This window comes from Protomyctophum parallelum (assembly GCF_964188405.1).
Source record: "Protomyctophum parallelum genome assembly, chromosome: 22".
Lineage (NCBI taxonomy): Eukaryota > Metazoa > Chordata > Actinopteri > Myctophiformes > Myctophidae > Protomyctophum > Protomyctophum parallelum.
The window spans coordinates 36101484-36226607 of record NC_139714.1 but is presented as its reverse complement, the minus strand read 5'-3'; the positions used below and the strand labels follow the sequence as shown (position 1 = coordinate 36226607).

The following is a 125124-nucleotide window of genomic DNA, read 5'->3' as shown; positions in this document are numbered from 1 at the left end:
AGCAGTCTGCCGTCACCCAGGCGGATTCTTGCACGCTTCTCGCCCTCAGGGCATCTTACTAGATGTTATCATATTGTATATGATGTAAACAGTAAACTGTGGTACAATGGGTTCCTCTGCTTTGGTGCATTGTAAATGCTTTGGCCCTCTGTGAAAGGGGCTGGGCTGTCTTCTGCTCCAATAGGCTCAGATCTTTGGCCCTCTGTGCAATGGGCAGTTGGGCAGTGGGGCACTATAGTCTTCTGCTCCAATAGGATCAGATCTTTGGCCCTCTGTGCAATGGGCAGTTGGGCAGTGGGGCACTATAGTCTTCTGCTCCAATAGGATCAGATCTTTGGCCCTCTGTGCAATGGGCAGTTGGGCAGTGGGGCACTATAGTCTTCTGCTCCAATAGGATCAGATCTTTGGCCCTCTGTGAAAGGGGCTGGGCTGTCTTCTGCTCCAATAGGCTCAGATCTTTGGCCCTCTGTGCAATGGGCAGTTGGGCAGTGGGGCACTATAGTCTTCTGCTCCAATAGGATCAGATCTTTGGCCCTCTGTACAAGGGGCACTAGTCTTCTGCTCCAATAGGATCAGATCTTTGGCCCTCTGTGCAATGGGCACTATAGTCTTCTGCTCCAATAGGATCAGATCTTTGGCCCTCTGTTTAATGGGCACTAGTCTTCTGCTCCAATAGGATCAGATCTTTGGCCCTCTGTTCAAGGGGCCCTAGTCTTCTGCTCGAATAGGCTCAGACTTTGGAACTGCATCCAAGTGTATCGGAGGGCAGTTAAATCACTTGATGCTTATGGTCTATTTTTTTGTGTGCCTTCAACAAAGAATAGTTTGTGTCACCAAATTCTGTTAGTGTTTTCTCTTTGACACTTATCTTATTGGATTACTGAATTGCATTTATTTTCTTCACTGATTGTATTTTCATTATTTTTGCAATGCAGGCACTTTTATCCCATTCTGAACGGGCACCCATTTTGGTGTCGGCATCATGTTATGCTTTAGCTATTGAAAAATAGCAGATCTACAAGCTCATATCGCGCCACCGAGTGGCGCGATACGAGCTTGTAGGTCTGCTATTTTTGAAAAAAATCGAAGAACGACTGACATTTTTAGAATCTGATCTCAGGTCAGAATGGGTTCATCAGACCAGTGTGTGTCCGGCGGAAACCTCGTATGAATCTGATCTCAGGTCAGAATGGGTTATGTGAAGCACATTTTACAGTCTGTGGATCAATTGCCTTCCAACTGGCTGTGCAATGTTCCGAATGTGACTCGGGTTGATACAATATAGGCTCGGATGGTTATCGATCACTGGAACGTCCCTGCATGGGATTGACAAAGAGTATTCCAAGCGTAAAATCAACAAGGCGTGACAGCATTTTACTAATAAAGCTGCGGGTCACTGTGACTTGACATATAGAAGCTTAACGGTATGTTTAAGACACAACAAAACGCTATGGATTCATTGTATCCCTCCTCGCTAGAGAGAGACTTAGATCCATATATGTGACAGATTAGTGTGTCCACAGCCCACAGGGAATATGGCCGCCTACATTAACACATTCTGCTGTGGAAATAGCAGGCCTCGCGCCCCTATGATCAGCTCAAGGCTCACTGAAGAAGAGCCACTTGCCCTTCAATAGGATATGAGATGCCGGTGGTAATGCCCACTTACTTACGGATCCCAGAACATCAAAGACTTATCAGAGGCCTTAAGTCATGCGTGTGGTGTTCCAGGCCCATAAGAAATCAATTCACCGCTGGGTCAGAGAGCAGCGCGGTGTGAGGTTACTAAGCTCGGGTCTGACACTCGCTGATATCTGAACTTTGAAGGAAGCCGCCATGGGGGGGGGGGGGGGGGGGGTCCGAGGGGAAGCTAACAGTAAGGAATTCGAGCCATCTACTACGTACGTGTGCGATCTACTACAGACGTATACAATCGTCTGTCAACAGAACTTAATCACAGGCGAACTCCTGGCACCTGTACTGTAACTAACTGGCCTCAAGATTGCTGATGGTGTAGATTGCCATCCATCCTTCCATCTATACATCCAGCCAACCAATCAGTCAGCAGGCCATCAAAAGGCCAATCAAGGTGTTATTTGTCGGTCTAAAATAGTCAACAAGATGCATGCTGTCTAAAATATATTGTTTCACCTCTGTGAGTTGTGCATTAATGTGCACAGGGGTGAAACAATATCGGTAACAAATTAACAATGCAGTAATGATTTGGGGGACACCAAACAAGCTGGAATGAGTACAGCCAATTCTCATGGCTTTTCTCATCTTATGTGGCCAGTTTCACAAGTCAAGTAAAAAAGAAACGGTTGGATAGGAAACCCACATGCCAAGAGGGAGCTTAACTGAATTGGCCAACATGCTGCTTTGCCTCAGGATATTTACAGTACTTTTTACAGATTATCTGGGTAGCACGCCACAACCCAGAGGCCCTTTAACAGAAGAACCTCTCGACACTGTGACGGTTCCCTATATTGTGTGTTATATGTATATTACTCTTAGGTTGTCTGGTTTAGGTATGTTGTGTTTACTGTTTGCCCTATAGTAACCTCTGTTCTTTGTATCCAATAGGATTGGGGAGCAGAGCTAGTCATGATCAGAGTGGCTCGCACCTGGGCCCGGGTAAAACCTATTACTTCCAGATCCTCATGAAGCGCAAACGAAACAGGAAGTAGTCTATTTAAGGAAGGTCGGCATGACATTTGTCGTGCCAGAGAATAATCTCTCTCCATGTCAGGCTTCACAGCATTCATATAGTGACAGTCAGAGGGGACAAGTGCAGGCCCCTTCCACTGCTAGCTGGCAGCGGGCACCCTTCTGGCATGCAGATGTGTCAAAAAGTGATGCCGTCATCTGCATTTCTACCCTGGCCCGAGTTTAATAGAGTTAGTTCAATTTGGAAGGGAGATATCCCTCTATAGCTGGAGAGACACGTGTGCATTTGACATTAGGCTGGCGGTTTATCTCCGTGGCAGCAGTTGGCAGCGAAACCGTATTCTCCACAGCTTCCACTTTTAGCTGCAGGAAAAGGGGGTGACAAGTTCAACGGTCGGTTGTACAGCATGAAAGGGTCGAGGCCGACGACAGAAGGCAACAGTTAAACAGCTCATTTAACCACATGAACCCCAGCATCGCTATTCTATGAACTCCACTGGACGGAGTATAATAGGGTTTAAGTGGAGTGGAGAAAAGATACTGCAAGTTTCGGTCTATAAGCTGCTTTTTTAGAGAAATCACACGAGGCACTGTTCATTTGAAATGGAATGTATATTTTCAGAGGTATGAAAACAGAGCTCACACATTCAGACAATCAGCTGGACAGAGTGGCTGTATAAAGGGCACAGCGTAGAACTGGGTATGAGGGATGATGATGGCAGCGTTGAGGCATGTGTTCTGTTCGGGGAAGCATTGCTCCACAGTTAGTATTCAATAAAGGGCACCGCTATCACTCTGCTTGTGCGACGGCGGTGGCGACGACATGGAGACACGTGACAGGGTGGTGATGCACTGGCCGAGTTTTAGGGGCCCCGCAGATGGGTGGCACACCCCCAGCCACAGGAAAACAACACGTGCCAGAGCATCAGACACTTTTCTAACATGACGTGGCTTGCATATACCTCTGTGTCCAGAGGAAACCTCATAACTACATTTTTAAGGAAATGAAAAATATACATTTTTAAAGGAAATTAATAAAACCTTGTATTTTTTTTTTTAAACAATGCAATACTGCCTCAACAAAGTTGGTGTTGTGACATTAGATATTGTCAATGACTTGCATGAGAAGGAGAGAGGTGGTGGAGTTGGCTGTTTTAGCAGACAGTTTGAGGGTCCAATGGAGCATTTTTTTTATTACTTTCCTTTTTTTTTAAAGGGTGTAAAGGGTGTTCAATAAAACTGATTTATGGATAAAACATCAAAAACCTCAAAAATGGAGTTATGAGGTTTCCTCCTGACAGCAACGATATGCAAATAATACTGAATGCTCATCAGCACATTTAGGGGAATCCTCTCACACATTGTCTGCAGTGTATCTGTATCCATTATTACTCTCATTTAGGGGAATCCTCTCACACATTGTCTGCAGTGTATCTGTATCCATTATTACTCTCATTTAGGGGAATCCTCTCACACATTGTCTGCAGTGTATCTGTATCCATTATTACTCTCATTTAGGGGAATCATCTCACACATTGTCTGCAGTGTATCTGTATCCATTATTACTCTCATTTAGGGGAATCATCTCACACATTGTCTGCAGTGTATCTGTATCCATTATTACTCTCAAAGCTGACTCGGTTTCTTTCAGCTCAGCCTCAGAGGAGCTGGAGAAAGAATCAATAAATAAGCTCCATATGGAACTTTCGCAGATTTAAGACTCAATACAAAAGCAAAGGAATTAAATAGTCTACGATACATATAACCAACCCTGGTTGCTGGTATACAATTGAGATGATATACTGCAATTATAAATCAAACAAGCAATCAAATAATACATAGGGCTATAGCTCAATTGGGTATCCCATCGTATCTGCACAACAGAGGAAAATGCATGAGTCTTTGGTTCAATTGAAGAATGATAACAATGTTGTGTTACTTTTAACCCATTTAGGCCTGATGTAAAAAATAAAATAAAAAAGTCTTCTTCTGAAAGAATATATATTCAAAGATTTGTGCCGCATTTTCACGATTTTTCAAAAATAGCAGACCTACAAGATCTGCTATTTTTCAATAGCTAAAGTATAACATAACGCTTAGTTGAAACACCAAAAGGGGTTCCCACCCAGAATGGACACATTTCTCTCAAAAGAAAATGATATCAGAAGGTTATGTGGACAGCTGAAATAACTACATTAAATCCAACTAAACAGTCACTAGGCTTATTTCCAATGGAATTTGTTTTATAACACAGGATATGAACCTCTAAGCATATACTTCCAACTAACAACCATACTGTACATTCATCATCAATGACATAATTAACACCTGGATAAAAAATATATACACATCTAATAAATACTGTAAGAGATATACCATTGCACGTGGAAATACAAGGGTTTTCTCATGCTTTGTACATCAGTCTGTTAGTGTTTTTGTGTGGGTTTTTTTTTTGTTGTAAGAAGTCTATATTGGAAAGAAAATGGAATCGAGGAGAAGGATGTTGATCATCTCGGGGAAAATCACTAAATGGAAGAGGACGGTGGTTCCTGGCAGATGGTTCTGGTTCCTGGCAGATGGTTCTGGTTCCTGGTTCAGATGGTTCTCGTCTCCATTGTGAAGCGACGTACAGCCAGGTTCTGTCGTGGACCCTCCTGTTGAAATGTCCAATTAGCCTGTGGATGTAGTAGTGCAATTAATTAACACTGACCGACGGACTGAAGGACATGAGCAAACAACAAGAACACCAGGTCTCACATTGAAATCTCCTCCAATAAATAAATACATTGATTGCATTACATAGAAGCCATGGGAGGACATGACCACTAACGTTACGTTAGCAATGTTTGTTACCTCATCACAACATCACAGGCTTGCTATTATTATGTGTTATGTCACGTAGGCCAGTGGTTCCCAAAGTGGGGGCCCGGGGACACCCAGGGGTCCTTGAGGGAGTTCCAGGGGGTCCCCATGCTAAATGATAGTTTGGAACATAGTGGATCCTTATGGGTCTGTAACTTCTACACTCTCAGAGTTTAATTAACATTGATTTTACAATATAATTTGGGGTCTCAGAGATAGAAATGCCATTAAATGGGATGCATGTCAAACTGGAGGGTCTTTGAAATGAAAATAGTTGAAAATCACTGCTAGAGCTGTAAAGATCTTCTCTTATGGGGGTCCCTGGCATATATTTTCTAATGGGGAGGGGGGGGGGTCCGCGGGCTAATGAGTGTCATTTTGGGGGTCCTTGACATGATAAACTTTGGGAACCACTGATGTAGGCTACTTCAGCTAGTGAGAGAATAGGGGACATTACAACATCTGGAGAGCAGCAAAGTGTGTGTGTGTGTGTGTGTGTGTGTGTGTGTGTGTGTGTGTGGGGGGGGGGGGGTCGACAGACTGACTGACAGCGTTTGAAGTGTGCATGGAATAATAACTCTGTGCGCCTTGATGCGTAATTTGGAATCTCATCATTCACACATTTGATCAATTTAAACATGTACTTATGCATTAGTCTTTCGTCGCAGATTAAACTAGCCTATGAATGCATAAAACAAGCATTATAAATAACTTAAATAAGAATGACATCTTGGCTGCCTTTCTAAAAAGCTGTCCCCGGTGCGTAAAGCCGTGTTCTCGGTAACCAGAGAACCCTGAGGCTCGTCAAAGATCAAACGGTCGGTGCCATGAAAGCAATGTATATCCAAGCGATTTGGCCGTGGGGGGGGGATTTCCACCCCCTGTGAGGGTAAATAAAGCGGGCCCTGCAAGCAAGGAAGCCGCGCCGAGAGGGGAGATCCATATTTCGGGATGGATGGATGGATTGTCTTACCGCAAATGGCGAATATCCAAAGCAGCGGTCGGCCGGCGGGGGTCACGCAACGTTCGGCGAGCTGCGAGCCATCTTCTGCCCCGGCGGGATCTGCACCACGAGCAGGTGCTGCTTCTGCCGGGTCGACTTCACCGCCAGGATGGCCTGCCTGTTCTTGTACTGGACCATCTGCAAAGTTATCTCCGCGTTCCAGCCCTCGTCCTGCGGGCACCTGAAATCTATCTCCCGGCCCTCCGCCATGACCACCGTGAAGTAGACGTATTTCCCTTTCCTCTCGACGCAGTCCACCGTCTTCATGTTGGCGAAGTGCAGCTCCTTGATCTTGCCCGTGTCGCCCCCTCCTCCCCCTCCCCCGTGGTGGTGGTGGTGGTGGTGCTGCGGGTGGTGGTCGTGCTGCTTCGGCGGCAGCAGCAGCACGCCGTCCTCCGTCAGGACGCAGTGCTTCTTCTTCCACAGCTGCAGCAGCCCGTCGCTCCGCTTCTCCAGCAGACCCTCTTTGAAGATCTTGCCCGCTCCGTTCTCCAGCATCCTGGCGAAGTTTAAAACGCCACACGGCGGTCTCCTCCTCCTCCTCCTCCTCCGGGTCTTATTATTCTGGATGCTTATCCTCCCCCTCGCCCAGGTGAAGGCATCGGACGCTGCTGTGGGGATCACTGCGGTGCCGGTGGGTGGGTGGGTGGGAGAGGAGAGCGGTGGTCCGCGTGTGTGTGTGTGTGCAGTGAACAAGCCGAGGCGTGTGAAGTGTTTCCCCTGCAGAGCGTCGGGAGGTCGTCCGCTTGGCAGGCGGCACTATAGAGTGGCTGCTCCGCACGTTGTGATTGGGGTTTTGTCAGCGTGGAGCGGCGGACGGACCGCCCCCTGTGTGACATCCACTGGGCTCCTGTGTCCGCGTGGAGCGGCGGACGGACCGCCCCCTGTGTGACATCCACTGGTTTTTCAACGTCACAGCGGGGGCTCCAGTCCTGGCCCGAGTTTTAATAGGTAGTCGCAACGGATAGGGAGTAATATAATAATGAATTAAATGAAACACGGTTTAATGGATTGTAAAATCGATACATTTGATTTATTCGTATTGGTAATCAAAGCGTTGCACACTTCAGACTAGTTCTCACTCCTGTCGCCTTATAGCAGTGGCAGTGGTCCCTAAAGTGGGGTCCGGGGACTCCCAGGGGTCCTTGACCCTTATGGGTCTCGAACGCTGAGTGTACAAATGGAATCAAATGGACCCGCTAAATTAACATCGATTTTACAATATAAAATTGGGGGTCCCAGAGATAGAAATGCCATTAAAAGGGGGTCCATAATGCATGTCAAACTGGGGGTCCTTGAAATTAAACAGGTTGAGAATCACTGCTAGAGCCGTAAAAGTCTTCTCTTATGGGGGGTCCCTGGCATATCTCTTCAAATGGGGGTTCACAATGTCAATTTCATGTCAATTTGGGGGTCGTTGACATGAAAAAGTGTAGACATGCAATAGACTATAATGCATACTATTTTAAATATTACAGTAAAGTACACAATACGTGTCTTGTGCATGCATTTATAAGGATGCTTAATACAAATGATCGGCTATAGAGCAGTGGTTCCGAAACGTTTTTATTTCAAGGACCCCCGGACCCACCATGACTCCGACAGTACAGTACAGTACAAATGGGTCCATTTTGGTCCACTTGTGTTATACACGCGTGTCAGAGTTACAGACCTGTATAAGGGTCCATTTGGAACAGCGTTGAGGAACACTAAAGTGTTAAAGCGCAAATAACATGCATTTTAAAACTGCTTTTAATATTTAATAATCATATGGTCTATGTCCCTCAAAGTTATTTCTAATGGTTTGAGCCTCAATCACCACTCTGATATAACCAGGCCTTGTCATTTCTTCCTGGACTTTGAAAGCAGTTTTAGCTGCAGTACCACAATGTCCTGAGGTGGAGAGGGTGCTGATATGCAGATTATTTAATATTTGAGTCATTATAATACTGATGCTAGATAAAACCAGGCTTGTTTCCATGCCATGCCAGCTTGGAAAATCAACAATGGTGGACATTGTAAACAAAGTGGAAATGCAAATTTGGAACTGAAGACTGAAGAGGAGGAGGAATTATACAAAGTAGGGTGACATTGATGACATCACGATGAGGCCAAAATCAGTCGAGCTGTTCCTGAGCAATTTCCATTAAAACACCCACATGACATGAAGGCCTGATTGTTCAAAATTGGTTATTTGTGGGGATAGAAAACACACATGGGAGCCCCAAAAACACAAAAGAAATGGAAAAAGTTGAATTTTATGTTATAGGTCCTTTAAAGTGTGCGATTGCAGTGGATGTTGTTGCAGTGAAGTGCCCTTTGTTTTGGACTGAGTCAAGTGATGCCTGACGGATGCTTAATTTACACCCATTTAGAACTTTCTAAATCCTAACAGTTTTCTGAAAAACCCTTATGTTTCCATGTTAGTCGTTCTCAAACTATTTCATGTCAAGGACCCCCAGTATTATGCAATTGGCCGCCGACCCCCCCCCACCCCATCTGAAAATATGTTGTTCCAGGGACATCCCAGAGCAATGGTTTGAGTTACAAGCGTTTGCTCCGAAAGATTATATTCAAAGATTTGCGCCTGATTTAAAAAAAAATAGCAAATCTACAAGCTCATAGCGCAGCACTCGGTGCCACGCCATGAGCTTGTAGATCTAAGCTAAAGTGTAACAGAATGCTTTAAACACCAAAAGGGGTTCCGCAATCCTGAAAATCTATAGTCTGTTAGCAGAGCTTCTTTGGCCACTAGAATCCCGAGGCAGCTTGGATCACAAATAAACTTTCAGCTTGGATGAGCTGTAGGTTGAGACATGGTATTAATTAAACCGTTTCAGTTGGCAGGATTAACCCATCTTAATTGTACCACTCTTGAACGATTCAATAAAGATCCATAACTTGATTGAAAGCGATTAGCAAATATAAAAAGTTCTAAAAGCACACTTCCATCTACATAAACTATTCCTAAAATTTGATCAGATACAAGATAATCATATTCATCTGAGGTATAGGCCATTTATAACTTCTCATTAAATACATTTAACCACAAACGCAATCATTAAAAACAAATTAACCACAACAGAAACCACGTTGAACCAATTTATTCATACACGAACAGTTATTGAGTACATTAGTATTTTTAGCATAGCATTTTGCTTTGACAACAGCTGCTAAAAAGAAAAATGAAAAAAAGGAGCCAAACAGAATCCTGTTGCACCCTTTCCAAAATAAACAGATTTGAGGTCTCCCGTCTCCCAGCAAAATGTGTAAAGTACCCTGGCTCTCCACTTGGGTGTGACAGCGAGAGGCTGACACTGGACACTATGCCAACCGACATGAACTGAACATAAGTTATTACAACTAAAAAGGCATAATAAGGATGCAGTGGGTATATGGGTTCTTTCGCTACTCTTACTTCACAAAGCAACCCCCCTCCCCGACTCTTCACAATGCAACCCTCCTCCCTGACTCTTCACAATGTCCCTGACTCCTTAAGTATTGCTCTGACATGCTTCAGTGTGGCCTGCTGGGTAGAAGAGTGGGCTACGCACAATAAGGGAGGGGGTCGGGGGGGGGGGGGGGTTTGACCACAGAGACTGCATTTAGACTGTATACGTTCCTTCACAGTGATAGAAGTGAAACACGCCCTCGGCTGTTCAGGCCGATGGGCAGTGCCATGATGTGCCACCCAGTCTTACTTCAGTCAGTCTCACAGGTAAAAAATAAAGAGTTTTGTGTTGGTAAAAAATAAAAAGGCATGTCTATTCTACACCAGATGCTTCAATTTGGACCCTTCCCTTCCATAACGAGAGCTTTCACAGTTTTACACTTAAAAGGCTCGATATACTTGGTTGCATGCGGTTTCGCGCACCAAAAAAGAAATAGCGGATCCAAGTCAAAACACCCCCACCGGGACAGGGAGGGTGGTGGTGGTGGAGGGGGGTGTTGGACTGGTGGTTCCTCTGCCCAAAGGTGTGACACGTTGGATTTACTGCCGTCCAAAACAAAAGTGCTGCTCTTGGTGAGATTTGCACACACGGAATGACTGGGGAACAGCTAACCCGTTGGGTGACAGAGACGGAAGAAGACACCACTGGTACACAGAGCGACCACACGGTAGTACAAAGTGCTATTATAGAAAAGACAACAGTCAAAACACAACCGCAGGTCCTACAGTTTAGTGTGTTTGAGGAGAGAAGCCTCAGAAACAAACATGGTGGGCCTGGGGGGCCCCCTACTGGCCAGCCCTCAAAACTGTCAAGTCACCGCTCATCAAAAAAAAAAAGAATTCTCTGGAATGTTAAAGAGAGAGTCCTGACTGGGCCACAAACAAGCCATGGGGTCTGGTGGGGGGGTCTGCAGAGGTGGTGGTGGTCATGGGGGGGGGGGGTGGGGGGGGGGGGGATGAACGAAGTCAAGACAACATTAGGCAAGGGCGGAATACGGAGTGGCAGACTTCATCCTTTGCTCAGTTTATTTTTTAGCAGCGCCAACACATGGTTCAGTTTCGTTTAGACTAGAGTGGGGGTCCCGTTGAGCCGCATAGGTGGAACGGACCCCTTCAAAGAGGAATCATTTTACTTCCCATGCCTGCCAGTCTGCTTACTGGAATGTATCAAAGAGTGGAAAGTAGGTTAAATGTGATGGCAAAGAGGTGGTCCAAAGAGAAAACTAAAAGCGCTCCAAAATGTCATACACGGCCAGATTAGATTAGCCCCGAACCGTTCCTTCACACATCTGGGTCTCTCCTTCCCTCGATAAGAACCCCATACACCTCATTTGCTGTGACTAAGTGCTAAGGACCCACCCTGCTAACGACGAAAAGTACTCACGTTCAAACCTCTTTTCTACTAAACCTGGAACTTGTAGCAGGAGGGGGTGGGGTGGGGGTGGGGGTCATGTATTGGACTTATTTCAAGTTGCCGCGTAACGTTGCCGTCTAATTCACAGCTGTTGTCTAAGAGCAAATACAACAAAAGACTCCACGAGAACCCAAACTAGTTTAGCAGTGAGGGAAAAAAAACAGTCATGCTTTTTTTTTCTTCTTCTTCTTCTTTTGAAGGGAGAGGGGTTCTGCAGTCTAACTATACTGTACAGAGTAGGTGGAGAAAAACATATAATAGGTCTAGTAAAATACTATGCATGTCGAGCCACAGCTCCCCAGTATATTACCATGAGTTTTCGTAACAAAAATCTTCAAACTTTTTTTTTTTTTTCTCTTTTTTCAAATTATTTCTTCTACCAAGAAAAATACAAAACATTATTATAAGGCGTAAGTAACTATGTTGTTTTTTTCTCTCTCTCCTTTTGGTTTCTTCTGTTTATTATTTTTTCAGATTTGTTGTTTTTTGAGAAGCTGTTACTGTGCAGTTGATCCTCAAAGGCCGTCGGAGGGGGTATGTGGAGTGGTGGTGTGGGTGGTGGTGGCGTTGGTGGTGTTGGGTGGGCAGGTTTCACTGCTGCTTGCACTCAGCCGGTGGGTTTGCGTCTTTCTGCAAGAGACCACAGAAATGTGGAAGAGAGTGTTGGTCAAGGAACAGCAATCTACATCTTTACACACACTCGCGTGCACACACACACACACTCACACACACCTGTCAAACAGAAAACAGAGCCCGACGGATACGCGATCCATCAGTCTGTCCCGATAATATTAGTGCAATATGCAGCACATGGTTTCTTTTCAACCACTTTCGGCTTGGTATATCCCAAAATTTGGGCATGTCCAGCTGGAGGACACCGAAAGGAGATTCTGAAGAAGATTTTAAGTTATGGAATAGTCAAAGTAGCATTTCTACAAGCTCACAGTGCTTTGTGATGCATTCCCGAGCTTGTAGATCTGTCATTTTTCTAAAGATGTGTTAAATAAGTTTTCCCATCTATCAAAAAGTTTAGTTTTTCATTCATGATGTTGCTTACAAGTTAAATGTTAAATAAAAAATAATCTTGGTCAAAACATGGGTCTAAGTCTAAGACTCCAAAATAGAGATCGGAACCCCAAAAATCTGGCATCAGTCGGGCTCTACTGGGAACAATCAAAAGCCAAGCCACTGTGCAACACATTTAAAGTGACCAAACCATGGCCCTCGGCCGTGTGTGCATACTGTATGTGAACGTGTACAGCACATTGGTAAACAGCGTTTTAAATGTGCTCCATAAGATGGATTGGATGTGAACAGGCGTTCTCGCATCAACAGCGCTTTCAGTGCGCCAGTGGTGGGACTTCCTTTAGATCTTGGTTGCAGAGTAAAGGTTTAACCCATTCTGACCGGGCACCCATTTTGGTGTTCGCATCATGTTATGCTTTATCTATTGAAAAATAGCAGATCTACAAGCTCATATCGCGCCACCGAGTGGCGCGATACGAGCTTGTAGATCTGCTATTTTTGAAAAATCGAAGAGCAACTGACATTTCTAGAATCTGATCTCAGGTCAGAATGGGTTCATCAGACCAGTGTGTGTCCAGTGGAAACCTCGTATGAATCTGATCTCAGGTCAGAAGGGGTTAACTTCTTGTTATAAGACTGGAAAACAAGGTTGTGGAATCTTAAGAGCCATGGTTGGGAAACTTTGACAGGAAGAACAGGAGTCTCAAATATGACGGGAGCACGTACAGTAAACACAACATAGCCCCAGCCGGGGAGCCACAGGCCCAAAAGCTCAACGGTTAAGGATTACCCTGTGATGTCATGACATACTTTTTCTATTCGCTTGGTCATTAAAGGCCCACAGAATGAGATGTCTGCTCTGCCGGAAACATCGCGAAAAAAAAAAAGTTTTGTATAACCCACCATAGACAACCAATATAAGGCAAAATGTCATCATACTTTAAGTAGGGCTAGACTGACCACAGGGCGTTTTCCCGGTGGGCCGCGACCGTAGGGGGCCACCATGATAAGACAGGCAGGCAGGCCAACAGGCTGCAGGCCAACAGGAAAGGTCCGGGCGTGCTGCCATTCTGCCAGTGCCATCATGATAATGTCACTGTACCCGTTATCAGTGAGTGAGAAATAAACCCTCTACAAAAGGGTTGTGTAGTCGTCTGTTGGTTTGTATCATTTAGGCCTATATGTTGTTCTGTAAAAGTGGTGGTATTAGGGCTTTAGTGATATTTCCGGCAGAGCAGACCTCTCATTCTGTGGACCTTAATGACACAAATACAAAGTATGTCATGACCCATCGGGTCCTTTTGGTGCTGACTCCGCGGCTCTGACACATTCAGGTCCATTAATACGACGTTACCTTCACGGCTGCTTCTTTAGAGTCAAGGAAAACCCATTTATTTTATGACACAACATGGCCGTCATTTATTTTCATAGTATTTGCTAGAGTTGCTCCGAACGATCCGGGCCGATTTTTTTACTCCAAATGACTCGACCGGTGATCGGTAATTTAACCCGATCTGGAGAAACTGATCTTTATACCAGTGATTCTCAACCTTTTTATAAGTAGTACCACCTCAGAAAATATCTGGCTCACCAAGTACCACCATAATAAGCCTTATGTTAAAATACAGGAGCGTAGACCTGCCCCATCCTATTCAGCTATGCAACAGTTAACACAGGAGGGAAATCTAATTTATTATTTGTGTTCCATTCCTAAGCCAATAATGCTGCTGCTCTGACGAAACCGTCTAATCAACCAAACTGATGATATTTCTAACGTGATTAGTCCATCCTTAAATCTTCCATTAACGACTAGGTGTGCTGTGATGCTCATTTCAGCATGGCTGGGGAGCCCATTTCAACCAATTGCTTTGGTCAGAAGAACTACCTCTAGTAATATTTCATTCCACGTGTCTTTTTCTATATACAGCAAGTAATACCATTTACATACCAGCATTTACAGATATTAGTTCAGTTGGGACAATCCACCCAGAGGTAGACTTATAATTGCACAAGGAAGATAAAATAAAAATCATAATAAAAATAATGATAAGAGATGAACAATGACATTCACATGGATCGGAATACACGACAAAAAAAAACTAATATACATCCAAAATAAACAAACTAAAGCAGAGTTAAATGACTTGACAAATGATTTTCCTTTTGAAAAAAAAGGAAAATCTAACTCTTAGCCCAGGTTTGAGATTCAACATACAGAACAGAGCAGTGTTGTTTTCGTCGACTTCTACATGGAAACGAAATGAAAACTAAGCTATGATGACTAAAACTAAGACTAAATATATCGACAATTTCGTCATATACAAACTAGACTAAAATGTTAAGAAGGGACCGTTAAGAAAGTCATTTAACACTTGGTTGCGTGCTGAAAATAGCAGATAGATCTGCTATTTTCAGCAAGTGTAAAATCAGTCATTATGACGGCATCAAGGCCTGAGAAAATACATTTTAGTCGACTAAATCAACTGTAGATTTAGTAGACTAAAATCTTATGATATTTAGTGGAAAAGCTATTCAAGAGACTAATGACTAAAACTAAAATCAAAAAGTGACGCCAAAAACAACACTGGAACAGATACAGGCACCAGAACGCAAAGCTCAACCAAAAAATAAATAAAAAAAGGTTAAAGGGGAAATCCAAAAGTAAAACCAGCAACGCTCTAGGTTAGTCAGGGAGGGGGGGGGGGGCAGGGGGTTAGGTCAGAGGCGAAAGGTGCAGGGATGGAGATGGCGGAGAGAGGGAGGGGGGGGGGGGGGGAGAAAAACCAAAAATGAGCGAGGGGGGAAAGGTGATTGCACTAGGGCTGGGCAATATCTCACAATGTATGAATATCGTGATGTGAGACTAGATATATTATATCGTCTAGGAATTTGGATATTGTGATATGAAAATGTCCTGGTTGCAATCATGCAAGCCCCATTCATATCCGTATGAATATTATCCTAATAATCCTACTGAATATTTGGTAGCACTTTACAATAATGACCCGTTATAAAGCATTTATAAACGTTTATAAGCAGTTTGTAGACTATTAACAAATCATTAACAACCCGTTTGTTGACATTCGTAAATGATTACTAAAACCGTTATAACTATGGTTACAAATCATTTATAAGGTATTAGTAAGTAGTAAACTATTCATTAATAAGCCATTTATATACATCTGTAAAGGATTATTAAATAATTTGTAATGACCCCATTATAAACCATTTATAAACGTTTATAAGCTGTTTGTAGACTATTAACAAATCATTAACAACCTGTTTGTTTACATTTGTAAATGATTACTAAAACCTTTATAACAAATTTACAAATCATTTATAAGGTATTAGTAAGTAGTAAAACTATTCATGAATAAGCCATGTATAATACATCTGTAAATTATTATTAAATCATTTGTAACTGATGTTATATAATATACAAATAGCTTGTATATATTATATAACATCAGTTACAAATGATTTAATAATCATTTACACGATATTTGATTTGGTCCACGATATGGCCCAGCCCTGTTGTGCAGTAAGCAGACAGTTCACAGGCTGTACCTACCAGCACACGGTTATTTCTACAGACACCATTTAAACCTAGTGAGGAAAGATTTAAAGAGCAGCTCAAAGTGATTGGGAGATGAAGAAACAGTCATGAACTTGGGGAAACTAAGCAAGAATACAGAATGTCAATATACTGTACAGCACTGGTTTACAACCTGGAAGTGGGCCCCCCAAATTATAGGCAAAGCAATAAGAGTTGAATGATAATATAATGTTAATATAACAAAATGTTTTTTTTTGATATATTTTTAAAAACAAGTTCTGATTTCACTGCGATATAGATAAATACAAACTTAATGTTGGTTCCATTGATTCAAGCCGCCACACAAATAGACATGGCCTGAAAATGCACTCTCTGATTCGGGACCCACTTGAAAAGCTCAAAAGGTTGAGAACCACTGCTGTGTACAGCATAACAAAAGCGCTCATGCTCATTTTACTCTCAGGCATTCCTTACAAGAGAAACATTATGTGGGAAAGACTTATTTTCATGGGGCTGGTGGTTAATTAATCTTAAAAGCAGCTTTAACGTGGAAAAAGCAGTATCGTCCAGATTAATCCGTTAAAAATCAATCAATTTATACAGTCTATGGCCATTACAACTTTTCTTACAAAGTATATTCCAATTGTCTATTGCGGAAGTTTTGAGTCAAGACATCTTAGCAGGCGTTACAGCATGCAACAGTGTCACAACAGTCAAATACAATGGTGGAACCAAGACAGACTGACTGAAATAACAGGATTATAATTGATTTTTGGGTTAATTCCGTAGTCTGGCCAGCCATAAATCAAGATTGTCACAAAAAGGAAAGAAAAGCTGGTGCAAATTAAAACCCTGGTGCAAAACGAGAACAGTTTGTATTCTGTATGTTGAAATTTGACGAGTCATTGTTTAGAAGAGTTTTTTTTGTTGTTGACGTGGCATATGGCCATCGATGAGTGGATCTGGTGGCGTCTTACCTTGGGGTCGTAGTCGGGATCGTTTTCCTCGTCCGCTTCTTCCTCTCCCTCCTGAACGACAGAGAAATTAAACAATTTAGACCTGATGCTGATTCTAAAAAGAAAATGGCTTCTAAATCAGTTTTCTGAAAAAACGATTTTTTTTTTTTTTTTTAATGGAAAAATAGCAGATATACAAGCTCATAGCTCAGCACCGAGTGCCGTACTAAGAGCTTGTAGATCTCCTATTTGTCCACTAGCTAAAGTATAACAATGCTTAAAACACCAAAAGGGTTTCCCGTCCAGAATGGGTTAAACAGTCGGACGGACCACTGAACTGAAAACCGCCACAAACACTGGATGCGGTTTCTCTTCATTACACTAAATAGATAACCTGGTTATTAACAGTCTACATACTAGAAGATACATTAAAAGAAATAAAAAAAGGATAGGAGAAAAAAAGAGAACTAAAACCCTTATAACAAATGTTCTGAGCAAGCAGTGTCTCATCAAATACTAATGAGACAATGCTTCATTAGATATTGGATGGAGCCCGCACACCATAGGACGGTGCATAATGCCTCATTACAAGTTTCCCACATGATAAAGCTTGAAAAAAAGGAACCCCTTTTGGTGTTTTAAAGCATGATGTTATACTTTAACTATTGAGAAATAACAGATATACAAGCTCATAGCGCAGCACAGAGTGCCGCGCTATTAACTTGTAGGTCTGGGCCCAGGCCGTAGCGTAACGGTCTGGGCACCGGACTGGTGATCCAGTCGCGGTGTGCCGCGGGTTCGACTCCCGGACCCGACACGGCCTTTACCGCATGTCATCCCCCCATCTCTCTCCCGTTTCCTGTCAGCCTACTTTCTGTCCCTTAAAAAATCAATAAAAGGCGTAAACCGCAAAAAAATATCTTAAAAAAAAAAAAAAAAAAAAAAACTTGTAGGTCTGCTATTTTTGAAAAATCGTGAAAATGTGCCTCAAATCTTTGAATATATATTATTATAGAGTGAACATTTGAACTCAAATCTTTGCTTCTGGGGGGGGTCCCTGGAACAACATATTTTCAGATGGGGGGGGCGGAGGCATATTACATATAATTTTTGGGGTCCTTGACATGAAATATTGAGCACCACTGATACAGAAACAAGGTTTTTCAGAAAACTGAAGACATTTTAAATTTCGACGTCAGGCCTAAATGGGTTAAGATTACACACCCTCACCAACCACCTCATCCAGTGCCAACCCCTTTGAGTTCCTTTACAGCCAGGAAATTACATTCACCAATTTACTAAACTGGAGGCGGTTTCAATTAGACGATTTTTAACTGCATCTGCAACAATCGATCATCATGAATCTTACCTCATCGTCGGCCTCCTCTCCTTCCTCATCGTACTACAAACAAAACAAATGTAGGGTTAGTAAGAGACGCATCTTACAAATGAACAACTCTGGTCTAAGTCACATTTTTATGTACACGTCGCACACGCCAAAGAGAATTGCCGAATTGTTGCTAGATAGACACTCACATCGTCGTCGTCGTCCTCGATGGCCTCTCCGGTGAAGTAGAGCACCGCTCTGGGAACGATGCGCTCTCTGATGAAGTGACCGATCTCAAAGTCTGCAGCCAGGATGGCCTCCGAGTCCTCATCCTGAAGGAAGCCACAATACAGCCAGGTCTCTAGATCAGCACCATTCCAAACTCATACCCTTATACAGAGGCTCTTCTGCCACTACAGTCTTCAGATCAGCACCATTCCAAACTCATACCCTGATATAGAGGCTCTTCTGCCACTACAGTCTTCGTGGAGCGCAGCAACATGTGTTTGACAACACCATAACTTAAAGGACAACTTTAGTTTTTTTCAACCAAGGTTCATGTTTTAGGTTATTAGAGAAACTAAAAGATGAGCGTCATTTGCTGCTTTTTCGTTTTAGTGATGTTAGCTGTTTTTGACAGGGTGGCATTCGAGCATGGGGCTAATTTTTTTTTTTTTTTACAACATTTTATAGCGATTTATTTTTTTAAATATTTACTATAGTCCTACTTGACCCCAAGAAATTACCTCTGGCCACAAAAGATCACAGGATGTACTGAATGTGAAGGTAGGCCTACTGGGGGGAAGCCACACTGTGTCATAGGCTCAATATGTCTGTTTGACACATTCAGTAGATCCCATGATCGTTTGTGGCCAGATGTAATTTCTTGGGGTCCATTAGGACTATAGTAAATAATAAATAAATAAAATCGCTATAAAATGTTGTAAAAAAATACATATTCATGCTCGAATGCCCCCGCCCCACTGTCAAAAACAGCTAAAATCCCTAAAACGAAAGAAATCAGCAAATGAAAAAAAAAAGAAAACTCATCTTTTACTTTCTCTAATAACAACCTAAAACATGAACCTTGGTTGAAAAAAAAACTAAAGTTGTCCTTTAAGCATTAGTCACTAAAACAAATAATGTCTGGGAATTACACTATTATTCTTGAGTTGAAAATTTACTTACCAATTCTCCACTTTCAGGGACTGCAAAATGACAAAGAAATGAGGTAAATATGTTAACCACACGCAAATGCAACTCAAAACCCCACCACTAACAGTCAATTCCTCAAGCTGAAGAAAACCCCACCACTAACAGTCAATTCCCCAAGCTGAAGAAAACCCCACCACTAACAGTCGATTCCCCAAGCTGAAGAAACCCCACCACTAACAGTCAATTCCCCAAGCTGAAGAAACCCCACCACTAACAGTCAATTCCCCAAGCTGAAGAAAACCCCACGACTAACAGTCAATTCCCCAAGCTGAAGAAAACCCCACCACTAACAGTCAATTCCCCAAGCTGAAGAAAACCCCACCACTAACAGTCAATTCCCCAAGCTGAAGAAAACCCCACCACTAACAGTCAATTCCCCAAGCTGAAGAAAACCCCACCACTAACAGTCAATTCCCCAAGCTGAAGAAAACCCCACCACTAACAGTAAATTCCCCAAGCTGAAGCTCAACATAGCCATGAATACCTGTAATCGTAGCAAAAACTAAATCATAGAGTTTAGTCCCAGAGCAAAAAAATGGCGACTTCAGCAGCTTGACATAGTGTGTGTGGTTACATAAACTCAGAGCAACGACATAAGCTTTTCCTCCCAACTATTCTTTCCAAGCTCTTGAAAAGTGCCCGGACTATATTTGCACTTTTGCAGCCACCACTACGGACAACCGTAAAGACGACTTCAATAACGAAATAGTTCAACGTTGATGTTGTGAAAATAAGTCACAACAAAATAGCCAGTCAAAGACAAAACTTCAAAAACACATCAATATATCACAATATCAATAATTCCAGATGACATCTAGGGCTGTATTCTGCGTGTCTTAAGTACCTGGTCTTATTACTTAACTTAAGACCTGGAGGCGTGGTCAATGCCATTTGGCTATTCTGAGTGTCCAAAGAGCATTGACCACGCCTCCAGGTCTTAAGTTAAGCAATAAGACCTGGTACTTTAGACACGCAAAATACAGCCCCTAGTCTCATAATATGTATTCAGCCCAGCCCTAGAATCAACTGCATTCTGCATTAATGACCAGATGACAGACAGGCCGTTCCTTACCCTCTGGCGGGGTGAAGAAGTTGAAGAAGGAGTCGTTGGGGACGGTTTTGGTTACCGTCCTGACGGTGCCGCGGCCCTTGTGCTTCTGCTTCTTCTTGATTGTTTTCAACGTGACGTTTTTGCCCTTCGTCCAGTCGATCGTGCACCTGGGAAAGGACAGAAAACCACTTCAGAATGATCCAGGATCAGAGCAGGGGTGGGCAACTTTGACCACGGAGAGGGCGGCTATATTTCCACTCTCACTCCAGAGGGGCCACGTTGCACATTTCTGTCGTAGCAAAAATTGCCGATTTACAAGGTCAAAACGCGCCGCGAACTTGTAGATCAGCTATTTTGCTATATTCAAATTCAAATCCTGAATTATGTTTTGACATTTTTGAAATGGAATCCTGAAAAATAATTTTTATTTAATTTCAAATGCTTTTAGTTATAGTTATGTTAATTTTGTATGAACTAAATAAACGAATACATAAAAAAAGACAACATTTTAATACTCCATTAAAGCCACCAATATAGAATGAAGTAAGTAACGTGGATCATGTTTGGAATTGTAAAAAGCAGAAAACGGATTGTGAACTGACTGAAAGTGTAAATGCTTTATGGTGTCGTCCACTCCGTTAACAGTTTTTTGTATCGAGTTGTGCTTGAAATGTACAGTAATTCTGCAAACCGTTAATAAATACTACAATCAAAAAAGTTAACTGGTGGTCCTTGCTCTAGTCTCAAGCACTGATTGTAAACCTTTTTAATTGCATTCAGATAATGCCCTCACTGAAATGTGTAATTACATTCCAATTGATATGGAGCTGGTCATGTTTAACGACCGTCTGTGTTTTCCTCACCCTGTGATCCGTGTGTCTGCGTGCATATTTCCCTCACCCTGTGCAGCCCATGATCTGTGTGTCTGCGTGCATGTTCTCCTCACCCTGTGCAGCCCATGATCTGTGTGTCTGCGTGCATATTCTCCTCACCCTGTGCAGCCCATGATCTGTGTGTCTGCGTGCATGTTCTCCTCACCCTGTGCAGCCCATGATCTGTGTGTCTGCGTGCATGTTCTCCTCACCCTGTGCAGCCCATGATCTGTGTGTCTGCGTGCATATTTCCCTCACCCTGTGCAGCCCATGATCTGTGTGTCTGCGTGCATATTCTCCTCACCCTGTGCAGCCCATGATCTGTGTGTCTGCGTGCATGTTTTTTCCTCACCCTGTGCAGCCCATGATCTGTGTGTCTGCGTGCATGTTCTCCTCACCCTGTGCAGCCCATGATCTGTGTGTCTGCGTGCATGTTCTCCTCACCCTGTGCAGCCCATGATCTGTGTGTCTGCGTGTCTGTGTGTCTGCGTGCATGTTCTCCTCACCCTGTGCAGCCCATGATCTGTGTGTCTGCGTGTCTGTGTGTCTGCGTGCATGTTCTCCTCACCCTGTGCAGCCCATGATCTGTGTGTCTGCGTGCATGTTTCCCTCACCCTGTGCAGCCCATGATCTGTGTGTCTGCGTGCATGTTCTCCTCACCCTGTGCAGCCCATGATCTGTGTGTCTGCGTGCATGTTTCCCTCACCCTGTGCAGCCCATGATCTGTGTGTCTGCGTGCATGTTCTCCTCACCCTGTGCAGCCCATGATCTGTGTGTCTGCGTGCATGTTGTCCTCACCCTGTGCAGCCCATGATCTGTGTGTCTGCGTGCATGTTTTCCTCACCCTGTGCAGCCCATGATCTGTGTGTCTGCGTGCATGTTTCCCTCACCCTGTGCAGCCCATGATCTGTGTGTCTGCGTGCATGTTCTCCTCACCCTGTGCAGCCCATGATCTGTGTGTCTGCGTGCATGTTTCTCTCACCCTGTGCAGCCCATGATCTGTGTGTCTGCGTGCATGTTCTCCTCACCCTGTGCAGCCCATGATCTGTGTGTCTGCGTGCATGTTCTCCTCACCCTGTGCAGCCCATGATCTGTGTGTCTGCGTGCATGTTCTCCTCACCCTGTGCAGCCCATGATCTGTGTGTCTGCGTGTCTGTGTGTCTGCGTGCACGTTCTCCTCACCCTGTGCAGCCCATGATCTCCGGCCCGTCGAAGGAGAAAGGGTCGTTTTCGTCGGGGACAGATCTCATCTTGTAGGTTTTTGTCAGCAGTGTTTGTGTGAAGAAGTCATTTGGCTCAAAGTAGAATTCTAATGTGAAACTCTGGAACAACAAGAGAGAAAACAGGATGTCACTATTAAAATAACTAGAACCGTATGTACACTACTGTGCCATTTATATTGATCTGCCATTTGTCCAGCATCTGTCCAGGATCATTTCACTAGGTTGTCTCAATGACATGGCATCCATATTAACAGGACACTGGACAATAGGTACAGTAGATGACCGTCAATAGAATAGCGCCCATGTTGACTGAATGAGTAGTAGATAGCGCCCATGTTGACTGAATGAGTAGGAACTCACCATAGGCTGTCCTGGGTCTGAGAATTTGACTTTGATATCTTGTAAGTGTTTTAGGATGGGTTCGTCGTGTTCCTGGGGAGAAAAATGATATTGTGAGATGGGGAAACATAGTTTCATGTGTTCAAACGCCATGATGACCAGAATTAGAATCTGTCATTGTACTAGACAACGAAAATGAGGTAGCAATCCAACTCAGTGCATCACACACACGAAAAACCATTCATAAAATATAAAAAAAACATTTCACAGTATATTATATTGCACATCAGTCCATTAACAGACTGCACAAAGTCAAGTGTATCAGATGTGTAGTGTTGAGAGCAATGACAGCCATTCCTCAGTTTGTTTTTGCTCTGATGGCCCAATAGTGCCTCCCTGAGGACAGCAGTTCAAGTCACCTGGGCGCTTTGATCTTCTCCACCTTCTCCACCAGAGCCAGGCCCCAGCCTGCGTGCAGAGCAGACTACAGACTCCTAGCACGGGAGTTGTCCAATTAGGTTTCAAACTTGTCACAACAATCTCTCACGGCTCTGGCATGACAACCATTTACTTCTCCACCTTTACACACGTCTCCACTTCTAATAAATATTGAGGGTGTAAAGCGGCTTGAATTTACCCAACGAGGCGACATAGCAGTTCTACTGCCCTCGCACGATGCACAGAACGAACACAGCCAGAAGTAGTAGCTGCATAGACACACAACCTCTCTCCTTACCGTTGATACGGTTACATGCAAGACGTTGAAGGACTATTGTAATCCATATACGGTACTCGGCCTCTAGTATCACAATACTTGATCGCCATTGAGTGTGAACTGGCTAAACAAATATAGATTTTTTTTTTTTAATGATGTATTAGAAGTCTATGGCTTTATAAGTAGTGCCACATCTTTGTGGAGCTTGCCATGTCGGCCTATCCTGTCATTTAATTTTGCAGGCAGACACATGCGTGTCAACAGATTAGGGCATTCACTTCACATAATAATTTGGGGGTCCAGTTCTGTGCAGCCCTGGTGCCCAACAATACTAAAGGTTTGTCCCAGTCCATTCCTGCTGAAAGACAATAGAATAGGCTATGGATATCTGACTGATCATTCATTATAAGTGCTATACCTGATGCAATGACAACTAGCATACCAGGACAGCTCCACTATCTCCTCTCTGCAGCTCTGCTTAGTCATACAACTGTTTTCTTACATCAAGTTTCATTTTATTTCTACATTTCTCTGACAATTGACAGGCCAAATAAAAATACATATGCTTTTAATTTCTAAATACAGTGCATGCCACATGTCACAGAAGGGTGTGAAACCGCCTCAGGCCAGTAGGTGGGAGCAGAGAGCCAGTTCTCCTCTGAGAATTTGCATCTGGAGTGACCTAGTTTCCTCCTCCAGCAGCAGCAGCATATCCTATTGCATCGTCTGGTCCGTCTGTCCTTCCATCCTCACCTGCAGCACATCCACATTCTGTCTGTCTGTCTGTCTGTCTGTCTGTCCTTCCATCCTCACCTGCAGCACATCCACATTCTGTCTGTCTGTCTGTCTGTCCTTCCATCCTCACCTGCAGCACATCCACATTCTGTCTGTCTGTCTGTCTGTCTGTCTGTCCTTCCATCCTCACCTGCAGCACATCCACATTCTGTCTGTCTGTCTGTCTGTCTGTCTGTCTGTCTGTCTGTCCTTCCATCCTCACCTGCAGCACATCCACATTCTGTCTGTCTGTCTGTCTGTCTGTCTGTCTGTCTGTCTGTCTGTCTGTCTGTCTGTCTGTCTGTCTGTCTGTCTGTCTGTCTGTCTGTCTGTCTGTCTGTCTGTCTAGGTTTAGGTTTAGGTTTAGGTTTATTTATTTAGCATGTGGTACAAAAAATAGACAATAACATATCAAAGAAACAAAAATACAAAGCAAGGAAAGGAAGAAGCCAGAAGGCTTATATGGAATCCTTTCCTGAAGGAAGAGGTCATTGGTTTAAAAGATTAAAAGTTCATAAAGAACAGTACATAAATTGGCAAAGGGGGGCAGCTGTGCAGTAAAGAAATAAAAACACAGACAGAGTTATAAGAAATAAACAATACAACAACACACAAAAGAAAATATAACGCATCAAAGTAAAACATGTAATCTACAGAGAGGAAAAAATAAGATATTTCTTTAGATGTTTTTTGAATATTGGCAAGGATAATGAGGATTTAAGTGAATGATCTAGGGAGTTCCATAGATGAGGGCCTCTAAATTGGATGAAAGATTGATGTTTGGATGTGCGACAATAGGGTAAGTCTGTCTGTCCTTCCATCCTCACCTGCAGCACATCCTCTGTCTGTCTGTCTGTCTGTCTGTCTGTCCTTCCATCCTCACCTGCAGCACATCCTCTGTCTGTCTGTCTGTCTGTCTGTCTGTCTGTCTGTCTGTCTGTCTGTCTGTCTGTCCTTCCATCCTCACCTGCAGCACATCCACATTCTGTCTGTCTGTCTGTCTGTCCTTCCATCCTCACCTGCAGCACATCGTCTGTCTGTCTGTCTGTCTGTCTGTCCTTCCATCCTCACCTGCAGCACATCGTCTGTCTGTCTGTCTGTCTGTCTGTCCTCACCTGCAGCACATCCACATTCTGTCTGTCTGTCCTCACCTGCAGCATGTCACTGAGCAGGTCCACGTTCTTGAAGACCGTTAACCAGAACTCCGGGATGCCCTTGGGGTCTTCCTTCTCCTCGTCCTTCTTCTCTTCCTCTACCTTTGCCTTCTCTTTCATCTCTTCCTAAAAAAAAGGAAATAAAAACAGGAGAGGATGATGGAGGGATGAAGAGAGAGAGAGACAGGAGAGGATGATGGAGGGATGAAGAGAGAGAGAGAGACAGGAGAGGATGATGGAGGGATGAAAAGAGAGAGAAAGACAGGAGAGGATGATGGAGGGATGAAAAGAGAGGGAGAGACAGGAGAGGATGATGGAGGGATGAAAAGAGAGAGAAAGACAGGAGAGGATGATGGAGGGATGAAAAGAGAGAGAAAGACAGGAGGATGATGGAGGGATGAAAAGAGAGAGAAAGACAGGAGAGGATGATGGAGGGATGAAAAGAGAGAGAGACAGGAGAGGATGATGGAGGGATGAAAAGAGAGAGAGACAGGAGAGGATGATGGAGGGATGAAAAGAGAGAGAGAGACAGGAGAGGATGATGGAGGGATGAAAAGAGAGAGAGACAGGAGAGGATGATGGAGGGATGAAAAGAGAGAGAGAGACAGGAGAGGATGATGGAGGGATGAAGAGAGAGACAGGAGAGGATGATGGAGGGATGAAAAGAGAGAGAGAGAGACAGGAGAGGATGATGGAGGGATGAAAAGAGAGAGAGAGACAGGAGAGGATGATGGAGGGATGAAGAGAGAGAGAGAGACAGGAGAGGATGATGGAGGGATGAAAAGAGAGAGAGACAGGAGAGGATGATGGAGGGATGAAAAGAGAGAGAGAGACAGGAGAGGATGATGGAGGGATGAAAAGAGAGAGAGAGAGGAGAGGATGATGGAGGGATGAAGAGAGAGAGAAAGACAGGGGGGTGGGGGGGTCTCACCTTCAAACAATGATTTTTATTCCCCACCCACACTTTAATTAAATGCTTCACTCAGCAGCGCCATCCACCAAATGTCACAACATGGAGAATTAGCATTCGGCAGCGCCGCTAAATTAAATCTCTATTCCAATCGCCATTAGCAGCACCATCTCAGGATGGGTGGGGGGGGGAATCGAACAGGAATAAGCAGAGGGCTCCGGTTCCAATACAAGCAGTAAAAAGATCAAAAGAGATGAACCCATTTTGACCTGGGAACGATTCTGCAAATATCTTCTAAATCCTGACTGTTTTCTTGAAAAATAGCAGACCTACAAGCTCGTAGATCTATGAGCTTGTAGATCTGCTATTTTTCAATAGCTAAAGCATTACATAATGCAACACCAAAAGGGGTTAAAGCTGCATTGTGACACGGGGAATGAAAACATTGTACCCTGATGAGGGTTTCATTGAGATAATGAACCATACCGTTTTTAGAAAACCACAATACTGCCTCCTTCAAAGTTGTTACGGTGACAGTTTATCCCATTCTGAACGGGCACCCATTTTGGTGTCAGCATCATGTTATGCTTTAGCTATTGAAAAATAGCAGATCTACAAGCTCATATCGCGCCACCGAGTGGCGCGATACGAGCTTGTAGGTCTGCTATTTTTGAAAAATCGAAGAGCGACTGACATTTTTAGAATCTGATCTCAGGTCAGAATGGGTTCATCAGACCAGTGTGTGTCCAGTGGAAACCTCGTATGAATCTGATCTCAGGTCAGAATGGGTTATACTTATACATCTGGGTGGGGTGGGTTGCAGCTTTGAGTCATTTCTAAGCGTCATGCAGGCGTGAAAGTCACCTGTACCTGCTTACTTACTGTCAACTCTTCCTCCTCGTCCGCCTTCCATTCACACTCCTCATCTGTGGGTTCGTAGATTGCTTTGACGATGTCACTCCTCTGTGGGGAAAACGAGTGAGAAGAATGGCAGAAAATGTCAGAATTTGGAACAGAAAATCAGGCAGAATGGCATTGTATATAATTGTATATATAAGATATGAATATTGCAGCCCAATATGCTGTAAAACGTTGGTGCTGAGAAATATGCTCTATGAGTCTCTTGAGATCAAATGAATAATTCATAATTATCTTAATAGCCTAATTTTTGTATGTTTTAGTTCACGTGGCACAGTGTCTCGCCAGAATTTTAAATTTGAATCTTATTTTAATAAATTTGATTATTCCTTTATATTTTTAGAATATGGAATATTGGCAGAACTAGCAGGCAGGGTGCCTGCAGAGGAGGACCAGAGTTCCGAAGCACTTGCTTCAAAAGATGCAATCTCCTCCGAGGGAGTACGAGGGAGTACGACGCCAACATCTAGAGGGAAGGCTGGAGATAGCAGAAGCCCACAGAAAACTCCAAGAAAGACACAGCTGTTGTCAACCAAGATAAACGCAACATGAGCCCACTTGCCAAGCCAACACATTAGTTCCCTCAGACAGTGGTTTGGCAGCAGGGGATACAGCTTGCTGCTGTGTGCGCGCCCCATCCGTCCTACAGTGTATCGATGCAGTCAGCCGTACCACCCTAAAAATCAGAGGGTGTCAACATTTCGGGAGTTTCAGAGGGCATAAAAAGTACAAATTTCAGATTGATAGTCCATTAGTGTGTTGGGTTTTATGCTCCGCTCGCTTGTCAGTGACCGTTAAAAATCTAAAAAAATGAATGTTTAAACCTTCTGTGCGAATAAAAAGGGTGAAAAACGATCAGAAGTTCCCCCCTGGCCCTTCCCACCTGAAAGAAAAAGAACTGCAATATATTCTGGGCTCTGCCTGAAATGGCCTTGCTTTCTTTTCAAAACGGAAAGCATCCTTCTCCCTAAATCTTGAGCTAGCTTCAAACAGAAAGCATCCTTCTCCCTAAATCTCCAGCTAGCTTCAAACGGAAAGCATCCTTCTCCCTAAATCTTGAGCTATAGCTTCAAACAGAAAGCATCCTTCTCCCTAAATCTTGAGCTAGCTTCAAACAGAAAGCATCCTTCTCCCTAAATCTTGAGCTATAGCTTCAAACAGAAAGCATCTTTCTCCCTAAATCTTGAGCTAGCTTCAAACAGAAAGCATCCTTCTCCCTAAATCTCCAGCTAGCTTCAAACAGAAAGCATCCTTCTCCCTAAATCTCCAGCTAGCTTCAAACAGAAAGCATCCTTCTCCCTAAATCTCCAGCTAGCTTCAAACAGAAAGCATCCTTCTCCCTAAATCTTGAGCTAGCTTCAAACAGAAAGCATCTTTCTCCCTAAATCTTGAGCTAGCTTCAAACAGAAAGCATCCTTCTCCTTAAATCTTGAGCTATAGCTTCAAACAGAAAGCATCCTTCTCCCTAAATCTTGAGCTATAGCTTCAAACAGAAAGCATCCTTCTCCCTAAATCTTGAGCTAGCTTCAAACAGAAAGCATCCTTCTCCTTAAATCTTGAGCTATAGCTTCAAACAGAAAGCATCCTTCTCCTTAAATCTTGAGCTATAGCTTCAAACAGAAAGCATCCTTCTCCCTAAATCTTGAGCTATAGCTTCAAACAGAAAGCATCCTTCTCCTTAAATCTTGAGCTAGCTTCAAACAGAAAGCATCCTTCTCCCTAAATCTTGAGCTAGCTTCAAACAGAAAGCATCCTTCTCCCTAAATCTTGAGCTATAGCTTCAAACAGAAAGCATCCTTCTCCCTAAATCTTGAGCTATAGCTTCAAACAGAAAGCATCCTTCTCCCTAAATCTTGAGCTATAGCTTCAAACAGAAAGCATCCTTCTCCCTAAATCTTGAGCTATAGCTTCAAACAGAAAGCATCCTTCTCCCTAAATCTTGAGCTATAGCTTCAAACAGAAAGCATCCTTCTCCCTAAATCTTGAGCTATAGCTTCAAACAGAAAGCATCCTTCTCCCTAAATCTCCAGCTAGCTTCAAAGAGCAGCCAGGCGAGGGGGAGTGGGTGGGGGTGGGGGTGTCTGTGCTGGCTAAGCAGAGGCAGAAAACGGCAGCACAAAAGATCTGTGCATACTGATGGCCGTCTGATGGAGGCCAACAGATGCTGTGGCAGAACGACTCCTGCCACAACGTTATAGAGCGCGGTGCGGCAATAGTTCGTTTTTTGACGACCGAGTATGCACGTCTCAGCTCAGCTGTCACAAAGCAGAGACACTCGTTGTGCAGTTCAATGTTAACGGTTCAACACACACAAGGTTCAAGAGGCTTGGGGGTCGCACAGATTCCTTCCTCATTAAAGTCTGTGAGTTTCTATGAATACCGATATACAGAAATGTAAAGGCATATTATATTCCTTAATGAAATATGTATTTGACCATTGCCGATACAGGGCCAGGCGATGGCATCTGTGTATGTGCGTTCCTTCCTCGGCCACACGCTCGCAGACAGCGTTACATTCACAGAAAACCACCCAATGATAGAACCGCATAATATTCGATAAATTACTGGTTATTAAATGTTAAAAACTACCGACTAATTTCTTATTGGCGATGAATCGATTAACATACCTAGACTGAGTACATTTGAATATTCACATTGGCCTTTCAACAACACATGAGTATTGATAGCTATAACCATTACTTTTAATTACAAGGGGAAAAAAAGTCAAACATTTCCATGTATAATATAGTGGAGTTATTCGTCTGCCCTGTTAAGTGGAAAGCTCATTTTATTTTTATTCAAATTTAAGGCCAAAACACAATTAAATCATTCAGGAATGATTGGCGTTTTAACTAAGCAATGTGTTATACTTTAGCTGTAGAAAAATACATAGTGTGGCACTGAGTGCCACACTATGAGCTTGTAGATCTGCCATTTTTGAAAAATCGTGAAAATGTGTGAAAAACTTTGAATATATTTTCTTTCACAGTGAATGCTTTTAACTCAAATATTGGTTTCTGGTTGGGTCCCTGGAAATACATATTTTCAGACGGGGGTTCCGCAGCCAAATGCTGGGGGTCCTTGACATGAAATAGTTTGAGAACCACCGACACAAAAACATGGGATTTTCTGAAAACGGTCATGATATAGACGGATGGACTGTGTGCGGTCCAGGATGGACTGTGTGCGGTCCAGGATGGACTGTGTGTGGTCCAGGGTGGACTGTGTGCGGTCACAGTACGTACTTTGTCGAAGAGGGGCTGGTAGAGGGCGGCGTACTTTCTCTCCAGTTCATGGACCTCCTCGTAGAACTTGGCCTCGATGTGAGCGCATTTCACCTGGAGGTTCTTGAGGGCGTTGACGCGTCTCTTTACAACCTTTGGTAAACTGAGGACGACAGGGACACATGAGGACACACACCAGGAGGACACACAGGGACGGACACACACCAGGAGGACACACAGACACACACGGACAGACACACAGACAGGGACGGACACACAGGGACACACACGTCAGGGGATTCATATCACAATCAGTTATTATTCTAAGTCAAGCTGTATGGGGGAAACCCAGTGGTGGTAAATAAAATAAAAACATTGTTGTGTGAAATATTTTAAAATACATGGCCTTGATCCCTTAATATTCAGTTTGACAATATGTGCGACCATGTTTCTGGAAAGCAGTAAAACACACCACTATCATTTATATGACATGGGCACAGAGCTAAGGAAAACAACCTTTAGGCATCAAGCAAGACGTGACATTTTGCAGGAGTTGACACCAAGTTCTCAGAGGCACTCGGGCTCCTCGGGCAAGTACAGGTCCTTTTCTACTTGTCCAAAAGGTGTAGCCCACTGGCCCGAAAAGTTAAATTGTCCATTATAAAATGGGTAAAATGTGCGTTTGTAGAATAAGTCAATGGTCACGTTGTTCTTCATGAATAGCCAATAATATTTAATGAAGACACCCGGTCGGGCAACCTGAAAGCAAACTCCACTTGCTGGGAACGCTTTATTTATTTATTTACTTGGCACGGGCAGTCGGAACAACAGTTAGGGTCAACCCCTGGCCCTTTGTTGTTGTACCAAGTGGTGAAAATTAAAAACCAACAGAGCTTTTGTGTTTTCTCCATTGAAAGAAGGTCTGTATGGTGATATTATGCTAACTAGTAATAATTGTGACGTTCCAGTCGAGAGAGAACGTTAGTGTATTTTGTAATTAACAGCTGGCCTCTGGAGACGTTGGGGGGGCCCCCAGAGATTGTAGTGGAATCTCCGCCGAGTCATTAGGTTGCTAAATGGCATCATTGCTACAAAAAGCGCCTCGAGTAGGAGACGTATGTACTTTGGTTAAGACCACGTGACCCAGCCGGTCCCTCTGGGACCAAGACATCAATAAAGGGGTGTTTGTGCTCTTCACATGGGACAGTGACGCGTACATTTGAACACGGGCACACCCAGGGACTCTTCACATGGGACAGTGACGCGTACATTTGAACACGGGCACACCCAGGGACTCTTCACATGGGACAGTGACGCGTACATTTGAACACGGGCACACCCAGGGACTCTTCACATGGGACAGTGACGCGTACATTTGAACACGGGCACACCCAGGGACTCTTCACATGGGACAGTGACACGTACATTTGAACACGGGCACACCCAGGGACTCTTCACATGGGACAGTGACGCGTACATGAACACACCCAGGGACTCTTCACATGGGACAGTGAGGCGTACATTTGAACACGGGCACACCCAGGGACTCTTCACATGGGACAGTGACGCGTACATTTGAACACGGGCACACCCAGGGACTCTTCACATGGGACAGTGACACGTACATTTGAACACGGGCACACCCAGGGAAGCAGCCGCTTTGAATCACGAGTTAAAGGGACACTTCACCCTTTTTGCAAAAGAATATATGTTAATGACGTTTAGAAGCTTTAGATCACTTTCCTGGGGGTATTTATGTGTGTAATATGTGGTTTTAGTTATTTTAGATTGTAGCAGTGAGCCCGTTGTCTCTGATGTCATGGACACTGGTCTCACTACCTTCCTGGACTACAATTCCCATAATTCTTTGGTGCACTGCTCCTCCTTGCGGATAGGGGGAGAGCTGTCTTACTGAGACAACATGTAGTCCAGGAAGGAAGTGAGCCCAGTGTCCATGACATCAGAGACAACAGGCTCACTGCTACAATCTAAAATATCTAAAACCACATATTACACACAAAAGGACCCCCAGGAAAGTGTTCTAAAGCTTCTAAACGTCATTAACATATATTTTTTTGCAAAAAGGGTGAAGTGTCCCTTTAAGGATAGTCACCTCGATTCAGTCTCACTCTACAAAGTAATGAGCTTGATTAGCTCATGAACGCTCGCGGGCGTTTGTCATTGACGGACAAATATCACATATCTTCACTCGTTTGTTCGCGTCTGCCTTCAAGACTTCCAGCTATTTTTTTTACCAGAATCTTAGGATACAAATACAAAATCTCCACCATAGAGCACCGAAGTCTGACGTCACTTTCAGTAGAGGGCGTCAGTCCCCAGGTTCATGTATTTGTTTAGTTGCATTGAAATCGCCATAGGAGGATTTTTAGATTGCTTCATATAAGAACTGTGTTTGAAAAATAAACATGTCATCCCGGCCGCTTCACTCATATGGATATGAAGAATCAACTGACTGAGAGAAAACGCTAATGTTACTGCTGCTGAATTAGTTAGATTTTCGCTAGAAGCAGACTATCATATAATGAGACTGACTGTTGCAAACGATACAGAGACACCTCCCTGACAATAACGCCGAGACAGATTGTTTATTTTTGGACCACAACGCTTATAGTAGACGATATTAAGATCACCCCATGTTATTCTCCATAGAGAAATTACTTCCGCGAACCAGGGGAATCGTCGGGATGAGCGAGTTACGTCAGGACTTCGATGCTCTATTACAGTCAGCAACATAGAAGAGTGTGCCGTTTTGGAGTCAAGATCGTCTTTGGTTTCTTTCAATAAGATGTGATATAGGCAAGTTTCAGATTAGATATATTAAAGAATAATAAAAACAAACGAGAGAGCACAGGAGACTGTCTGGCACGGTGAACTTATGGCTAGAGCCATGCAGTAAACCAGCGCAGCGCTTGCCTCGGGGTCTCTCTCTACGAGTCAGGATGGACATCCAAGTGCCTGCTTTAATGGCAGAGTGAATTAATTATGCCATGCTTGCTTAAGAGTGGCAGTGATCGTTGAGCTCTCACCTCTCCATGTACCCCGAGGGCGAGCCCACCAGGCCGTCCAACCTCTCCTGTAGAGCGGCCAGGATCTGTGGGTTCTGCATCATCTGTACTGTGAGCTGGCGAGCTGTGGGTGCACAAGGAACAGGACACACTTTAAGAGCCGCGTTCACGACAGCGTAGAGCGATACATTTTGGGCCCTGCTAAATGACAGGAGACACACGTGCACGTGTGTGTGTGTATTACAGTTTCACATAGTTGACCAACAGTGGCATGTGGTTCGGTTCGTAAATGAAAACAAATCATGCAATATACTGTACAACGTACAATAAGTAAACGTACATCTAATTGCCGATGTTTCAAGATCAAGAACAGAAATGCCGAACAGCTTCCGTTCTCTGCTTTTGGGATGTCAAGTCTGAGACTCTGTGGAATAGTTGCCTGGCTACGCAAGACCATGAAGGGAAATAAGGGCCTTATCTAGAATGCAAATGAATTCTAGATGCAAATTCTGCCTTTATAAACACCCCGAACGCAGACGGATTGATTTAGATCAACGTTTTAAGATTTTCGGTCTCATCCACTTTTTCCCTACAAAAACATTAGTACACGCTTAGTACAGAGCCATGGGGGACCCCAGTACAGAGCCATGGGGTACCCCAGTCAACGATTTATATTCATAGTACGACAGTGTGGAGAAGCCGACAATCTGCAAGCTCACAACGTGACTAGAAAGCAAGTAAATATGAGGCATAACAACTCTTACGAACCAGGATTTTGACAGCAGTGTTAACCCATTCTGAACGGGCACCCATTTTGGTGTCGGCATCATGTTATGCTTTAGCTGTTGAAAAATAGCAGATCTACAAGCTCATATCGCGCCACCGAGTGGCGCGATACGAGCTTGTAGGTCTGCTATTTTTGAAAAATCAAAATATTTTTTTAGAATTTTTAGAATCTGATCTCAGGTCAGAATGGGTTCGTCAGACCAGCGTGTGTCCAGTGGAAACCTTGTATGAATCTGATCTCAGGTCAGAATGGGTTAACGTACACGCCTGTTCACTCAGCGCTTAATGCGAAGCAAGTGAAACTGGGGAATGCACTGCTCTGTGACAGCTGGACAGGTACAATGCACTGCTCTGTGTCAGCTGGACAGGTACAATGCACTGCTCTGTGACAGATGGACAGGTACAATGCACTGCTCTCTGACAGCTGGACAGGTACAATGCACTGCTCTGTGACAGCTGGACAGGTACAATGCACTGCTCTGTGACAGATGGACAGGTACAATGCACTGCTCTGTGACAGATGGACAGGTACAATGCACTGCTCTGTGTCAGCTGGACAGGTACAATGCACTGCTCTGTGACAGATGGACAGGTACAATGCACTGCTCTGTGACAGCTGGACAGGTACAATGCACTGCTGTGTGACAGCTGGACAGGTACAATGCACTGCTCTGTGACAGCTGGACAGGTACAATGCACTGCTCTGACAGGTGGACAGGTACAATGCACTGCTCTCAGACAGATGGACAGGTACAATGCACTGCTCAGACAGATGGACAGGTACAATGCACTGCTCAGACAGATGGACAGGTACAATGCACTGCTCAGACAGATGGACAGGTACAATGCACTGCTCAGACAGCTGGACAGGTACAATGCACTGCTGTGTGACAGCTGGACAGGTACAATGCACTGCTCTGTGACAGCTGGACAGGTACAATGCACTGCTCTGACAGGTGGACAGGTACAATGCACTGCTCTCAGACAGATGGACAGGTACAATGCACTGCTCAGACAGATGGACAGGTACAATGCACTGCTCAGACAGATGGACAGGTACAATGCACTGCTCAGACAGATGGACAGGTACAATGCACTGCTCTCAGACAGCTGGACAGGTACAATGCACTGCTCTGTGACAGCTGGACAGGTACAATGCACTGCTCTGTGACAGCTGGACAGGTACAATGCACTGCTCTGTGTCAGCTGGACAGGTACAATGCACTGCTCTGTGACAGCTGGACAGGTACAATGCACTGCTCTCTGACAGCTGGACAGGTACAATGCACTGCTCTGTGACAGCTGGACAGGTACAATGCACTGCTCTGTGACAGCTGGACAGGTACAATGCACTGCTCTGTGACAGCTGGACAGGTACAATGCACTGCTCTGTGTCAGCTGGACAGGTACAATGCACTGCTCTGTGACAGCTGGACAGGTACAATGCACTGCTCTCTGACAGCTGGACAGGTACAATGCACTGCTCTGTGACAGATGGACAGGTACAATGCACTGCTCTCTGACAGCTGGACAGGTACAATGCACTGCTCTGTGACAGCTGGACAGGTACAATGCACTGCTCTGTGTCAGCTGGACAGGTACAATGCACTGCTCTGTGACAGCTGGACAGGTACAATGCACTGCTCTGTGACAGATGGACAGGTACAATGCACTGCTCTCTGACAGATGGACAGGTACAATGCACTGCTCTGTGACAGGTAGACAGGTACAATGCACTGCTCTGTGACAGCTGGACAGGTACAATGCACTGCTCTCTGACAGCTGGACAGGTACAATGCACTGCTCTGACAGCCGGACAGGTACAATGTGGCGTCAAAGCCCACTCGGCTGGCTAACTGCAGAAGGTGAGTTGACAAGTATTGACATCCTGAAATAATTTGTACCAGTTTTACAGCCGTGACAATATTCCAAAACTCAATAGTATCTACATCTGCCACCTGTCATTATCGATATTAATCACGCATGTCCTATGTGTAGGGGGTTATCGATAATCACGTGTGTGTGTGTGTGTGTGTGTGTGTGTGTGTGTGTGTGTGTGTGTGTGTGTGTTATCGATAATCACGCATCACCTTTGCCATAAGACAGTGGTTCCCAAAGTGGGGTCCTTGAGGGGGTTCCAGGGGGTCCACAGCTAAATGACCAAAAAACCAAATGGACCCTTATGGGTCTGTAACTCAAATGGTGTGCAAATGGAACCACTCCCGAGTTAAATTTAAATTGATTTTACAATATACATTTGGGGTCCATAGACTGATGCATGTCAAACTGGGGCTCCTTGAAATTAAACGGGTTGAGAATCACTGCTAGAGCCGTAAAGATCTTCTCTTATGGGGGTCCCTGGTGTTCCCTTTTCACATGGGGGGTTCGCGGCCTAATAAGTGTCAATTTGGGGGTCCTCGACATGAAAAACAAATGAAATGGGGCAGTGGGAACCACGAGACAACCGTGTGCAGCGCAGACGACTAGACAGCGAGGAGGAAGCTGCTGCATCATTTATAACCGAGCCAGCAGGCTTACTTTCTGCCTTCCGTTGCCTTTAACCCATTCTGACCGGGCATTGGTGTCAGCATCATGTTATGCTTTAGCTATTTAAAAATAGCAGATCTACAAGCTCATATCGCGCCACCGAGTGGCGCGATACGAGCCACAGACCAGTGTGTGTACAGTGGAAACCTCATATGAATCTGATCTCAGGTCAGAATGGGTTAAATGCCAACGCCAGGTTCCCAAATCTCTTCAGTGGAGATTCATGGGGTCACAACTCACTGCGTTGTGTTGTGTTGACCCACTCTCATTCTCTCAGCATGCAAACGGTGGCCAGCTGGAACTCTGCATTACTCTCATTGCAACACGATGATTTCACTGGGAGTTTGAGGCTCACGCAAGGAGGTTTTGGCTGAAGGCGTGTGTGCGTGTTCACCGTCAGTCAGCATGACTAGCCTTTTGCTTATTTATAGTCTAAAGTCTAAACCATACTTACTAGAATTCTCAGTTATCAGTTGTCTAATATATATATCCACAATAGGCTGCAAGTATAAGCCAATTAAATAGAACAGACCATTTATTTGAAGATCTATTCCAAGGAGGTATAAAAAGGGCGTCCAATATGAATTAACCCAATCTGAACGGGAACGCATTTTGGTGTTAGCATCATGTTATGCTTTAGCTATTGAAAAATAGCAGATCTACAAGCTCATAGTGCGCCACCGAGTGGCGCGATACGAGCTTGTAGGTCTGCTATTTTTGAAAAATCGAAGAACGACTGACATTTCTAGAATCTGATCTCAGGTCAAAATGGGTTAATCAGACCAGTGTCTGTCCAGTGGAAACGTCGTATGAATCTGATCTCAGGTCAGAATGGGTTAAAGTTTCCAAGTGACACCCCTGGGACTCCGCTGACGGCCAGGCTGGATGTCTTTGACTCCAGAGCCCTCAGGGGGATGAAAGGCATCTGGTGGAGACAGCATGTCACGATCCACACTTTAACCCCTTTAGACCAGACGTCAACATTTAAAAGAATGTCTTCAAAATGCTGACAGTTGGCCCAGGCCGTAGCGTAACGGTCTGGGCACCGGACTGGTGATCCAGTCGCGGTGTGCCGCGGGTTCGACTCCCGAACCCGACACGGCCTTTACCGCATGTCATCCCCCCATCTCTCTCCCGTTTCCTGTCAGCCTACTATCTGTCCCTTAAAAAATCAATAAAAGGCGTAAGCCGCAAAAAAAAAAAAAAAAAAAAAAAAAAAAATGCTGACAGTTTTCTGAAAAAAAACCTATGTTTCTATTCAGTGGTGCTCAAACATTTTCATGTCGAGGACCACCAAATATCATCATACTATAATTCAGTCAATGTCTGTCTGTCTGTCACTGTCACTGTCTCAGCTCCTCACCGCCTGCACCAATCACTCCCACTTTCCACACAGGCATTGACCATAATAATATGGAGGGCGTAACGATTTAACACATTCATGATTAATTTATTAGTGAATTAAAAAATGCGATAACGCACCCAGGGCGCAGTACCCCCCACGGCCACAAGGGGGAGGGGGGGGGGCAATATCTTACGGGTAAGGGCTAGTATATGTAATTGGCTGCCGACCCCATCTCAAAATACGTTGTTCCAGGGACCTCACCTGAAGCAAAGATTGGAGTTGAAACGCTCTGAAAGAATAGTTATTTTCACGATTTTTCAAAAATAGCAGACCTACAAGCAGGCCAGTATAAGACGATTGACAGTGGCATACAATGACTGTATGAGGCTGCTTCTGAGAGCTCCAAGAAGCTCCAGTGCAAGCCAAATGTTTGTCAGTGTTGGGGTTCCCACCTGCTCTGCTGTGCTACGAAATCTTATGTACAAATTCATGTGTAGGGTATCTGAGTCAGTGAATGACATCATTAATGTCATCACTAACACGATACGTAGTTCTGTCAGGTTCTCCTCCAGACTGTGGAACCATTGGCGAACTTGTCTGTATGTTCGAAACTGAATATGATTTAACTCTTTTTATTGTATATTTCTTTCTACTTTTTATTATTCTTTTTTATCTATTGTGTTGTTGTACTGTACTGTGATATGGATTCCCCTGAGTCTGCAATAAAGAATCAATCAATCAATCATCTACAGGTAAAGCTATGAGCTTGTAGATCAACTAGAACCAAACAGGGTTGTGTCATCGCCCACAACCCTCATCCATGTAACTACCAAACTGAACCAAACAGGGTATGTCGTCGTCCTAAACCCTCATCCATGTAACTACCAAACTGAACCAAACAGGGTATGTCGTCGTCCTAAACCCTCATCCATGTAACTACCAAACTGAACCAAACAGGGTATGTCGTCGTCCTAAACCCTCATCCATGTAACTACCAAACTGAACCAAACAGGGTTGTGTCATCGCCCACAGCCCTCATCCATGTAACTACCAAACTGAACCAAACAGGGTTGTGTCGTCGAGCCGATACCTTTGCTGTTGACGTCTTCTCCCGTCTCCTCCTCCTCCACCTCTTCCACGTCCTCCATGTCTGCGGGGTCCAGCTCAGCCTGGTCTTTGCTGTTCAGGGAGACATAAGAGACCATTAGCACCCGAGAGCAGATTCTATAAAAACTTAAAAAGGTCTTCTGAAAAACCTATGTTTCCATGTCAGTGGTGAAAATACAATATTTTTTACCAGGGACCCCCCCCCCCTCCTCTAACCTGACGCTGCCAGATGGGGGCGGTATTGGGTAACCATGTTCCCCAACACAGCAACCATCTGGGATCTCTCAGGGAGTTCAGCTAACACCGATCCGATCCGCTCCGCACCGAACCAATCAGCGTGAGCTAAGGGCGGGATATGTGCGAAACCGGATGTGAAGCTATATAGACACGTCAATATGATTGGTTGTGTTTGCACGCCCACACGGTGATAGACAGACGGTCCCATCCAATCATCTACCAAGTATCTTGAAAAAAAGGAACAGCCCCGTCATCGAATTTGCTTCCGAGATCCCAGATCCCAATAAGCTGTGAAACAAATTTGTGTAGCAAGCTTCTTGGATCTGGCAGCGTCAGGTTACCCCTCCTCCCTTCCAGAAGCAAAAGCATATTTTGAGAGGAAAACGTTCTTTGTGAAAGGATATATTCAAAGATTTGCGCCACATTTTAACGATTTTTAAAGAATAGCATATCTACAAGCTATGAGCTTGTAGATCTATGTTTCAACAGCTACATAGCTGCGTTCCAGGTCTTAATGGGTTAAAAGCCAAAGGGAGGTTCCGAGAAAATACAAAAAGCCATGAGGACGTTTTACCGGGCATTTTTGTTGTTGCTGCGAGCCTATTTCATGGATATAAAGTAGTAGAGTTCAATATTGACAATGAAGGCGTTTTTATATTCATTCAGATCCAGCCGGACATGATATTACATGAAATATTTGATGTGGTGGTGAGTGACACACGGTACAAAACCGTTTTAACGCATCACAGGACAACACCAAAACAAAACAAACGGCAACAAGTCATCACCTGCACAGCCTCCCACCGTGACGTAGGGCTAGATCAATGGCTGAGCCGTGTGTCTGTGTGTGCGTGACGTAGGGCTAGATCAATGGCTGAGCCGTGTGTCTGTGTGTGCGTGACGTAGGGCTAGATCAATGGCTGAGCCGTGTGTCTGTGTGTGCGTGACGTAGGGCTAGATCAATGGCTGAGCCGTGTGTCTGTGTGTGTGCGTGACGTAGGGCTAGATCAATGGCTGAGCCGTGTGTCTGTGTGTGCGTGACGTAGGGCTAGATCAATGGCTGAGCCGTGTGTCTGTGTGTGCGTGACGTAGGGCTAGATCAATGGCTGAGCCGTGCGTCTGTGTGTGCGTGACGTAGGGCTAGATCAATGGCTGAGCCGTGTGTCTGTGTGTGCGTGACGTAGGGCTAGATCAATGGCTGAGCCGTGTGTGTGTGTGTGCGTGACGTAGGGCTAGATCAATGGCTGAGCCGTGTGTCTGTGTGTGCGTGACGTAGGGCTAGATCAATGGCTGAGCCGTGTGTCTGTGTGTGCGTGACGTAGGGCTAGATCAATGGCTGAGCCGTGTGTCTGTGTGTGCGTGACGTAGGGCTAGATCAATGGCTGAGCCGTGTGTCTGTGTGTGCGTGACGTAGGGCTAGATCAATGGCTGAGCCGTGTGTCTGTGTGTGTGCGTGACGTAGGGCTAGATCAATGGCTGAGCCGTGTGTCTGTGTGTGCGTGACGTAGGGCTAGATCAATGGCTGAGCCGTGCGTCTGTGTGTGTGTGTGTGCGTGCATGTGTGCGTGTGTGCGTGTGTGTGTGTGTGTGTGTGAGTGTGAGTGTGAGTGAGTCAGAGGGCCTCCGTCGCCCGTGGTGCGACACACTGGAGCGTTGCTACTATCAGACGCGTGTCAAGGCCCATCCATCAAAAGCAGCGATGTGTCTGGATGATCGACAGCAGCGGTGGAACCGACGAGCGTTCGAGCGCCTGCCCATTTGTAAAGGGGGGGGGGGGGGGGGGGGGGTGGACTGACGTTGTCGATGCATCGCGAGGCCAAACATGACAACCCAAGCAGAGTAAACAAACAGCCACTTTCATGGCAGCGAAATGAGGAAGAAGAAGTGCCATCTGTGACCGAGAGACGACGGCCAGGCTGGATGGCTCGGCATTTTATCTGCTTACTCCAACACGAGCGCAATGAAGAAACCGCCTTGTTGTGCAGCGTTTGTTCCCCTTTTCACAGTCCTGTTCACAAGCGTCGACTGTACTTTGGTAATTGGCTTCACTTTCAGCTATAAATTAATCAAGACCGTTCTCATCCCAGGCACCATGTTGGAATGATGCAGGTTTCAAATAGACACCACATCTGCCCTTCATCTCCCCACCCTAAAGAAAAAAAGAACACCCACCCGTTCCAAAACCAAGATGTTGCCGATTTGAATCAAAGGGTTTTTTTTTTTAAAGTCTTTCCATGATATACTACATTTCAAATGAAACATTTTACATAGGACGGCATACAGGAATCGGAGGACAGAGAGGGAGGACAAGCAACACGTCTCCAGTCCGAATGGAACCGTTAACGCGATTATGTGGCCGACACCATTCGATGGACTTCTAAAAACTACAGTCAGAAACACCATTCTACAAGCCCGACAGCCCGACAATAATGATCCATGAGCTTTGCTTCCTCTTGATGGTAGAAAATCACCACCATCCAGTCCAGCCTACATAAAACGATGTGCATCGACGCGCTCGACACACAGAATGCACAGGGAAGTGTTACGTCATATTCCTTAACCCATTCTGGGCGTGAAGCCCTTTGTGTTTTAACTTAAGCATTATGTTATACTTTGGCTATTGAAAAACAGATCTACAAGCTCATAGCGCGGCACTCTGTGCTGTGCTACGAGCTTGTATGTAGGTCTGCTATTTTTGAAAAATCGTGAAAATGTGGCGCAAATCTTTGAATAATATATTCTTTCACAGCAAACGTTTTTAACTCATATCTTCTGGAGGTGCCTGGAACTACATATTTTCAGATGGGGGTCGGTGGAAATTTATTTTGGGGTCCTTGACATGAAATATTGAGCACCACTGATATAGAAACATAGGCCTATGTCAGGCCTAAATGGGTTGAAATAGAAGGATAGGACTCAGGACAAAAAAAGGATGCACTTACTTGCTGTCAATATCTGCCATCTTAGCCAAGTAGATTGATGCTAAGAAAGAAAGAGAGAGGAAAGGAAACCGTTAGACAATAGTTAGTAGTTTGGAGTTACATCCTACTGTCACCAGAGTAGACGTGATTCAATAAGCATCAGGGATGTCAATCATCAATTAAATCATTAATATTGCTAACCTTATCGACCTATTAACCGGTTAGTTGATTCCTCAACCTTGACCTTTGACACATGACCCTGAACTTTAATTGCTTCAGTCACCTCTTAAATCAACTCAGCACCCCAGAAAATGTATACTTTGATGTCAGAATCATCCAAATCGGCCCATTAGTCGTTGAGTTATGCCTTTCACATCATACATCAGATATAAGGGCCAGAAACAAGTAATCAGCTTCCATTTTGACATTTGCAATCACATCATTTCATAAACTACAGACATGTAGCAAAACAAAAATCACATTGTCGCTTTGTCTCTTTTTATGGCTTCTGGCCTCAGGACTATATTGTGGATTTTCCTGGTATGGCTAAGAAGTATAATTCAGCATGTCTGTTCCATTATGATGTTGGTCATGCCCATTCATGGTAGCCTGGTTAATAAACCAGACTAATATCGCACAGATCCGCGGGATATTAGTCTGGGGAGGCTCAGCTTGGATTTCATTTCCAGGGAAACATTTTCTCTTTGACGCAATTGGTCAGAGCTACTGTCAGTCAAAGGTCTCAAGCATTGAACGTCACTGTACCAAAGCCCGCCCATATTGCATACCGTGTCCCTATTGGGCGCCACATTCTCCAGACCGAAATCCGCTGGTAGGCAATTCTTTTTTGCCAACGGCTGATTCGGTCTGGTTTATTAACCAGGCTACATCCATGGTACAAACATCAGAAATGTGCATAAAAGTGAATTTTGGAGTTTAGATAACAATGAATTATATGGTTTTGCATAATCAGATTATTTATACCCCTAAAATAATATTCAGCTGCCCTTCTGAAACTGCCATCACACATTACACAATTTAGCACTCCTGGATGTCAGACGAACAACATTATACCACATATGTCTTGTCTCTTTTTAAGGCAACGATATCTCACCCGGCTTAACCCATTCCTACCGGGCACCCATTTTGGTGTCGGCATCATGTTATGCTTTAGCTATTTAAAAATAGCAGATCTACAAGCTCATAGCGCGCCACCGAGTGGCGCGCTACGAGCTTGTAGGTCTGCTATTTTTTGAAAAATCCAAGAACGACTGACATTTTTAGAATCTGATCTCAGGTCAGAATGGGTTAATCAGACCAGTGTGTGTCCATGTGGAAACCTCGTATGAATCTGATCTCAGGTCAGAATGGGTTAAAGGACTAAGTGCCCCGTCTTGTCGCGTCGCGCAAGAGCAGAGATGTTTCTGTGTGTTCTCCCTCTCCCTCTCTGCCCTTCTCTCTCCTCGGATAGAACCACCCAACGATAGAACCGCAGAGTTCGATTAATTGACAAATGCACTGACTCATTTGGTTTCAGAAAACAAAACGGCTAAAGAATTATTTTCAATTATTAACCCCAATTAATCTCGTTCTGATTATGACAGGCAGCAAACATTAGGCATTCATTCATCATCATTAAAAGGAACAACTATCCCAGGAACCATTAACAGGACATAAACTGTGATATATTTAGCATGATTTAATTTGATCCTCTAACTCAACTACACTTTCAAATAAATCACCAAGATGGGCTTCAGACTACCGTCTCCACTGGAAACAAAATGATGGCTACTCTCTGGAATTATACAAAGCCCCAGCAGAGAAAACAGCAGTGTTAGAATTACCCCAACATTGCCCTGGTCAGCCTGGTGTATGGCAAAATGCATTTAAAAAAGGCATGCATGTTAAATTTGTTCATTCCTATACTTGGCGCGCACACACACACACACACACACACACGCGCACACGCATGCGCACACGCACACGCACGCACACACACACACACACAGAGAGAGTGAGTAAACAGCCATGTGAGCCAACATCTGCTGCTGCAGTTTAAAGCACAACCCAACGCCTTTAATCTTACAACCGACCTACATATGGCCTGGGTGAAGCGTTCTCACTGCTGTGAGCAGTGCTCAGTTAATCCATAGTTCCATACCATCATGCCCTGCCTACCCTACACTAGCCTGGGCTGAGGCTTTGGCTGCTGATGACACAGGACAGGACAGGACAGTCAAAGGGCCACCCGCTGGCCACCCACCGATAACACCAACATGATGGCAGGCAGCACACCATACAGCAGCACACCATACAGCAGCAGCACACCATACAGCAGCACACCATACAGCAGCACACCGTACAGCAGCACACCATACAGCAGCACACCGTACAGCAGCACACCATACAGCAGCACACCATACAGCAGCACACCATACAGCAGCACACCGTACAGCAGCACACCATACAGCAGCACACCATACAGCAGCACACCATACAGCAGCACACCATACAGCAGCACACCATACAGCAGCACACCATACAGCAGCACACCATACAGCAGCACACCATACAGCAGCACACCGTACAGCAGCACGCCATACAGCAGCACACCATACAGCAGCACACCATACAGCAGCACACCATACAGCAGCACACCATACAGCAGCACACCATACAGCAGCACACCATACAGCAGCACACCATACAGCAGCACACATGGCCTGACCCAAAAACAGACCGCCTTCATTCAAATGTGCCAACAGTGCCAGAGACCGACTGGAAATGATTCGAATTTCGAAGACGGTGGCCAACAGATTCCAAAAGCAGCCGTTTTTCAACCTTTCAGCTTGGATTACGACTTCAAAGTTGTTTTCCCCAAGATGAGACCCATATCTTGGGCCTATATCTAGTCGATGGCCAAAGTGGCTGGTAGACCAACAGGCAGCAGAAGACTTACAGATTTCCCATAAGATCAGAAAAAGGCCATTACTATGGAAAGTATGAAATAAACACTGACTGAACTGCATTTGTCTATCAAATTGATATTGTACACTCATGTATCAAACACAATTGACAGATTTGTTGATAAACGAATCAACCTACGACCACTATCGTGCTACAAATCTTAGTTGGGAAGTTTGGAAACAGCTCCTAGATCATACAATTCAGCATTTTTAATACGAGAGCCCTTTGTTTCAGTCGAATAAAGCCACATGGGGACAGTATGAGACTCAAACTTGGTCACGACTGGCACCACCTTCCCCAACCTCCTCCCAGAGCATCTCCTCAGGGGACATAGATTAACCTCCTCCCAGAGCATCCCCTCAGAGGACATAGATTAACCTCCTCCCAGAGCATCCCTCAGGGGACATAGATTAACCTCCTCCCAGAGCATCTCCTCAGGGGACATAGATTAACCTCCTCCCAGAGCATCTCCTCAGGGGACATAGATTAACCTGCTCCCAGAGCATCTCCTCAGAGGACATAGATTAACCTCCTCCCAGAGCATCCCCCCAGGGGACATAGATTAACCTGCTCCCAGAGCCTCCCCTCAGGGGACATAGATTAACCTCCTCCCAGAGCCTCCCCTCAGGGTACATAGATTAACCTCCTCCCAGAGCCTCCCCTCAGGGGACATAGATTAACCTCCTCCCAGAGCCTCCCCTCAGGGGACATAGATTAACCTGCTCCCAGAGCCTCCCCTCAGGGGACATAGATTAACCTCCTCCCAGAGCCTCCCCTCAGGGGACATAGATTAACCTCCTCCCAGAGCATCTCCTCAGGGGACATAGATTAACCTCCTCCCAGAGCATCCCCTCAGAGGACATAGATTAACCTCCTCCCAGAGCATCTCCTCAGAGGACATAGATTAACCTGCTCCCAGAGCATCCCCTCAGGGGACATAGATTAACCTCCTCCCAGAGCATCTCCTCAGAGGACATAGATTAACCTCCTCCCAGAGCATCTCCTCAGAGGACATAGATTAACCTCCTCCCAGAGCATCCCCATAGATTAGCAGGGTTTTCTCAGAGGGTATGGGAGACATTCTCACAGACCATCAGTACCACGAGACGACAGATCACGACCTGGAACTGACACGTGTCAAAACTGCGTCCCCGTTTTTACGACCCACTTTCGCACCAGTGAGGGGGGGGGGGGGGAAGGTGACAGCCCTAGTTACAGTTAGATTAGTCGTGAAAACTCCTGCATTTGATCATCAATTTATTCCATTAGATTAGACCATTTTATGGTTTTATCCAGAATTAAAACATTCTGAGGTAAATGAGTTATGTTTTAATTATTTCAAATATGCTACTGGCTGTATTCTTCTTGGAGAAATACAAAAATACACCCCTATGGAAAGGCTATTATTTTACTTATATTGACCAATTTTGTGCAGTATTCATTCTGCTCATCCTGTGCATCAGAGGGAGGGAACTAGGGGGGGGGGGGGGGGGGGGGACACACCGTTAGTTATTCAACCATTACTGTCACCTGAAGGAAAGGAAGAATTGCCTTCACTGTGGCTATATGAACACCTAAAGCATGCCCTCACTGTGGCTATATGAACACCTACAGCATGTCTTCACTGTGGCTATATGAACACCTACAGCATGCCCTCACTGTGGCTATATGAACACCTACAGCATGCCCTCACTGTGGCTATATGAACACCTACAGCATGTCTTCACTGTGGCTATATGAACACCTACAGCATGTCTTCACTGTGGCTATATGAACACCTACAGCATGCCCTCACTGTGGCTATATGAACACCTACAGCATGCCCTCCCTGTGGCTATATGAACACCTACAGCATGCCCTCACTGTGGCTATATGAACACCTACAGCATGCCTTCACTGTGGCTATATGAACACCTACAGCATGTCCTCACTGTGGCTATATGAACACCTACAGCATGCCCTCCCTGTGGCTATATGAACACCTACAGCATGCCCTCACTGTGGCTATATGAACACCTACAGCATGCCCTCACTGTGGCTATATGAACACCTACAGCATGCCTTCACTGTGGCTATATGAACACCTACAGCATGCCCTCACTGTGGCTATATGAACACCTACAGCATGCCCTCACTGTGGCTATATGAACACCTACAGCATGCCTTCACTGTGGCTATATGAACACCTACAGCATGCCCTCACTGTGGCTATATGAACACCTACAGCATGCCCTCACTGTGGCTATATGAACACCTACAGCATGCCCTCACTGTGGCTATATGAACACCTACAGCATGCCCTCACTGTGGCTATATGAACACCTACAGCATGCCTTCACTGTGGCTATATGAACACCTACAGCATGCCCTCACTGTGGCTATATGAACACCTACAGCATGCCCTCACTGTGGCTATATGAACACCTACAGCATGCCCTCACTGTGGCTATATGAACACCTACAGCATGCCCTCACTGTGGCTATATGAACACCTACAGCATGCCCTCACTGTGGCTATATGAACACCTACAGCATGCCCTCACTGTGGCTATATGAACACCTACAGCCTGCCTTCACTGTGGTTATATGAACACCTACAGCATGCCCTCACTGTGGCTATATGAACACCTACAGCATGTCCTCACTGTGGCTATATGAACACCTACAGCATGCCCTCACTGTGGCTATATGAACACCTACAGCATGCCCTCACTGTGGCTATATGAACACCTACAGCATGCCCTCACTGTGGCTATATGAACACCTACAGCATGCCCTCACTGTGGCTATATGAACACCTACAGCATGCCTTCTCTGTGGCTATATGAACACCTACAGCATGCCTTCACTGTGGCTATATGAACACCTACAGCATGTCTTCACTGTGGCTATATGAACACCTACAGCATGCCCTCACTGTGGCTATATGAACTAGAGTTCTCAATCTCTGCCCAAACCCGACCCGACGTTTTCGGGTAGGGCCCAAAATGCATGATTAGTCGGGCCGGGCAGAGCCTCAGGCTCTTATTTTCCGCAACAATTATGTGTTGCGGAAAAACAATTATGTTGTTTGTAATGTATTTATTGAATATGAAGAGGGCTGAGCTGGTGAATGTTGGCGATTAACTTTTACAATTTAGGCTATTATACTATTATGTGACAATCTGTCACTGAGGCGGTGGAGGAGGAGGCGATGCAGCAGCGCACCAGAGAAGTGACGGAATAGAATGGTGGTTGTTGAACTTGCTACTGCTGGCTGGCCTCTGGTTTGCGAGCCGGTTAACTTGCCATATGCATAAATGTTTTAAAAGACCAACGATTCATCCGCAATTAATAGCTCGTTTTGGAAACGTCAGGGCTTAACGAGACACTGCTGTCTTGAACCCAGCTAAATTAGGCTACCTAATCAACGTCACCCCTCACCATGGTAAATGCTCCATATAACTATGAAAGCGCCTGCATACACGTAATATAGTTACATGATGACCAAGCAATGTTCCAGTCCACTGAGTGTAGGCTACAGCCATTTGGTTTCCAAATCGTATCACAGCACGCTGTAGGCTGCAGCTATTTAATTACATATAGGGCCGTCACCATTACAACATTTAAGTGGACGATTAATTGTTAGCATTGAACATGGGAACACATGAACACAAATGTAATTTGTTTGCCTTTTAAATAAAACAAATGGCACAGTTTAGAATATATGATGAATAACTTAAATATACAAATACAGTATTAAAAAAATTGCTGAGCTACAACTTCTTCCATTTTTGGGGGGGGACATAAAAACGCATGAAAACGTCATGACACAACTATGCAAACATAATTGCGATTGATATGTATTAAATAAATGTGACGGGCCTACTCATCAATACTTAAAGCCATAATATTTAACCCATTAATGCCCCCCCCACGCCCCAGAAGGAAACCCAATACTGCAGGTCACCAGAACCGAAGATGCAAAGAACATGCAAAGGACAGCAGGGTCACACTTATGTTCAAAGCCTGGAGCCATTACGTATGTATCAACTTAGGGTGTGTTACTGTACTGCACGCATACCGAAGATGGTGCAGAGCAAACGTCTATGCAAATAGATACCTATACAAAGGAAACGCAACATGGCATGTGGCGCACCTTGCTCTCCAGTCCATACTAGGGATGCACCGATCCGATACTCGTATCGGAGATCGGTGCCGATCCATTATCCGATCCGATCCGATAATTATGTGTAATTACAGTATGAAAACAACTCTACCTCCTCTGTGACACAGCAGTGTAGTATTGACAGTATAACATGTGGAATGCAGCTAGGCTAGCCTGCGCACACATTAACCTGGTCTAATTGTTGCAGTTATTTAATAAATAATTCAGTGCATTTATATCTGTGTTTGTTACATTTTGTTTTACAAAGTTGGGAAAGTAATGTTTAAGTCAAGCCTTGATGTTGCCTTACACAAAAGAATGATTCCAGACTCCACACAGTGAGGCATACAGCTTAATAGGTTATTACGTTTCTTTGTGGGGGGTATCGGATCGGTACTCTGTATCAGCAGATACTGGACCGGACCCCCATGTATCGAAATCGGTATCAAATGCCAAAAAGCCGGATCGGTGCATCCCTAGTCCATACTAACAGTCACTGTTTGCAAATCACAAACAATGTTTTTCTTTCTTTTTTTACTGTCCAACAATAAGTCTGCTCCGAGTCTGGGGCTGGGTAATACTGAATCTACATCGTGATAGACGAGATATCATCTGGGATTTGATATGACGCAAGTAGTGTTGTTGTTTTTCCTGATTGGAGTCCGTCGCCCAGGCATGACCAATACCTGGTGGTCCATTGGTCCCCCTCCTTGTTTCACTCTAAAACACATCATCTCTTCTCAGACAATAGCCAATCCACAACCTCACAACAGTGCCTTGTTGTTGTGACACTCCCCATTTTGGGGCGTGTTTTGTTGTCAAGGTGAAAATGTTGCCAAAAATGTCAATTTAACAAAATAAAATGTAACTTACACAAATTTAATTTCATTAACATTTTAACCCATTCTGACCCGAGATCAGATTCATACGAGGTTTCCGCCGGACACACACTGGTCTGATGAACCCATTCTGACCTGAGATCAGATTTTAAAAATGTCAGTCGCTCTTCGATTTTTCAAAAATAGCAGACCTACAAGCTCGTATCGCGCCACTCGGTGGCGCGATATGAGCTTGTAGATCTGCTATTTTTAAATAGCTAAAGCATAACATGATGCTGACACCAAAATGGGTGCCCGTTCAGAATGAGTTAAAGCAACTGATGGGGTTCAGAAGCATTTTAAAGCAACCGATACATTCACCTTCTCTAATCACTAATCATTGGTTTTTCAATGGAAAAGTTGAACAACGTATTCCTGCCTAGTGAAAATGACACGTCTATAATAGAAGACCAGCCACGATTCCCCTGCCCACTGTCCAGGAAGATGACCACTGAAATGTAAAAAATATTAATAAAAATAAGCTCAGACATTTGATGGGTTGCTGTTGAAGTCTATCGTCAAAGATCCATTTTAAATTTATCTCAAGGAAGGAACTTAATTTAGTGGAGCTGCCATATCAATGGCAGCATCTTTCTACTGCTGTGATTAATTCTGAATCCGCCTGCGATTAGCCAATGACTCGGGTATGATCGAGACACCTGCATGTTCAAAAACACACTCATATCACATCAGACACACTAGTGACTGACAGGCTATGTTTTTTTTCTTTAATGGGGGGGGGGGGGGGGGGGGGGGGGTACTGACATATCAAATATGCATTGGAAATGACAACAACGCTTCTCACCCATCTAATGCAGTTTCAGAACAGCCAAGATGCAGTCTGGCATCAGAGCATGCTGTATTGGAATGCCTTGCAGAGAAGAAATATCAAAGGCAAGATTATAGTCTGCCTAGCCATCCTCACATTTTAGATTATAGTCTGCCTAGCCATCCTCACATTTTAGATTATAGTCTGCCTAGCCATCCTCACATTTTAGATTATAGTCTGCCTAGCCATCCTCACATTTTAGATTATAGTCTGCCTAGCCATCCTCACATTTTAGATTATAGTCTGCCTAGCCATCCTCACATTTTAGATTATAGTCTGCCTAGCCATCCTCACATTTTAGATTATAGTCTGCCTAGCCATCCTCACATTTTAGATTATAGTCTGCCTAGCCATCCTCACATTTTAGATTATAGTCTGCCTAGCCATCCTCACATTTTAGATTATAGTCTGCCTAGCCATCCTCACATTTTAGATTATAGTCTGCCTAGCCATCCTCACATTTTAGATTATAGTCTCCCTAGCCATCCTCACATTTTAGATTATAGTCTGCCTAGCCATCCTCACATTTTAGATTATAGTCTGCCTAACCATCCTCACATTTAGATTATAGTCTGCCTAACCATCCTCACATTTTAGATTATAGTCTGCCCTAGCCATCCTCACATTTTAGATTATAGTCTGCCTAGCCATCCTCACATTTTCATCGTTGCCAAAGTATTGATGGCAGAGAGAGAGAGTACTATAAAAAGCCTTTTTCCCCCCCTAAAAAGAAAAGCAAACATTAACAATGCTTTAAATTCAGTGACAGAGCAAATACGAAGGCTGCCGAACTGTTTATTGTCCCTAACCAATGAAAAACGCATGTAACTAGGCCACAGGATGTTATATAAATATGAACCTGCAACTCAACTAAATAAATAACTACCATCTCGTTATGTTGCTTGAATAATGTTGTCGATTGCCTGCAAAGAGACACTTGCGTTGGATGGGAGTGGAGCTCTGCCAGATGCCAAGTCACAGATATCATCACATACCTCCAACTCACTCACACAGAGCGGATCAACCATCTTCACCGTTTCTCTTCCATTGCCATGTTGACGATGAACAAAGAGAAATCTCCTGATGATACACATGTTAAAAGTAGAGGAAACCTATTGAGATCAATCTGGATAAAATGCTTCTCAAAGTGAGGTCTAACAGAGGACCCCCACACGCACAGTCGCACACACAGGTCCTTGGGGGGTTCCCAGGGGTCCCAGGCTAAGTTACCGATAAAACCACTAAACCAAGGGGACCTTACAGGTCTGTAGTTCTTATAATAGGCTATGGGATCTGTGGCTGGATCATACTTGGGCATGCTTTGCATTAAACAAGAGCACATGGATCAAATACTTCTAAAGCCATATAGTCACACTATACTGTACTCACTACTCAATCATATCTACAGCAGTGGTTCCCTAACTTTTTCATGTCAAGGACCACCAAACTGACACTCATTACATTAGCCCATGTACCCCCATTAGAAAACATATGCCAGGGACCCCCATAGAAGGTTTTTACGGCTTCCAGCAGTGATTCTCAACCATTTAATTTCAAGGACCCCCCAGTTTGACGTGCATTAGTCTATAGACCCCCCATTTAATGGCATTTCTATCTCTGGAAGCCCAATTTATATAGTAAAATAAATTATTAATTTAGCTCCGAAGAGGGACAAATGGAATCAAATGGACCCGTTAGGGTCCATTTGGCACATTTCTACACAATCAAGAGTTAGACCCATAAGGGTGCATTTGGTTGCAAAATATAATTTAGCTGGGGACCCCTGGATCTCCCTCAAGGACCCCTGGGGGTCCCCAAAACCCACTTTGGGAACCACTGGGCTATGGGATCTGTGGCCTGATTCATACTGTGTACAAGAGCACATGGACCCCAACCCAGGCATTCCTTTCAAATACTTCTAAAGCCATTATAATCAACACCATATTGGCCAGTCAGTGTACAGTGCAGCGTACTGCAGTGTTTCCCTAAGTGGGGTCCTTGAGAGTTCCAGGGTGTCCCCAACTAAATGATAATTAGGAACCAAATGGACCCTCATGGGTCTGTAACTCAGAGAGCGTACAAATGGAACCAAATGGACCCTCATGGGTCTGTAACTCAGAGCGTACAAATGGAACCAAATGGACCCTCATGGGTCTGTAACTCAGAGTGTACAAATGGAACCAAATGGACCCTCATGGGTCTGTAACTCAGAGAGCGTACAAATGGAACCAAATGGACCCTCATGGGTCTGTAACTCAGAGAGCGTACAAATGGAACCAAATGGACCCCAACGGGTGCATTTGGTTTCATTTGTACACTCTCAGAATTAAATTAACTTTGATTGTACAATATACATTGGGGGTCCCAGAGATCGGGGGGTAAAGCCCTTAAATGGGGGGACCGTAGCCTAATTCCGGTCAAATCTGGGGGTCCTTGAAAATGGTTCAGAGCCATTAAAATCTTCTTATGGGGGGTCCTTGGTCCTTATGGGGGGTCCGCAGGCTAATGAGTATCATTTTGGGGGTCCTTGACATGAAAAAGTGTGGGACCCCCTGGGGTATTTTAACTGTACTCGATCACATCTACAGGCTGTCCCACACAGACCCATCCAACAGACCAGGGACCAGAGGCAGGGGCTAAAATCCCATAAGAGGGCACTTTTGGACAAATATAGCAAAAATAGCAGATCTACAAGATCACAACACGTCGAGCACTCTTTAGCTAGTGGAGGATGGAGATGCGGTGTGACGGTGTGTACGACATGGATTTCAGAAGCAATTCTCCTGAATGCTGCCTTCCAGCATGGCATGGGTAAAGAGTGCCATTTGCATTTCTTTCACCATGTAGTAAATGCTGCATTCGTGGTCTGGAGAGGGCAGTTGTTTTACAGAGGGGTACAAGGGCAGGGGATGAAGCCCCCTTTGATGTCCATGTGTGCCCGTCCCGGCATGCTCCCCTCTCTTCTGGGAGAAGAGCCTTGCCAGCGACCACGTGTTGCTGCCTAATGCTGCACACTGCACTGAAGCAACATGGCAAAGTCAAAGCCATCAGTCCCACAAAGGATGAGATGGATGCCCTCCTTCACTCTGAACCTTAGCAAATAAGTGACAATCTGAATCACAACTCCTGGAAATGTGCTGGTAACCGTTAATACACCCCCCCCCCCCCCCAACCCCAAGACAATAAGTCATATGGCGAGTTGGCCAAGTTGTTAAGTAGTTGTTAAGTTAGCCGGCCGACCAGTAGTGCCTTTATAGTGGAGTTAGCTTAGCCACCTTGCTATATGCACTAAAGACACTTTATATAATATTTTAGGGCACATTGTATGAGAAATGCGAGGCGAAAATATGGGCGATCGATGTAGGCCCGTGTACGAAGAGTGGCCAGCGAATAAAACGACCAGTTTTAATTATTATTAATAATTAAGAGAAATTATCCCAAAATAAAAACTACCAACTTGCATATTGATCAATTAAAGGCCGATTCAGTAGATTCTATTCACAGCCCGTTCTTCAGCATTATAGTCCTCATATTATTCCATTATTATGAGTTATACTTATTAAGTCGTATTTATTTTATCAATAATTTAAATGGGGGTGGAAACTTTTCAGAATATCCAACACAAGACAACACATACACACCCTCATCCCAAGAAATTAGGCATTTGTCTAAAATACAAGACTGACTAGGTGCCAACAAATGCCTAATAATAATAATAATAATAATAATAATTCCACCACGGATCATCCGAGGAGGTTTTGCTCACTACTAGTACAACAAACTAGGTTTCCGAAGCGGTTTAAGCCTTAGGTTTAAGCCCCTTTCGGGGGACCCTCCGGCCCGGTTACCGGATTCTGGACGGCGGTACAGAAACGGTAACCGGAGGGTGCCGAAAAAAGGGGCCCCGAAACGGTTGAGGAGGATCCATATTAAATAATCACCGCTTTATTCACACGTTAAAACAACCATCATGGAGGTTTGGATCCACCGGCCGTCACACAATCGGTTCACACTCAAAGTTAACCATTTCTCTCCACCTTAAATCGTCCCCGTTTGGATTCACGTTAAAAAAGGGAAATAAAGGTAGGAAAAGCCGATGATTTTGACGGGGGATACAACGTTTAGATTTGTCACAACTAAACCACCCTAAAGCCGACAGCGGTCCGTCTCAAATGGCTGCTCCTGCTCGCCTGTCTTGTCTGGTTCAACTAGCATGTTTTAGCCTCCCGTTCGGGTCTCACACCACGCTACAATAATCCACGTCGTTCCGCCGGTTAGTGGCTCTGCGATCCCCGCATTCTGCGCTGTGGACGGGTCGGTTCGAGTCGGAGATGTGACCGGCCGTTAAGACATTTATCTGTCCGCCCCTACCTTCGGTGACTGTGGACCGGGTCGGGTGACGAGGCGAGGCGGTGTCGCTGCGCAGCGAAGCGGTCGATCCTCCAAAGCTAGCAGGAGAAAAAACACTCCGCTCTGATGGCGCTAAAAAAAAGGGAGCGAGATATCCCGCCGCCGCCGCTCATATACTTCCGACGTCATCACGTAAAAACCCGGCGGGTCACCACCATGACAACGCCACTCGTGGGAGGGGCTTAGAGGAGAATTCCCGGGAAAAAAGTACTAAAGGCAGGAGGCCTGGCTCGCTCGTCAATCATGTCCAGTCGACTCCAGTGTGTGTGTGTGTGTGTGTGTGTGTGTGTGTGTGTGTGTGTGTGTGTCAGTGTGTGTGTGTGTGTGTGTGTGTGTGTGTGTGTGTGTGTGTGTGTGTGTGTGTGTGTGTGTGTGTGTGTGTGTGTGTGTGTGTGGCCCACCAGTGGTTCCCAAAGTGGGGTCCGGGGACCCCCAGGGTCCTTGAGGGAGTTCCAGGGGGTCCCCAGCTAAATGATAGTTTGGAACCAAATGGACCCCTTATGGGTCCTGTGACTCGATCTGAGTGTGCAAATGGAACCAAATGGACCCACTCTATGAGTTAAATTAAAATTGATTTTAGAATATAACTTGGGGGTCTCAGAGATAGAAATGCCATTAAACGGGGGGTCCATAGACTAATGCAGGTCAAACGGGGGGTCCTTGAAATTAAACGGGTTGAGAATCACTGCTGGAGCCGTAAGAATCTTCTCTTCTGGGGGTCCCTGGCGTATCTTTTCAAACGGGGGTCCACAGGGCTAATTATAGTGTCAATTTGGGGGTCCTTGACATGAAAAAGTTAGTAGTAATGTATGTCGATAGAACTACAATGAGACAGAGTGATGTCGATAGAACTACAATGAGACAGAGTGATGTCGATAGAACTACAATGAGACAGAGTGATGTCGATAGAACTACAATGAGACAGAGGGATGTAGATAGAACTACAATGAGGCAGAGTGATGTCGATAGAACTACAATGAGACAGAGTGATGTCGATAGAACTACAATGAGACAGAGTGATGTCGATAGAACTACAATGAGACAGAGTGATGTCGATAGAACTACAATGAGACAGAGTGATGTCGATAGAACTACAATGAGACAGAGTGATGTCGATAGAACTACAATGAGACAGAGTGATGTCGATAGAACTACAATGAGACAGAGTGATGTCGATAGAACTACAATGAGACAGAGTGATGACGATATAACTACAATGAGACAGAGTGATGACGATAGAACTACAATGAGACAGAGTGATGACGATAGAACTACAATGAGACAGAGTGATGACGATATAACTACAATGAGACAGAGTGATGTCGATAGAACTACAATCAACTGAAATAAATGAAACACCTGTTTCTTTGGTCCCCGATATGATCTGACTACATTTGAAACTCGAGTCATGAATGTATGTACAGTATGTCATTAAATCGGGTCCGACCGACTCGACACCGGGCCCCGTGGTGGGGTGGAACGCGTGTGTCGAATTTGAAGTCGGGGGGGGGGGGGGGGCGAACGGTTCTCGAGTTACGTGGATTACACACGTACATACAGACAGACACACTTGATGCATTTATAGATAGATGTGAGAAGTTGAGAACAATGGCTTCTATTATAGCATGCTAAACTTTCCAGAAATAGAAAACCTACAGCTTCTATTAGCTTCCATTATCCCAGCCTCCCAGGGCCAGATTAGCCAGTGGGGCTGTGGCACAGAGGCCCTTGATTCTCAGGGCCCCTTCGGGGAAATTGCACAGCGCGGTACTGGGTTTGAGGCCCTGAAAAGGTCTCATGGGGCCCTTCATTGGCCATTGATTTTGTTAAATTTAGGTAAAAAAATATGATAAAAACACAAAAAACCGCGAACATTGCTATGGGGCCCCCCAAAATGAGCATGACGACATTATCATCATACCCAGAAGTTATGCAGGAACACCTACTGAGTGGCAAAAAGTTACTTTCTGGCCTTGACAGCCCATACAGAAATGTCCTATCTCATTGCATTAAACGACGTTAAACTCACTTTGACACTCGATTTGCTACTCACTTTATGCATGTGCATACTCAGGACTCTAGGTTTCTGAACTGTCCACAGCCAAAAATGTGCCAAAATCAGTAATATGTTTAATTTTGTGAACCATCCTATAACCCAGCTGACATTAGAAGGAAAAACAATAAAGTATTCCCTGGGGAGCCTGGTCATAAAGTGCACCTAGATCAGTTCTCTGGACATCAACCCGGTCAAGAAGAGTCATGTCAAAGTCAAAACCAAAAGATTTGGAGGCTAAATATCTTTTACCCCTGGCCCCTGACCACAAACTATAAGCCAAAACCTGAACATGAATCATTCCGTCAGTGAATCCGTCCAGTATATTTGACTATAGCATATAGAACACGCTGCTGCATGCTTTGCTCAAACTCTGTGAGCAATATGTATCTGGCAAAGAGCCCAAAGGTCACAACAACTGTGATCGGAAGCCTCCCACAGGAGGGAACGTTCCTACTGTACGTGTATGTGGGTTTCACTTCAGAAATAGCATTTCTCTTGACTCGTGCCTTTTACAAATAACACAGTCATGAATGAACAGTGATGAAGTATTCAGAGTTGGTGTAAAATAGTACAGTATAGTACAGTATAGATGTGATTTTGGCGGCCTACTGCTCAAGGAAATGACATTGATTGAAGGAGACGCTTTACAAATCTGTTTACATTCTCCGTGAATGAAGCAACTGATTCGTCAAGAAATATCGTATCCGGAGGAAATACATGTATGATGGAAGTTCCAGCCCGACATACTTCCTTCATGGTTGTGACCAGGCTTTTCTCTTCGCAGATGAGTAAGGCTGGGGCTATTGTTCAAAGGATATTTCACTTTCAAATAAAATAAACATTAAACACATAATGAATGAAAAAAGTAAGGGAAAAATCATGGCCATCCTCACACATTAGAATGTCCTTTGAGCCTTCAGGCCCTTTTTGATGTCAATCAATCAAGTCACCTTAATTCAAGTGGCAGATGCCAAAAATAGTTATTTAAAATATATTTGTTTTTAGGGGCATGTCATGTGATCTACTGGTAGATCACAATCTACCTTTTGGGCAGCGCTGTTCTAATGCGTGAGGGGGCCGTAATGTTTTACATTTATTTTATAGATCTTTTTAATGTTTATCTTACCTTTCATTGGTTCAGTAGGAACGCCACACCCACAGACATACTTAACCCATTCTGACCTGAGATCAGATTCATACGAGGTTTCCGCCGGACACACACTGGTCTGATGAACCCATTCTGACCTGAGATCAGATTCTAAAAATGTCAGTCGCTCTTCGATTTTTCAAAAATAGCAGACCTACAAGCTCGTATCGCGCCACTCGGTGGCGCGATATGAGCTTGTAGATCTGCTATTTTTAAATAGCTAAAGCATAACATGATGCTGACACCAAAATGGGTGCCCAGTCAGAATGGGTTAAAAGGACCCCTGGCTAATGAGACAAATATGTCTTAAAACATTATACTTGCCCTCTATTACTAAAACAATAAAATAAAAACACAATTTTATTTAGTTCATAAAAGAGAATATTTCACTCAATAGGGACTGCTCCTGTCGCAAGTTGATGGTGTCATATGTTCATGTGTGGTCCAGCCCTATGGAATTATGCACGTGCTAATAAAAGATATTTTAAATATTGCTTCGATGCTCTATTAACGATGCTATTAACTTTAGGAAGTATGAAATTGTTCCATAATTCCATAGGGATAGACCACACATGGGCATATGACATCAACTTGTGACGGGAGCAGTCCCTAATATTGACAGAAAGATTCTTTATTTATGAAAGAAATACAATATTTAAGGTGTTTTTATTTTATATTTTATTTGTCTTATTAGCCAGAGATCCTTTTAATAATAGCAGAAATAGTGGATCTACTCGATAGTGTGAAATTGTAGATGGCAGATTTTCGCTTGTTTTTGTCACATGACAAAGCATATCGGGCATTCATTTATGACAAAACAAAAGTATGAAATATGGAGAGGACGTTTTTTGATTTGATTTGATTTGATTTGATCTTTATTTATCTTGAACCTAAAAAGTACAAATAACACAATAACAATCACACCATTATTTTGTTCAAGAAGGGACAGAGAGAAGCAATGCTTATATTGTCCGGCCCCCTTCTTACCCCCCCCCCCCCTATATTATAACAAAAAAAAATGAAAAATGTATATAATAATGATAATAACAAATAATAAAACAATTGTATTACATACAGTAGTAAATCCATCATATTGAAAGTAATAATTGAACTACCGTAAGTAATAATCTATACAGTAACGAATAAAAATACATCACAGAGTAAAACTAATCCTAGTCAATCAGCTGTTCATAATTTTGCAGGAGTAAATGTTGAATGTTGACAATTGTCAACATTGTAGGTGGCAGCGCTGGTTGTCAAGCATTGCTTTCTCTTTGTACTGTATGTACTGTATGTGGAGCATCATTGTAACATTTTAAGTGAGCCTGTCTATAAATAGATCTGAACAATGCCCACCCTCTAGATCAAAATGGCAGGCTCTCTATTTTCACATTAATTATGAATGTTATACCCACATTAGCATGAGTCATCACAATGCTGTATGTTGTTATGTTGGACAACGTCAGTGAAAACACTACTGATTAAATTAAATCACATGGGCTGATTTATCTTTCTTTTCTCGCAGTTCATTACATTGGGCGAAGATGTCGGGCCCGGTTCAAATGAAGCTTGTAAACATCTTCATAATGAAAGAGATTTTATCTGATACCCGAGACCTTTTTACTTTTTCTAATACGTTTCTAATAATCTCAGAGGAAATGATACAACTAGGCTACATTGATATGCAAACAGCAACATATACAGTCTGGTATAGTGTGACTTGTAGGCCTATCAATGTAAAATCGTTTTGCAATGCAAATCATCAATGGTGCATTTATATAGCGCCTTCATCCAAGGCGCTTTACATAGATTGTGCATTACATTCAGCCATTCACACACACATTCATACACTGATGTCGGCGGAATCCATGCAAGGCACCAACCAGCACATCAGGAGCAATTAGGGGTTCAGAGTCTTGCTCAAGGACACTTCGACACTAACTCTGGGGGAACCAAGGTTCGAACTGGCAACCTTGCGGTTACCATCCAGCCACTCTACCCCTGAACCACCGCAGCTCAATTGTATTGATATTAAGAAATTGTTAGCAATGGCGTACATCGGTTCATAATACACATAAAAGTTAACTGAAATTTGGGAGCTGAAACATTTCTTTGTCTGTTCTTGTGTGATTAATTGGTCATCATCTATACTAGGCAGGTGTAAAGCATGCAGCAGAGACCTTGAGGTGAGCAGAAGAGGGCTTAAAGCGCCCCACATAGATTCCTGTTGGCCAGCTGGGATCCACCTCAGCTGGGAGTCTGCCATGCAAGCATGCAGCACAATTAAGCCACCCTCAAAATGTCAAGGTAGGAGTGAGAGTGCCGAGTGGCCAAGGCGATAAATGAGTGGAGACCAGTCCAGGGCACCTTCAATAAGGCTTTATTTCTTCCATTTTTTAGAAAGTATAGTCATAGAAAGTATGCTGTCCTATTTATTCCTAAACTAATGTGCCTTATATCTGTTCTTTTGTAGGTGTATGAGGAGATCTGCCACTTCAACGAATCACCGACAACTCAGTGTCCCCCATGCATATAACCCTGAGTCGCCCGCACCCCCCCTTAGCTTCAATAAATGCATTTGTTACAATTTGTGTCCTTATTTACATTATACCATACATGTAGAATTGTGTTAGCGTCTGCATTAGGTATAGTAACGGCGTCTGCCATTACAGTAGGCTTGTGTTTTAACCTGGTTGAGGCAACAGTAAATATAGTGTCACGCACGCAGCAAAGGAAAGGTAAGGAAAGGTACTATGTTTACCCAGGGTAACTGGACTAAGGAAATAAAGGTACTATGTTTACCCAGGGTAACTGGACTATAAGCTCAATAACTTGTTTACAGCCAGGCCCTGCTCATAGAACATTTCATGGTAGGGGTTCAATGCCTTGTCCAAGGGCACTTCAGCGGTGGTAATTTTAACGTGCCGGTCCGGGGATACGAACTAGCAACCTTCTGATATCAAGACCGCTCCGCAAACCTTTCGGCCACCGCTGCCCCAAAGCATAGGCCGATGACTTTCAGTTTCACAACCCAAGTAAAACAAAGCAGATTTTGATGTACATACACATATGTAGATTGTACAAGACAAAACAAATTGCATACAATATACATGGACAAGACAAGACATTAAACATTGCAAACCTTGAAAGCCACACAGCCTCATTACAGCATTGATAATAATTAGACAGATCTCTTAAATGTTGCCACAGTCCTCCCAAAGCATAGAATTTCAGACGAGGTATTTGATGCTAGTATCGACTGTCATTTTGTGCATGACGAGCTATCAAGTTTTAAGATGTACAAATAGTTCTGCTTTGTTTGCAGCACAGAGGAGAGTGACCTGGATGTGCGACAGACAGACAGAAATGCACACCATATACTTAGTCCGAATGCATTCAACTTGAAAATTAAAGTTTCACCACCCCTGTGCATTATTTAACGGAGGAGAGAGCACAGATACACCTGCAGGAACAATTGTCTACAACAAAAAGAATAACAAAGAGACACCACTCAAAATGCTGTCTCCTATGCCTCGTTCAGGCAATAATAACTATCAGGAACGACCAGTTTATTGGGGAACATTATTGAAATTCACATGGTTTTCTTCACCAAACAGTACATTCAGTACAAAAAGATGACCTCGCCAGACATGAGCTTTGATCCTTGGTCCCTGTGTGAACCTTTCCTCCTGAGGGTGAGTTTCCGACCGTACGGAACAGAGGTATCTGTCAAGGTGGCCCACATTAAAACGGTCAAGAGCACTTGTTATTTTTGGAGAAGTATTCCCTGCTCCCAAAGCGCCCATGAAGGGTTAGGGGACTGAGAGCTATAAACAATACAATCCTCAGTGGTAATTAACTCTCAGAAACAAATGGTACAAATGTAACCAAATGGACCCTGAGTTACAGATGGATACGTTCATTTACTTGAATGGATATATGTCTCAGTTTGTCAGAGGAGTTCCCTTTGATTGATTCAGAGGTGTTTGGTTTCAAACAAGGAGACCGGCAATGATCAGTCCCCAGTCTGTACATATCAATGTGACATTATAATGCATATCCATATAGAGCCTCCCAACCCTTAAATGCTGTTGAACGAAGCCATCAAATGTGACCTTAGAGGAGATTTGACAGCCATAGCATTGTGATCCAGACAGGATTACGAAGATTCCACCTCAGATGACTTTGGCTTTATAAGAGAAACTGCAATATTCCTCCCCTTGAGATCATACTGTGGCCCGGAATGGGCTCTCGGGTGACTATCGAGGGAATGAAGCGACGGATGGTGTTATTGTTTAATCACCTACATTAGTAATGCTGACAGATACTGCCTTCATAGCAACAAGGTGTAAATTTAGAAGAGGTGCACTCCAGAATGACCGCAGCCAATGGGAAGAGGGCCTGCAGTGGCTGCAGGGCCAAGATGTGATTTTATTCACCGGATCCAAATAAGAATATGACATCACAACATCACAGTCAAATGCCTGACCTGAGATCAGATTCATACGAGGTTTCCGCTGGACACACACTGGTCTGATTAATGCAGTAGATGTCAAGGCAGTCATCGCAACCGTGATCTGCGAAGCTCCTGGCGTCTGTAAATGGTGCATTTTATATAATCTCCTTACACAGACTTTAAAATATAATTTGAAATATTTGATGTTGACATTTGAAGTCTAAATTATGTCTATTTATCCTCCCCCGTGACATCCTCATCAGACATAGTCATCATGAGGAAAAAGCACCACTCACTTCACACACACACACAGGTGTGTGATGTGTACAGTTTTGTTCACGGAGAGGATTGTGTGCACATCTCTTGCGTGCTTGTATTTAGGCCAGGTACGTATGTACAGTAAGGCAAACATCAAAGAGGAAGAAGAAACAGCCGCACACTCGCTTCTATATAGCTCCACAAGAGACTTCATTTAATGGCAAAAAAAATGCCATGTTTCGACCCTTAAAGTTTAGGTCTTCATCAGGCTAATGTGTGCGGTACTGTTACTGTACGTACGGTTTGGGCCATACAAAGTTTCCACCCGACAGCTTAAGGATCTTAACCAGGTTCTGGTGCATTAATTAAGGATGGATAAGGATCTTAACCAGGTTCTGGTTCACTTTGAATCCACTCCAACATAACAGTGTTCATGAGAACGGCACATTCCATCTCAACACACCCATCATACCGCATGTTTATATAGTTATTACGAGGCCGAGCCGCGGAGAAATGTGTTATTATGAGGGTCGGCATGGCGTTTTTGGCACTTTTTGTTGCCCCCCCCCCCCCCCCATCTGGGCGTGTTGCCCTACGCGCAGTGCGTATTGCACGTATACGTATAGCGACGGTGCTGAAGCTGTGGTAAATGGTGCATTTATATAGCGCCTTTATCCAAAGCGCTTTACATAGATTGTGCATTACATTCACCCATTCACACACACATTCATACACCGATTGCGGCGGAAACCATGCAAGGCACCAACCAGCACATCGGGAGCAATCTGGGGTTCAGTGTCTTTGCCCAAGGACACTTCGACATGTAGACAGGAGGAGCCGGGATTCGAACCTCCGACCCATGGATCATTGGACGACCTGCTCTACCTCCTGAGCCACAGTCGCCCCTGTAATGTATGCTGTCGAACACAGTACACAGTACACAGAACACAGAACACAGTATCACCGACTGTAAACACTTTGACCAGACATCTTCCCAGTGGGGACTGTAAAGAGAGACGTCAGAGGTAGGGCCAAAGGATTGAAATATTAATGACAGCCACTGCCTCCTTTTAAGAACACTTCTCTCCATACTACTTTCCCCTGCAGCCCGCATTCTCCCTCCTTTCTTTGCCCACACACACAACTTAAAACACTCCTTTATGACTATAGCAGCAACATTAGCTGCTTTAACCCATTCTGACCTGAGATCAGATTCTAAAAATATCAGTCGCTCTTCGATTTTTCAAAAATAGCAGACCTACAAGCTCGTATCGCGCCACTCGGTGGCGCGATATGAGCTTGTAGATCTGCTATTTTTCAATAGCTAAAGCATAACATGATGCTGACACCAAAATGGGTGCCCGGTCAGAATGGGTTAAAAAGACCTGTATGTATTTCTATATATAAGGCAAATCATTTCTAGCATGTGACATATCAAACTAGAGGGTTTTCATGATGCATAAAAAAACCCTCATTGGGCTAAACCTCATCACAAATGTGATGACTGGTCAGCACATTTGTGGATATGGCCAAATTACTACTGGACTACAAGGTTTTCCTGACGATCTGTGATGACGAAACACAACGGATGGTGTTTCAGCGGACCCACCTGTGGGACACCTTTATCGGGCTGCTGCTGTTGACACAACAAACCGTCAAACACCAGACGGAGAGTATTTACTGTAACTCACGGCTAAAAGGAGCTCCATCACTTTCCGTTTGGTTTTGTGTCCTGTGCCTTGGCAGCGCAGGCATCGCTCTATATATTGTGTTACACAGACAGGTTTGCACATGCACCCCTATACTGCACCCCTATACTGCACCCCTATACACCCCTATACTGCCTCCTGGAATGGATGAGATAAGATGGCACATAATTCAGGACGGCTAACTTATGATCCCGCTGCATCCGAGGAGAACATTATTATGAGAAATATCACAAATACAAGCTGCACGAGCGCACAGATGACAAAGGGTGGGGTGGTGGTGGTGGGGGGGGGGGGGGGGGGGGGGGGGCACATGGAGTCTGGATGTGTCGAGGATAGACTGCTGTGCTGGCAGATTGGGTCATCATGACATGATCTGGGTATCCTGAGCGAGAGTTTAGTGCGTGTGTGCGTGCGAGAGAAAGAGATGTGTTTGATAGCAGAGGAAAACTGTCTTCAGTAGGCTATGCCCTTCCCGGCGTATACACAAGACACATCAATACTTAACTAGGCTGTTGCACCTCGTCATAAGCGTATACACGCTATGTTGCATAACAGCCCCTGGAAGAAATGCTGGGACCCATGGCTGGCTGCGGGGCAGCGGATAGGATGGGATGGGCTGATGACGACGAGAGGTCCTGGCCTGGGGTTGGGGATTGGGGAGAACACAAGCAGGTATCTGTTGGTGTATGTAATGTAACATTATCTATTATTATTAACAGGTATCTGTTGGTGTATGTAATGTAACATTGCTCTGCTCCTGTGGTAACAGAACCGCTTATCCGTAGTCGGGTCACGGGGGAAACAGCTCCACCAAAGAGCTCCAGAGTCACATTCCTCTCCAGAGAAACATTAGTAACTGTTACATTAGTTACATTAGTAACAGAACATGTAAAAAAAAAAAAATCACACCCGTGTGAAGTGAGGGGCGCTTTTATCATCTCATTCTGGCCAATCACAATTTGCGTCCTCACTTTTGTCTTCGATGTTTGTGTTTACACACTTTTGTCTTCGATGTTTGTGTTTACACAGACCCTCAAAGCTGGACATAAAATGTCAGCACAGGTGGAATTAAATAAAGTCCATCTTCCATTGTGCAAAGAGGGGAAAGAGGGGAAAGAGGGGAAGGGCCTGGTTAGTGGAGCAGTTATTTAAGCATCAGAGAACTGCCTGCCACTGAATACTGAATAATGGAATGGACGCAGTTTACAGGCAGGAGAGATGTATGAGCATCAGACATGATGGGCCAGAGATCAGACAGACAGACATCACTGGAGACTGAATGCAGCCCGGGGAGAAATTGTACTAAAACAGAGAACCATTCATTCTGTTCTGTTCATCCTAAAAAATATATGAACCAATAAACTACCAATAAGTTTGACAGCAGCAGCCTATAGGCCTACTGTATGTGCTGAACATAATTCAAAGGTCGAAGAGCAGTCTTGCATGTTCTTCAAAACGAGCTTTAATTAAACACGGCCGCCATAGCATCTTGGATGGATGGACAGAGACAGAAAGACAGACAAAATCTCATTTCTGTGTGACAAGTTCTTCCATAATCCGATTCAGTGCCTTTGCCCAAAGGGTGTCAGAGGACTTTCCGCTTGCCCATTACCCATCAGAACCCCCCCGCCCCTTTAACTCCTGCTCAACTTCAATGACTCCAAATAAATACATCTTTTATGACTTATTTTCATGACTTCTGACGGCATGTATATATTTGGAGACTTCTATTTAAAACTTGTGAAAATTAACTGTCAAGCAGTGTGTGTGCGTCTATGTTTTCGTTTGAAGGATAATCCCACAGAGATCTGTCCCATCTGCACAGCGAGTCCAACTAACACGTCCAGCGCCACACACAAAGACGCAGATATAGGGTTTGATACCGTACGCATTTATCCAGAGACTAAACCGTACACTACAGAAATATGGGGCTTTAGCTTTCATAATGATATTCTTAATACTTCTCCCAGGCAGACTATACTGCACAATCCTTGTGAGAGAACGTGTGTCCTGATACAATCTAAATGTCACCCACTCTCCCTCTGGTAAGCACATGTCCTGTTGTGCATGCAGATGTGCACAAAGTGTGAGACAGGGAGGCAAATTCCCCTACATTAGACACATATAGAGATCCATAGTGAGATATGGACGTCATTCACAGAGAAAAACTGAATCACACATGTAGCAGTATTCGTCTATAACGGAACTGACGAGAAACAACATAAGTTTCACCCAGTGCAGAACATCTCTCTTGCATACTAATGAGACAGTTACAGCAGTTGAGGATATTTTTGTCATCACACTGTAGACGTCGGTGAGGTTTGTGTTTGGGTGCACGTGAGACGAAAGGTGTGATGTACAAAATAAATGAGAAATCTTACAAAAGAAGGAAAACCTGGACTCGCTGCCTCCAACCCTTTCCAAAGCACGGCGTCTCAGTATAGCCTCACTCAAAGTGCAAGTCATTCAGTATTTCAATGCATTATTCAGATCCAATGGCTTCTGCCACTGGACTTGTGTGCCTGCCATGTCCTATTTACCGAACCATCCAGTGAATCCATTAGCCATGAACGCCCCAAGTGTGGCGGCTCATTCCTATGCACACAACTCCACTCATAACATTCTGACACAATAACAGGGAGTTGGTATGGAGGTATGTATGGCAGTCACCTTTAAAAAAAAACTATAATGATAAACAATGTATAAACAATAGTTTATACAGTTTATTTAACAGGCACAATGTGCAATCTTTTACGTGGATTTCAGCAATGGAAATCTGAAGCATCGTACCAGATATACTGTAGGCTACGGTAGCTAAGAGATTACTTTATGAAAAAATAGTGTGTAAAAACAAACAGAATGTTCGTTTAATGACGCTGTTCTTTTTTTCTTTTTACAGTGTAAACTCAGTTTCTCGTCTTTGTTCAAGGGGACTATAGCCGGGCCTCTGAGGAAAGACGGACGGACGGGCAGAGTCCTAATCCTGAGGCAGAATGAGAACCGCCACATCGGCTGGTTTGGAACGAGCGTCATAGACTATTCGTAGGCATGCATTCCATTGTCAAAGGAAGGCCTGCATACAGAGAGCTTTGACGCCAGCGTTTACTTTGTGCTGAATGCTACAAACCTAAAGACCGTCGGGCTAGGCAGTGATGTCTATCTCGCCAGGCAACACTCGTATGAAATGTATGAACCTTAAACCGTTAGGAAACTTTCCATCGGGAAAGACATGATCACAGTCATGTAGAGTTTTCTACATCTGGGAAGTAATTAGTAGGATTTCAACGGAGGAACAGTAATCTGTTTGTTTTGCAGTCGGACATTCTAACCATAAAATATATAAAATAACGTCAGCTCACTGGCCAGTTTCGATCACACACACACAGATCTTCATTAGGGATCGTTATTAATTCTTATAATGGGGATCTGTGTGTTATTGAAACGTTGAATAGAGGGTATGGGGTGAATGGAAAAGCGAGTGGCAAAGTGAGTTTAACATAGTTTAACGTAATGCAATCAGATAGGACTTTTCTGATTGGATGTATGGGGCTGTCAAGGCCAGAAAGTAGTTTTTTGGCACTCAGTAGGCGTTCCCGCATAACTTCTGGGTATGATGATGATGTGACATGTGGCATAGCCTCTATTACAACAAACAGTGGAGCTTACTTGGCCAATGTGAGAACCGTATTTGTATACTTTATGCATTGTTATGTTTGTCCTGCACCTGGCGCACTTGGATGTACTGATTTTGTGAGAGAAATAAGCAACCAGGTCTATGAAAACAAGGCCAAAACAAGCGTCCAGACAAAGCTATACGGCTGAAATAGCCGATCTACACAAGCTCACAAAAAACAAGCCCAAAGTTGCTCATAATAAGCAGACATGGCAACACTGCTGCCACACTGTACGTGCGTGCGTTAGCCTTTATACTGTACGTTATAACATCCCCTCAGAGGTAAAGGCCATGCCGTCAAAGCGAGAAAAAAATGACTCACATTTTATAATAGAAATGGCTCGGAGCTACTGTACCACTCATGTCGGTTTGTCTGATCATTAGCCTCGGTACCAGGCTTTCATTTTTGTTGGTGCAAAAATGTAAAGCCTGGAGGAACGCATTGGCCGCTCTGGTCTAAAAGTGGGAGTCAACCCTTCCGGGTGGGCGTCGCTCCAAATGATGTGACTGCACTAGGGGGGGAGGAGGGGCCGGGGGTGACGGACAGATCGATGAGATCCAATCAGGGCGTGCGCAAATCTCAGCCGCGACCCGCCCCTCTAGACCAGAAACCTAACACGTTAGCTCAGGCTATCTGATCATTAACTCCAGGTGGTTCCCAAAGTGGGCTGGGCTGGGTCCCCAGCTAAATGATAGTTATAGGAACCAAATGGACCCTTGTGGGTCTGTAACTCAGAGAGTGTACAAATGTACATCTGTACGCTCTCAGAGTAAAGTTAACAGTGATTTTACAATATAGATTGTGGTCCCAGAGATAGAAATGCCTTAAATGTGGGTCCGGGGCCTAATGAAGGCCTAAATGGGGGTCCTTGAAATCACTGCTAGAACCGTGAACATCTTCTCTTATGCAGGTCCCTGGCATATACTGTATGTTTTCAGGTCCCTGGCATATACTGTATGTTTTCAAACGGGGGGTCCGCGGGCAAAAAAAAGTCGATTTGGGGGTCCTGACATGAACCACTGCTCCAGGCATGTGACGATGTACTTCAGGCAGGTCAAAGGTCAAAGGCCTCTTCACTGAGACCTTCCGTCTCAGAACCGCCATCCTAGTGCTCTGGAACAGAATAGCATTTATATTCCGTAAGCTTGCCGGTCCTTTATTAAAGCCCTATTTTGTTATTCGTCGTGCAACACTGCCGCACAAAAATAGCAATTTTGTAAAATGTCCGTAGCTACTCTGCTACAGGTTTTATTGAGCACTCACAAAAATACGAATATGGGTATGCTGCTATTTTTAACAAAAAAAAAAAGCATGACACATATTTGGTGAGGATTTCAATAGCATTCATCTCTTTGCATTCCAGCCCTGAAAGAGACAGACGGAGGAGCTGCTTTGGTTTGATTTGTCCCACAGCCCGAGAAGACAGAAATGAGAACCTCACACTGACTTCTCTGTCACGCCACAGTATACCGTATATCTGTCCATACTAGAGCCAGACAGGCGCAAATAATCCATGGAGTTAAGTCTGTGAAATGTTCGATTTAACCCAAACGGCTCTGTGTGAATGGTGATACTCTGGTGAGTTTACATTGAGCGAGTTGGCATGTTGATGGTGCCTCTACAGATAAAAGATCACTGAAAACCTTTGGATTTCTTTTTTAGTGTTGTTTGAGTTGGAAATAGTAACCAATCAAACTTCCATAATCAATGGCTCTTACGTGAAACATGCCTCTTTGCTACCGTAGTACGGGGGGTCACTTACCCTACCCCCTTAGATAGCATTTCTGTTGGCTTAGATAGCATTTGACACAGACTTATAGCATGTTATGTAGACAGCACTATAATTGTATTGTATGTAGTCATAGCACGCCATAGTACATATGTATAGCATAGTAGTATATATATAGTTTATATGTATAGTCTCATAATATAGATATTCCACTGTTACTTTCTTAGCTTACGCATGTTTTATGATAAATGCTTTTGTGATGTATTCCCATGCTTTTGTTCTTGATTATTGTAAGTCGCTCTGGATTAAGAGCGTCTGCTAAATGCCTAAATTGTAAATTGTAAATTGTAGTAATGTTACACAAAGAACACGCTATAACCTGTATCTTTCCCTGCGCACATACTGTTGCTTTCCCTGCGCACATACTGTATCTTTCCCTGCGCACATACTGTATCTTGCAGCATTTCTTCTGTCATGTCAAAAGACATAACAATGATTGTTAACAGAGGAACCCAATTTGGCAAGATTAGGCCACCATATGCGGTAAAATAAATGCGATATGTTGTGAGCTTACAGTAGATTGTCTGTTTAGGTGAAGAGAATTGGATGTAGAGGGGACCAAGCACAGACCTCTGGGGTACGCCGGTCAACAAAGTATATCTGGTTTAAAGGCCAGTTGAATGGATCTAAATGTTTCTCATACTTTCACATGAAGCCATTCAACCAATAATATTATGACAGGCTCGAGTCAATCACTATTTCACAATGAGCATTGATGAATTATGCCAGTGGGTCCCAAACCTTTTCATGTCAAGGACCCCCAAATGGACACAAATTGGCCCGCGGAGCGGACCCCCCATTTGAAGAGATATGCCAGGGAATCTTTTATAAGAGAAGAATTTTTACGGCTCTAGCAGTGAATCTCAACCTGTTTCATTTCAAGGACCCCCAGTTTATTCAGAAAACATGCATAAAGACACGCAGACTCTGCACTCTACACACGAAGATATCCGAGGTGAGGAATAGGCGAACGCAGAAGCAAAAACATGATTCGGCACGGCCTTGTTCGATTTGTTGTTTCAGATCCACATTGAGCGGACATTCAGGCTGGTCCTCCCCCCCCCCCCCCCCCCCCCCCCTAAGAAACAGAGAGGGATAGTGCTGCAATGTTGCCTGCTAATGAGAGAGAGAGAGAGAGAGAGAGAGAGAGAGAGAGAGAGAGGTGGGGGGGGGGGGGGGGGGGGGGGGGAGCTGCACCACTCAGTTCACACAGGTGTGATTTTTTTATATAATGATGACCAGGATCTCTCTGAGTCATCGTTTGACTTCCTTTGATTTCACAGCCCCCCCCCCCCCCCCCCCCCCCCTGTCTAGTCTAATGTTTCAGCATCTCTCTCTCTCTCTCTCACTGACAGCACATGGAAATAGTCTCTCTCTCTCTCTCACTGACAGCACATGGAAATAGTCTCTCTCTCTCTCTCTCTCTCTCTCACTGACAGCACATGGAAATAGTCTCTCTCTCTCTCTCTCTCTCTCTCTCTCTCTCTCTTCACTGACAGCACATGGAAATAGTCTCTCTCTCTCTCTCTCTCTCTCTCTCTCTCTCTCTCTTCACTGACAGCACATGGAAATAGTCTCTCTCTCTCTCTCTCTCTCTCACTGACAGCACATGGAAATAGTCTCTCTCTCTCTCTCTCTCTCTCACTGACAGCACATGGAAATAGTCTCTCTCTCTCTCTCACTGACAGCACATGGAAATAGTCTCTCTCTCTCTCTCTCTCTCACTGACAGCACATGGAAATAGTCTCTCTCTCTCTCTCACTGACAGCACATGGAAATAGTCTCTCTCTCTCTCTCACTGACAGCACATGGAAATAGTCTCTCTCTCTCTCTCTCTCTCTCACTGACAGCACATGGAAATAGTCTCTCTCTCTCTCTCTCTCTCTCTCTCTCTCTCTCACTGACAGCACATGGAAATAGTCTCTCTCTCTCTCTCTCTCTCTCTCACTCACTGACAGCACATGGAAATAGTCTCTCTCTCTCTCTCTCTCTCTCTCACTCACTGACAGCACGTGGAAACAGAGTGTTTTAAAGCCAGACGTTCTGCCTTTAATTGGCTGAGGTGAAGCGAAAGCTGCCAGACATCGTGAATAGTCTAAGGCGTAGGAGGGTGGGAAGGAGAGAGAGAGAGAGAGAGAGAGAGAGAGAGAGAGAGAGAGAGAGAGCATACAGTATGCCATTGAGACACTACAGAGTGGTGTGATAGAGACAGACACACTAACGAGACTGTAAACATTTGTAAAATGGAGAAAAAAAACTTGAAAGTGATTCATGCACATGAGTCATGAAATTGTTTATGTACACTGCATTTTACAAAGTAAAATTAAAATAAATATATATATACAAAAATAAATGTCATGTTGGATATATTTGATGTGAACTGTCCAGTGTCAGGAGACCTGAGCGGAGCGCCCTGTCCTGTATTGATCCATATATGCTACTATGGACATCCGTGGAAACCTGAGGCAGGGGATTGGGAGTCTATTCATAAAACAGGTGAGCTTTATCATTGGTCATCATGGCCCCACCCAATAGAAACAATTAAACATTGGTTTAGAGCCCAGCGATTGGTTCAGGTCTCCCTCCCTGCTCCAAGATGATACATTTGTATTGATTTATTTGATTTTGGCCAATCCATTAATCGACACTATACCTAAAAGCGTAACAATGAACATATGTTTATTTTTCTTCAGGGCCCTACGGCTGTGCCGTTTGTGAAACATTCTAATTATCTTATATTTGTGGTAAAAGAGCTCAAACTCTCTTCTTTCCTGCCTTGATCTCATAACACCCCCCCCCCCTCTCTTCCTAGCTTTCTTTGTTTTCTTGGAAAAATGACACTACAGTATGTACACTACAGTATGTACAAAAACTAATTTCACCCACTTCTTTTGCGACCGTACAGTAGGTCACATTTCCTATGAAAATCTGCATCTCCCGTCCGTCCAATCAGTTAGTTAGTCACCCACGCCTCCATATGGTCACACCTCGTGACATCACGTCTCCATATATGGTCATGCCTCGTGACATCATGGAGAACCTTAGATCTCCATATCTGCATACAGTATATGGAGCCGACCAGCAACTCTACATCTGATCTCAAACCCTTAGATCTCCACATGGCTCTGACCTGTTCCGACATTCCATATGTTGATCTGAACTCATCAAACCCTGTACACTCAAGACACGCTCCATATATGGCCAGTACATAATTCATTCCATATGTTGATCTGAACTCATCAAACCCTGTACACTCAAGACACGCTCCATATATGGCCAGTACAGAATTCATTCCATTATGTTGATTTGACCCCCATATATGCCAAAGCGCCAGCACTCGCCCAGCAGGCTGCCGTCACCCAGGCAGATGCATGCTCGCCCTCAGTGCGTCTTACAACAAACTGTGATATACAGTAATAATAATAATAATACAGCTGATTCTGATTCTGGAGTGAATGTGTAATATAGAATATGAAGTATTGTGGCCCTCACTGCCCCTCACCGTCATCAACGTTGCGCCCCACCCCTGCTCTAGCCTATCGGTGCACAGCAGCATGACTTTCAGCCACCTTCCTGCCGTTGACTCTTCTCGTCTCCCTGCATTGTCCTACATTGTCCTACATTGTCCTACATTGTCCTACACGGCAGGCTCAGCCCTTCAGCGCTCCAAAAAATAAACACGAATAGCGCTTCATTCGACACGGCGGACGGACGTATTATGTAAACGAGCAGCACTGTTTAGTGGCCATGACATGATGTCACCCCATGTTCTCAGGGATTTGTGGTTACCGTATATATATTTTCAAACCACGTTCTACAAGCAAGCCGATCTATACAAGCATGTATGTAGATCTGACTGCTTGTGCTGTATATATAGATGATAGATCAGTTTCTTTCCTTTTGGCATGCGCTGCGCCGTGTCGTATGATGACAAGGTATTAAAGTCCATTATGCACCGACATGAGAAGATGTTGGCATCAGGGGAGAAAACTATCTCCCATAGCAACAGCAGATAAAAGAACATCCAGCATATAAGACTGCAAAAGGTGTGTGTGGCGATTGGGTGTGTTTTTGGAGGGAGGGAGGGGAGAGAGAGAGAGAGAGAGAGAGAGAGAGAGAGAGAGAGAGAGAGAGAGAGAGAGAGAGAGAGGGGAGTTATGTATCGCTGTAGGCTATCCTACTAAAAGGGGTTCCACCACTGCTGTTCCCAAAGCACCTCCTGCTTCTAAAAATAGATGCAGCGCTGCCTCGCCTCGCCTCGCCGGGACCTCAGCAAATATATGATCACTGTTGAAGGAAGGGGTTCCACCGACCCCCCCCCCCCCCCCCCCTCCACCCAGGGGAACGAGGGAGGAATTCAGATGAAACAGAGAGACGGAGGGAGGGAGAGGGAGAGGGACAGACAGACGGAGGTAGAGGAGGGTGAGTGGATAACGGGAGGAGAGAGAGATACAGAGGGAGAGAGATGGAGAGAGAGAGGAAGGGGGATTGGATGAGGAGAGGGGGGGGGGGTGAGAGAGGGAGAAAGAAGGAGAGAGGGAGAGATATAGATAGAGGGGGGGGGGGGGGCAGGAGAAGGGTGTATGTATAGGATCCAGGTATATTGAAGGGGTTCCCTCATCGGCAGAGCGTGGATGGGAGCTGTGTGTGTGTGTGTGTGTGTGTGTGTGTGTGTGTGTGTGTGTGTGTGTGTGTGTGTGTGTGTGTGTGTGTGTGTGTGTGTGTGTGGGCATGTATGTGCGTGGTGCGTGTGGAGTGTATGGCGGCGCTGAATGTGACATGTGTAGGAAAAGAGAAAAAGGGGTAATGCTGGTCTAATCCTGCTGTGAATGAGAGCGGCTCACTGCAGCACTTCTATTATGCACTGTCGATTCCACCGGGGGATAATGCAATGCTGAGCCAGCTCTCTCTCTCTCTCTCTCTCTCTCTCTCCACACACACACACACACACACACACACACACGCACGCGCGCACACGCACACGCACGCATGCATGCATGCATGCGCACACAAACACACACGTGCACTCACATGCACGCACGCACGCACACACACACACCCACCCACCCACACCGGTGCCCTCCCCGACCCCACTACAGACACTGCGGATTACCTCACTTTATATTAGTTAAGTTAAGGGCATTCCTGGATTACCTCACTTTATATTAGTTAAGGGCATTCCTGGATTACCTCACTTTATATTAGTTAAGGGCATTCCTGGATTACCTCACTTTATATTAGTTAAGGGCATTCCTGGATTACCTCACTTTATATTAGTTAAGGGCATTCCTGGATTACCTCACTTTATATTAGTTAAGGGCATTCCTGGATTACCTCACTTTATATTAGTTAAGGGCATTCCTGGATTACCTCACTTTATATTAGTTAAGGGCATTCCTGGATTACCTCACTTTATATTAGTTAAGGGCATTCCTGGATTACCTCACTTTATATTAGTTAAGGGCACTCCTGGATTACCTCACTTTATATTAGTTAAGGGCATTCCTGGTAGGCCTAGGTTTGTTCTTTTCTATGAAAAGAGGCTAGAAGGAAGGGAGGGAGGGATGTTGCCTTCAAATAAGCAATGCACAGGTTGGAGTGGATGTTAGTGTGCATGTGTGTCATCTGTCTGCATGATACCATTATGGGTGTCTATTGGGAGAGCGATTGGGACGGCACTTATCGCAATGAGCCATGATGCCAGTGCAGTGTGTTAGTACTAAATAAACACCACTGCATGTCAGAGACGTGTTAGTACTAAACATGGCTCTAAATAAACACCACTGCATGTCAGAGACGTGTTAGTACTAAACATGGCTCTAAATAAACACCACTGCATGTCAGAGACGTGTTAGTACTAAACATGGCTCTAAATAAACACCACTGCATGTCAGAGACGTGCAGTGTGTTAGTACTAAACATGGCTCTAAATAAACACCACTGCATGTCAGACGTGGAATCGAGCACACGCCCACAATGCAAATGCATCTGTGCCCGTGGTGCGCAGGTTGGGGTGGGTGGCCAAGGTGGGTGGCCAAGGCGAGCACGGTTTCGTCCTCGGGTTGAGTACAGAGTGACGTAGAGGGTGCGCTGTGACTGGCCAGTCGCTGTGATTGACAGCCTACACCTAAACCTAACCCTAACTTTAACCTTAACCTCAGTAAAACTATACCTAAACCTAACCCTAACCTTAACCTCAGTAAAACTATACCTAAACCTAACCCTAACCTTAACCTCAGTAAAACTATACCTAAACCTAACCCTAACCTTAACCTCAGTAAAACTATACCTAAACCTAACCCTGACCTTAACCTCAGTAAAACTATACCTAAACCTAACCCTAACCTTAACCTCAGTAAAACTATACCTAAACCTAACCCTAACCTTAACCTCAGTAAAACTATACCTAAACCTAACCCTGACCTTAACCTCAGTAAAACTATACCTAAACCTAACCCTGACCTTAACCTCAGTAAAACTATACCTAAACCTAACCCTAACCCTAACCTCAGTAAAACTACACCTAAACCTATAACCCTAACCTTAACCTCAGTAAAACTATACCTAAACCTAACCCTAACCTTAACCTCAGTAAAACTATACCTAAACCTAACCCTAACCTTAACCTCAGTAAAACTATACCTAAACCTAACCCTAACCTTAACCTCAGTAAAACTATACCTAAACCTAACCCTGACCTTAACCTCAGTAAAACTATACCTAAACCTAACCCTAACCTTAACCTCAGTAAAACTATACCTAAACCTAACCCTAACCCTAACCTCAGTAAAACTATACCTAAACCTAACCCTGACCTTAACCTCAGTAAAACTATACCTAAACCTAACCCTGACCTTAACCTCAGTAAAACTATACCTAAACCTAACCCTAACCTTAACCTCAGTAAAACTATACCTAAACCTAACCCTAACCTTAACCTCAGTAAAACTATACCTAACCCTAACCTTAACCTCAGTAAAACTATACCTAAACCTAACCCTAACCTTAACCTCAGTAAAACTATACCTAAACCTAACCCTGACCTTAACCTCAGTAAAACTATACCTAAACCTAACCCTAACCTTAACCTCAGTAAAACTATACCTAAACCTAACCCTAACCTTAACCTCAGTAAAACTATACCTAACCCTAACCTTAACCTCAGTAAAACTATACCTAAACCTAACCCTAACCTTAACCTCAGTAAAACTATACCTAAACCTAACCTTAACCTTAACCTCAGTAAAACTATACCTAAACCTAACCCTAACCTTAACCTCAGTAAAACTATACCTAAACCTAACCCTAACCTTAACCTCAGTAAAACTATACCTAAACCTAACCTCAGTAAACTATACCTAAACCTAACCTCAGTAAAACTATACCTAAACCTAACCCTAACCTTAACCTCAGTAAAACTATACCTAACCCTAACCCTAACTTTAACCTCAGTAAAACTATACCTATTAACCTAACCCTAACCTTAACCTCAGTAAAACTACACCTAAACCTAACCCTAACCCTAACCTCAGTAAAACTATACCTAAACCTAAACCTAACCTTAACCTCAGTAAAACTATACCTAAACCTAACCCTAACCTTAACCTCAGTAAAACTATACCTAAACCTAACCTCAGTAAACTATACCTAAACCTAACCTCAGTAAACTATACCTAAACCTAACCCTAACCTTAACCTCAGTAAAACTATACCTAAACCTAACCTCAGTAAACTATACCTAAACCTAACCTCAGTAAAACTATACCTAAACCTAACCTCAGTAAACTATACCTAAACCTAACCTCAATAAAACTATACCTAAACCTAACCCTAACCTTAACCTCAGTAAAACTACACCTAAACCTAACCCTAACCTTAACCTCAGTAAAACTATACCTAAACCTAACCTTAACCTCAGTAAAACTATACCTAAACCTAACCTCAGTAAACTATACCTAAACCTAACCTCAGTAAAACTAACGCAGTGGCTGGGGGGCGTTTCCAAGAACCCGAATCCGAGGACGAAACCATGCTAGCGTGGCCAAGTCATATGTGCAGAGCATGCGGAAGTTCCGTTCACGCCTGTGCTTTGTGGTCGTGATATATATATTTTTCCTCTTTTCTTAAATTCTACAGTCGTCAAATTGTTTTTGACATTTGCAGATCTACAAGCCCACATCGCAGAACCACTGCCATAGATAGTTCAACTCGACAAGGAAAAGCGCTTAGTCAAACTATAAACAAAAGGCATTGACAGTGCAGAAATATGATATGGTTTAAGATATGGATATGCCAAACATTGCAATATATATTTTTTTCTCATTCTAATCAGAATTGGAACATTTTGCTTCTTTCCTTCCCCTTATCAGAATAGAACAGAACAGGAATTAATCATAAAGGAGGTACAAAAGGAAAAGAAACATGTACAGTGAGTGGGTGGTTTCGACCATCCGTAGGTGCCCTTTGAGAGCGGTTTTGAAGGAGTCAAGGGATTTGCATGTGACAGTGACAGTGACATTCACTTTGATGACTTGAAAGGTTGGTAAACTGTGAGAAAGACAAACAGAGAGAATTGAAGTTGATTAAACCAGTTTATTAAACCAGTCCTTCTCAAACTGTTTCATACCACATTGATGTGAATTTGGCTGCGGAGCCTCTTCTGAAAAGAACAGAAGCAAAGATTTACATATAATTCTGGGGGTCTTGAAAACCACTGACATAGAAACATAGGTTGTTCAGAAAACGTTTAGGATTTAGAAGTTTAGTTTTTGGCCCCAGGTCCAAATGGGTTAAATGTGCCAGTAACGATTCACGACAAATTGTCATTGTTATTGAATGTCTAATTGAATCTAATGACCCAGAAATAGATGGCACTGCCAACGTACTGTACTGTACTGTACTGTACTGTACTGTACTGGCAGTAGGTCCATTCATGTACATGTTAGGTCCATTCCTAACATGTAATGCTTTATTCAGTGCCAAAGTAAATATAGTTATAGTTAAAACCAAAAAAGCCCTGGAATGAATATAGAACCTACATTTAATAGGAATCTTGCCCAAATGTGCTGACCTCATCACATCTGTGATGACGGCCAAGGCCGTGTTTAGCCCAAGGAGTGTTTTCTGTGCAAAACTAATGCTGGGAATGTATTCAGAATCATGAAAACCCCCTAGTTTGACACGTCACATGCTATTTAAACTTTAAGTCTTAAAGCATGATGAACATTTGAATGTTTTGCCTGCCTGATATGGTTGTTAATGGTATGGTCACATATAACCCCCTATAAAACAAATTGTTCAATATACTGACAGCCGGTCAGCAAGTGGATTCATGAATGTATATAGACAATATTTTAGGGCAATACAAAAGAAAAACGATATACCAAATTTCCCACTCCACACCCCCGGCTGCCGGACTACTATGCCACACTAGGTCCTGCTATTTTTTTTTTAATCTTGAAAATGTGGCGCAAATCTTTGAATTATCTTTGAATGTACTTTCCGCCACTGTGCTCAGCAGAGCATGCAAATGTTCTGGAATCTTTTGCAGAGCACTAATAACACAGTTAAACAACATAATGAGACAGATCGAATCTTGTATTCGAATATGGAGCCAGCAATGAAGCGTTGCAATGGAACACCATGTACTGACTCAACACAACTCAGTCAGACTTCAGCTTAAATACATTCCTACTGCCTCAGGGAGTAGGTGGGTCTTAACTCATGAGACAATGGGAAGACCCTTCCCTCAGACCACAAGTCACAGGTCAAATGACTAGGAAAGACAGAAAACAGCTTCTCATAGTTTAGTTTCACATGAGTGATTTGATCTCCTTAAATGTATAACTTAGTCAGTGTATTCCACATTCCCTCGACACAGGGAAACAGAAGCGCTGTGCTCGGTGTCACACGCAGGGAAACAGATAAGGGCCAGATATCAGATGGCCTCCCTGTTATACGAGAGGGACAGGAAGAAGAATTGCTCCGTTCCTTCACGTCCTTGCCCCCCCCGGACTCCTTCCTTTCCTCCGCGCCCTTGCAGGTGTAAACGACGAGAGCACCAGGGACACGTACACAGCCCACCCAATATCGCTGCCTCCGTACGTCGGGCAGAAATCTCGCAATCTCTCCGCATTTTCAACCTTCTAATCCAAGGCGCTTTACGTTACATTCACCCATTCAATACACCGATTGCGGCGGAAGCCATGCAAGGTATACCAACCAGCACATCGGGAGCAATATGGGGTTCAGTGTCTTGCCCAAGGACACTTCGACACGTAGACAGGAGGAGCCGGGATTCGAACCGCCGACCCATGGATCATTGGACCGTTCTGGTCTACCTCCTGAGCCACAGTCGCTCAGGAGTCTCTGGATTGTTTTGTTTTTCGTATAGCTTGAATGCCCGACTTCGTCACGCAAGATGGTGGTCGAACGGGGCGCCCGCTGGCCTAGCAGTCCAGACGCGTCATGCCACATATAAGCTTTTGGCCTGACAGCGTGTCGTGTGTTCGAGTCCCGTTCATGACGACCTTTGCTGCGTGTCTCTCCCCTTCTCTCTCTCCCTCTTTCCTGTCCATCTTCACTTGATACCATCAATAAAAGGCAGAAAAGCCAAAAAGCTAATCTTTAAAAGATGGTGGTCGCACAAAAGTAGTGAAAAGAGCAGATCTACAAGCTCACAATAATGCGGTGCGATGCGAGGCGTTGTGAGCTTGTAGATCGGCATCATTTTATTATAATAATCATGAAAAAAGGAATGTTGTTTTGACATACGAGTGTACGTGATTCAGTGACTGGCCTTCTTCTGCAACCTTGACACCTCTGGTGAAGTGCCTCGTCACTGACAGACACGCTTCAGCCACGAGGGAGACAAGTTCAGAGTGTTTCCTTTGTGTGCCATTTAAATAGTAATGAATATAAACACACTTGGAGCTTGATTTATTGGGCTACAGGTGGACACGAGGACAAGGTGGTAGAAGTGCTGCTGTATTCAGATTGTTATTAGTTTGCATTTAGACCCGAGGATGATTCTATACAAAATATCTAAATGCCAAGGAGCCCCAGAATGATCTGCCCACCGTCGACCCCTATTGCATGTCAAAATATTTTGTAAACGTATGGAGTCTATGATGCTGTCAGAGTACTTATATCAATGCATGTGGTATGGACAAAATATCGGCTGAGCGTTTAAGGTTTGCAGGCAGAAAACTCAAAACCAAGTTCTATCAAATTATCAGTTTTATTAGTGCCTGTTATTAAAGATAAAGTCTGGGAAGCTGAAGTATCGACCAATAGCCCAGGCCATTATTTGATCCAAGGTCTTGGATTGGAGAGGACTATACTGAACAGACTGGAGACGTTTGTACTGACGTCTGTCAACCAGTTCGGTTTTAAACCTAAACATGGGACTACAATTTTTTGCCTTAAAGGAGATTTTAGATTTATATAATACCACAATTTTTACATGTTTTATTAACTTATCGAAACTCGAAAGCCTTTGATCGTGTCAACCATGAAAACGTGTTACAGAACTGAGAGGTTCCTACTTTTTTTGAGTGGTGCAACCACTCCAAGGAACAGCAATGTCTGTGACGTTAACCCACCCACCCAGCATGCACCTGTTACTGTGACGTTAATCCACCCACCCAGCATGCACCTGTTACTGTGACTATTAGTACCAGTAGGGGCGGAGTTGCACCACTCAGTTTAATAAGACTCCTGGCCTTTTGGTACGCACATCAAACAATGTGTGTTAGATGGGGGGGCCTTTTGGTACGCACATCAAACAATGTGTGTTAGATGGGGGGGCCTTTTGGTACGCACATCAAACAATGTGTGTTAGATGGGGGGGCCTTTTGGTACGCACATCAAACAATGTGTGTTAGATGGGGGGGCCTTTTGGTACGCACATCAAACAATGTGTGTTAGATGGGGGGGCCTTTTGGTACGCACATCAAACAATGTGTGTTAGATGGGGGGCCTTTTGGTACGCACATCAAACAATGTGTGTTAGATGGGGGGGCCTTTTGGTACGCACATCAAACAATGTGTGTTAGATGGGGGGGCCTTTTGGTACGCACATCAAACAATGTGTGTTAGATGGGGGGGCCTTTTGGTACGCACATCAAACAATGTGTGTTAGATGGGGGGGCCTTTTGGTACGTACATCAAACAATGTGTGTTAGATGGGGGGGCCTTTTGGTACGTACATCAAACAATGTGTGTTAGATGGGGGGGCCTTTTGGTACGCACATCAAACAATGTGTGTTAGATGGGGGGGCCTTTTGGTACGCACATCAAACAATGTGTGTTAGATGGGGGGGCCTTTTGGTACGTACATCAAACAATGTGTGTTAGATGGGGTTAGTTGTGTGTCGTCCCAGTCGTTCACAGTAAAAAGAAATAGCGTTAGACAGGGAAGTATTTTTATCTCCTTTGATGTTTAATTTATATATGGATGACCTATATAAGCAGCTGTGATACAGGGTCAGGGTATCGGGTCGGCAATAGTCATCAACCACCTGATGTCCATACAGTGCTGCTGGCCTTCAGCAGTTACTGAGGGTCTGCTCTCAATATGGCTCAGACTGTGACATTATGATGCAAGGAAGAGCAATATCAGCGTTATAAGAACCAAGGAAGACAGTAAACTGTCATTTCCAGTGTTTTTTCTGTCTAGTACAGACCTGAAGGTCTGTGATGAGGTCAAGTACTGTCTTAGGCCATTATTTAACAAATTACCTATTCTGATGATAGGTAGTAGGGACATCTACAGGCAACGTAGAATGTTATAATGCACAACTTAGCAAACATGATTGTTGGTAAGTTTAGTATGTGTTCAGCTTCTGTGAAGTCCACACTATTTAAATCTTTTTGCACAACGATGTATACTGCCCCCTTGTGGCGGCGCTACAAAAAGAGCAGTATGCAGAAACTCAATGTGGCTTACAGTATATAACTAGAAAATTCGCAATTTAAAAAAATTGCAGAGTGTGGTTGCCGCAGTGGCTTACATATGCCCCTCCCACTAGTATTGCCAGCCAATTACAATTTCAAGTCACGCCTTAGATCATGCGTAAGTAATTCGGAGGGGATTTAACCCCTGAAATTAATGTTTTTGCGACAAACGGTTACATTTCTCGCATTTGCGGCGCCCCCTATGGATAAAAATGGAATTGCTTTTAGAACTTGGTTGATTGAACCACCCCGGACATGTGATTGAAATGTGGGATGGATTGGACATTCCGTTCGTGATTTATGGCATTTTTTGTGATATAGGCCCCTCCTACTAACTTCGGAAGACGATTACGGCCGAACGATACGCACTTTCAAAATTCTGCAGTTCAGTTTTAATTGGATGGGTCCAGAGATCACGTGTGCCGATTTCTGTGAGATTTGGACAAAATCTGTAGGAGGAAAAGCAAAAAGTGTGTTTTGGACAAAATTCAAAATGGCGGAAAATCTATCATGGCGGAAATGGGCGTGGCCTATATGGGGAGATGCGTCATAACCCAAGGAATCCAGGGAAAAAATATTTTTTATTTTACGACCTACGGTTCAAGAGTTATAAGCCAAAAGGTAAAGTGGGCTGTTATAGCGCCACCATGAGGCCGACCGATAAAATTTTAGGGTTAAATAATTTTAGGGATAATGTTGAATTATCCCTAAAAGTTTTGTAACTATAGTGATTACAGTCTCCGAGGAACAAATACTTGAATGTGAATTTTTGCCTTTTACCATTCATGTCAATGGGGAAATTTAAAAATCACTTTCACCTAGAAACTACATTCACACTTTGTTATTCAGCTTACTGTGGAGACACATGCTGGAACTTTTTAGTATTGAGTTTGTGCTTGAAATGTACTGTAATTCGACAATCAATCAATCAATCACTGACCTTGAGCAGTATAAATGACCTTCATAAGATTAGTAAATGACCTTCACCAGTATATATGACCTTCACCAGTATATATGACCTTGACCAGTATAAATGACCTTGACCAGTATAAATGACCTTGACCAGTATGCGGTCCGTGACCATGGACTATAGCCTTTCTCTTTTCCGCGATTTTCACTTTTTTTTTTCAAATCCTCCGAAATCGAAAAAAAACGACATACTATTGTATGACCTCCGAGACCATGGATTAATGACTTTGACATGTATAAATGACCTTCACCAGTATAAATGACCTTGATCAGTATAAATGACCTTGATCAGTATAAATGACCTTGATCAGTATAAATGACCTTGATCAGTATAAATGACCTTGATCAGTATAAATGACCTTGACCAGTATAAATGACCTTGATCAGTATAAATGACCTTGATCAGTATAAATGACCTTGATCAGTATAAATGACCTTCACCAGTATAAATGACCTTGACCAGTATAAATGACCTTGATCAGTATAAACGACCTTGATCAGTATAAATGACCTTCACCAGTATAAATGACCTTGACCAGTATAAATGACCTTGATCAGTATAAATGACCTTCACCAGTATAAATGACCTTGACCAGTATAAATGACCTTGATCAGTGTAAATGACCTTGACCAGTATAAATTACCTTGACCAGTATGCAGTCCGACACCATAGACTATAGCCCTTCACTTTTCCGCGATTTTCACCTTTTTTAAAATCCTCAACAATGATGAAGAATCGCGCACTATAGCGCGCCGCTATACTCCAAGGCTGCTACTCCAACGCCTCATGCCACTCATAGACACCAAGCTGACTAAAGACCAAGCTGGTTTCCGTCCCGGCCGCTCCTGTGCTGGACAGAGCTCAACCTCACCCAACCTCTGGCTTGCTCAGCTCGCATTCTGAGCTGGCTGGCTTGCCAGAAAGGCTGGTTCTGTTGCTGCAAGGCAGGGCGGAGCAGACTGGGCCAGGCAGACAGAGAGCCAGCTAGGCCTCGAGAGAGGCCTGGCTGAGCTGACTGAGCAAGGCTAGTATGGCTGACTGCAAGGGCTGATATGCTCTGGCTTGGCAGCCTGACTTTCTACACTGGCTGACTGGCGGAGCTGACTGGCTGCGTTCGCTGACTGGGCAGGCTTGCTGGCTAGCTGGCTTGCTGGGCTCCCTGAGGGAAGCTTTGGGATGGATCTCTAGGGGCATCGGCTTGTGTTGAGCCTTCCAACGGCGTCTACCTTGATCTCCGTCCTAAGAAAGAAAGACAGAAAAAGAAAGACACGCACAAACCCAACTATGCAGCTTCCACCTGAGGAACCGAGACGCGAAAAAAGAACTGAGTGTCACTTGGGATGGTCACAAACTCTCCAACCATAACCACCCCATGTATCTTGGAGTTACACTGGACAGGACCCTCTTCTTCAAAAAACACAGAACACAAAAGCCACGGTCAACACCCACAATAACATCCTGTGAAAACTAGTGAACTCCAAGAGGGGCGCAGACCCACAAACAATCCGTGCAACTGCCATGGCCCTGTCTTTCTCTACAGCAGAGTATGCCTGCTCAAGCTGGAGCCGATCACGTCACACCAAATTGGTCGACACAGCCCTAAATGACACCTGTCGCATCAACACGGGATGCGTCAAGACAACACCTGTCCCGTGCCTTTATGCGCTAGCCGGCACCTCCCCCCGCACATCAGACAACTGTGTCGCTCAAGATGAATGGAGAACACAGGAGATAGACAGTGAAGTTGGGAATGAACGAAGGAAAGTCTGGAATTAAATGATAGAGATTACCTCACACACACATAGTTTCCTTTTGTGGCTGTTTACATTCGAGGGTTGCCGGTCCTCTCGAACGGAACAGTTTAACGTCATGCCCAGGACGAAAAGATATAGAGAACACCAACATGACAAATAACAGCAGGAAGGCATGGGCCACAATCCACCGTCTTGGCAAAGACCACACCACCCATAATTCACAACGGTCACAGCAAACTCTATTGCATCACAACTGGTGTAGTTATTGGATGGAGCCCGCACACCACCAAAAAAAGAAAAACAACATACTATAGTATGCCCTCCGTGACCATGGACTTTAGCCTTTCGCTTTTCTGCGATTTAACCTTTTTTCAAATCCTCAACAATGATGAAGAATCGTGCACTATAGCGTGCCACTTAATGACCTTGATCAATATCAATGACCTTGAGCAGTATAAATTACCTTCAATAAGACTAGTAAATGACCTTGACCAGTATAAATGACCTTGACAAGTACAAATGACCTTGACCAGTATAAATGACCTTCACCAGTAGAAATGACCGTGACCAGTATATGACTGTGACCAGTATACATGACCTTCATGAGACTAGTAAATGACCTTGACCAGTATAAATGACCTTTATAAGACTAGTAAATGATCTTCACCAGTATAAATGACCTTGACCAGTATGCGGTCCGTGACCATGGACTATAGCCTTTTGCTTTTCCTTGATTTTCACCTTTAAAAAATCCTCAACAATGATGAAGAATCGCGCACTATAGCGCGCCGCTCAATGACCTGAGACCATGGACCAATGAATGAAATACAACACATTGAGCAGGGCACTGCAGGGAGTTGAACCCCGTTCCGGTAAACCAGAAGTCCGACACCAGCGCCTTAGTTTTTGTGTTGTTGTTCATTTAAAGGTCCAGGTGTGCATACGCATGTGCGCTGTGCGTGTGTAGGTGCATGTGTGTGTGCACGCTTCAATGACCACTGTTGGACCCAATGGCGATCAAGGACCTCAGGGAGCCACCCATAATTCACAACGGTCACAGCAAACTCTGTTGCATCACAACTGGTGGCCAACAGTCGTAACCAACACCGCCGCCGACCCACAGGAGAATACCATCGCACAGTGGTATCAGACCAACCACAATCAGCCAGCCCTCAAACCAAACCATTCGACCTAGAAGAACTCGAAACCCGGAAAAGCAGCAGGGATTGATGACATACTGGCAGAAATTATACAGCACCTGGAACCTAACGCAAAGACCTGGCTCGTGGGGATGCTGAACACATGCATGGCACAGAAAACCATCCCTTCTGTCTGGAGAAAGGCCAAAGTGGTTGCAATCCCCAAACCTGGCAAAGACCCATCATCCTCAAAGAGCTACCGACCCATTTCCCTCCTCTGCATCACCTACAAGAGAGGCTGCTACTCCAACGCCTCATACCACTCATAGACACCAAGCTGACTAAAGACCAAGCTGGTTTCCGTCCCGTCCTGTGCTGGACAGAGCTCAACCTCACCCAACACATTGAGGATGGGTTTGAGGGAAAACAAATAACTGGAGCAGCAACTGGAGGGCGAAGCAAGCACGCAGGCAGCTTGTGCCTGCCTGCGTGCCTGCCTGCCTTCCTGCCTGCCTTCCTCATGTGGAAGCTGCATAGTTGACTTTGTGTGTGTCTTTCTTTTTCTGTCTGTCTTTCTTAGGATGAAGATCAAGGTAGACGCCGTTGGAAGGCTCAACACAAGCCGATGCCCCTAGAGATCCATCTCAAAGCTTCCCTCAGGGAGCCCAGCAAGCCAGCTAGCCAGCAAGCCCGCCCAGTCAGCCAACGCAGCCAGCCAGCTCCGCCAGTCAGCCAGTGTAGAAAGTCAGGCTGACAAGCCAGAGCATATCAGCCCTTGCAGTCCGCCATTGCAGCCATACCAGCCTTGCTCAGTCAGCTCAGCCAGGCCTCTCTCGAGGCCTGGCTCTCTGTCTGCCTGGCCCGGCCTGCCCTGCCCTGCCTTGCAGCAACAGAACCAGCCTTGCTAGCAAGCCAGCCAGCTCAGAATACGAGCTCAGCAAGCCAGCGCAGCTGGCAAGCACGCAGTTAGTCTTAACCAGTTTCAGACAGGCAGGCCAAGGCAGACAGACAGGAAGACCGAGGCGCCTAGGCAGGCAGACAGGCCAGGAAGGCAACAAAGTGCAGGCAGGGGGACTATCCGGCCTAAGGCTGCGCTGCAAGGGTTGGAGCCTGGCCAGCTCCTGCTGATCTCCGCTGAGTGGCTGTGGCTGCACAGTAAGGCTGCAGTAACCTAGTCTGGGCTTGTTGCTGCACTGGCTTGCTCAGCTCGCATTCTGAGCTGGCTGGCTTTCCAGAAAGGCTGGTTCTGTTGCTGCAAGGCAGGGCAGGGCAGACCGGGCCAGGCAGACAGAGAGCCAGGCCTTGAGAGAGGCCTGGCTGAGCTGACTGAGCAAGGCTGGTATGGCTGCAGTGGCTGACTGCAACGGCTGATATGCTCTGGCTTGGCAGCCTGACTTTCTACACTGGCTGACTGGCGGAGCTGACTGGCTGCGTTCGCTGACTGGGCAGGCTTGCTGGCTAGCTGGCTTGCTGGGCTCCCTGAGGGAAGCTTTGGGATGGATCTCTAGGGGCATCGGCTTGTGTTGAGCCTTCCAACGGCGTCTACCTTGATCTCCGTCCTAAGAAAGAAAGACAGAAAAAGAAAGACACACACAAACCCAACTATGCAGCTTGCACCTGAGGAACCGAGACGCGAAAAACCGCCACCGACCCACAGGAGAATACCATCGCACAGTGGTATCAGACCAACCTCAATCAGCCAGCCCTCAAACCAAACCCTTTGACCTAGAAGAACTCAAAACTGCAATGGGAAAGTTGAAACCCGGAAAAGCAGCAGGGATTGATGACATACTGGCAGAAATGATACAGCACCTGGGACCTAACGCAAAGACCTGGCTCGTGGGGATACTGAATACATGCATGGCACAGAAAACCATCCCTTCTGTCTGGAGAAAGGCCAAAGTGGTTGCAATCCCCAAACCTGGCAAAGACCCATCATCCCCAAAGAGCTACCGACCCATTTCCCTCCTCTGCATCACCTACAAGAGAGGCTGCTACTCCTGTTTACATTCGAGGGTTGCCGGTCCTCTCGAACGGAACAGTTTAACGTCATGCCCAGGACGAAAAGATATAGAGAACACCAACATGACAAATAACAGCAGGAAGGCATGAGCCACAATCCACCGTCTTGGCAAAGACCACACCACCCATAATTCACAACGGTCACAGCAAACTCTGTTGCATCACAACTGGTGTAGGTATTGGATGGAGCCCGCACATCACAGGTGTAAAAAAAACGTTCTGTATTGAAATACTGACAACGTTTCGATCTATTTGATCTTCATCAGGTCATGTGTACACAAAACATACACTTTTATACTAAGGGAGTGCCCCCATCAACCAATCAAAACACCACATTTTGGTGCCCCTCCCATCACTGCATGTGTGACACGTCAACCCTGAGTGAGTATGTGGGGACCCAGACATATTGATGTAAATATAGTCTGTTCAGAAATGTTAGTGCCTCTCATAGAGCTTGTAGGTGATGCAGAGGAAGGAAATGGGTCGGTAGCTCTTCGGGGATAATTGGTCTTTGCCAGGTTTAGGGATTGCAACCACTTTGGCCTTTCTCCAGACAGAAGGGATGGTTTTCTGTGCCATGCACGTGTTCAGCATCCCCACAAGCCAGGTCTTTGCGCTAGGTCCCAGGTGCTGTATCATTTCTTCCAGCATGTCATCAATCCCTGCTGCTTTTCCGGGTTTCAACTTTCCCATTGCAGTTTCAAGTTCTTCTAGGTCGAAGGGTTTGGTTTGAGGACTGGCTGATTGTGGTTGGTCTGATACCACTGTGCGATGGTATTCTATGTGGGTCGGTGGCGGTGTTGGTTACGACTGTTGGCCACCAGTTGTGACCAACACCGCCACCGACCCACAGGAGAATACCATCACACAGTGGTATCAGACCAACCTCAATCAGCCAGCCCTCAAACCAAACCCTTCGACCTAGAAGAACTCAAAACTGCAATGGGAAAGTTGAAACCCGGAAAAGCAGCAGGGATTGATGACATACTGGCAGAAATGATACAGCACCTGGGACCTAACGCAAAGACCTGGCTCGTGGGGATACTGAATAAATGCATGGCACAGAAAACCATCCCTTCTGTCTGGAGAAAGGCCAAAGTGATTGCAATCCCCAAACCTGGCAAAGACCCATCACCCCCAAAGAGCTACCGACCCATTTCCCTCCTCTGCATCACCTACAAGAGAGGCTGCTACTCCAACGCCTCATACCACTCATAGACACCAAGCTGACTAAAGACCAAGCTGGTTTCCGTCCCGTCCTGTGCTGGACAGAGGTCAACCTCACCCAACACATTGAGGATGGGTTTGAGGGAAAACAAATAACTGGAGCAGCATTCAGAGATCTCTCTGCTGCCTACGACACTGTCCAACACCGCACAATGGTCAGGAAAAGCCTCCTCAACAACAGGCGCTTCTATGTCCAGTTAAATGACCAGAGGAGTAAATGGAAAGCCCAAAAGAACGGCCTACCACAAGGTAGCCTGCTCGCCCCCTCCTTTTCAATATCTACACAAACGTCCAGCCACTACCCAAAGTAGTAGTACTGGAATGAAATGATAGAGAACACCTCACACACACATAGTTTCCTTTCGTGGCTGTTTACATTCGAGGGTTGCCGGTCCTCTCGAACGGAACAGTTTAACGTCATGCCCAGGACGAAAAGATATAGAGAACACCAACATGACAAATAACAGCAGGAAGGCATGGGCCACAATCCACCGTCTTGGCAAAGACCACACCACCCATAATTCACAACGGTCACAGCAAACTATTGCATCACAACTGGTGTAGTTATTGGATGGAGCCCGCACACCACCAAAAAAAGAAAAACAACACACTATAGTATGCCCTCCGTGACCATGGACTTTAGCCTTTCGCTTTTCTGCGATTTAACCTTTTTTCAAATCCTCAACAATGATGAAGAATCGTGCACTATAGCGTGCCACTTAATGACCTTGACCAATATCAATGACCTTGAGCAGTATAAATTACCTTCAATAAGACTAGTAAATGACCTTGACCAGTATAAATGACCTTGACAAGTACAAATGACCTTGACCAGTATAAATGACCTTCACCAGTAGAAATGACCGTGACCAGTATATGACTGTGACCAGTATACATGACCTTCATGAGACTAGTAAATGACCTTGACCAGTATAAATGACCTTTATAAGACTAGTAAATGATCTTCACCAGTATAAATGACCTTGACCAGTATGCGGTCCGTGACCATGGACTATAGCCTTTTGCTTTTCCTTGATTTTCACCTTTAAAAAATCCTCAACAATGATGAAGAATCGCGCACTATAGCGCGCCGCTCAATGACCTGAGACCATGGACCAATGAATGAAATACAACACATTGAGCAGGGCACTGCAGGGAGTTGAACCCCGTTCCGGTAAACCAGAAGTCCGACACCAGTGCCTTAGTTTTTGTGTTGTTGTTCATTTAAAGGTCCAGGTGTGCATACGCATGTGCGCTGTGCGTGTGTAGGTGCATGTGTGCATGTGTGTGTGCACGCTTCAATGACCACTGTTGGACCCAATGGCGATCAAGGACCTCAGGGAGCCACCCATAATTCACAACGGTCACAGCAAACTCTGTTGCATCACAACTGGTGGCCAACAGTCGTAACCAACACCGCCGCCGACCCACAGGAGAATACCATCGCACAGTGGTATCAGACCAACCACAATCAGCCAGCCCTCAAACCAAACCATTCGACCTAGAAGAACTCGAAACCCGGAAAAGCAGCAGGGATTGATGACATACTGGCAGAAATTATACAGCACCTGGAACCTAACGCAAAGACCTGGCTCGTGGGGATGCTGAACACATGCATGGCACAGAAAACCATCCCTTCTGTCTGGAGAAAGGCCAAAGTGGTTGCAATCCCCAAACCTGGCAAAGACCCATCATCCTCAAAGAGCTACCGACCCATTTCCCTCCTCTGCATCACCTACAAGAGAGGCTGCTACTCCAACGCCTCATACCACTCATAGACACCAAGCTGACTAAAGACCAAGCTGGTTTCCGTCCCGTCCTGTGCTGGACAGAGCTCAACCTCACCCAACACATTGAGGATGGTTTTGAGGGAAAACAAATAACTGGAGCAGCAACTGGAGGGCGAAGCAAGCACGCAGGCAGCTTGTGCCTGCCTGCGTGCCTGCGTGCCTTCCTGCCTGCCTTCCTCATGTGGAAGCTGCATAGTTGACTTTGTGTGTGTCTTTCTTTTTCTGTCTGTCTTTCTTAGGATGAAGATCAAGGTAGACGCCGTTGGAAGGCTCAACACAAGCCGATGCCCCTAGAGATCCATCTCAAAGCTTCCCTCAGGGAGCCCAGCAAGCCAGCTAGCCAGCAAGCCCGCCCAGTCAGCCAACGCAGCCAGCCAGCTCCGCCAGTCAGCCAGTGTAGAAAGTCAGGCTGACAAGCCAGAGCATATCAGCCCTTGCAGTCCGCCATTGCAGCCATACCAGCCTTGCTCAGTCAGCTCAGCCAGGCCTCTCTCGAGGCCTGGCTCTCTGTCTGCCTGGCCCGGTCTGCCCTGCCCTGCCTTGCAGCAACAGAACCAGCCTTGCTAGCAAGCCAGCCAGCTCAGAATACGAGCTCAGCAAGCCAGCGCAGCTGGCAAGCACGCAGTTAGTCTTAACCAGTTTCAGACAGGCAGGCCAAGGCAGACAGACAGGAAGACCGAGGCGCCTAGGCAGGCAGACAGGCCAGGAAGGCAACAAAGTGCAGGCAGGGGGACTATCCGGCCTAAGGCTGCGCTGCAAGGGTTGGAGCCTGGCCAGCTCCTGCTGATCTCCGCTGAGTGGCTGTGGCTGCACAGTAAGGCTGCAGTAACCTAGTCTGGGCTTGTTGCTGCACTGGCTTGCTCAGCTCGCATTCTGAGCTGGCTGGCTTGCCAGAAAGGCTGGTTCTGTTGCTGCAAGGCAGGGCAGGGCAGGGCAGACCGGGCCAGGCAGACAGAGAGCCAGGCCTCGAGAGAGGCCTGGCTGAGCTGACTGAGCAAGGCTGGTATGGCTGCAGTGGCTGACTGCAACGGCTGATATGCTCTGGCTTGGCAGCCTGACTTTCTACACTGGCTGACTGGCAGAGCCGACTGGCTGCGTTCGCTGACTGGGCAGGCTTGCTGGCTAGCTGGCTTGCTGGGCTCCCTGAGGGAAGCTTTGGGATGGATCTCTAGGGGCATCGGCTTGTGTTGAGCCTTCCAACGGCGTCTACCTTGATCTCCGTCCTAAGAAAGAAAGACAGAAAAAGAAAGACACACACAAACCCAACTATGCAGCTTGCACCTGAGGAACCGAGACGCGAAAAACCGCCACCGACCCACAGGAGAATACCATCGCACAGTGGTATCAGACCAACCTCAATCAGCCAGCCCTCAAACCAAACCCTTTGACCTAGAAGAACTCAAAACTGCAATGGGAAAGTTGAAACCCGGAAAAGCAGCAGGGATTGATGACATACTGGCAGAAATGATACAGCACCTGGGACCTAACGCAAAGACCTGGCTTGTGGGGATACTGAATACATGCATGGCACAGAAAACCATCCCTTCTGTCTGGAGAAAGGCCAAAGTGGTTGCAATCCCCAAACCTGGCAAAGACCCATCATCCCCAAAGAGCTACCGACCCATTTCCCTCCTCTGCATCACCTACAAGAGAGGCTGCTACTCCTGTTTACATTCGAGGGTTGCCGGTCCTCTCGAACGGAACAGTTTAACGTCATGCCCAGGACGAAAAGATATAGAGAACACCAACATGACAAATAACAGCAGGAAGGCATGAGCCACAATCCACCGTCTTGGCAAAGACCACACCACCCATAATTCACAACGGTCACAGCAAACTCTGTTGCATCACAACTGGTGTAGGTATTGGATGGAGCCCGCACATCACAGGTGTAAAAAAAACGTTCTGTATTGAAATACTGACAACGTTTCGATCTATTTGATCTTCATCAGGTCATGTGTACACAAAACATACACTTTTATACTAAGGGAGTGCCCCCATCAACCAATCAAAACACCACATTTTGGTGCCCCTCCCATCACTGCAGGTGTGACACGTCAACCCTGAGTGAGTATGTGGGGACCCAGACATATTGATGTAAATATAGTCTGTTCAGAAATGTTAGTGCCTCTCATAGAGCTTGTAGGTGATGCAGAGGAAGGAAATGGGTCGGTAGCTCTTCGGGGATAATTGGTCTTTGCCAGGTTTAGGGATTGCAACCACTTTGGCCTTTCTCCAGACAGAAGGGATGGTTTTCTGTGCCATGCACGTGTTCAGCATCCCCACAAGCCAGGTCTTTGCGCTAGGTCCCAGGTGCTGTATCATTTCTTCCAGCATGTCATCAATCCCTGCTGCTTTTCCGGGTTTCAACTTTCCCATTGCAGTTTCAAGTTCTTCTAGGTCGAAGGGTTTGGTTTGAGGACTGGCTGATTGTGGTTGGTCTGATACCACTGTGCGATGGTATTCTATGTGGGTCGGTGGCGGTGTTGGTTACGACTGTTGGCCACCAGTTGTGACCAACACCGCCACCGACCCACAGGAGAATACCATCACACAGTGGTATCAGACCAACCTCAATCAGCCAGCCCTCAAACCAAACCCTTCGACCTAGAAGAACTCAAAACTGCAATGGGAAAGTTGAAACCCGGAAAAGCAGCAGGGATTGATGACATACTGGCAGAAATGATACAGCACCTGGGACCTAACGCAAAGACCTGGCTCGTGGGGATACTGAATAAATGCATGGCACAGAAAACCATCCCTTCTGTCTGGAGAAAGGCCAAAGTGATTGCAATCCCCAAACCTGGCAAAGACCCATCACCCCCAAAGAGCTACCGACCCATTTCCCTCCTCTGCATCACCTACAAGAGAGGCTGCTACTCCAACGCCTCATACCACTCATAGACACCAAGCTGACTAAAGACCAAGCTGGTTTCCGTCCCGTCCTGTGCTGGACAGAGGTCAACCTCACCCAACACATTGAGGATGGGTTTGAGGGAAAACAAATAACTGGAGCAGCATTCAGAGATCTCTCTGCTGCCTACGACACTGTCCAACACCGCACAATGGTCAGGAAAAGCCTCCTCAACAACAGGCGCTTCTATGTCCAGTTAAATGACCAGAGGAGTAAATGGAAAGCCCAAAAGAACGGCCTACCACAAGGTAGCCTGCTCGCCCCCTCCTTTTCAATATCTACACAAACGTCCAGCCACTACCCAAAGTAGTAGTACTGGAATGAAATGATAGAGAACACCTCACACACACATAGTTTCCTTTCGTGGCTGTTTACATTCGAGGGTTGCCGGTCCTCTCGAACGGAACAGTTTAACGTCATGCCCAGGACGAAAAGATATAGAGAACACCAACATGACAAATAACAGCAGGAAGGCATGGGCCACAATCCACCGTCTTGGCAAAGACCACACCACCCATAATTCACAACGGTCACAGCAAACTATTGCATCACAACTGGTGTAGTTATTGGATGGAGCCCGCACACCACCAAAAAAAGAAAAACAACACACTATAGTATGCCCTCCGTGACCATGGACTTTAGCCTTTCGCTTTTCTGCGATTTAACCTTTTTTCAAATCCTCAACAATGATGAAGAATCGTGCACTATAGCGTGCCACTTAATGACCTTGACCAATATCAATGACCTTGAGCAGTATAAATTACCTTCAATAAGACTAGTAAATGACCTTGACCAGTATAAATGACCTTGACAAGTACAAATGACCTTGACCAGTATAAATGACCTTCACCAGTAGAAATGACCGTGACCAGTATATGACTGTGACCAGTATACATGACCTTCATGAGACTAGTAAATGACCTTGACCAGTATAAATGACCTTTATAAGACTAGTAAATGATCTTCACCAGTATAAATGACCTTGACCAGTATGCGGTCCGTGACCATGGACTATAGCCTTTTGCTTTTCCTTGATTTTCACCTTTAAAAAATCCTCAACAATGATGAAGAATCGCGCACTATAGCGCGCCGCTCAATGACCTGAGACCATGGACCAATGAATGAAATACAACACATTGAGCAGGGCACTGCAGGGAGTTGAACCCCGTTCCGGTAAACCAGAAGTCAGACACCAGTGCCTTAGTTTTTGTGTTGTTGTTCATTTAAAGGTCCAGGTGTGCATACGCATGTGCGCTGTGCGTGTGTAGGTGCATGTGTGCATGTGTGTGTGCACGCTTCAATGACCACTGTTGGACCCAATGGCGATCAAGGACCTCAGGGAGCCACCCATAATTCACAACGGTCACAGCAAACTCTGTTGCATCACAACTGGTGGCCAACAGTCGTAACCAACACCGCCGCCGACCCACAGGAGAATACCATCGCACAGTGGTATCAGACCAACCACAATCAGCCAGCCCTCAAACCAAACCATTCGACCTAGAAGAACTCGAAACCCGGAAAAGCAGCAGGGATTGATGACATACTGGCAGAAATTATACAGCACCTGGAACCTAACGCAAAGACCTGGCTCGTGGGGATGCTGAACACATGCATGGCACAGAAAACCATCCCTTCTGTCTGGAGAAAGGCCAAAGTGGTTGCAATCCCCAAACCTGGCAAAGACCCATCATCCTCAAAGAGCTACCGACCCATTTCCCTCCTCTGCATCACCTACAAGAGAGGCTGCTACTCCAACGCCTCATACCACTCATAGACACCAAGCTGACTAAAGACCAAGCTGGTTTCCGTCCCGTCCTGTGCTGGACAGAGCTCAACCTCACCCAACACATTGAGGATGGTTTTGAGGGAAAACAAATAACTGGAGCAGCAACTGGAGGGCGAAGCAAGCACGCAGGCAGCTTGTGCCTGCCTGCGTGCCTGCGTGCCTTCCTGCCTGCCTTCCTCATGTGGAAGCTGCATAGTTGACTTTGTGTGTGTCTTTCTTTTTCTGTCTGTCTTTCTTAGGATGAAGATCAAGGTAGACGCCGTTGGAAGGCTCAACACAAGCCGATGCCCCTAGAGATCCATCTCAAAGCTTCCCTCAGGGAGCCCAGCAAGCCAGCTAGCCAGCAAGCCCGCCCAGTCAGCCAACGCAGCCAGCCAGCTCCGCCAGTCAGCCAGTGTAGAAAGTCAGGCTGACAAGCCAGAGCATATCAGCCCTTGCAGTCCGCCATTGCAGCCATACCAGCCTTGCTCAGTCAGCTCAGCCAGGCCTCTCTCGAGGCCTGGCTCTCTGTCTGCCTGGCCCGGTCTGCCCTGCCCTGCCTTGCAGCAACAGAACCAGCCTTGCTAGCAAGCCAGCCAGCTCAGAATACGAGCTCAGCAAGCCAGCGCAGCTGGCAAGCACGCAGTTAGTCTTAACCAGTTTCAGACAGGCAGGCCAAGGCAGACAGACAGGAAGACCGAGGCGCCTAGGCAGGCAGACAGGCCAGGAAGGCAACAAAGTGCAGGCAGGGGGACTATCCGGCCTAAGGCTGCGCTGCAAGGGTTGGAGCCTGGCCAGCTCCTGCTGATCTCCGCTGAGTGGCTGTGGCTGCACAGTAAGGCTGCAGTAACCTAGTCTGGGCTTGTTGCTGCACTGGCTTGCTCAGCTCGCATTCTGAGCTGGCTGGCTTGCCAGAAAGGCTGGTTCTGTTGCTGCAAGGCAGGGCAGGGCAGGGCAGACCGGGCCAGGCAGACAGAGAGCCAGGCCTCGAGAGAGGCCTGGCTGAGCTGACTGAGCAAGGCTGGTATGGCTGCAGTGGCTGACTGCAACGGCTGATATGCTCTGGCTTGGCAGCCTGACTTTCTACACTGGCTGACTGGCAGAGCCGACTGGCTGCGTTCGCTGACTGGGCAGGCTTGCTGGCTAGCTGGCTTGCTGGGCTCCCTGAGGGAAGCTTTGGGATGGATCTCTAGGGGCATCGGCTTGTGTTGAGCCTTCCAACGGCGTCTACCTTGATCTCCGTCCTAAGAAAGAAAGACAGAAAAAGAAAGACACACACAAACCCAACTATGCAGCTTGCACCTGAGGAACCGAGACGCGAAAAACCGCCACCGACCCACAGGAGAATACCATCGCACAGTGGTATCAGACCAACCTCAATCAGCCAGCCCTCAAACCAAACCCTTTGACCTAGAAGAACTCAAAACTGCAATGGGAAAGTTGAAACCCGGAAAAGCAGCAGGGATTGATGACATACTGGCAGAAATGATACAGCACCTGGGACCTAACGCAAAGACCTGGCTTGTGGGGATACTGAATACATGCATGGCACAGAAAACCATCCCTTCTGTCTGGAGAAAGGCCAAAGTGGTTGCAATCCCCAAACCTGGCAAAGACCCATCATCCCCAAAGAGCTACCGACCCATTTCCCTCCTCTGCATCACCTACAAGAGAGGCTGCTACTCCTGTTTACATTCGAGGGTTGCCGGTCCTCTCGAACGGAACAGTTTAACGTCATGCCCAGGACGAAAAGATATAGAGAACACCAACATGACAAATAACAGCAGGAAGGCATGAGCCACAATCCACCGTCTTGGCAAAGACCACACCACCCATAATTCACAACGGTCACAGCAAACTCTGTTGCATCACAACTGGTGTAGGTATTGGATGGAGCCCGCACATCACAGGTGTAAAAAAAACGTTCTGTATTGAAATACTGACAACGTTTCGATCTATTTGATCTTCATCAGGTCATGTGTACACAAAACATACACTTTTATACTAAGGGAGTGCCCCCATCAACCAATCAAAACACCACATTTTGGTGCCCCTCCCATCACTGCAGGTGTGACACGTCAACCCTGAGTGAGTATGTGGGGACCCAGACATATTGATGTAAATATAGTCTGTTCAGAAATGTTAGTGCCTCTCATAGAGCTTGTAGGTGATGCAGAGGAAGGAAATGGGTCGGTAGCTCTTCGGGGATAATTGGTCTTTGCCAGGTTTAGGGATTGCAACCACTTTGGCCTTTCTCCAGACAGAAGGGATGGTTTTCTGTGCCATGCACGTGTTCAGCATCCCCACAAGCCAGGTCTTTGCGCTAGGTCCCAGGTGCTGTATCATTTCTTCCAGCATGTCATCAATCCCTGCTGCTTTTCCGGGTTTCAACTTTCCCATTGCAGTTTCAAGTTCTTCTAGGTCGAAGGGTTTGGTTTGAGGACTGGCTGATTGTGGTTGGTCTGATACCACTGTGCGATGGTATTCTATGTGGGTCGGTGGCGGTGTTGGTTACGACTGTTGGCCACCAGTTGTGACCAACACCGCCACCGACCCACAGGAGAATACCATCACACAGTGGTATCAGACCAACCTCAATCAGCCAGCCCTCAAACCAAACCCTTCGACCTAGAAGAACTCAAAACTGCAATGGGAAAGTTGAAACCCGGAAAAGCAGCAGGGATTGATGACATACTGGCAGAAATGATACAGCACCTGGGACCTAACGCAAAGACCTGGCTCGTGGGGATACTGAATAAATGCATGGCACAGAAAACCATCCCTTCTGTCTGGAGAAAGGCCAAAGTGATTGCAATCCCCAAACCTGGCAAAGACCCATCACCCCCAAAGAGCTACCGACCCATTTCCCTCCTCTGCATCACCTACAAGAGAGGCTGCTACTCCAACGCCTCATACCACTCATAGACACCAAGCTGACTAAAGACCAAGCTGGTTTCCGTCCCGTCCTGTGCTGGACAGAGGTCAACCTCACCCAACACATTGAGGATGGGTTTGAGGGAAAACAAATAACTGGAGCAGCATTCAGAGATCTCTCTGCTGCCTACGACACTGTCCAACACCGCACAATGGTCAGGAAAAGCCTCCTCAACAACAGGCGCTTCTATGTCCAGTTAAATGACCAGAGGAGTAAATGGAAAGCCCAAAAGAACGGCCTACCACAAGGTAGCCTGCTCGCCCCCTCCTTTTCAATATCTACACAAACGTCCAGCCACTACCCAAAGTAGTAGTACTGGAATGAAATGATAGAGAACACCTCACACACACATAGTTTCCTTTCGTGGCTGTTTACATTCGAGGGTTGCCGGTCCTCTCGAACGGAACAGTTTAACGTCATGCCCAGGACGAAAAGATATAGAGAACACCAACATGACAAATAACAGCAGGAAGGCATGGGCCACAATCCACCGTCTTGGCAAAGACCACACCACCCATAATTCACAACGGTCACAGCAAACTATTGCATCACAACTGGTGTAGTTATTGGATGGAGCCCGCACACCACCAAAAAAAGAAAAACAACACACTATAGTATGCCCTCCGTGACCATGGACTTTAGCCTTTCGCTTTTCTGCGATTTAACCTTTTTTCAAATCCTCAACAATGATGAAGAATCGTGCACTATAGCGTGCCACTTAATGACCTTGACCAATATCAATGACCTTGAGCAGTATAAATTACCTTCAATAAGACTAGTAAATGACCTTGACCAGTATAAATGACCTTGACAAGTACAAATGACCTTGACCAGTATAAATGACCTTCACCAGTAGAAATGACCGTGACCAGTATATGACTGTGACCAGTATACATGACCTTCATGAGACTAGTAAATGACCTTGACCAGTATAAATGACCTTTATAAGACTAGTAAATGATCTTCACCAGTATAAATGACCTTGACCAGTATGCGGTCCGTGACCATGGACTATAGCCTTTTGCTTTTCCTTGATTTTCACCTTTAAAAAATCCTCAACAATGATGAAGAATCGCGCACTATAGCGCGCCGCTCAATGACCTGAGACCATGGACCAATGAATGAAATACAACACATTGAGCAGGGCACTGCAGGGAGTTGAACCCCGTTCCGGTAAACCAGAAGTCCGACACCAGTGCCTTAGTTTTTGTGTTGTTGTTCATTTAAAGGTCCAGGTGTGCATACGCATGTGCGCTGTGCGTGTGTAGGTGCATGTGTGCATGTGTGTGTGCACGCTTCAATGACCACTGTTGGACCCAATGGCGATCAAGGACCTCAGGGAGCCACCCATAATTCACAACGGTCACAGCAAACTCTGTTGCATCACAACTGGTGGCCAACAGTCGTAACCAACACCGCCGCCGACCCACAGGAGAATACCATCGCACAGTGGTATCAGACCAACCACAATCAGCCAGCCCTCAAACCAAACCATTCGACCTAGAAGAACTCGAAACCCGGAAAAGCAGCAGGGATTGATGACATACTGGCAGAAATTATACAGCACCTGGAACCTAACGCAAAGACCTGGCTCGTGGGGATGCTGAACACATGCATGGCACAGAAAACCATCCCTTCTGTCTGGAGAAAGGCCAAAGTGGTTGCAATCCCCAAACCTGGCAAAGACCCATCATCCTCAAAGAGCTACCGACCCATTTCCCTCCTCTGCATCACCTACAAGAGAGGCTGCTACTCCAACGCCTCATACCACTCATAGACACCAAGCTGACTAAAGACCAAGCTGGTTTCCGTCCCGTCCTGTGCTGGACAGAGCTCAACCTCACCCAACACATTGAGGATGGTTTTGAGGGAAAACAAATAACTGGAGCAGCAACTGGAGGGCGAAGCAAGCACGCAGGCAGCTTGTGCCTGCCTGCGTGCCTTCCTGCCTGCCTTCCTCATGTGGAAGCTGCATAGTTGACTTTGTGTGTGTCTTTCTTTTTCTGTCTGTCTTTCTTAGGATGAAGATCAAGGTAGACGCCGTTGGAAGGCTCAACACAAGCCGATGCCCCTAGAGATCCATCTCAAAGCTTCCCTCAGGGAGCCCAGCAAGCCAGCTAGCCAGCAAGCCCTCCCAGTCAGCCAACGCAGCCAGCCAGCTCCGCCAGTCAGCCAATGTAGAAAGTCAGGCTGACAAGCCAGAGCATATCAGCCCTTGCAGTCCGCCATTGCAGCCATACCAGCCTTGCTCAGTCAGCTCAGCCAGGCCTCTCTCGAGGCCTGGCTCTCTGTCTGCCTGGCCCGGTCTGCCCTGCCCTGCCTTGCAGCAACAGAACCAGCCTTGCTAGCAAGCCAGCCAGCTCAGAATACGAGCTCAGCAAGCCAGCGCAGCTGGCAAGCACGCAGTTAGTCTTAACCAGTTTCAGACAGGCAGGCCAAGGCAGACAGACAGGAAGACCGAGGCGCCTAGGCAGGCAGACAGGCCAGGAAGGCAACAAAGTGCAGGCAGGGGGACTATCCGGCCTAAGGCTGCGCTGCAAGGGTTGGAGCCTGGCCAGCTCCTGCTGATCTCCGCTGAGTGGCTGTGGCTGCACAGTAAGGCTGCAGTAACCTAGTCTGGGCTTGTTGCTGCACTGGCTTGCTCAGCTCGCATTCTGAGCTGGCTGGCTTGCCAGAAAGGCTGGTTCTGTTGCTGCAAGGCAGGGCAGGGCAGGGCAGACCGGGCCAGGCAGACAGAGAGCCAGGCCTCGAGAGAGGCCTGGCTGAGCTGACTGAGCAAGGCTGGTATGGCTGCAGTGGCTGACTGCAACGGCTGATATGCTCTGGCTTGGCAGCCTGACTTTCTACACTGGCTGACTGGCAGAGCCGACTGGCTGCGTTCGCTGACTGGGCAGGCTTGCTGGCTAGCTGGCTTGCTGGGCTCCCTGAGGGAAGCTTTGGGATGGATCTCTAGGGGCATCGGCTTGTGTTGAGCCTTCCAACGGCGTCTACCTTGATCTCCGTCCTAAGAAAGAAAGACAGAAAAAGAAAGACACACACAAACCCAACTATGCAGCTTGCACCTGAGGAACCGAGACGCGAAAAACCGCCACCGACCCACAGGAGAATACCATCGCACAGTGGTATCAGACCAACCTCAATCAGCCAGCCCTCAAACCAAACCCTTTGACCTAGAAGAACTCAAAACTGCAATGGGAAAGTTGAAACCCGGAAAAGCAGCAGGGATTGATGACATACTGGCAGAAATGATACAGCACCTGGGACCTAACGCAAAGACCTGGCTTGTGGGGATACTGAATACATGCATGGCACAGAAAACCATCCCTTCTGTCTGGAGAAAGGCCAAAGTGGTTGCAATCCCCAAACCTGGCAAAGACCCATCATCCCCAAAGAGCTACCGACCCATTTCCCTCCTCTGCATCACCTACAAGAGAGGCTGCTACTCCTGTTTACATTCGAGGGTTGCCGGTCCTCTCGAACGGAACAGTTTAACGTCATGCCCAGGACGAAAAGATATAGAGAACACCAACATGACAAATAACAGCAGGAAGGCATGAGCCACAATCCACCGTCTTGGCAAAGACCACACCACCCATAATTCACAACGGTCACAGCAAACTCTGTTGCATCACAACTGGTGTAGGTATTGGATGGAGCCCGCACATCACAGGTGTAAAAAAAACGTTCTGTATTGAAATACTGACAACGTTTCGATCTATTTGATCTTCATCAGGTCATGTGTACACAAAACATACACTTTTATACTAAGGGAGTGCCCCCATCAACCAATCAAAACACCACATTTTGGTGCCCCTCCCATCACTGCAGGTGTGACACGTCAACCCTGAGTGAGTATGTGGGGACCCAGACATATTGATGTAAATATAGTCTGTTCAGAAATGTTAGTGCCTCTCATAGAGCTTGTAGGTGATGCAGAGGAAGGAAATGGGTCGGTAGCTCTTCGGGGATAATTGGTCTTTGCCAGGTTTAGGGATTGCAACCACTTTGGCCTTTCTCCAGACAGAAGGGATGGTTTTCTGTGCCATGCACGTGTTCAGCATCCCCACAAGCCAGGTCTTTGCGCTAGGTCCCAGGTGCTGTATCATTTCTTCCAGCATGTCATCAATCCCTGCTGCTTTTCCGGGTTTCAACTTTCCCATTGCAGTTTCAAGTTCTTCTAGGTCGAAGGGTTTGGTTTGAGGACTGGCTGATTGTGGTTGGTCTGATACCACTGTGCGATGGTATTCTATGTGGGTCGGTGGCGGTGTTGGTTACGACTGTTGGCCACCAGTTGTGACCAACACCGCCACCGACCCACAGGAGAATACCATCACACAGTGGTATCAGACCAACCTCAATCAGCCAGCCCTCAAACCAAACCCTTCGACCTAGAAGAACTCAAAACTGCAATGGGAAAGTTGAAACCCGGAAAAGCAGCAGGGATTGATGACATACTGGCAGAAATGATACAGCACCTGGGACCTAACGCAAAGACCTGGCTCGTGGGGATACTGAATAAATGCATGGCACAGAAAACCATCCCTTCTGTCTGGAGAAAGGCCAAAGTGATTGCAATCCCCAAACCTGGCAAAGACCCATCACCCCCAAAGAGCTACCGACCCATTTCCCTCCTCTGCATCACCTACAAGAGAGGCTGCTACTCCAACGCCTCATACCACTCATAGACACCAAGCTGACTAAAGACCAAGCTGGTTTCCGTCCCGTCCTGTGCTGGACAGAGGTCAACCTCACCCAACACATTGAGGATGGGTTTGAGGGAAAACAAATAACTGGAGCAGCATTCAGAGATCTCTCTGCTGCCTACGACACTGTCCAACACCGCACAATGGTCAGGAAAAGCCTCCTCAACAACAGGCGCTTCTATGTCCAGTTAAATGACCAGAGGAGTAAATGGAAAGCCCAAAAGAACGGCCTACCACAAGGTAGCCTGCTCGCCCCCTCCTTTTCAATATCTACACAAACGTCCAGCCACTACCCAAAGTAGTAGTACTGGAATGAAATGATAGAGAACACCTCACACACACATAGTTTCCTTTCGTGGCTGTTTACATTCGAGGGTTGCCGGTCCTCTCGAACGGAACAGTTTAACGTCATGCCCAGGACGAAAAGATATAGAGAACACCAACATGACAAATAACAGCAGGAAGGCATGGGCCACAATCCACCGTCTTGGCAAAGACCACACCACCCATAATTCACAACGGTCACAGCAAACTATTGCATCACAACTGGTGTAGTTATTGGATGGAGCCCGCACACCACCAAAAAAAGAAAAACAACACACTATAGTATGCCCTCCGTGACCATGGACTTTAGCCTTTCGCTTTTCTGCGATTTAACCTTTTTTCAAATCCTCAACAATGATGAAGAATCGTGCACTATAGCGTGCCACTTAATGACCTTGACCAATATCAATGACCTTGAGCAGTATAAATTACCTTCAATAAGACTAGTAAATGACCTTGACCAGTATAAATGACCTTGACAAGTACAAATGACCTTGACCAGTATAAATGACCTTCACCAGTAGAAATGACCGTGACCAGTATATGACTGTGACCAGTATACATGACCTTCATGAGACTAGTAAATGACCTTGACCAGTATAAATGACCTTTATAAGACTAGTAAATGATCTTCACCAGTATAAATGACCTTGACCAGTATGCGGTCCGTGACCATGGACTATAGCCTTTTGCTTTTCCTTGATTTTCACCTTTAAAAAATCCTCAACAATGATGAAGAATCGCGCACTATAGCGCGCCGCTCAATGACCTGAGACCATGGACCAATGAATGAAATACAACACATTGAGCAGGGCACTGCAGGGAGTTGAACCCCGTTCCGGTAAACCAGAAGTCCGACACCAGTGCCTTAGTTTTTGTGTTGTTGTTCATTTAAAGGTCCAGGTGTGCATACGCATGTGCGCTGTGCGTGTGTAGGTGCATGTGTGCATGTGTGTGTGCACGCTTCAATGACCACTGTTGGACCCAATGGCGATCAAGGACCTCAGGGAGCCACCCATAATTCACAACGGTCACAGCAAACTCTGTTGCATCACAACTGGTGGCCAACAGTCGTAACCAACACCGCCGCCGACCCACAGGAGAATACCATCGCACAGTGGTATCAGACCAACCACAATCAGCCAGCCCTCAAACCAAACCATTCGACCTAGAAGAACTCGAAACCCGGAAAAGCAGCAGGGATTGATGACATACTGGCAGAAATTATACAGCACCTGGAACCTAACGCAAAGACCTGGCTCGTGGGGATGCTGAACACATGCATGGCACAGAAAACCATCCCTTCTGTCTGGAGAAAGGCCAAAGTGGTTGCAATCCCCAAACCTGGCAAAGACCCATCATCCTCAAAGAGCTACCGACCCATTTCCCTCCTCTGCATCACCTACAAGAGAGGCTGCTACTCCAACGCCTCATACCACTCATAGACACCAAGCTGACTAAAGACCAAGCTGGTTTCCGTCCCGTCCTGTGCTGGACAGAGCTCAACCTCACCCAACACATTGAGGATGGTTTTGAGGGAAAACAAATAACTGGAGCAGCAACTGGAGGGCGAAGCAAGCACGCAGGCAGCTTGTGCCTGCCTGCGTGCCTTCCTGCCTGCCTTCCTCATGTGGAAGCTGCATAGTTGACTTTGTGTGTGTCTTTCTTTTTCTGTCTGTCTTTCTTAGGATGAAGATCAAGGTAGACGCCGTTGGAAGGCTCAACACAAGCCGATGCCCCTAGAGATCCATCTCAAAGCTTCCCTCAGGGAGCCCAGCAAGCCAGCTAGCCAGCAAGCCCTCCCAGTCAGCCAACGCAGCCAGCCAGCTCCGCCAGTCAGCCAATGTAGAAAGTCAGGCTGACAAGCCAGAGCATATCAGCCCTTGCAGTCCGCCATTGCAGCCATACCAGCCTTGCTCAGTCAGCTCAGCCAGGCCTCTCTCGAGGCCTGGCTCTCTGTCTGCCTGGCCCGGTCTGCCCTGCCCTGCCTTGCAGCAACAGAACCAGCCTTGCTAGCAAGCCAGCCAGCTCAGAATACGAGCTCAGCAAGCCAGCGCAGCTGGCAAGCACGCAGTTAGTCTTAACCAGTTTCAGACAGGCAGGCCAAGGCAGACAGACAGGAAGACCGAGGCGCCTAGGCAGGCAGACAGGCCAGGAAGGCAACAAAGTGCAGGCAGGGGGACTATCCGGCCTAAGGCTGCGCTGCAAGGGTTGGAGCCTGGCCAGCTCCTGCTGATCTCCGCTGAGTGGCTGTGGCTGCACAGTAAGGCTGCAGTAACCTAGTCTGGGCTTGTTGCTGCACTGGCTTGCTCAGCTCGCATTCTGAGCTGGCTGGCTTGCCAGAAAGGCTGGTTCTGTTGCTGCAAGGCAGGGCAGGGCAGGGCAGACCGGGCCAGGCAGACAGAGAGCCAGGCCTCGAGAGAGGCCTGGCTGAGCTGACTGAGCAAGGCTGGTATGGCTGCAGTGGCTGACTGCAACGGCTGATATGCTCTGGCTTGGCAGCCTGACTTTCTACACTGGCTGACTGGCAGAGCCGACTGGCTGCGTTCGCTGACTGGGCAGGCTTGCTGGCTAGCTGGCTTGCTGGGCTCCCTGAGGGAAGCTTTGGGATGGATCTCTAGGGGCATCGGCTTGTGTTGAGCCTTCCAACGGCGTCTACCTTGATCTCCGTCCTAAGAAAGAAAGACAGAAAAAGAAAGACACACACAAACCCAACTATGCAGCTTGCACCTGAGGAACCGAGACGCGAAAAACCGCCACCGACCCACAGGAGAATACCATCGCACAGTGGTATCAGACCAACCTCAATCAGCCAGCCCTCAAACCAAACCCTTTGACCTAGAAGAACTCAAAACTGCAATGGGAAAGTTGAAACCCGGAAAAGCAGCAGGGATTGATGACATACTGGCAGAAATGATACAGCACCTGGGACCTAACGCAAAGACCTGGCTTGTGGGGATACTGAATACATGCATGGCACAGAAAACCATCCCTTCTGTCTGGAGAAAGGCCAAAGTGGTTGCAATCCCCAAACCTGGCAAAGACCCATCATCCCCAAAGAGCTACCGACCCATTTCCCTCCTCTGCATCACCTACAAGAGAGGCTGCTACTCCTGTTTACATTCGAGGGTTGCCGGTCCTCTCGAACGGAACAGTTTAACGTCATGCCCAGGACGAAAAGATATAGAGAACACCAACATGACAAATAACAGCAGGAAGGCATGAGCCACAATCCACCGTCTTGGCAAAGACCACACCACCCATAATTCACAACGGTCACAGCAAACTCTGTTGCATCACAACTGGTGTAGGTATTGGATGGAGCCCGCACATCACAGGTGTAAAAAAAACGTTCTGTATTGAAATACTGACAACGTTTCGATCTATTTGATCTTCATCAGGTCATGTGTACACAAAACATACACTTTTATACTAAGGGAGTGCCCCCATCAACCAATCAAAACACCACATTTTGGTGCCCCTCCCATCACTGCAGGTGTGACACGTCAACCCTGAGTGAGTATGTGGGGACCCAGACATATTGATGTAAATATAGTCTGTTCAGAAATGTTAGTGCCTCTCATAGAGCTTGTAGGTGATGCAGAGGAAGGAAATGGGTCGGTAGCTCTTCGGGGATAATTGGTCTTTGCCAGGTTTAGGGATTGCAACCACTTTGGCCTTTCTCCAGACAGAAGGGATGGTTTTCTGTGCCATGCACGTGTTCAGCATCCCCACAAGCCAGGTCTTTGCGCTAGGTCCCAGGTGCTGTATCATTTCTTCCAGCATGTCATCAATCCCTGCTGCTTTTCCGGGTTTCAACTTTCCCATTGCAGTTTCAAGTTCTTCTAGGTCGAAGGGTTTGGTTTGAGGACTGGCTGATTGTGGTTGGTCTGATACCACTGTGCGATGGTATTCTATGTGGGTCGGTGGCGGTGTTGGTTACGACTGTTGGCCACCAGTTGTGACCAACACCGCCACCGACCCACAGGAGAATACCATCACACAGTGGTATCAGACCAACCTCAATCAGCCAGCCCTCAAACCAAACCCTTCGACCTAGAAGAACTCAAAACTGCAATGGGAAAGTTGAAACCCGGAAAAGCAGCAGGGATTGATGACATACTGGCAGAAATGATACAGCACCTGGGACCTAACGCAAAGACCTGGCTCGTGGGGATACTGAATAAATGCATGGCACAGAAAACCATCCCTTCTGTCTGGAGAAAGGCCAAAGTGATTGCAATCCCCAAACCTGGCAAAGACCCATCACCCCCAAAGAGCTACCGACCCATTTCCCTCCTCTGCATCACCTACAAGAGAGGCTGCTACTCCAACGCCTCATACCACTCATAGACACCAAGCTGACTAAAGACCAAGCTGGTTTCCGTCCCGTCCTGTGCTGGACAGAGGTCAACCTCACCCAACACATTGAGGATGGGTTTGAGGGAAAACAAATAACTGGAGCAGCATTCAGAGATCTCTCTGCTGCCTACGACACTGTCCAACACCGCACAATGGTCAGGAAAAGCCTCCTCAACAACAGGCGCTTCTATGTCCAGTTAAATGACCAGAGGAGTAAATGGAAAGCCCAAAAGAACGGCCTACCACAAGGTAGCCTGCTCGCCCCCTCCTTTTCAATATCTACACAAACGTCCAGCCACTACCCAAAGTAGTAGTACTGGAATGAAATGATAGAGAACACCTCACACACACATAGTTTCCTTTCGTGGCTGTTTACATTCGAGGGTTGCCGGTCCTCTCGAACGGAACAGTTTAACGTCATGCCCAGGACGAAAAGATATAGAGAACACCAACATGACAAATAACAGCAGGAAGGCATGGGCCACAATCCACCGTCTTGGCAAAGACCACACCACCCATAATTCACAACGGTCACAGCAAACTATTGCATCACAACTGGTGTAGTTATTGGATGGAGCCCGCACACCACCAAAAAAAGAAAAACAACACACTATAGTATGCCCTCCGTGACCATGGACTTTAGCCTTTCGCTTTTCTGCGATTTAACCTTTTTTCAAATCCTCAACAATGATGAAGAATCGTGCACTATAGCGTGCCACTTAATGACCTTGACCAATATCAATGACCTTGAGCAGTATAAATTACCTTCAATAAGACTAGTAAATGACCTTGACCAGTATAAATGACCTTGACAAGTACAAATGACCTTGACCAGTATAAATGACCTTCACCAGTAGAAATGACCGTGACCAGTATATGACTGTGACCAGTATACATGACCTTCATGAGACTAGTAAATGACCTTGACCAGTATAAATGACCTTTATAAGACTAGTAAATGATCTTCACCAGTATAAATGACCTTGACCAGTATGCGGTCCGTGACCATGGACTATAGCCTTTTGCTTTTCCTTGATTTTCACCTTTAAAAAATCCTCAACAATGATGAAGAATCGCGCACTATAGCGCGCCGCTCAATGACCTGAGACCATGGACCAATGAATGAAATACAACACATTGAGCAGGGCACTGCAGGGAGTTGAACCCCGTTCCGGTAAACCAGAAGTCAGACACCAGTGCCTTAGTTTTTGTGTTGTTGTTCATTTAAAGGTCCAGGTGTGCATACGCATGTGCGCTGTGCGTGTGTAGGTGCATGTGTGCATGTGTGTGTGCACGCTTCAATGACCACTGTTGGACCCAATGGCGATCAAGGACCTCAGGGAGCCACCCATAATTCACAACGGTCACAGCAAACTCTGTTGCATCACAACTGGTGGCCAACAGTCGTAACCAACACCGCCGCCGACCCACAGGAGAATACCATCGCACAGTGGTATCAGACCAACCACAATCAGCCAGCCCTCAAACCAAACCATTCGACCTAGAAGAACTCGAAACCCGGAAAAGCAGCAGGGATTGATGACATACTGGCAGAAATTATACAGCACCTGGAACCTAACGCAAAGACCTGGCTCGTGGGGATGCTGAACACATGCATGGCACAGAAAACCATCCCTTCTGTCTGGAGAAAGGCCAAAGTGGTTGCAATCCCCAAACCTGGCAAAGACCCATCATCCTCAAAGAGCTACCGACCCATTTCCCTCCTCTGCATCACCTACAAGAGAGGCTGCTACTCCAACGCCTCATACCACTCATAGACACCAAGCTGACTAAAGACCAAGCTGGTTTCCGTCCCGTCCTGTGCTGGACAGAGCTCAACCTCACCCAACACATTGAGGATGGTTTTGAGGGAAAACAAATAACTGGAGCAGCAACTGGAGGGCGAAGCAAGCACGCAGGCAGCTTGTGCCTGCCTGCGTGCCTGCGTGCCTTCCTGCCTGCCTTCCTCATGTGGAAGCTGCATAGTTGACTTTGTGTGTGTCTTTCTTTTTCTGTCTGTCTTTCTTAGGATGAAGATCAAGGTAGACGCCGTTGGAAGGCTCAACACAAGCCGATGCCCCTAGAGATCCATCTCAAAGCTTCCCTCAGGGAGCCCAGCAAGCCAGCTAGCCAGCAAGCCCGCCCAGTCAGCCAACGCAGCCAGCCAGCTCCGCCAGTCAGCCAGTGTAGAAAGTCAGGCTGACAAGCCAGAGCATATCAGCCCTTGCAGTCCGCCATTGCAGCCATACCAGCCTTGCTCAGTCAGCTCAGCCAGGCCTCTCTCGAGGCCTGGCTCTCTGTCTGCCTGGCCCGGTCTGCCCTGCCCTGCCTTGCAGCAACAGAACCAGCCTTGCTAGCAAGCCAGCCAGCTCAGAATACGAGCTCAGCAAGCCAGCGCAGCTGGCAAGCACGCAGTTAGTCTTAACCAGTTTCAGACAGGCAGGCCAAGGCAGACAGACAGGAAGACCGAGGCGCCTAGGCAGGCAGACAGGCCAGGAAGGCAACAAAGTGCAGGCAGGGGGACTATCCGGCCTAAGGCTGCGCTGCAAGGGTTGGAGCCTGGCCAGCTCCTGCTGATCTCCGCTGAGTGGCTGTGGCTGCACAGTAAGGCTGCAGTAACCTAGTCTGGGCTTGTTGCTGCACTGGCTTGCTCAGCTCGCATTCTGAGCTGGCTGGCTTGCCAGAAAGGCTGGTTCTGTTGCTGCAAGGCAGGGCGGGGCAGACCGGGCCAGGCAGACAGAGAGCCAGGCCTCGAGAGAGGCCTGGCTGAGCTGACTGAGCAAGGCTGGCATGGCTGCAGTGGCTGACTGCAAGGGCTGATATGCTCTGGCTTGGCAGCCTGACTATCTACACTGGCTGACTGGCGGAGCTGACTGGATGCGTTCGCTGACTGGGCAGGCTTGCTGGCTAGCTGGCTTGCTGGGCTCCCTGAGGGAAGCTTTGGGATGGATCTCTAGGGGCATCGGCTTGTGTTGAGCCTTCCAACGGCGTCTACCTTGATCTCCGTCCTAAGAAAGAAAGACAGAAAAAGAAAGACACACACAAACCCAACTATGCAGGTTTGAGGGAAAACAAATAACTGGAGCAGCATTCAGAGATCTCTCTGCTGCCTACGACACTGTCCAACACCGCACAATGGTCAGCACAAGCCTCCTCAACAACAGGCGCTTCTATGTCCAGTTAAATGACCAGAGGAGTAAATAGAAAGCCCAAAAAGAACGGCCTCCCACAAGGTAGCGTGCTCGCCCCCCTCCTTTTCAATATCTACACAAACGTCCAGCCACTACCCAAAGTAGTAGTACTGGAATGAAATGATAGAGAACACCTCACACACACATAGTTTCCTTTCGTGGCTGTTTACATTCGAGGGTCGCCGGTCCTCTCGAACGGAACAGTTTAACGTCATGCCCAGGACGAAAAGATATAGAGAACACCAACATGACAAATAACAGCAGGAAGGCATTCTAAAACATACTCTCCCCCCATGCCTTCGGCCTGGTGGAGACAATTACCTTCATGAGACTAGTAAATGACCTTGACCAGTATAAATTACCTTCATGAGACTAGTAAATGACCGTGACCAGTATAAATGACCTTCATAAGACTAGTAAATGATCTTCACCAGTATAAATGACCTTGACCAGTATGCAGTCCGTGACCATGGACTATAGCCTTTTGCTTTTCCTTGGTTTTCGCCTTTTTTAAATCCTCAACAATGATGAAGAATCGCGCACTATAGCACGCCGCTCAATGACCTCTGAGACCATGGACCAATGAATGAAATACAACACATTGAGCAGGGCACTGCAGGGAGTTGAACCCCGTTCCGGTAAACCTGGAGTCCGACACCAGTGCCTTAGTTTTTGTGTTGTTGTTCATTTAAAGGTCCAGGTGTGCATACGCATGTGCGCCTGTGCGTGTGTAGGTGCATGTGTGCATGTGTGTGTGCACGCTTCAATGACCACTGTTGGACCCAATGGCGATCAAGGACCTCAGGGAGCCACCCAAAATTCACAACGGTCACAGCGAACTCTGTTGCATCACAACTGGTGGCCATCAGTCATAACCAACAACGCCGCCGACCCACAGGAGAATACCATCGCACAGTGGTATCAGACCAACCACAATCAGCCAGCCCTCAAACCAAACCCTTCGACCTAGAAGAACTCGAAACTGCAATGGGAAAGTTGAAACCCGGAAAAGCAGCAGGGATTGATGACATACTGGCAGAAATTATACAGCACCTGGAACCTAACGCAAAGACCTGGCTCGTGGGGATGCTGAACACATGCATGGCACAGAAAACCATCCCTTCTGTCTGGATTAAGGCCAAAGTGGTTGCAATCCCCAAACCTGGCAAAGACCCATCATCCTCAAAGAGCTACCGACCCATTTCCCTCGAACGCAACAGTTTAACGTCATGCCCAGGACGAAAAGATGTAGAGAACACCAACATGACAAATAACATACAGGAAGGCATGGGCCACAATCCACCGTCTTGGCAAAGACCACAACACCCATAATTCACAACGGTCACAGCAAACTCTGTTGGGCATCACAACTGGTGTAGGTATTGGATGGAGCCCGCACACCACAGGTATAAGAAAGACGTGATGCAGAGGAGGGAAATGGGTCGGTAGCTCTTCGGGGATAATGGGTCTTTGCCAGGTTTAGGGATTGCAACCACTTTGGCCTTTTCCAGACAGAAGGGGTGGTTTTCTGTGCTATGCATGTGTTCAGCATCCCCACAAGCCAGGTCTTTGTGTTAGGTCCCAGGTGCTGTATCATTTCTGCCAGTATGTCATCAATCCCTGCTGCTTTTCCGGGTTTCAACTTTCCCATTGCAGTTTCAAGTTCTTCTAGGTCGAAGGGTTTGGTTTCAGGGCTGGCTGATTGTGGTTGGTCTGATACCACTGTGCGATGGTATTCTATGTGGGTCGGTGGCGGTGTTGGTTATGACTGTTGGCCACCAGTTGTGACCAAGACTGCCACCGACCCACAGGAGAATACCATCGCACAGTGGTATCAGACCAACCACAATCAGCCAGCCCTTAAACCAAACCCTTCGACCTAGAAGAATTTGAAACTGCAATGGGAAAGTTGAAACCCGGAAAAGCAGCAGGGATTGATGACCTACTGGCAGAAATGATACAGCACCTGGGACCCAACGCAAAGACATGGCTTGTGGGGATGCTGAACACATGCATAGCACAGAAAACCATCCCTTCTGTCTGGAAAAAGGCCAAAGTGGTTGCAATCCCTAAACCTGGCAAAGACCCATTATCCCCAAAGAGCTACCGACCCATTTCCCTCCTATGCATCACCTACAAGCTCTATGAGAGGCTGCTACTCCAACGCCTCGTTGCCACTCATAGATACCAAGCTGACTAAAGACCAAGCTGGTTTCCGTCCTGGCCGCTCCTGTGCTGGACAGAGCTCAACCTCACCCAACACATTGAGGATGGGTTTGAGGGAAAACAAATAACTGGAGCAGCATTCAGAGATCTCTCTGCTGCCTATGACACTGTCCAACACTGCACAATGGTCAGGAAAAGCCTCCTCAACAACAGGCGCTTCTATGTCCAGTTAAATGACCAGGAGCAAATGGAAAGCCCAAAAGAACGGCCTCCCACAAGGTAGCGTGCTCGCCCCCCCTCCTTTTCAATATCTACACAAACGTCCAGCCACTACCGACAGAATGCCAGCGTTTCATCTACGCCAACGACCTCTGCATTACCACCCAACAAGCAGACTTCCAGAAGATTGAGTCTGTCCTTGAAAGTGCCCTCCAAGAAATGTCAAGCTACTACAATACAACCACCTGAAACCCAACCCATCAAAAACCCAACTATGCAGCTTCCACCTGAGGAACCGAGACGCAAAAAAATAATTGCGCATCACAAACTCTCAAACCATACCCACCCCATGTATCTTGGATTTACACTGGACAGGACACTCTTCTTCAAAAAACACCTGGAGAACACAAAAGCCACGGTCAACAACCACAATAACATCCTGTGAAAACTAGTGAACTCCAAGTGGGGCGCAGACCCACAAACAATCCGTGCAACTGCCATGGCCCTGTCTTTCTCTACACCAGAGTATGCCTGCTCAAGCTGGAGCCGATCACGTCACACCAAATTGGTCGACACAGCCCTAAATGACACCTGTGGCATCATCACAGGATGCATCAAGACAACACCTGTCCCTGTCTCAACACCTGTTTACATTCGAGGGTCGCCGGTCCTCTCGAACGGAACAGTTTAACGTCATGCCCAGGACGAAAAGATATAGAGAACACCAACATGACAAATAACATACAGGAAGGCATGGGCCACAATCCACCGTCTTGGCAAAGACCACAACACCCATAATTCACAACGGTCACAGCAAACTCTGTTGCATCACAACTGGTGTAGGTATTGGATGGAGCCCGCACACCACAGGTATAAGAAAGACGTGATGCAGAGGAGGGAAATGGGTCGGTAGCTCTTCGGGGATAATGGGTCTTTGCCAGGTTTAGGGATTGCAACCACTTTGGCCTTTTCCAGACAGAAGGGGTGGTTTTCTGTGCTATGCATGTGTTCAGCATCCCCACAAGCCAGGTCTTTGTGTTAGGTCCCAGGTGCTGTATCATTTCTGCCAGTATGTCATCAATCCCTGCTGCTTTTCCGGGTTTCAACTTTCCCATTGCAGTTTCAAGTTCTTCTAGGTCGAAGGGTTTGGTTTCAGGGCTGGCTGATTGTGGTTGGTCTGATACCACTGTGCGATGGTATTCTATGTGGGTCGGTGGCGGTGTTGGTTATGACTGTTGGCCACCAGTTGTGACCAAGACTGCCACCGACCCACAGGAGAATACCATCGCACAGTGGTATCAGACCAACCACAATCAGCCAGCCCTTAAACCAAACCCTTCGACCTAGAAGAATTTGAAACTGCAATGGGAAAGTTGAAACCCGGAAAAGCAGCAGGGATTGATGACCTACTGGCAGAAATGATACAGCACCTGGGACCCAACGCAAAGACATGGCTTGTGGGGATGCTGAACACATGCATAGCACAGAAAACCATCCCTTCTGTCTGGAAAAAGGCCAAAGTGGTTGCAATCCCTAAACCTGGCAAAGACCCATTATCCCCAAAGAGCTACCGACCCATTTCCCTCCTATGCATCACCTACAAGCTCTATGAGAGGCTGCTACTCCAACGCCTCGTTGCCACTCATAGATACCAAGCTGACTAAAGACCAAGCTGGTTTCCGTCCTGGCCGCTCCTGTGCTGGACAGAGCTCAACCTCACCCAACACATTGAGGATGGGTTTGAGGGAAAACAAATAACTGGAGCAGCATTCAGAGATCTCTCTGCTGCCTATGACACTGTCCAACACTGCACAATGGTCAGGAAAAGCCTCCTCAACAACAGGCGCTTCTATGTCCAGTTAAATGACCAGGAGCAAATGGAAAGCCCAAAAGAACGGCCTCCCACAAGGTAGCGTGCTCGCCCCCCCTCCTTTTCAATATCTACACAAACGTCCAGCCACTACCGACAGAATGCCAGCGTTTCATCTACGCCAACGACCTCTGCATTACCACCCAACAAGCAGACTTCCAGAAGATTGAGTCTGTCCTTGAAAGTGCCCTCCAAGAAATGTCAAGCTACTACAATACAACCACCTGAAACCCAACCCATCAAAAACCCAACTATGCAGCTTCCACCTGAGGAACCGAGACGCAAAAAAATAATTGCGCATCACAAACTCTCAAACCATACCCACCCCATGTATCTTGGATTTACACTGGACAGGACACTCTTCTTCAAAAAACACCTGGAGAACACAAAAGCCACGGTCAACAACCACAATAACATCCTGTGAAAACTAGTGAACTCCAAGTGGGGCGCAGACCCACAAACAATCCGTGCAACTGCCATGGCCCTGTCTTTCTCTACACCAGAGTATGCCTGCTCAAGCTGGAGCCGATCACGTCACACCAAATTGGTCGACACAGCCCTAAATGACACCTGTGGCATCATCACAGGATGCATCAAGACAACACCTGTCCCTGTCTCAACACCTGTTTACATTCGAGGGTCGCCGGTCCTCTCGAACGGAACAGTTTAACGTCATGCCCAGGACGAAAAGATATAGAGAACACCAACATGACAAATAACATACAGGAAGGCATGGGCCACAATCCACCGTCTTGGCAAAGACCACAACACCCATAATTCACAACGGTCACAGCAAACTCTGTTGCATCACAACTGGTGTAGGTATTGGATGGAGCCCGCACACCACAGGTATAAGAAAGACGTGATGCAGAGGAGGGAAATGGGTCGGTAGCTCTTCGGGGATAATGGGTCTTTGCCAGGTTTAGGGATTGCAACCACTTTGGCCTTTTCCAGACAGAAGGGGTGGTTTTCTGTGCTATGCATGTGTTCAGCATCCCCACAAGCCAGGTCTTTGTGTTAGGTCCCAGGTGCTGTATCATTTCTGCCAGTATGTCATCAATCCCTGCTGCTTTTCCGGGTTTCAACTTTCCCATTGCAGTTTCAAGTTCTTCTAGGTCGAAGGGTTTGGTTTCAGGGCTGGCTGATTGTGGTTGGTCTGATACCACTGTGCGATGGTATTCTATGTGGGTCGGTGGCGGTGTTGGTTATGACTGTTGGCCACCAGTTGTGACCAAGACTGCCACCGACCCACAGGAGAATACCATCGCACAGTGGTATCAGACCAACCACAATCAGCCAGCCCTTAAACCAAACCCTTCGACCTAGAAGAATTTGAAACTGCAATGGGAAAGTTGAAACCCGGAAAAGCAGCAGGGATTGATGACCTACTGGCAGAAATGATACAGCACCTGGGACCCAACGCAAAGACATGGCTTGTGGGGATGCTGAACACATGCATAGCACAGAAAACCATCCCTTCTGTCTGGAAAAAGGCCAAAGTGGTTGCAATCCCTAAACCTGGCAAAGACCCATTATCCCCAAAGAGCTACCGACCCATTTCCCTCCTATGCATCACCTACAAGCTCTATGAGAGGCTGCTACTCCAACGCCTCGTTGCCACTCATAGATACCAAGCTGACTAAAGACCAAGCTGGTTTCCGTCCTGGCCGCTCCTGTGCTGGACAGAGCTCAACCTCACCCAACACATTGAGGATGGGTTTGAGGGAAAACAAATAACTGGAGCAGCATTCAGAGATCTCTCTGCTGCCTATGACACTGTCCAACACTGCACAATGGTCAGGAAAAGCCTCCTCAACAACAGGCGCTTCTATGTCCAGTTAAATGACCAGGAGCAAATGGAAAGCCCAAAAGAACGGCCTCCCACAAGGTAGCGTGCTCGCCCCCCCTCCTTTTCAATATCTACACAAACGTCCAGCCACTACCGACAGAATGCCAGCGTTTCATCTACGCCAACGACCTCTGCATTACCACCCAACAAGCAGACTTCCAGAAGATTGAGTCTGTCCTTGAAAGTGCCCTCCAAGAAATGTCAAGCTACTACAATACAACCACCTGAAACCCAACCCATCAAAAACCCAACTATGCAGCTTCCACCTGAGGAACCGAGACGCAAAAAAATAATTGCGCATCACAAACTCTCAAACCATACCCACCCCATGTATCTTGGATTTACACTGGACAGGACACTCTTCTTCAAAAAACACCTGGAGAACACAAAAGCCACGGTCAACAACCACAATAACATCCTGTGAAAACTAGTGAACTCCAAGTGGGGCGCAGACCCACAAACAATCCGTGCAACTGCCATGGCCCTGTCTTTCTCTACACCAGAGTATGCCTGCTCAAGCTGGAGCCGATCACGTCACACCAAATTGGTCGACACAGCCCTAAATGACACCTGTGGCATCATCACAGGATGCATCAAGACAACACCTGTCCCTGTCTCAACACCTGTTTACATTCGAGGGTCGCCGGTCCTCTCGAACGGAACAGTTTAACGTCATGCCCAGGACGAAAAGATATAGAGAACACCAACATGACAAATAACAGCAGGAAGGCATGGGCCACAATCCACCGTCTTGGCAAAGACCACAACACCCATAATTCACAACGGTCACAGCAAACTCTGTTGCATCACAACTGGTGTAGGTATTGGATGGAGCCCGCACACCACAGGTATAAGAAAGACGTGATGCAGAGGAGGGAAATGGGTCGGTAGCTCTTCGGGGATAATGGGTCTTTGCCAGGTTTAGGGATTGCAACCACTTTGGCCTTTTCCAGACAGAAGGGGTGGTTTTCTGTGCTATGCATGTGTTCAGCATCCCCACAAGCCAGGTCTTTGTGTTAGGTCCCAGGTGCTGTATCATTTCTGCCAGTATGTCATCAATCCCTGCTGCTTTTCCGGGTTTCAACTTTCCCATTGCAGTTTCAAGTTCTTCTAGGTCGAAGGGTTTGGTTTCAGGGCTGGCTGATTGTGGTTGGTCTGATACCACTGTGCGATGGTATTCTATGTGGGTCGGTGGCGGTGTTGGTTATGACTGTTGGCCACCAGTTGTGACCAAGACCGCCACCGACCCACAGGAGAATACCATCGCACAGTGGTATCAGACCAACCACAATCAGCCAGCCCTTAAACCAAACCCTTCGACCTAGAAGAATTTGAAACTGCAATGGGAAAGTTGAAACCCGGAAAAGCAGCAGGGATTGATGACCTACTGGCAGAAATGATACAGCACCTGGGACCCAACGCAAAGACCTGGCTTGTGGGGATGCTGAACACATGCATAGCACAGAAAACCATCCCTTCTGTCTGGAAAAAGGCCAAAGTGGTTGCAATGCCTAAACCTGGCAAAGACCCATTATCCCCAAAGAGCTACCGACCCATTTCCCTCCTATGCATCACCTACAAGCTCTATGAGAGGCTGCTACTCCAACGCCTCGTTGCCACTCATAGATACCAAGCTGACTAAAGACCAAGCTGGTTTCCGTCCTGGCCGCTCCTGTGCTGGACATAGCTCAACCTCACCCAACACATTGAGGATGGGTTTGAGGGAAAACAAATAACTGGAGCAGCATTCAGAGATCTCTCTGCTGCCTACGACACTGTCCAACACCGCACAAAGGTCAGGAAAAGCCTCCTCAACAACAGGCGCTTCTATGTCCAGTTAAATGACCAGAGGAGTAAATGGAAAGCCCAAAAGAACGGCCTCCCACAAGGTAGCGTGCTCGCCCCCCCTCCTTTTCAATATCTACACAAACGACCAGCCACTACCCAATGCCTAATGCCAGCGTTTCATCTGCGCCGACAACCTCTGCATTACCACCCAACAAGCAGACTTCCAGAAGATTGAGTCTGTCCTTGAAAGTGCCCTCCAAGAAATGTCAAGCTACTACAATACAACCACCTGAAACCCAACCCATCAAAAACCCAACTATGCAGCTTCCACCTGAGGAACCCAGACGGGGAAAAAGAACTGAGCGTCACTTGGGATGGTCACAAACTCTCCAACCATAACCACCCCATGTAACTTGGAGTTACACTGGACAGGACACTCTCCTTTAAAAAAACATCTGGAGAACACAAAAGCCAAGGTCAACACCCACACCCGTGAAATAAATGTTTACACACCTCATTCAAGTTGCAGGCAGGCTAGCTGTCTACCTTGATCGCCTTCCTAAGAAAGAAAGACAGAAAAAGAAACACACACATTTAGAACGACTTAAACCCTCTATATTTAATAAAACAATTCTGGACAGGAATCCTGTATTGCAGGGGTGCCCACATTTACATTGTGATCTACCAGTAGATCACAAAGGCTGTGCAGTAGGGCCGGGACTAATTGCGATTAATTTAGATTAATTAACTACAGAAAAATTAATCGCGATTAACTACAGATAAATTAATCGCACCTTTTCTTTCACCGCGGAACGTTTCTCACTGGGCGCTTTTCTATAGTAGTACTGAAAACTGGAAATAATAAAAAGTCACCCCATTTTGTGTTGCCTAGAACTGGAGGTCTGACAAAAAACAGTAACAATATGAAGTAAGTACAGCTTTGTGATGTCACTGAGATGTACTTGTTACTGTTACAAAAAAAAATTCAGACCTCCAGTTCTATAGGCAACACAGAATGGGGTGACTTTTATTATTATTTCCACAACAGGTATATTAATGACAGTAAAATGTTGAAAATGAGTGGTATCCTGTAGTCACTATTCATTGATTCACTGGGATACCAAAAAACATAAAAAAAAGGTTTCTCGCTGTTCTCGGGTTGAATATTGATATGCGATTAAAATGCGATTAATCTAGATGAATTAATCGCAAAGCCTCTGATTAATTAGATTAAAAAATGTTATCGAGTCCCAGCTCTACTGTGCAGGTATGGCATGCCCCTGTATATAATCTATCACTTGAATTAAGGTGACTTGATTGATTGACATAAAAAGGCCTGTCAGCTCAAATATTGCACACAAACATCAGTAGCATTACAAAGTTATTGTGACAGTAATAATTGCTATAGTGTGTGTTCAGTAACAGTGTTAAGTAACAGGAATATTCCTGTCTCTCCAGCTCTTTAATAAATAGAAAGGGGTTTTTAAATAAAAATCAGTTATATGTGACACATTTTCAGCCAATCAGGAGAAAGTAGCTATTTATGAGCTTAATGTTCCAGTTCTATTTGTGTCTGTTACATTACAATTCCACTTGTTTAATCTGTATCCTGACTGCGTTCCTGATTGGATAAAATTGCCGTTTCAGAAAAAGTTCTCTCTGTTACTGAACAAACACTATAGCAATGATTACTGTCACAATATAGAGCTATTTAATACTGTTACTGAACACATTCTAGCAATGATTACTGTCACACTATAGAATTATTTAACACGGTTACTGAACACACACTCTATAGCAATGATTACTGTAACAATATAGAGCTATTTAACACTGTTTCTGAACAGACTCTATAGCAATGATTACTGTCACAATATAGAGCTATTTAACACTGTTTCTGAACAGACTCTATAGCAATGATTACTGTCACACTATAAAGCTATTTAACACTGTTACTGAACACACTATAGCAATGATTACTGTCACACTATAGAATTATTTAACACTGTAACTGAACACACACTCTATAGCAATGATTACTGTCACACTATAGAGCAATTTAATTTAGGTAACCAAATGGACTCCAATAGTAGATATTTACACTCTCAATAGTTTAATTGTTAAGCATCTGCTTAATTTCCCAAAAAAACAGAGAATGTAGAAGATTGCTTTTAATCCTTTGTTGTATGTATTACTGTAGGAGAGCGGTTAGTGACTGTGCCTTATTAACATTAGTGCCCGGGATCTTTTCCGGACAATTTCAAAGAATGTTTGTTTGCTTCCCGACAATTTACCAGAATGTTTTGTGCTTTTACCAACCAAACAAAACTCTTTTCTAACCTGACGCTGCCAGATGGGGGCGGTATTAAGCTGTGAAACAAATTTGTGTAGCAAGCTTCTTGGATCTGGCAGCGTCAGGTCAGGTTAGCTCTTTTCACCTCTAGTCGATCATTTATTCAGCATTTGAGCCACGGACCACCATTGTGAGAGTCAAAATGGTAGTCCGTGGCTCAAACATGTCGCCTATGAAGTTACTTGTTGTGTTTATAAATGATACTACTACTTTACAAAACAGTGATCCAGTAGCCGAGTGGTTACAATCGATGGTTAGTGAACGTAGGGGCCCGGGTTCACTTCCCAGTCGAGGACTGAGTTTGTTTTCTTCTTAACAAACAAAACTGTTTTTGCTTCAAGTTGAGGTCCTTTATTCATTCAGTATCTGAGCCACGGACCACCATTTGAGGCTCAACAAATGCTGAATGAATAATGGACCTCGACGAGATGCTAAAACAAATGTGTTTTTTTGTAAGAAAGCAGAAAAACTCTCAGTCCTCGAGTGGGACTAGAACCCGGGCCCTTTGGTTCACTAACCCCCGACGCTAACCGTTCGGCTACTGGAACACGGTGCTACAGAAAAGTACGATCATAATATATAAACATCACAACAAGTAACATCATATAAAGTGATAACAGATGTTTGAACAACAACAACAACGTTTAAGTATTAAATAACATTTCATTGCTTACCTTGCTGCTGCGGACACGACGACGAGGCGGCGGACATGGTGACGTGACAACTATCCAACAAACACTGACCAAACCCCCCTCCACGTTTCTCTTCCGTATTTGAAGGGGGCCGTCACTTCCTTCCGGTGTGACGTGAGGCCACGCCCGCGAGTTTTTTGCCGAGATTTTCTTGTAGTCATTGTAGTCCTTCTACGTTACATCCGGGTCCCGTCCGCCTCTATAGCTACATATGATTCTGAACGCGTGAATCTTTTTTATTTTTTTTATTTTTTACAATAACGTTATTTTTCAGAAAGGAAGCCATTGAGGGTTAAAATGTGTCTTAATGCTTCCAACTCGAGTATAATTATTATTAATGTAAACTGTAAAGTGTCCACGACAAAGAAAATGTATGACGTGAGCTTCCTTGAGTAAGACCCGGAAGCGGGTTACGTCACGGCTTAAATAGTAAATACAGACATGAGTCCCCTTCCTGGCAGTGTCCTCAGTGGTCTAGCGGTCTAGACCACCCGACTTTGAATACAACTTTATAAAACTTCACGGGTTCAAACCCCTTTGATGTTTTTCTCAGTCATTGATTCACAATATACCAGAATGCACGTTTAATCATAATACATAAAGCAGACAGCCCTGTGATTAAACCTTCAGCATTACATTACACTGCAACCCCACTGTGGCTAATACCTTTTTATTCACAATGCCAAGTTATTGTACTCCTAATAATATATCATGGTGTAGTCTAGCTCTGGTTTGATTGATTGATTTAAATATTTTATTAATATAGTATAATAGTTTGTAGAATTACAGTACATTTCAAGCACAAACTCAATACAAAGACTGTTAACTGTGAGTGGACCCAATTAAGCATTACACTTGTTTAAGAGGGTCCACATTGTTCAATTCATCAAAAGTCCACATTGTTCAATTCATCAAAAAACAACATTATTACAAACCTACATTATGTGGGATCCTTTAGCTTACAAACGGAGTGACATTTCTGGCCACAAGTGGGTGTCGCTGGGCTGTGGCCCTGCCAACTGACTTTTGTGTTTCCCTCTGCTTCATGATCACCTTTTAGTTCCTTTATTACAGCGAATCAAAGGTGTGTGTGAAATACTTCTGTAATTAATGACTTGCTGACTATCTCGCGATTTTAGCCTGGATTTAGTGTTCACGCCACATATATAGGCTATACATTGAAGA

At 45.7% G+C, this 125124-nt stretch overlaps 2 protein-coding genes across 4 annotated transcripts; both read right to left on the bottom strand.

The window, feature by feature from the left end:
* Nucleotides 1–4249: 4249 nt before the first annotated feature.
* On the bottom strand, nt 4250–20327 carry phlda1 (pleckstrin homology-like domain, family A, member 1). Its single transcript, XM_083757861.1, has 4 exons — nt 20322–20327; nt 6503–7070; nt 5274–5342; nt 4250–5231 (listed from the first exon to the last, which is right to left on the bottom strand). The coding sequence occupies exon 2, from the start codon at nt 7028–7030 to the stop codon at nt 6545–6547; it is 486 nt and encodes a 161-aa protein (XP_083613987.1). The 5' UTR covers nt 7031–7070; nt 20322–20327; the 3' UTR covers nt 4250–5231; nt 5274–5342; nt 6503–6544.
* Nucleotides 9622–55924, bottom strand: nap1l1 (nucleosome assembly protein 1-like 1). Of its 3 annotated transcripts, XM_083757855.1 has the most exons (16): nt 55819–55924; nt 42648–42687; nt 39452–39540; nt 33705–33807; nt 30679–30820; nt 27386–27478; nt 25603–25731; nt 22984–23055; nt 22583–22722; nt 20550–20695; nt 19451–19470; nt 18472–18594; nt 18305–18337; nt 16957–17007; nt 15995–16029; nt 9622–12027 (listed from the first exon to the last, which is right to left on the bottom strand). In XM_083757855.1, the coding sequence occupies exons 2-15, from the start codon at nt 42665–42667 to the stop codon at nt 16024–16026; spliced, it is 1167 nt and encodes a 388-aa protein (XP_083613981.1). In that variant the 5' UTR covers nt 42668–42687; nt 55819–55924; the 3' UTR covers nt 9622–12027; nt 15995–16023. The 3 variants fall into 3 exon arrangements, with proteins under 3 accessions (XP_083613981.1, XP_083613979.1, XP_083613980.1); XM_083757853.1 differs by lacking the exon at nt 15995–16029; XM_083757854.1 differs by lacking the exon at nt 15995–16029 and having other exon boundaries at nt 27398–27478.
* Between the last annotated feature and the right edge of the window lie 69200 nt (nt 55925–125124).

Coding starts and splice junctions, on each gene's coding strand:
- phlda1 (XM_083757861.1), bottom strand. CDS start 7,030: ATGCTGGAGAACGGAGCGGGCAAGATCTTCAAAGAGGGTCTGCTGGAG.
- nap1l1 (XM_083757853.1), bottom strand. CDS start 42,667: ATGGCAGATATTGACAGCAA. Junction 30,821..33,704: donor CCCTCGGGGTACATGGAGAG/GTGAGAGCTCAA, acceptor TGTCGTCCTCAG/TTTACCAAAGGTTGTAAAGA. Junction 27,479..30,678: donor ACCAGCCCCTCTTCGACAAA/GTACGTACTGTG, acceptor TTTTCCCCACAG/AGGAGTGACATCGTCAAAGC.